The sequence below is a fragment of the Perna viridis genome, chromosome 10 (assembly GCF_037379345.1).
Source record: "Perna viridis isolate PV_CMFRI_1.1 ecotype Kerala chromosome 10, ASM3737934v1, whole genome shotgun sequence".
NCBI classification, from domain to species: domain Eukaryota; kingdom Metazoa; phylum Mollusca; class Bivalvia; order Mytilida; family Mytilidae; genus Perna; species Perna viridis.
In genome coordinates, this window is record NC_142454.1 from 7,115,975 (window position 1) to 7,225,834 (window position 109,860).

The 109,860-nt window shown below is 32.5% G+C and overlaps 3 protein-coding genes across 10 annotated transcripts; all 3 read left to right on the top strand.

Moving 5' to 3' along the window:
• Positions 1 to 1,789: 1,789 nt before the first annotated feature.
• Positions 1,790 to 79,385, top strand: LOC148604327 (E3 ubiquitin-protein ligase MYCBP2-like). 6 transcript variants are annotated; one of them, XM_088550340.1, is made up of 86 exons: positions 1,790 to 2,024; positions 3,375 to 3,441; positions 7,809 to 8,033; positions 8,541 to 8,694; positions 9,058 to 9,239; positions 9,662 to 9,806; positions 13,407 to 13,510; positions 13,931 to 13,996; positions 14,612 to 14,708; positions 15,661 to 15,731; positions 16,284 to 16,425; positions 16,748 to 16,824; positions 17,296 to 17,506; positions 17,876 to 18,049; positions 19,163 to 19,318; positions 19,861 to 19,926; positions 21,050 to 21,161; positions 21,472 to 21,647; positions 21,910 to 22,020; positions 22,310 to 22,438; positions 23,243 to 23,324; positions 24,171 to 24,285; positions 24,974 to 25,070; positions 25,624 to 25,755; positions 26,044 to 26,122; positions 26,664 to 26,738; positions 27,380 to 27,549; positions 27,849 to 27,974; positions 28,540 to 28,759; positions 29,527 to 29,661; positions 29,926 to 30,009; positions 31,071 to 31,167; positions 31,439 to 31,631; positions 32,075 to 32,352; positions 33,811 to 34,041; positions 34,896 to 35,087; positions 36,238 to 36,441; positions 36,730 to 36,864; positions 37,278 to 37,456; positions 37,786 to 38,026; positions 40,202 to 40,384; positions 40,671 to 40,899; positions 41,559 to 41,677; positions 42,109 to 42,196; positions 43,532 to 43,587; positions 43,806 to 43,978; positions 44,243 to 44,576; positions 44,809 to 44,980; positions 45,437 to 45,525; positions 46,176 to 46,292; positions 49,209 to 49,425; positions 50,072 to 50,196; positions 50,573 to 50,858; positions 51,835 to 51,897; positions 52,138 to 52,446; positions 53,617 to 53,730; positions 54,234 to 54,344; positions 54,813 to 55,227; positions 55,489 to 55,635; positions 56,237 to 57,860; positions 58,215 to 58,428; positions 59,006 to 59,214; positions 59,480 to 59,647; positions 60,028 to 60,168; positions 60,566 to 60,706; positions 61,183 to 61,209; positions 62,844 to 62,934; positions 63,418 to 63,551; positions 63,948 to 64,013; positions 66,358 to 66,597; positions 67,787 to 67,942; positions 68,522 to 68,625; positions 69,027 to 69,177; positions 69,879 to 70,165; positions 70,449 to 70,536; positions 70,771 to 70,890; positions 71,319 to 71,426; positions 72,141 to 72,269; positions 72,666 to 72,792; positions 73,009 to 73,118; positions 74,500 to 74,685; positions 74,975 to 75,082; positions 75,422 to 75,631; positions 76,583 to 76,690; positions 77,158 to 77,323; positions 78,482 to 79,385. In XM_088550340.1, the coding sequence occupies exons 1-86, from the start codon at positions 1,903 to 1,905 to the stop codon at positions 78,595 to 78,597; spliced, it is 14,328 nt and encodes a 4,775-aa protein (XP_088406466.1). In that variant the 5' UTR covers positions 1,790 to 1,902; the 3' UTR covers positions 78,598 to 79,385. The 6 variants fall into 6 exon arrangements, 5 of the variants coding, with proteins under 5 accessions (XP_088406466.1, XP_088406467.1, XP_088406468.1 ...); XM_088550341.1 differs by lacking the exon at positions 61,183 to 61,209; XM_088550342.1 differs by lacking the exon at positions 53,617 to 53,730.
• A 9,616-nt stretch (positions 79,386 to 89,001) lies between these two features.
• On the top strand, positions 89,002 to 96,505 carry LOC148604328 (E3 ubiquitin-protein ligase MYCBP2-like). Of its 3 annotated transcripts, none has more exons than XM_088548937.1 (7): positions 89,002 to 89,020; positions 92,282 to 92,419; positions 92,708 to 92,815; positions 94,304 to 94,513; positions 95,155 to 95,256; positions 95,646 to 95,805; positions 96,126 to 96,505. In XM_088548937.1, the coding sequence occupies exons 1-7, from the start codon at positions 89,018 to 89,020 to the stop codon at positions 96,236 to 96,238; spliced, it is 834 nt and encodes a 277-aa protein (XP_088405063.1). In that variant the 5' UTR covers positions 89,002 to 89,017; the 3' UTR covers positions 96,239 to 96,505. The 3 variants fall into 3 exon arrangements, with proteins under 3 accessions (XP_088405063.1, XP_088405062.1, XP_088405064.1); XM_088548936.1 differs by lacking the exon at positions 89,002 to 89,020 and adding an exon at positions 90,933 to 91,056; XM_088548938.1 differs by lacking the exons at positions 89,002 to 89,020; positions 92,282 to 92,419; positions 92,708 to 92,815 and adding an exon at positions 92,841 to 93,247.
• A 1,994-nt stretch (positions 96,506 to 98,499) lies between these two features.
• Positions 98,500 to 101,902, top strand: LOC148604329 (E3 ubiquitin-protein ligase MYCBP2-like). Its single transcript, XM_088548935.1, has 7 exons — positions 98,500 to 98,578; positions 98,843 to 99,010; positions 99,463 to 99,570; positions 100,045 to 100,254; positions 100,517 to 100,618; positions 101,031 to 101,196; positions 101,636 to 101,902. The coding sequence occupies exons 1-7, from the start codon at positions 98,576 to 98,578 to the stop codon at positions 101,749 to 101,751; spliced, it is 873 nt and encodes a 290-aa protein (XP_088405061.1). The 5' UTR covers positions 98,500 to 98,575; the 3' UTR covers positions 101,752 to 101,902.
• Positions 101,903 to 109,860: the final 7,958 nt, after the last annotated feature.

Here is a 109,860-nt window from a genome sequence, read left to right on the forward strand (position 1 = left end):
TTGTGTGGTAATATTTGCCTATATATATCAAAGTTATTTCAATACCAGGCAATTTGACACTCAGTGGACCCAAAGACGCGATTCCCATTTTGCACAAAGGGTTTGATTATATATAACGACAGCGCCAACTTTAACACCAGTCAGTCATTTCATCCATCTAGACCGAATATTAGAATTGATATAACAATCATCAAAGCCCATAGATTTGTAAAGCCTGTTAGCATCTGCAATTATATCTTACACCACCAGAGGGAAATACCTCATTGGCATACCACGGGTATGGTTCAAATGCAGATAGTTAGTCTCCTATAGAGGTATTTCTGATACATCAGATTTAATTATTTGTTATTTACAGTTATTACTGCGAACTAAGTATGCTGGTTAATTTAGTTTGAATTAACAACGATTCGACTTTAAAATAGCTGACATCTAACTTCTTATCAGCACCTGATTTTATTTCTATGCACGGGTCGTTCACTGTCGTTATATCCATTTGATGTTTAGTTAGAAATGAAAGCCCGTCAAGATTATAAATAGTCATCAACCAAGAAAGAAAATATAACGCAGAATGCTGAGTGCTTATTAGATGAACTAACTTCAGATATTCCATACAGGCCCGAGCGAATCCAAAAATCTACAAAAAAGGACAGAGCATGGTTCCGATCAAGAAACATATATAAAGAGTAATCAAGGGAACCAAGGTTCTAAATCCATCCTGATGTATCGTCCATTGTATCGTGCTTTTATAAACATGGAGCTTTTCTTTGGAAACATGCCGTATTAAACAAACTAAATTTTTGAAAGTTGGAAACAAATTGTAAATTGAACTCACCCTTTACATATTTACAGTACGGTTACCGTATCATCCTGTCTTTACCGGGAACCCTGGAGACGATAGATAAAAATAAAACCCTGCTTGGTCGATAGCGTTGAAATTTTGACAACGTAATTTTCTGAGGAATGATGCCAGTCTGAGGTCGGGTGATATCGTTTTTTGGTAATAATCATTCTATTTGGCCATGTGTTACGATAATTAATAGAGCTGTGGGTGCTTCAGGGCCTTAAAAGTGCATGGCTAGTGTTTTACACACCAGTCACATTTGTTTAAACTATATTCTAAGACTTTGGCGTTTATGTTGATATACGTGTCTCTGGAAGAGTAATCAAGGGAACCAAGATTCTAGCAGAAATCAAAAGGATGTAGTCCAGGGGCAAAGACCAGACAGGGAAAATAGACACACACAACAAAGAACATAAAACACATACAAAGTTACAAAAGTAAATGAGTAACTCGGACTCCACTAAAAACGGAGCATCAATATCCATTGATTCAGTACATGAGTACTTTGATTAATTTCTTGATCGCCACGGTACCCAGGTATGATCAATACATGGTCATTTTTTTAACAGCAACACACACAAAAAAAACCCCAAAGGTACACAGTAATAAATTCTCTACAGTGAATAATAAATAAGTTTTCAATGAGTTGATTCTTTTTTTTCTTATAATTTACATGTACGGAAATTCTCCCTCATTTATTCCGGGACGTGAAAGCTTTTACTTTTTTTGTGATACATATGCTGGAACGAAACAAGACGTTGGTCTTTAATTTCGTGAAATCAAACTCTGGGAAAGTTTAATATACTGAAATATCTATTATTTAATCCCTATTTTAAGTAATTATCTTGTTTTTAAGTTATAAAATAATATGAATTCTTTCACATAGTAATATAATATATTTCATTTTTAATCCGTCTCATAAAAATACATTTCGGAAATTTGCATATTGTATTTACCACAGACATTGAAATGGTTGAAAATCGAAAGTTGATAATTTGTCACAAATCCCTCTTTTTGTTGGCTATGTAGGGACTCATATACCATCACAGCATTCACACAATATGAGTGCCAAAGTTCTTCCGTCGTCCAGAAGTGAACTGGACGTTTACCTCAAAGGAAACGAACTCAGGACCAAGTTCCATGATTTGTTCGATGCATTTAGTGTTTCGCAGGCAGACATCAAGTATTTCATTGACATTTTACTTTTTCATACATATTTTCAAATTTTTAAAGATTTAAAAGTGCAATTTCTGTTTGAAACAAATTAAGATTGACTCACTTTTTCCAACTACATGTATCATACTGTATCCATGTACTTTAATGAATTGGAGTAAAATTCATTGACCAACACAGAATCTGAGATTGAAATCAGTACAAAGATATATTACTTAATTTCATGACTTTTTTTATTACTTGTTACTTATTGTAATGAAAGAGTGATGGGTTAACCAGGGGCTGCTCTGGCTTCCAAAATTCTGTAGCCAGAAAAATCATCAGTTGCCAATTTTCAGAAAGGCAATGACTGCTCGTTCACACATTCATGGACCGGGAGACTCTACAGGCTAATTCACTACACATCCGGTTTCTGTCTATAACACACAGCATTGTGACGGACACCCCTCATGTATGTTAGTAATGTGGAAATTGTGAGAAATTCTTATTTTACAAATCTATACAAAATATTACAAATACAATTTAAATCGTATTTGATGTAACAAATATCAATTAAATACATGTATCATTCAGAATTAAGACAAATTACACATTCAACATACTTGAAAAACTAAAACTATTTTAAACAAAGTTCACACCTCCAGAAAGATTGTTTTGGCACATGATTCAGTAAGGCACATCTTAAATTATAATGCTGCCATTCTAGACAGCAGTCACAGGCTAGTTAGTTTCAGCTAATTTCTCTTTACATGTAAATCATGTCCATTCACACTGCAGAACCGTAGCCATGTGGGGTTCTTGAGGTTCTTAAGAAACCCACCTTGAAAACATATAAGCATTAAGCTAAGTTGAAGTTTGTGTGATTTGTGGCTATTAAAGTTGTTACCATCTTACGGTGCGAGTCTAAGAATGATTTGTGGCTATTGAAGTTGTTATCATCTTACGGTGCGAGTCTAAGAATCCCCCTCTACAAATTCCTGCCTACAGGGCATGCACTGATCTTTCTTTGTAATAACTAATATTTTAAGAACATTCCATTAATAGTTGTATGTTTGTGGATAAATTTTTCCGTAACGAATCCGGCGTTTCAGTCACAATTCTGTATTTCTTTGACCCAAACCGGATGTGTGGACGATTAGCCTTAGAAGACTCCCCAGCCATGAGTGCATGGACTAGCATCCATTGCCTTTCACAAATTAGAGTCAAAACACCAAAAAAAAAAATATTCTTATTTTTAAAAAAATGACAGTATTATGTCCACTGATGAATTATCTTTGTCAATTCATCAAAACAATCCCTTCATTCAGGGTAAATAAATTGTCATTGATTGATAGTATAATTTTTTCTTTTTTTTTCACAGGAAAAAGCAAGAGAAGAAAAAACCAAAGAAAAGGACAAAAAATAAAAGTAAAGATAAGAAATCCAAGGTACTTAAATTTCATGTCTACTTTATTATGCGTAATTACTAGTACTTGTGTAAACCTCAACTAACAACTATTTTGACGATGCCACTCGCCCACAGTGGACAAATCAAGTTGTCCATGCTTTGCCCACCCTTAATGCAGACGTTGGACAGACGTCAACGTGCCCTCTGTGTCAGATGGACAGTATAGTGTCCACGCCCATGGTATCCGGTGGATGTGTGATAACCTGTTGATTGGATTTAGTCCATGATCAGCAATTTTATTACAATGTTCAAACAGTTGACAAATAAAAGAACAGTGTGTCAATCATCAGAATCGTGAGAATTAATTTTCTTTCACGTATAATTGGCCTCGAGCCAAAATTGTGACACCACCAGGTGTGTACTTATGAATTAATATAATTAGGTTTTTATATGAATTAAATGCTTTAAACTCTTGTTTTATTTTTTGTTTTCTTTTGTTTTCTATTTCTTACAACCCACATCGTACTTAAGTCTCATTATTTAGTATCATCGAAATGTAAATCTGGATAAATTGGAAACCAAAGTTGATATGATTTTTAAAGAAATTCATAAGGCCTTAATTTTATAATTTCCAGTTGCTACATGTATCATGTAATAATATTGTACACCTGACCTGTCACCATATTGTTACAAATTGTAAATTTTGATGTTCAAGAAAATCGAGTATTTGCGAACTCCTTATTTTACTGACAACCTATTTAACACAGTTGTATTTTCTTAGTGAAAGAATGGATTTGAAGCAGACACGTGCAACTTTAACTTACGGTCTATAAATAACCAATTTCGGTATTGTGTCATTTCAACAAAATTTGAAAGCAGGAAGCATCTTTGGAAGATAATATATGATCCAGAATTATTGAACCGTGTAGTTCATGAGTTTTCAAATGGCAACAGATTTAACCGCTTATTATCTGAGCACACGTTAGCCAAATATAGTGATGGGTGAAAATTTCCCCTCTTAAGTTGAATATGCAGTTAGTTCTTTTCGATTTAGTGTACCAAAGACAATTGAACGACTTATTTCTTCCGTTTTTTTTTTCTTCACTTAGTTCAACAATTTTGGCACGATTAGTTCCGTTATTATAAAATAACAGTAGCATACAAATAGTAAATTAAAATGTTCAAGGAAATCGAGTACCTGCGAACTACTCATTTTACCGATGGGTTCCTTACGTAATAATTCTAACGTTAAACGTTAAACCCCAACAAACAAACAAATAATAATTCAAAAAAAAGAACAAAGTATTTTAAACCAATAACTATAAAAAAGCTTTGAGTGTGTCAATATCTTATGCAAATTTGATAAAAACCTTTGTAATATCGTCGACCAATCAATGTGTTTCACGATTTATCAAGAGGTGTGTCCCTGTATTTTGAGCATCATATGAGGTAAATTGACATTTCATTGATATGGCAACAATTATTGATCGTTGAACAACGTGCCTTATTTGCATAGATAATAAGAAGAGTAATAATACATGAAAGTATTTAAATTTTGACACCGTCATTCAAAAAACATGTAACTTTAAGAGACATATAGAAATAATAAATTATGTTTTCTTAAATTTTTCATAACCGTTGACGTTAAATCATAACTTTTCATTTTACTAGACTTTTTAATTAAAATTAATTTACATGTAATTCCCGAAAAATCTTCGCAAATCAAGTTATTAATCAAAATGCACTACGAAAATGGATTTCTTTTAAAGTGTTATATTTTGAAATCTTGTTATTTTTTAGAATCTTCTGAAACTTTATTCCAGAAACATTATTACTTTCATTTTCGAAATATCCATTGTTAGTTTATGAATATACAAATAGGTGAATGACACAAGGGCAATCATATTTTTATATCAATAATTAAATGTTCATTGTTCTTGTAAAATCATGCTCAATACAAGTATTTTTCTTTTTACTAAACGTAATAATCTTGTAAAGTATTTGTGATTTTCTTATCATAGCCACTTAGAAATAAAATTAATCAATGTGTTTACAACATAAACTTAATTAGTCAAATCAGTATTATCCTCGTAATGTCACTACTTAATACCCGAGCGTGTCACACTCAGCCAATATACAGGAAGTGGTCAATTGGCTGCTAATTAATGAGAAGGAATTGTTTGGTAATATTTAGATTAAAGAATAAAAAGAAATATAATTTAATGTTTTATGATTACAGAACCGTATTAGGGACGTCAAAAGTTTTATTTTTAAATCAAAATTTTGACATTAAAAATCCAGTATAAAATATAAAATAGTGTTTGAATCCCCCAGATATAATCTGATAAAAAAAATACAATTCTTCTAGTTTGAATTTTACGACTAACTATATATAGAATAAATTGAACTCATTGGTATCTTTATTTACTCTGGTGTGCCAACTTTGTAGGCTCTTTTCTGACAATCTCCAATATATTTCAATACTAAAACAGGACAAAAATGAGTGAAAATTTCGTATTTTTGCGTTATTTTGCCTTTCACTTGTAATTGTTGAAATGGATACATATTAAATTATCATAGTTGTGAGTATTATTCAGATTTTAGCATATTTAAAATTCGTAACACCAGCCCACAGTCGTTTTGATTTTATTTTCGAATTTCATGAAGGTTGCACTCATCGTATATTGTCTATTTTTTTATGGTTGTTGACAAAAAAAAACCAATTTAATACCCCTCAATCATAGTACACACGTGCACGAAGGTCTATTCATAATTAAATCACCTACATGAATACGTCTTCTAAGGTACATGCAAGTGTCGTTTGCTAATACGCGCCGGTTAACTGTCCAGTTTCAGTTCACAATACTTTAAACCACACCCTCAATATTCCTATAATTTATTACCTGGCAATCAACGTTACTGCATCTTTACTTAAAACCACACCCTTGACATTTTATTTAATTGATTACCTGTAAATCAAAGGTCCGAGATAGAAAACCTGCATCTTTAGCCACCGTGAGAAATTCATGGCAACATAATGCAGTGCTGTAAAAGGGGATGCAGTTGTAAATAATATCATCTTTCAAAGGGACTGCACATCCAATCTTAGCTGATTTTCTCTAAGAATTTTAAATATTATTAGCAACAGGAGGGTGCACTTTTTCCATCACATGGCCGTTAAATAATTTTTCTCAGAGTTCATTTTACAAGATTAGTTGTTGTTTCGAAATTCATATACATGTAAGTTATGTTGAACTATTCAGTATTTCTGAATATATTCTAATCCAACAATTAACACTTCAATAACGTTAAATCAAAATATCTACTATAACACAATTTATTTTTTAACAAGTTATAGCGCTGCACTGTATTAAAACCTGCTGCTACCGTTAATTGATTAACTGTCAATTAAAGAGATCAAATGGCACCTATCAAGGATACCACGATTTCCTTCCATTTGTTGGCAAATGCTCACACTTCTCTGCTTTAATCTTGCCCACAGGTAATTGATGACTGCCAATTATAAAGAGGCCCTATTGACACCTGTGAAATATTGTTACCAATAGTTCATACAATTAAATACGCTTCTTAAAATACAACAGGACCGTTAATTTATTACGTAAGAATGAGTTTTAACTCCGATTCCTGTTAAAATGAAACAAGATTTAAAAGTGACCACCAGAATGCTTGGGCAACATGGACAGAGACCATTTCCCACCATTGGAAATGGGAATCGTCAGAATAGTTGTTAGCCGTAGTGTATTTTAGTTAATGCATATATTTATTAATTGGATACGTACACAAGTGCAAAATAAGTATGCTGGTATGATTATGTCTTCATCTTTGCTATCCAGAGACATTTGGTGTCCAGACAATACATTAAGTACAAAAATGTATGGATCTCTATGAAAGTGTATCACAGTGTGCCTTACCACAAAGAGAGGCTGTGATTGATTTTAGGGGGAGTGACTTGTAGTACCATTAAGGAATTAGGGTCCAGAAGCAAGCATTTTCCTGATGTCCAGACCGTAACTTGAGTTAAAGTGTAACAGTGAAATCTAGCATTTAGTTTTTATATCCCGGTATTATGTGATGCCTTCAGAAAAATTGTATGTCAGTCTGTCTGTTTGTCTGTCTGTCCATGGATGGTTTGCAGATGATAACTTGTGAACAGATCATTGGTTTTTTTTTATAACTTAGCAAAGGTGTTTACTATTATAAAATACAGGTTAGATCAATTTTCAGCAAAATCCAAAATGTGTATTTTTTTGAGTCAAGCCGTTTTGAACATTTTGCAATCCCTTTTTCCACCATTACGTAGAAGGGTATCACCTTATGTTCCATTACTGCCTTATATTTTTTCATCATATTTTTTTTTATATGTCTGTGATTTCTCTTTTTTTGCAGAGAGACAAAAGTCCAGATCCTACAGACAGTGCTCCTCCAAGTCTAGAAATATGTGTGAATCCATCCATGTTCACTGTATACTCTACGGTGAGGCAGTCCATATTAGAACAGTGTATGAAGGAAGCTACACAAATTTATCATCAAAGTCAATCATTACCCTCAGACTCTGACTCTGATGATGATAGAGAAGATAAAAATAAAGAAGGGCCAATTAAATTGCCCAAGGTAAATTTAGATAGGGTTTCATCCATTTCTATGTACATAATATGAATTACATTGTTCTTACAAAGTTTGGCTCAATAGTTCAACCAGAATGTGTAGAGGTTCGCCTTGATTGTAATTTAGTAGCATTTTCAATCTTTGTAAATATTTTACTATCATTTTGTATTCTATTGAAAATAATGCATTTTTGAATGTAACAATAATTAAATGAAATGTCAGAAGAATTTTCAGAAGTTATTTGATAGGAGCTGTCATGTACAATGTATGACAGGAAAGATAGGTAAACATGAGTTGTCTGTTTCACAAAAAATTAACAGTGTATAATTAATCAGGAGATAAGACATTACAATACCATTTTCCTTTATGAGGTCATAATGTACAATCAGTTTTACACTTTTGATACTACAGATCTACATCAGCATGTGAAGTTTAAGTCTGATTTTATTTTTACTGTCAAATTTTGTATAACAAGTAAAGAAACTTGTCCGTCACTTGTTTTTCTTCTTTCAGATTGTTGGACTTGGGCTGACAGGAGTGTTTGAGTTGGTTAGAGATACAAAAGAAAAGTACCCAGAACTATGTGTTAAAGCTTTGACAGCTTTACTAGATATGTTACAAGGACAGCAACCAGAGAGCATGAAATCTGAACCTCCAGAGGTCATAGGTAAGTGATCAAATGATCAATATATAGAAGTATTACCTTATCAATGTTTCTGATTTTTGTCTTCACTATCATACCAAAACTTAAAGTTGATCTATATTCTGTTAATTTGGTTTAAACTAAGACTTCATATTCTATTAATAGTATTTTTTTATATACCTAAATTCATAACTATGTCTGGCATACAGTTTACAAAAAAACTTCCATAAAGAATCATCTGATTATTTTTACATAACAATGCAGTTAACATTTTATCTATATCACTTGTGCAGAGATGCTAAGATTGTATTTGTTTCTGATGAATTACTGGTAAGAATTTTTGCTTACTATGCTTTTTAACTTTTTATTAAACTCTTTATTTTACAGAAAACTTCTTCAACTTGCTTAAGGACATTGCCCTGTGGCCTGACCCAGATAAAGAGTTGTCTGCCCTTGCTTGCTCTGCTTTACTCAGTCTGGTCATAGCCTTAGGTGATACAGGGAAGTTGTTAACAGCCGTTAGAGCCATGCTGATGGGAGCAGGTGCTTTGTCATCACAGGATATAATGGTTAGGATTATCTATTCAATCCACTGAAATTCTGTATTACTGATAAGTAATGCATTAACTTCTTAATTAATGTGTATCATGCTCAGTACTACGCATCTTGATACACATAGAACTATTTGTTTAAATTCCTACTGTAGTAGTTTGTAGGGAATGTTTGTTATTTCTTGCTTATTCTGTCAGTTTCAGAACACATTTTCTCTTGACACCTTTGTTATTTCATGAAGTTAGAAATGACATTGTGATAATGTGCTTAAAAAAATACATTTTTTTTAAAGAAACTGCAGCCAGCAGTGTTTAAAAATATTTGATAAAATGAAATCTTACAGCAGTCTAATTTTGAGTGACTAATATGTATGTTCTTTTCAGAAATCTCCATAATACCTAAGGTTTTTAAGTTTGAGGATCATGATTTTATCTTGCAGGTTCCAGGAATTTTAACAGGTCTTCAGAAAAGTGTACAGGCAGTATTACTTGGAAAGTCTATCCTTCCTGATTGGTTAACACAAGGGGTCAAACAGGGGTCAGAGATTGACAAATTTAAAATAGAAGATCTTCCAGATGTGTCAGGTATTTACCATGTTTTATCCCTTCATCTGTGCTCTGATCACATTTTTTCCAGATTTTCAGGTCATTATTCACTTGAACACACTGCAGGGATCAATTTTAAATCCTATTCTGATGGGTCATTGACCCTCCAGTTTCATCAACAATGGACAAAAAAATACAGGAAAAAGGCTTTCTAACTGCACTGGATGCAACACATATTAATGATCAGGGATGTTCCAGTAAAACATACATGGGACCCGGAGATGGCATTTTTAAAAAAAATATATACTTGGTTGTAGGTTGGTGGAAAATGCATCTATGGCACGGTACTGGGCTTAGAAATTCGCTTCTGTGAATGGTTGTTGGGAAAATGAAGTAACATTCTGTTGAAAGTTGTTTTTCACTTTCTCGAAATGGTCCAAAATAAATCTCTGTCATTGTATAAACCTTTAGTATAGTTGAGTTACGCGCTTTTGTTGCCAGAATTTTGTGCCATTTTTACAGGTGTTCCGCCCGGAAATCACCTAGTGTTTGTTTTGACATTATTCTTCTGGTATTTTTGGGGTTTTGCTGTGGAGCAATGGTGCGACCCGAGACACCCAAACATCAGAAAAGATGTCAACTTCCATCGTTTGTTGATGTGGTTCATAAGTGTTCCTCATCTCTTGATTTGTATGTAGTTTAGACCGTTGGTTTTCCCGTTTGGATAGTTTTACACCAGTAATTTTTGAGGCCCTTTATAGCTTACTTTTCGGTGTGATCCAAGGCTCTGTGTTAAAGATCGTACTTAGACTTATTATTATGGTTTATACTTTAAATAAATTGTGACTTGGATGGAGAGTTGTGTCATTGGCACTCATACCACATCTTCTTATATCTATTCAGTGTGTCTGAATTATCATCAAAGCAACTCTTCCACAATTAAACTTGTTTTGAAACTGAATTTGAACAGTTGTTGAATCACTATGTAGTCATTGCATATTGATATCAAGAATAACCCATTCCAAAACTTTAAAATGAAAGGGTATAGGCTATGGAGTGAATGTGTAGGTGACAAAAACACCAAATTATCAAAGAACAGGGCTTTTATTTCTGTTCTTCATCTTAGAAATTGTCAGAGAGTCTACAACAATGGACAAAATTTCCATACCCTTAAACAAGATAGCCCCCAGTGTGCAAATGAGCAGAATTTTCCATATTGATAAACATCAATATTACTTTATACTCTCTTGTTCCTGACCTGCCCAGAGTGATGCTTAAATACAGCAGATTTCCAGCTGAAAGTGCTAGGTATACAAGAAGAGAAGTTTTCTTGAAATCATTGATCCGAGATAAAACAAATGGATTTTAGGAAACTTCACACAACTATCAAGGCAATCATATGGATACACACAGAAATTTCAACTGGTTAGATGAGATACAAAATAGTTCATGGTAATACACCAGCTTCATATACAGTCACTGTTGTACAGTGTGGATCAATAAAATTCTGCATTATCTTCTATTTCTCTTCACATACCAAATATCATTGACCTGTGATATAAAGTGGTTGTTGAAAATTTGCTATGGACAAATACTCTTACAATTGCGAATACCAGAAAGGTAATCCCTATGAAACGATTTTAATGTTCAGATATATGAATGCACAAGAGGTAAAAACATTAGTCTATACATGAATATATGCAACATGCAAGAAATAGGCAAAACAATGTATATATATGTTTTTAATCAGTGTCTTAGCTATGCAAAATGGAGGGGCGCAGCGCCCCGCCCTTCTGCCATATTACCCCCTTAGTGCCCATTTATAATTATCTGAAGATTACACTTTTGTTAATAAATTACACTAAGCCAATTAAAAAGTGTCACCTTCATTTACCACATCCTGTCGTAATAAACTCTCAGGTATACCTCAGGTAATTATTGGTAATCATTCAGCTGATCAGGGTTGTCGGATGATTATCATTTACAAGTAGAAATTGGATCCCGATTGGATCTATCACCATTTCATGGACAGCCAATCATTGGTTAATAATTATTTTCTTTTGTACAATTAATTTTAAAAATATTTTTCAAGTTGACAGGTCTATGTTATGTAGAGCCATGGATGTAAACAATTGCATGTTACATATGTTTGTTTATTCAATATGTCTGTTATCTCTGTCAGTTCAATTCTTTTTACAATTTTCTATATCGTCAACAGTACAGGTAATTTTTCAAAAGTTATAATTAGTTGGAGAAAATATGATTTTGAAATTGAATTGGAGCAATATTGAATATTTGTTACATTTCATGCAACATTTTACCTCATAGTATGTCATAAATGTTAAGAATCACTTGCCCTTAATCTCCTTTATGGTGTGATAGTATACTGCTTTAAATTCTATGAAAGTAATGTTAATTTTTGTCTACACATCATTCTTGTATTATTTAATAAGAACACATACATACAAGAAAAGCAAAAAAAAAAAAAAAAGTGAATAAAGACATTTCTGACTTAAAGGAAAGATAAATCTTAAAAAAAAACTTTGAATACACCAATGTTCCTTTTTGGTTAAAAAAACATGCTGCATGTTAAAGTGCCCTCTTCCCTGCACACCCTCTATTTTCAAATCCTAGCTAGAACACTAATTATGTGTAAATGGAATGAAGCATTCATAAAATCATGCAATGTCTTGCTATTATCTGTATTATATACATGTATGTCACATGCAGCTGAAACATATAAAAAATTAAAGAATCACCATGGGAATACTGTTAAAGAATATGTATGAATTTTAATATACAGATAAATGAACGCAAGCAGTAAAAGCACTAGTCCATACATGAATATGTGTAACATGCAAGTGATAGGCAAAACTACAGAATATGTATAAATGAAATGAAGCATTCATGAAATCATGCTATGTCTTGCTATTATCTGTATGAAATGTCTCACATGCTGCTGAATTATATAAAAAGGTAATGTATCACCATGGGAATACTGTTAAGGAATATATATAATTTTTAATTTGCTTCTGTTGGTGTCTATTGAGCTTGGGTTTTTACCTCTGGGTGGGTAGAAGTGGAAAAATATCGCTTCTATGGGAGGTTACCCCAATTTTCAAGTGCCTTCCCCTTGTTCTATGTATGTTTTACTGGAACAGCCCTCCTTCATTAATACTGGTTAAGTTGATTCTTGGTTTGTACATTATTTACTTACTTATGGTTTGGCTCTTTTGTACTTCCAAAATATTTTTTGTAAGTTTTTGTAAGAAACAGATCAGAAACATACATGTCAAAAACTCGTTGATCTGACAGTATAATTTCACTCAAGGACACTTTCTATATTTAAATCTCTGCATCATGGGATTTGCTCAGAAATTTTTCAGTAGAATTTTAGAAAAATGAGGTTTTTGACAGAGTTAAGTGCCCTAGAAATGTTAATTTTCAGTGCATTTCAATGTAATTACAACTCAGTTTACCAAAATGGTATGGAAAATATTGTCTTTACTCTTATTTCCATGATTCTGATGATGCAAATAGTCAAATTAAACTTTCAAAATGGTGGGTTTTACATACCATGTTTCACCCACTGCCTGATTCTTACAGAAACTGACACTTATATACTTTAAATATTCACAGATTCTAGTCAGAACTCTGCCATAGCAAGTGATGGTGAATATCTGTATTTGCTTAATAAAGAAGGAATATTTAAGGTTGGATCAGGATATAAAGGAACTATAAAGGTATTGTAAATTGGGAAAATATTTGTATTTTTTGTTATTATTATGTAATATACAGCTGATTTGTTATTGCAATTATTTAAACATATCTTTTGAATTTTTTTTGCATTTCTGAAGAGTGAATTTTCTGGAGATCACAAATCTATCTTGAATATTGCCCAAAAATGTAGAAATTGTAATAATAAATGCTCGGTCATTGTATTGTATTGTATTTAGAGGTACATTGCTTTTAAAAAATGATGAACTCATAAATGTGGTTTGAGCTAAAAAGTAATAGTCTAGCAGATTTGCATTATCATTCATGAATATCATTCCTCACAAAATAATAACATTTTCCAATGTTTTACTTGGATAAGTATTTACTACCATTAATGTAATAAATTTAAGAAGTTATTATCTTACTGAAAATCAATGTTTCAACAGAGCCATATTTATCAACACCAGAGTGACTTTCCCAAAAGTGCCAATTCCTGGTTAACCTGTGCTGGGGTAAGATATTTAATTTTATCAGCAACTTTATTATTTATTCCATTGCTTTTACTGCCTTATATTTTCTCTTTAAGGCTACAGTCGTAATACTAAAAGCATATCAGCAAATTGCAATGAGGTTATGTCTAAACAATTGTGACATTGCCAATAAACAGAATAACAAAAATTGAAATTTATTGATAATCATTCTCTGTCCCTGTCTTTTGTTTTTGTTATGGAACAATGTCATATCATAAAAATCTGGTAAAAATTTGAAAAAAAAGACTGTTGTTTCCTTCAAAGAGAATGAATACCATTTCTCATTAAAAGGAATCAATTGAAATGGATCGTATGAGTTATTGTATTTCTATTCATAAAAAGAGTGAATTATTTATAAAGCATGCAACTTTCATATTGATGGAATACTGTAAACATATTAATTTGTGTGGTGTACTTATTTTTGCTGTGGACAGAAAAGCAAGAAAATTACCCCCTGCTAAATAAATTCTTAACACTTCAATATAAATATATATATTGCTAAAACCTGCGAATGTGTTCACTTGACAGAATCTGTGAAAATTTGAAAATTAGCGAAAATTGAAATGTTGACAATATGTTTTATCTATTTGATTTCAGGGTCAGTTATTCTGTAGAACAGATGACAACACACATCCATGTCTTTCTGTGGTGGACAGCAAAACATTTGACCTCAAAAACTCATTTCATTTAGATGGTATGGTTTATTCTGCTACTGTCTAAGTCTGATTTTCTTAATTCAGTAATTTAATATGAGCAAGAAATTGTAATTTATAGTCAGTACAAATATTCAGTGTTAAATGACATAAATTTTAGTAATTTGTGCTTGAAATACATGTATGATGATCTCAAAAACTCATTCCATTTGGATGCTATGGGATTCTCTTCTTCCCCCTCTCTTTTCTTAATATATGATTGTTTCTAATTAATACATTCATCAAAATATTTATTCTTATATAAGTTGTATTACTTAATCATTCATACAGTGGAATATGATATCTCTTTACCTATGGAATGAATTATTTCAAGCTTTAGAAGTTGAAAAAATGGAAGAAAATTAAAATCAGGGAAACAAAAAAATATTTACATTAGATGTTCTTTCCTTGGTCATTTACATCATGAATGGAAGATCTAAAGGGCAAACTGAAGCATTTGTATAGGCTGTGTAAGTCTCACCACATGACTCCATGATTTCATAAGAATAGGTCCTAATCTATCATTCAAATTCATTGAAATTTGTCATTTACAGAACATTTAATTGAGTATTAAAAGCGAAACATCTTTCTGTGTAAATATACTGATAAATAAGGAAAAATATCTCTTGCTGCATGATTAAATTGTGAAGAAAAGCAATAAATAGAAGATTTTGCCGAGTGTTTCAGTGTTCAACTATGAAGAAAACAACAAAATGTAGATCTTTCTTCAGATTTCAATACATTTTACATTGGAAATTCTGGTTATGAAAAGTTTAACTAGAATGAGACTTACAAACCTTATTGGCGCATATTGTAATATTACAAAAAAGCATGAAATTATACCCACAGCCAATGACATACAATAAAACACCAAGCAGACTTAGGAAGTACATAAATTGTTTTGATGTGGGGTGACCTTTAAGAATTTAAAAATCAGCCTTTTAATTATTGTAGGAAAGGGTCATGGACCTTGTGCCTTGTTTAGTGATGGAGATTACATCGGACAGATAGCTTCAGCTAAAGATGTAAGTTGTTGGTCTAGTAGTATATGTTCCTAAGGCTTAGCCTGATATGAAAAAATACTGGATCTTGGTTGAAAAAACGAAATAAAAAAAAGTAATGATAAACCTTATTTATCAGTAGATTAAATGTGTAGAAAATTTCAAGCATCTTCTTGACCATGATTTTTTTAACATCTTGCCAGTTGGTTAGTGGTGCACCGATCATCGGGAACATCGAATTATAGGTCGTTTGTGGGGGGCATTGATGATTGATTTCAAAATAGATTGATCGTTTCTGTCTTTAAAATATGAAGATTTTGCGCTGATCTTTTTGAAGTCATCTTTTCTCTTGTCTAACCAGACTATTTATCTCCCAAACACTGATCATTGATATGGAAATTTTGATTGATTCCCAACATTACAGTTGATATTAAACTATCAATAACTAAACTACTTTATTAGACCAATTTAAAGGTTTTAAAATTAAATATTTGTGTTAAGTTGTTAATGTTAAATGACAGTTGACATTTAAGTCCATAAGATGTTTGTGTATCATTATGTAACTACTATTTTTAGGATAGTTTTGTAGTTAGACTTTACAACCCATCAGTGTCTCCAATGACAGTCGTTAGTGAACTGCCTCTAAAGCTCACCAGGAAATGTATGGATGTGTATGGTTCCACTGGCTATGATCCTGAAACTGAGAAAAGATCTGTCAGTAAGTAGAGAAGTCAAAGGTGATTTAGGTCAAAGTTTAAAATGAATTGAAAACATACAGATGTATATGATATTACAGGTTTACAACCCTAGAAACTTTGAAAAGATTTGTCAATAGAAATGTTTCAAGTCATCATGATTACAGCAGTTTTTTATATAAATATTTGTTTGTTTTTATAGATATATTACTTCATGGTGCACTTTATTCTAGATGAATTCAATGTTCTTCTAAAATTAAACTGAGGAAATGCACACTAATTTATCACTGTAAATTAGATTAGAACTTTTTTAGTAAAGTATCTTTCTTTTTCTTCTCGAAATAGATACAGGATTTGATGAAGACTCAGTATTTATAGTATCTGGAAAGGAGTTTTCTCTGATCAGAACTTCAGGGAACAAAGTAAGAGGAGATTGTAAAACTATTTTATATCAGTGTCATTTATTAAATGTAATGTAGTGACAAATATTAGGATACAGTTAAACAAAATTTTGTGTTTTGTTTTCAATCACTCTGAATGTTTGTCCCCATACATTGTGGTAAGATTGATTTTAAGAAAATTTTATAGAAGGGAAGAGATTATTTGTAGATATGGTGAGATAGTTCTATTTTCGATCAATGCAAGGAGATATAATTATCCACTTTTGGGTTTTACATTTATATATATATGTGGGCAGCCCCTCCACCTTTAAAGGAATTTTGATGATAGTTTATAGGAAGGATAGGCATCATATGTAGATATGACAGAATTAAAATATTTGTTGGATCCTGGCAACTGGAGATGATCCAAATTGATTGTTTGCAAGGGGGATAATCCAAATCGTATTTACTAGTTTTTTTTACACTGTAATAAAGATAGTTTCCTTTTTTTAGGTACTTTACACCGGAAGATCTCAGGCCCTGGGAATCAAACAGGGTGGTCCATCACAGGGAAAATGGGCTGAATTACCCATTACTAAATCACCAAAGATAGTCCAGGTCTCAACAGGTCATGAGGGTCAGCATGCTCTGATGGTATCAGAGGATGGTAGTTTGTTTTTCGTTGGTACAGCTAAACGTGGAGAAGATGGTGATGCAAGCTCATGTAAGATTTAGGAAATAGTATAATTTTCAATTGTTAGTTCTTTAAGATAGATATTTTAATACTAAATGCATTACAGCATATAATTGAACATAAAATTACATTATATGTCGTAAGCATTTAAAATACTTTGTAAAAGATTTTTTGTGGTCTTATTTTATGTGTCAAAATTTTATTGATATTTTGAATAATTTAATTTGGATTCAAGGAAGTTCAGTTTGATGTAAAGAAGGGAAGACAATTCTTTGTGACATTTACACTGTTTTATACCCCCTTGTTTAGTACAGTAAGACATAAATAAATAAGAAATGACCTTATTTATATTCAACTGTAAAAAATCCTTAATAATTTAAAATGAAACTTTACTAACAGCTAAAGCCAGAAGACAACCTAAAGCAGTGAAGCCAAAGAAGATTATCAGATTAGAAACAATGTCTAAACATGTAGTTTATGCTGCCTGTAACAATGGAAGTAGTGGGATATTGACAAAAGAGGGGGAGGTCTTTATATTTGGGAAAGACACAACACATTGTGATCATTCTACTGGTGAGTGTGGAAAGTTTCCTTCTGGTTTATTCTTTGCCTTGCTCTCAGTATTTAAGGGGATAGAGTGATGACTGGTTTTCTTGGAGTAAGAATAATCTGTCCGAGTGGGGTGACATCTGGTTGTCTTGGAGTCAGTATAATGTGTCAGAGTAGGGTAACATGTCTACCTTGGAGCTGTTGTTTCTGTGAGCTAGCTCAATAAAAGTGTACTTTTCTAGTCAAAAAATATAAATGTCCTAAATTGAATTTGACTTGCAAATAATTTATTATGACTTTCAATCTGCTATCAAAATCAACCAAATGATACTGTAAATGTGACCACGCATGGGAAGCTACAGTTTTTTACAAGGTTGAGAATTATGGGTATAATTTGAGAACAGTGTGGTATATATATAATTGTGTGTCTGAGACATTTAAAAAAAAAAAAAAACCATCAGTAAAATGCATGCTTTTGACTGTCCATTTCTTAATTCTGTGAAAAGCTTTATCTTTATCAGTTTTCTGTTATTTTGTTAGAAAAACTCTTATAGGCCTCTTTAACTTGACAAAAACATTAGTGTCCATCTTTCAAAAAGGTAAAGGTCCAAAAAGGGATGTTATTCATGCCATTAAAAAGTCACAGTTCCTTTCTAGGTACCAGTCTTGCAATGCGTATCTCTGAATGGGTGTATGTCAAAACATGTAGGGTAAAAAAATATACAGACTGATGTTTTACCAACAGATATGAACAATGACTAATACAAACATTCAATCTTTTTGTTAAGAAAATTTAACATTATAACATAAAAATGTTCTTCTGAAAAGGTTGGGTTGATGAGTTTAAAATGAAAGTTAAAGTAGAGAAAATAGCAAATTGTATTTCAAGACTACTTTTCTGTCTGATTTTTATGCACTCACCCTACTTTTTTTGCTGGAAATTATTTTTTCACGTCCTTAGAAATGCTACATAAGTGAAAGTTTTATTGAATCAATGTACATATTTTGTAAAATATCTTAAAAGAGTGTACTTTATTATAGAAGTCTATGGGAATATTAATGCAAGACTGAGACCACTAAATGAAGCCTTTCACAAAGATTATGTCATTCATGATTTATTGTCCTTTTATTATCAAGGCCAAGTGACAGATTTAAAGGATGTTATAGCTACCCAGATTGCCTTAGGAAAGGCCCATACTGTTGTGTTAACAGACAGAGGACAAGTCTATACTTTCGGTATCAACAATAAAGGGCAGTGTGGAAGGGACTTTATGCCTGGTGGTAACAAGGAAGGTCAGTTATCATGTTATCAAGTCGAAATCAAAATAGATTCTGCTTCAGTAATTTGTGTGGTGTGAATTTTTCCTTCACTTCAGATGGTAAAATTAAGATTTTCTACATGTGAGCTTTAGTGGGCATGTTAAAATCTTAATTTTACCATGGAGAGTGAAGATATAATTTAAATCAAGAATAGGCTGAAGGAGAATTGGTTTATGAAATCAGTAGAACCTGCAAATTGTAAAATGGCAGGAAAAATTCCAGAGAAATTTAATAAACACCCGATGGTTAAAAAGTGGCTTGCATTTTTATTCACTCGCTTAAAGTGGGAGAAATGTAGATTAAGAACATGTATGTCCTTACAGTGAAGTGCCAAGTGAAATAGTGCCTTACATTTTGGACATTTTCACCCATTGTGTTGAATATTAACAAAATGTTAATAATTATTGTTCACAGGAAATGGTAGTGAGGCTCTTACCTCTAAGGTAATTTACATTCATTTATTTGGACAAATTTTTAAAAAGTTTAATAATGATTATTAATACATGTACTTGTAGTAAACAATGTGAATATGACAGAAGAAGAGGAGGAAACTGAAGTAGAAGATGGGATATGTCCTGATGGTAAGGTTGAATAATACTACAGAATTATAAGTGTTACAATTGATTCTATCATGAAGCTAAGATATAGAATTTTATCGTTAGTTGTATTATTATTTTTTGGTGTGCTGAAAGTACCTGTTAGGACTGTTAGAGACCATACTTATGATGTAATCAGAGAAGGTGAATTGTAGTTCTGTTGTATACATGTATTTCAATTACTATGAGTAATAAGCCATAAGGGTATATAAGGAATATTGATTTGTCAATTTCTGTCTTCCTTGGTATGTGCTATGTTTTCTATGATTTATATTGATGTGTAGTTTCACCCTACTCATTATACCCCCCCGCAAACAAAGTTTTGGGATTTATATAGGAATTACCTTGTCTGTCTGTCTGTCAGTCTGTCCACATTTCTTGTATGCATAACTCCTCCTAAACAGCTCAAGAGATTTTGATGAAACTGTATTGGAAGTTTTGGCATCATATGTAAATTTGCATGAAGGAATATATTTATCATCAGGGGACTTCAATGGCAGATAATCCAACTTAAGCGTTTTAAATGATAAATCCTCATAAGCACAACTCCTCCTCAATGGATTAAGGGATTTCGATGAAACTTTTTTTTTTAGAAGGTTTAGCATTATATGTATTTGCTTGAAAGAATATAGTTACTGTCTGGGAGACTCCAAAGGAAGATAACCCAACTTATTGGTTTTACATGTTAAAACCTCTTAAGCACAACTCCTCCTAAACCACTCAAAGGATTTAAATGAAACTTTATAGGAATGTTGGGCGTCATTTGTAGATGTGCATGAAGAAATATAGTTACTGTCGGGGACTGCAAAGGGAGAGAGTTGAACTTACAGGTTATACATGTACATTCAACCGCATTTGAAGCAGGGGTATTCTCTTTGTGTGCTTGCTAATATTTCTAGTTAGTATGGAATTTTAATCTCTTCACTTGTTTTCAATTCTATTTGCTGTACACTTTAGTTGAACCAGAAAAATAGTAGTTAGATATGCACTTTCGAAACAAGTTTTTAGGCTGACTGTTTTGTGGTTGGGGATTGTCTCATTGTTATTTCTATTTAAAGATATAATTTACTATGATGTATTTTAGGTAATTTGCTTTGGTGTATTTCAGGTAAACACAAGTGGAAGCGTGATCAGTGTATGGTGTGTACAGTATGTGGAGAGTGTACTGGTTATGGTATTAACTGTTGTAACAGTGGAGGCAAGGAAAGAAACCCTTCACTGTAGGTACCAGTTTTATTTTAAAGGAGCGAAAAAAAAACTTTAATTAAGACAAAACATGGTCACAGTTATAAAAAGAAGAAAATTTATGAGTTTTTTATTGTATTTTAGTATATTACAATCTTTCCACTTTCGTATTTACTCCCCAACTAAGTTTCCTTTGTCAATAACACATATAACAGTGAGCATGAGTCTTATTGTTGAATATATAATGAGAATGAATATGGTGCATATGTCAAAGAGACAACAACTCCACAGGGATGAAAAATGTCAGAATGTTGATTGAAAAGGTGTTTTTTTATTTTATCAAAGGCCCTGTGGTTGTGGTGCTGGAGAGTCTGGATGTGCAGAATGTGGTGTATGCCGCTCATGTGCTGGTGAACAACTTCTAGACATGGAGGATCATGGGAAGGAATTGGAGCTTATAAGGGCAAAAGGTTTCCTCAACATTGATATGGAACAACTTTTAGGGGGAAATGAACTTAAAGGTATAATAAACTTTTGGGGTCATTGCATTATACTTTATATACCTTAAAGTCTGCATGTAGATATTGAGCATTTAATCTAAATTAAACATGAATAGCAAAAGTATTGAATTGTTTTTAGCTAAAGTACTTACCTACTAACAATGCCTGTGTGATTAATTAACATGTATATAAATATCAGGTAACTAAAATTCAAAGTTTACTCTCAATTTTTTTTATATTAAAAAAAATTAATTGAAAGATATTGATTGTTTTTGTTTATCAGTGAACCACATGCCAGACCTACCTGATACACCATTGGGTCAATTCTTCAAGAGACTTCTCTACAATAAAAAGGAACCTAAGAAGAAAGATGCCTTCAAAAACCAAGCAAAGGGTATGTTGATCTACAGAATTTGATTGGATAAACTTCTACTTGTAGCTTATTTCATTAATTACTGCTAGTTTTTTTTCTTTTTCAGGTTTGAGTAAAATTTTAAAAAAAAAAGATTTTTTAAATTCCCTTGGTGTTATCTTCATTTGAGTCCTTAGTTTATAAAGTAAACAAAATATATTTAAGACATACTGAAACAGGTCATGGTGTTGTATCAATTACATTGAGCTTATTTTGAGAGAAGATCATTACTTTTTTTATTATTGAAAAACAAAAATTTATCTCTTTACAGGTGGAGAACATGCTGGTAATGAAGGAGAAACTGATTACAATAAAGTTGTCAGTCTCCCTCCTCAGGAGATATGTTTCGGTAATGGAGATGTACCTGCTACAAATATTGTTTGTGGACAACATCACACAGGTATTGTACAATATCTATAGTTTAGGGATGTTTTTTTCTGCTTTTTTATAGATTTCTGCCATTTAAAGTTCAGATTTTACTGTTACAGTTCTGTTTTTACTGTTTATTTACTTCAGATTTTGCCTATTTCTGCTTTGTTGTTCTTGTATAATCCTCCCTGATAGTTACAAAGACTCAGGCTGTATTACACTTGCAATAAAAAAAAGCAGGTAAATGTGCCACACATGGTTTGCTTCATATGATTATCATATGTTTCAGTTTACATATGATCATTGCAAACATATTATTATCATATGTTAAATATCATATGATTGTTGTGTGATTACCACATGATAATCATATGAATCGAGCACCATATGATTATCATACATTTCAGTTTACATATGATCATCACAAACATGATTATTTTATGTTTTCAAGCTAAAATTAACATATGAGAATCATATGACTATCATAAGTTAAATATATGATTGTTATATGATTTCCATATGTGGCACATTTGGCTGTGTACACTTTCAGCTACATAGATGTGGTACCAACACACTATGTTTAAAAGTATACAGGTCACGCAAGCAAAAAGGTTCTAAATTCTATATGCCTTCATTGAGATATTTTAAGCTATGCAGGATAAAAACAACACCGTACAGTACATATATGACAAGCATGAGAGATCTGTATTATACTCCAATTGTACCAATAAATGACGGGAAGCTGAATAATTCATCACCGTTACATTGTTTGGCTGATTTATCTATATAAAAACCTTCATGATCTGTTTTGATAGTGGCCGTGTTCTTGTTTCAGTGGTACTGCTACAGAATGGAGATGTTTATACCTTTGGAAACAATAACCATGGTCAGCTTGGTCAGGGAGATACAACTATTAGGTCAGTACTGGATGTATAATTTTTAATAATTTCTGGTTGACAGTAAACTCTGGTTATCTTGAAGTAGACATGGCTGGTATCATTTAGTTGGACTCAATAAAAAAAAACAATAGCTTGACATGAAGTATGGTTCTGCATAAAAACCCAGCAGGGGGTGATTTACATATCTTAAGATAGTCAATGAAACTGTATAAATACATTTGTTAGGACCTAAAACTCTTCCTGTGTTCATGTCCTTGGATCTACCACTTATCATGAAATATTTTTTGACTGGTTATAGTGTAAAAATTCTGGCAGGAAGTTTTCCTGTACTTTTTCTGTAGTACCACATAACCTTAATATAAGTGTTAATATTTCCAGTGGGCACCTTTCATTTGTGCTTTTATTTTTGAATACAGTGTCTGTGAGGCCAACTGAAGTATTTCCAATCAAAACATATTTGGGATCTCCTATATATCTTGAAATATTTTATGTCTGGTTATAGTGTAAAATTCTGGTTAGAAATTTTCCCATACTTCTTCTGCAGTAGAACATAACAAAATTTCGAGTTTTAATATCTCCAGTGAACTACTTTTATTTTCTTTTATATTTTCTAATACAGTTTCTATGGGGCCTGCAGAAGGGTTTGCAATAAAAAAAATTGGGATTAAGAGATGCTTGAATCACCCGTTATAAGCCTCTGCCTAGTTTTTAGGCAGAGCTGTACTTAAAAAAAATAAAAATATATTAATTGTATGGGCTGAAACATTATCCATAATTGACTCAGAATTTGCTTTACATACATGTATAATATGTTAAGTTAAAAACCCTATTTTTGATGACATTTCTATATTTTCCTATTTCTAGAGGGTCTCCTGTAAAAGTTGACCTTCCAATGGGAGCTACACAAGTAGCAACTGGTGGTCATCACACTGTTGTCTTACTTTCCAATGGACAGGTGTATACATTTGGTAACCATAAGGTAAATTTAATCATGAAAGTTAAATTACAGTTAGAGTAGTATTTTTCATTGCATACATAGTTTTGCTAACTTCACAATAACCTAGAAATTTTTTTTCTCCAAAAAACATATCTCATACATATACCATGGATGTATTATGGAACATTTCATTCTCCAAATCAATGAAAAATTATATCAATATATTTAGTCATATGACAAAACTTGCAAAAAAAAAAAGCAAATGGGAAAATTATAAAAAAAAACCAAAACATTTTCAGTGAATTATTTGGCCTCATGAATTTGATTTTGTGCTCTTTGGACTTTGAAAACCACAATTTTGACTGATAAAAATATTTCAAATACATCCTGCATATTTAAAAAGAAATAGCTTCCAATTTTCTTTTTATAGTAATTATGAATAAAAAAACTCACAGTCCACTTCTAATACTTGATTAGAAATGCTATTTTAAGTCTTAAAGTAGAATATCTGATTAAAATAATAAAAAAGCTTCCTTTTTAATTTTACCTCACCTGTGTGAACAGTTTTTTGGTAAAACAAAACTAATATAAAAGATGTGCCCTTTTTTCATTGGTACATACATGTACTAACAGTTAGTTATCATTGGTACATACATGTACTAACAGTTAGTTATCATTGGTACATACATGTACTAACAGTTAGTTATCATAAAGTTTGTTCTATTTACAGTCTGGAGCTTTAGGAAGAAATGGTCCAGATGAAGGAGGAGCTGGAGCTAAACCTAAAAAGGCCTGGAACACTGTCCCTGGCCCAGTGCCTGGTATTGGTGAGTACTTGTTAGGTCAGAAATTTTTTTGGGCCAAATTTAAAATGTTTAAAAGCTTGAACATTCTCCATGGACTTCTGGTCAGAGCAAAGAAACCATGGTTAAAATGAAGAATTGGACATTCATGATATGGGAACAATTTATAGGTTTTCTTCTGAAATGAAATTGGATCTGATTTAAAGATCTTCTTTAAAAATTATGATGTAAGTATTATTGTTTGTGGGGTACAAATTTTTGTGTTTTTCATAGGCTGGGTAAACCATGAAATTTGGTTATCTACTTAAAGGACATTTCCCATTTGTTTATATGGCAGAGTTGTCAAATCCAGGAATTCAAGAATCTACGATCTGATAATTTTTCCCATAACCATGAACATTAGAATTCATGAATCAAAAGTACTTTCACAGTAACTGGGATCAAATTCATAGGTCATTTTCAGAAATAAATTTGGGTAAAAACAGAAGTTTTTAGACACAAGGTTTTATAGCTATCTTTATTGTGCAAGCAGGATCTGAAACTACATCCTTTTTATTGTTCTATTTGGTTAATACAGGAGCCAGATATGGTAGAAGAGCTACTTGGATTGGAGCAAGTGGGGACCAGACATTTATGAGGATTGATGAGTCCCTGATTAATGCCCACATCCTGGCAGCTTCTAAAGTGTTCGCTAATCACACTAGTATAGGTAAGATCTGTATGGTGATTGATGCATGAAGTGAATGAAGGCTCATTCGAAAACTCTCCTTTAGGTTAGGACTGAGGCATTGAATATTTTTGAAAGGATAAAATAATCAATTTTGACAACAAAATTACTAGTTGCTTTCAATCTAAGGTAGGATAGTTGATATACATATATAAATTTAATGCTAGCATATTATTTAATGTATTTACAGTAGAGAAATAGATATGTACTCTTACTTAGACTTCTGTCTCTAGTCAGAAAGATGTAACAGAAATGAGATATTTTTTGTAGGTTTGGTACCAACAGGTGAAGAGAACACAGCTGTGATGAAATGTCTGATGATCAACAAACTAGATGGTAGTTGTAGAAGGTAGGGATTGGGATTAGTATATATATCTTCCTAAATGACACCAAATTATTAATAAATCAGATTCCCATCTAAATCATACATATTTTCTTATGAAAACCATACACATGCATTTCTATTTTTGAAGTGAACTAAAAAACACCAAAAACATTTTCAAAATAATTACTTACATAAATGTAAATCTCATTCCTTCTATAGTTGCTAACAGTAACCTCTGAAAATGTATGATTATCAAAAAAATGAATGTAGTTTCCAGTATCAAACCTTACATTTAGTTTTTAAATGATAAATTCTAAAGATAAACAAAGACAATGAGGATTTTCTAAATATTAAAACTAGTCCTCATCTGCAAACTAGTAATAAATGGAACTTTTATGAGAAGGACTACAGCATTGTTTTTCCAATTATTGCTATGTAAAATTTATGAAACTGAAGAACAAAGGTAAATGAAATGAATAATATATCAAAACTTGAAATCTTACTTGTCATAACAAATTTCTCAGCCTTGCTTTGTTTCATGGGACAACTACACATTTGATTACAGTTTTGGTGGTAACAGTCAGGTTGATTTATCTAAACATGCTGTATGTATAGACCCAGTCTATGACGTTTTATGGAGGTAAACATTTAACATACAGGCTACTTAAATTGTTTTCTTTTTATTTACATACAATTAATTAATCCATTTCTTTTAAAACTGAGTCACTGTGATTAAAACAGAGCTGCATATGTTGTAATGTTAGTTTTTACACTTTCTTCTTTGCTTCTGTGTCTATTAAAATTTAACCAAATTTGGTCAATGGTTTCATTGTGATCTTTGTTGTCCCCTTCTGCACAAATACAGAGGGACGTGGTAATGGCTTGGATCTGTCCAGCTGTCATTCAGGTTTAAAAAGAATTGATTATTCTAATAAGATAGGAGCTATATGTTCTCGTGTAACTGCAGTGTTGATAAGTGGACACAACTTTTTAGAGATTGGTTTTGTCAGGAGTTAGACACTATCAGTAATGATCATGTCACACATTCATTTTGATTTAGAGTTTTGTGACTCACATTTTTTGTGTGCTATTCAAGGATCACCTGTCCCAAATAGAATATGACTAAGCATATTTAATTAAATATTGTACTACATGTATAGTAAATATTTTGTCTTCATGTAGGTCACTTTTGACAATTAATAGCAGCTAATGCCTAACACTCTCTTTAGTGAAAGACATGCTATGTTTAATAATATGTAATAATTGTTGTTTACTCAACAGCTACAGTCCAGAAACTAAAGAGATCAGCTGTTACAACAGTCTAGTGACAGAAGCCAGACCTTTGTCAGTAGAACCAGAGGGGCATTGTGATCTATTTAAACCAGAACTAGCAGTCCCTATCAAGATGGGACATAGAGCTACAAGATCTCACTGTGCTCTACATGTCCTTGGTAAATCATACACCATCTTTGAATTGTCTTTAAAATTGAATATTTTGAGGTTGATAGATCTATTCTGATACATTTAATTTTAAAGGAAAAAATTGACTTATACATGCATGATAGGTAAATACCAGGCAGACATACATGTATGGAATTTACAGTTAATATGATATAATGGGAGAAGGAAAGAAAAGAGTGAATGACAAATCATATTCAAAACTTAAAGGGAATAAAGCATTTTTTTCATGAAGTCAGACTTTGTGATTATATTATAAATCTTTATAGCTAGTGTAATATATATCTTCCAGGATGTTTAGATACTCTGAATATAGCTCAACAGTTAAATCTTACTGTAAAGGAAGAATCTAGAGAGAAGCTATCTACCACCAAAGTTTACTCTAAAGAGGATTACTCTGTTGTTAACAGATTTGCTAGTAAGTTTAAATTGAACCAAGAAATTGTGAGGTTAACTTTTAAAGGAGAACTGAAACGTACATGTAATAAAATGTTGTATGATGTAATGGCTAAGTTTCGACAAGAATGCAAATCCTGTATTATGATATAAATGCAGATGGTAATGCATTCAACATATAGCAAAAATTGTCATATCTTACAGACACAGTGGTAAAGACAAGACAAAAATTATGGGACACCATTTGCATGCTGATGGGATGGGCTGTTTTTGTAGAGGGCATATGTTCAAATTAGACCAGGAAAAAAAAAAAGAATCTGAAATCTGTTATTTGATAATTGAAAAAAAGTTGGATGAGTATCTTTGTTGTTCTATCAAGGCAGATCCTGGTTTTTTTTCAGTCGGAGGATGGTCACAAAATGAATTGTTTAATATTTTTGGTATAATGTGTACAAAGTCAAAATTTCAAAGAAAAACATAACAAAACAAAAATCTGATTTTAGGGGTGGAGGTGTACTTCTGGTATGCTTCCCCTTTGAATTTGTATCCTTCATTACCATTTTTAAATCATTGTTTTCTTTTATCAGGTCATGGAGGAGGTTGGGGTTACTCGGGACATTCTATGGAGGCCATTAGATTTATGTGTGATACTGATGTCCTCCTTGGAGGGTTTGGTTTATTTGGAGGCCGTGGGGAGTATTATGGGAGGATCAAACTGTTTGAACTAGGACAGGAAGGAGGAGAGAATGAAACTGATGGAGAAATGATTTCGGAGTCTGATGAAGTTGTGTATGAATGTGGGGCTAGGTATGTATGTAATCCTAATCATAGAAACAGTCAAGCTGATAGATAATGTTTTTAAGTATATTTAAACAGTGGTAAAACGGTGATAAACATATGACCAATATCATAAACATATGACAGTCATATTTCTTATGTCATATCATTGATAATTTTATCCTATTTTTGTCCCCCGTGATGCGTCACAAGGGGACATGGAAATATCGGACGTCCATCCAGGTTTCCTGCACTTTTTTTTGTAATGCTTCTACCATATAAGTTTGTTTTTGGTATGTAGCCTTATTATGAAGAGTTACAGATTAAGTTCAACTCTGGTTATGATTGAATGATTTTTACAGAAGTTGCGGCCCTTGGACTTAGAAAATTTCAGTGAATTTAAAGTTTTCCGCATTTTTTTTTGTAATGCTTTTACCAATTTATATATCTTTTATATGTAGTCTTACTATGAGAAGTTACAGATCAACTTCGACTCTGGTTATGGTTGAATGATTTTTATGGAAGTTATGGCCCTTGGACTTGGAAAATTTCAGTGAATTTAAAGTTTGAAATGTATCTTTTTATGCAGGGGACATTGGCACAATGTTCTTTTATACACATTAGAATTTGATTCACAATGGGCTCCAATTCATGCAACATGTAAGCTGCATATTTTAATAAACATGAAGAAGTTAAATAAAAATGGTAATCGTTTTATTATTATTTTACCATGGGCTATTATGGAAAAATACTTGTTCCATTGTGTATGAATAAATCTTTGTTTATGATTGTTACAGAGAGAAGTATGCTATGATGTTTGATGAACCCATACAGATACAGGCCCAGACTTGGTATGTGGCATGGGCTAGAATATCAGGTCCTAGTAGTGACTGTGGTTCTAATGGTCAACCTATCATAACTACTGATGATCAGTGAGTATAACAGTGTTCATCATTATTTCCTGTTGAAAAATGAATTAACATAGATGTGGCAGAGTCTGATCATTCCCAGTGAACATCCTCAGGATTTTCTGGCTTTAATACCAACTAAATACAATAAATGGAAAAGTAATTGAATTGATGTTCTATTACAAACCACAAAAAAAACATGAAAAGATGGTGTGTATAGACCAGTAAAAAAGCAGTGATAATTCCAACACAAGAAATCAAGCTATCATTGAACTATTTATTTTCCAGAGTTGTATTTAAGTTCAGAAGTTCTAAAAAGTCAAACAATGGAACTGATGTCAATGCTGGACAGATTCCGCAGCTCCTCTTCAGGTAAATATATGAAGTAACCATGGTGATGTGAGGTATATTATCAGCATGACGTGTTTATTTTGTTTATGAAGACATTTAAGAGATGAGTTAACTAAAAGCAGTCATTGAAACAAAATAAAGTAACATAAAAGAAAGAAAACACTTTTTATTGCAGCTATTAAGTAGCAGTCTTTGTAAGAATCATGCAAATTCTGCGAAATGGTATACACCCCTAAAAGGCTACACTTTTTTATTTTTGTTATTAAGTTGCTGTATGGGTCTATATGATGAAATGTATAATTATTCATTCCAATTTGTCTGATCTTAGGAGATAATCCATATTGAAAATCTAACAGTTTCTATTGTATTTTAGTGTCATTTACAAAGTTATCTCCCTTAATTTTGAATTCTACAGTACGTTCTATATATTTTTTTAGATCCTAAGAGCATGGGTTATATGGAAAACCACATGTTTATTTCTGTTTACAATAACATTTTATACAAAACATCAGAAATAAAAATGTGTAGGCTTTCCATGTATCACATTTTGCATGATTCATAGCTGGAGTGCTACTGAAAAGGTTTATGTGCCAAAGCCCAATTAATCAAGTAAGAGGGGACTGATTAGTGTATTTGAGAATGATAATTAGTATTATCGGTGTTTAGCATGTTATGTAAAAAGGAGCAGATATGGTAAAACACAACAAATGTGTGTTTGACCTAATTCCAAAATAGCAAATATTTTCAAAGGTCATCAAGAGGTCTTTAACCTATATAAACACACCTTTAAGTATGCTCTGAAAGGTCCCAACAACAAATATAATAAAATCCATGGTAATAGAAGGATGACTATTTTTCAAAATCAAACTAAAAGTAATCTTATGACACAAAGACACATCAGTGACCAACATCTCCTGACTGTAGACAGGTGCATGAAATCTGTGGTTTGGGTTTAAACTACCTTTTTAAGGCCTTTAACATCTCCCTGTAAAATTTACTCAATAATACATCCAATTCTTTCCATGGAATACTGGCTATTTCTACACATATTATGATGTTATAATGTCAATATTATCTCTTAGGTTACCATCAAAGGAAAGCAGTGGTGTGGCAAGGAAAGTTGACAATGTGGAGCCAGCTCATATCCTCAGTCAAGACTTTGCATGTACAGTGACACCTGTAGGTTTATTTTTATATTTTTAAACAATATGATTATGGCCGAAACTTTATGAAGTTAACAAATTGTTTCAATATTTTTCCCATTTTTTAGGTAGGTTACACTTTCTGAAAAAAAAAAAAAATCCCATATTTTGTGAATTATAAAATATATATGACCTTGCATAGAACTACATGTAGATATTGTTGGTGTTAATCCTGATGAACTATGTTTGAATAATACTTTGTGCTAAGGTATTTATTTAAAAAAAAAAATTAATATTTTTCCTGAAAGGAATGTTTTGAAGCGCTACTTTTGATGATTAACTGGGCATGGACAACATTTAACACAGCCATCCGCGAAGTTGATGGTTTAAAGGGAGATAACTATGCTGCAGCCGTATCTGATGTTAAGCGGTTGGTCTATGTCAACAAGGCCTGTTTAAGACTGCTGAGGACTTATGTACAACAGATATACCCTGATGGAAGTAAGCTTCTATTGTTAGGATTTATCTGCAGGTTTTAATTTTTTGGCTTATCCAATAATTGAAGATACTTGGGTTTGCCAAAAAGTTACTAATTGAAGATATTGTATGATATATTTGATTGCTTATTGACAATTTAGAAATATAATGTGAATTCACCTCTGGTCGAAAGCTTATCAGGAGGGTTAGTCCATTCTTTAGTAATCTAATGGATGAAATGTCACTCCAATAAATTTAATGTTAACATGTACTTTGCTGTTCTTTACTGAGGTCAGTTTGAATTTCAAGCTGAGCACCTGGCCAGATTTTGTATATAAAGAACTACAAATGAATAGATATACAACTAGTAGATATGATGGGGCATGCATTAGCTGATGACATCATAAACATTTCTGAGCATTTCTTCCCATAAAAAGCAAAATGTCATCTGGTATTATTTCTTTCAGCTACATCCCACAAGCCAGTGAATGAGTCAGAAAAGTTGACCAGCTGTATTGGCAAAACCCAGGATTTACTAAGAAACATTTTAGCACAGGAAGTTAGACCATCAATAAAGGTCCGAGTGTATTTGTCTGAGCCTGGTAGTCATAGTTTGTTCCATGAATTAGAGGATGAAGTACTGAATGAGTGTCACATCACATTCAGAGCATGTTTCCATGCATTTTATCCAACAGGCAATCTGAAATGGCTGTGTTTGTGTGATCTCTTACAGATGTTAGAGCCCGTAAGTACTGAACTTTATATTTGCATTCTTATATAAAAATGATGACAGCAAAATGATATTGTAAAACTGTATACATGTACAATAGTGATTTTTATGTTACTATAAAATATCTGCTGTATAGAAAGTTAACCTCTCTTTATTATACTCTAGTCAATGTGCTAGTTGAGTTAGAGCATTATTGGCTACATTTTCAGAAATAGATATGTCAACTAAATTTTGACAATCGCTTTTATTGGATTGGATTATTGTATTCACTAAAGAAAGCAAGCATAAGTAAGTGTGCAATAAAATTCATGATGTCATGAGGAACCAAAAAATATTGTTACCAAATATTAAGCTTTGCTATACAATTGCAATAATAGGGTATTGCATGGATATTTTGGAATATTATCCCAGGTACAAGGGTTCCGAAATTTTGACAGCCCATGTTGGACATTTTATCAAATTACAGCAGACGTTTGTGTCAGTCTTTCACCTGCCTAGATCAAGAATGAACTTTAAAAACCCTTTTTTGTAGTTATTAAAAGATAAATATTGGAATTTGTGTTATATTATAAATATCTGAATGAGTGAACGAGTTCGATTTCGACCACATGTGGTCGTTCTGACATGTAAACAAAACATCGTGTCTCCCAGACTTTTTCATCACATCCGCAAACAGCCGAAAACTTCTGAGTGATGAACAAAATGTTGATTTTTTTAAAAATTAAATCGGGAATACAATTTGTGTATTGATTTGAATGAATTAATAATAACAAACTACGACTGATTCGTAGTTTCAGCACCATGTGTTTTCGTTACCACTGAAAGATCGGCGGGAAAATGATTGATTTGTCAATCTTTTCTTATTTAAATCAAGTAATAAATGTATGAAAATTCTCCGAGTCATTTCAATTAACTTGTATACACAATGGTGCTGCATGTGTATCATTAATTTAATTAAGCAATCAACTAATCAGTTACAGGTAAATCACAGTCACAGGTGGCTGCACATCTGCTAATATTGCCACACACCTGTTAGTTTCCAATAAACAATTAGGAGACAGGTAGACAGGATGTTTATACAGTAATAAAACCACACTGACTGTAATTTATAAGGGTTGACAGTTTTTTTTTTATGTCCGATATTGGGAAATGGTCGTAGGTCATTTACAACATTTGTCGGTCAATGACCAGCATATTTTACCGTTTCCAGATCCTTGCCCATATAGTATACAAACTTGTACTCTGGACAATATTCCTCAATACTTATACAATAACCCTATAACAAGCTGTTGCTTTCATCAGTTTTAAGGGTTTCAACCTAAAATTTTGACTCTGTAGCCCACTGCTTAAATTTTGGTGGTCTTTACCATTACAGTTGAAATTTTATGTCAAAACCAAATTTTAAATTTAAAGGGTCATTGGGTCCCTGCTAATTACAAACCCTGGTTTTACCTCTCTGATCTCTGATTTTAGGAGATGCTGAACATCAGTGGTTATGGCAGACTATTAGCAGCAGTGATGGAAGCCATGTGTCACCCAACCATCAGACTTACAAACATCATGCCTATTAACAGTGAACCAAAGACTGAGGAGATCTTACGTCGTCAGTCCATTGTCATGGATGATAATACCAATAGTATGGCAAGACTGAATGATCAACATAGGTTCCCATTACTGGTGGCTCACATGACTTGTAAACTTGAGGTTCGTTCATTGTCAGATGTTTTTAAGTATTGATGCAGTAAACTGGGAAATTTCGCATCATCTGTTTTCACTGTTTCTGTGATCGATCTACTTTTGCAGTTTTAAATTCACAATCGTTCCTCAGAAATTTTTTTTTTTAGGAAAATATCCACTACAATTTAATTTTCATGTTACAGGTCTTAAAGCGAAAATAAAATTGCAGCAAAAATTTCACAGTTTACAGTACTTTGGAGAGATGTACCTAATTTGTTACAGTTTTTGCAATTGACAAAAAATAACCAGGACCTTTTTATCTATTTTTGAATAAAAAATTCCTGTTAGTCAACAAAATTGTAAAAAATACAAGTAGAGTATATACCTGGAAAATGTTGTTATAACAGAATCTGATAAAATTAACGTGTTTTCAATACAGGAAAAAAAGAAAAATACTATTTATAGTTCCAATGAAGACAAGATTACACTATGACAAAACAATTTATACATCACATTGAGAACTTAAGCTGGCTAAAAAACTTGATTTTTAAGTTTGTCTACCCTGGCCTTGACTTTTTATGAGCAACTCGGCGGGCGTTTCTAGAAAAGCAGAGGATGCTTACCCTACCAGTGCACCTTGTCTATGCTCCCAGTTTTTAGTGGAGTCCGAGTTGCTCATTTACTTTTGTTACTTTGTATGTATGATTTTAGTTACTTTATGTTCTTTGTTGTGTATGTCTGTTTTCTATGTCGGGTCTTTGTCCCTGGATTACATTCTTTTGATTACCACTATAATCTTGGTTCCCTTGATTACTCTTTCAAGAAAACTATCTGATCTGATTATATGAATGTCGTTACCTTTAACTTGACTTTATATTCAGTGTGCTGGATTTGGAGTAAACCATGTGTCATTCAGAGAAGTCCTAGACAAGTTGTTAACCATTATAACTTTACCTGTGAGACAGGAGTTAGACAAAGAGAAGCCTACATACCCCTCTGTTTTAGTGGACAATACATGTGCCCTGCTGTCAACCATCATCAGTGAATTATCAGCCACATCTATTGGGTTAGAAGTAAGTCCTGATACAGGGGTCTACTAATCTGATAGATTTATTTTATTCCATGAAAAAAAAACACAGAAGATATAAAAATACTGTTTTACATCTGTAAAGATTAGAAATGATAAAAGATATAAAGTTTCATACTTTAGTACTTGGCCATGATACTCAATAATACTTACATGGTACTCAAGTACTTGGTCTTTCAGTCGAGTACTTGATTATTTAAATTTTCATTGCCATCCTTATTAAAAATACACAAATTGCAGACTGTCAAATGAAATATAACTAAAATTTCCTCCACTGTACAAAAAAACTTTCATCTATTTTTGTTAAAAGGTGAGTGCTTATTATATAGTTAGTAGTGATTTGTCAATGTTTTTCATGAAATAAACTTTGATAATTCACATGTGAAATAAATTCTATAATTTCTCTCCCAGACTTTCTCCCACCGATATGTAACAAGGCTAATCAAGGCTAAAATTACCCCCCCCCCCATGACCAATTTTAATATTGATGTTGAAAAAAAGCAAAAAATTTGTGAGAAAACCAATATAATGAATAAGGTAATCAATTGTCTATAGTAAATAATAAAGATGTAAATACTTGTGTCAAAAACATGTGAAGATTTTACTAGTGCATACACCCATTAAATCTGGACGTTCTTCAGCACACATGGTCATATTTTGGTCATTTACTCTGTCCAAATGATTAATCTTTTAGTACCGTTAAACATTGAAATAAATTAGGTTGGTATATCATAGTGCATGTGTAGGGACTGTTAAATTTTATAAAACATTTATCAATATTTTAGTCAATAGTGGATTTCCTGGATGTAGATATTCCAGGTCTCAGATTTTGATGCAAATCTGTGATCAGGCACTTTATCACACGTGTAAATTGTTCTTGTTTTTGGGTCAGAAGGCTTTTTTTTTAAATGTTCATACTCGTATGATATTGTTTCATTTGCTCTGAACCACAGTGCATATATGATATATTGTTCATTGTCATTTTTACTTAATACAGGGATTAAAATTTTTAATTGATGTATTTTCTGATTTCAAAGGACACGTACATAAAGTTCCCTAATCTGAAGCTAATATCAAGTTGTTATAAATTAAAGAAAGTAAATGAGTTAGCAATAATACATACATGTACTTTATAGATGGATCTGACAACAACATCAACACCACTGTTAGTGACACCTAACCGTTTCACTCGTACCAGTCAAAGTGCCTGCTGGAATACTGGTAATGGTAGTCCTGATGCTATAGCATTCTCTGTGGACAAACCAGGCATTGTTATAGCTGGTATCTGTGTGTATGGTGGAGGAGGCCAATATCAGTATGAACTAGAACTTCTTGATGATGTAAGTAAACTGGTGTTCTTATTCTGATACAGGTATAGAATTTAAGAAGAATCGAAAGTATTTTCAGTTCTTTTTAGGGTGTCCATTGTCACATGCAAAGAAAATAATGGCTTGTATTTTAGTTCAGGAAAGGTGTTATTTTGGCAGGGTAAGAATAGGACAATCAGACATGATCTTATTTTGTTTTAAAATATATTTTGCCTTTTCAGATCAAGATTTTACTGTTTTGATTTTAATACAGGAACAATATTGATAATAATAATTACTTTTTAACTCTTTGATTTTCAGATATCAGGAGCCCAATCTGATCCATCACCATCACAGAGATGGAACAATCTAGAGTTAGTGAGAGGATGTTATGGTCCCGAGGACTGTGTTAATGACATTGCTGAAATAAAATTTGATAGACCTGTTCCTATTAAGGTTTGTAATTTAATTGAATTTGTAATAAGCCTTCTGATTGGTTGGTTCTCTCCTGGTTATTTTGTATAAAGTGCATTGGTATTGTGATTGGTTAATTTGCTATTCATGATTCAAATAGTAAGGATTTGATTATGAACCAATTCTCAATATTTGGATGGAAATCTGTTAATTATAAGGAATGTTTCTTATTTTTGAACATGATATTTTGTGTAATCTATTTATAAATTATAATAAAAGGATGAAAATCTAATGTCTTTTCATTACAAGGAATTTTTACAATGACTTGGTAGTTTTCAAAAAATGCATACACATAAAATTTTGAATTGAACATAAAAATTTATCATGTGTTAATACTTTTCTCAGATATAGTTACATTTTAGTCTGTATAATGTATTGAATATCTATAATTACAGGAAGGAGTAAAGTATACATTGAGATTGAAGAACCATGGACCTAAAACCTTGAATGGGGATGGAGGATTGAACAAGGTCAAATGTCCTGATGGAACAACCTTTAACTTTGCTGCCTGTTCACTCAGTAGTAATGGTACCAACCACATGAGAGGACAAGTGCCACAGCTGTTGTATTACAGGTAAAATCATGGGCATATTAATAGAAATTTTAAAAATATCTTGTGTTGAGAAATTCAGAGCTTTTCTAAATGTGAAAAAGGTGAATAGATGATTTATCTAATAATTGATCTCTTAATTAAAATTGTTTGATTATTTGATTAATATTTGCTAACAGCATCCTTGAAGATTGAAAAATGCTTATTAGTATACGACTATAATTATACAAATGTAATGATCTCAGTATTGGTTGTATTTAGATATGTTGTATGTAAATATTATCCATTTAAAACATCTTGTAAATAGAAGGATTTAGGATACCTTTTGTTTTCCATTTGACTTATTCATTCAGTGCACCTCAAGAAGGAGAAAGTCAACAACAGACTAACAAAACTTTGGCTGAGCTACAGGCTAGGAAAAATGCTATAGACATTGTAGGAGCCATCTGTCGCATGGCCACAGATATGTTACATCGTGCTAACAGTATGTCACCAGAAGATATCACTAAGATCCTGGGAGAATCACATCTGTTCTCTTCACTCATACCCATGATACTGGCTCATATAGGACCAGTCGCTTCTCAGGATCCCAGGGTTAGTATTGTCAATCTTATAGGACCGGTAGCTTCTCAGGATCCCAGGGTTAGTATAATCAATCTTATAGGACCAGTAGCTTCTCAGGATCCCAGGGTTGGTATTGTCAAACAATTGTGAAGTACCACAAAATACATGTAAAGTTAATTGTCGGCAAAGTCCAAAAAATATTTTTTTTTTTAGTTTGGTCATTTTATGCTTAGCAGAAATCAGGACTCTTTTTAGTTTGCCAAAACTTTTCTCAGTGGCAGCTGTAATTTCTTTCAAAATTAACAGATTTTTTAATATACAGTTGAACATCACTCGCTCGAACTCGGATGGCTCGAACACCCAGGATTTCTTGAACACCACTTTAAGTACCAAACTTTTCTCCTATAGAATCAATATAAATAACTTTGGATTTCTTGAACTTCGATTTCTCGAACACTCTGGTCATCGCTAATAAATTTCGGAAAATAACCCCTCACTAACTCAAACACGTCAGCCATTTTGTCAGCTTGGGTCATAGAAGGTGTGAAAAACTGAAACCCTATCATTAATCAAGTGTCATTTTAGCTAATTACAGGGTTGTCATTCTGGTTTGCATACATTTAATTACCCTACTAATTAAATAGTGAAATAAACAAAAAAGACAGTAGGTTCACATACCTTGAAGATCTACAGTTTGTTTTAAATATGTTTATTTTTTTTTACCTGTGAAAGTACTACAAATGTATGTATACATACTAGGTAAAAAATACATTTTAGCATTTTGTATGTGTGAGTTTGTCATTTATGTGCATTTTAAAGGTTGATGATATATTTTATTTTAGGTGTACTCTTGTCTTTATTTCTTCTGATATAGTCATATGAAACATTACAAAATAAATAAATAAAACAAATCTGTGATAAATCTATTGAATAAATCACAAAATCAACATCACAAAGCAAAGGATAAATGATAATTCAGTTTCAGATAGATTGGATTTACTACAAATTAAATCAATAATAAACATATAGCAGGAAAAATAACAACATTTAAGGCACAGTATAGGATATCAGTTTCATAAAGCATAAATGCATTTATAAAGTCAGTTTCACACAATACAAATAAATACAAAATCAGATTCAGTTATCAAAATTTCACTAATTAAGATGCAGAAGGTGGAAAGCAGCATCTGCGAACTCTGTCACAGTTATTAACACCTGTTGGTATCTGTCTTGGAGTTGATGTAGTCCTGAGTCGACCAGTTGGTTGACTGGTCTTTTTGGTGGGCGAGCTCCTCCTGCTGAGTACTGGATCACTGTAATTTCTGTCATGGCCTGAGTAGTCTGTATTGAGTCAATTATTTCATAGATGTTTGAGTGTACATGTTTGGTAACGTATTCTGTAAATGTAGTAGTGTCAGGTACATTATCTGCGTCGTCAATGTCTTATAGTGAGTGGAACCATACGTCTTACACTTCATTCTGAGGGACCAGTGGTAGTACTGCTGCTCGTCTCACTAGTTGAGTGATGTCGGCGTTGTCTTTATAGTAGGTCTAATTCTACAGGTAAAATCCAGGTGAAATTAAGGTGATCAATAAAGAACAGACTATAATTATTAAAACAACAATTTCATATATGTTTATTTAAACCTGTAATTAAATGTATGCAAACCAGGATTAAACTATTACAGGTAATATTTAAGTCATCACTAATTAGGTAGTTTTAATCTAACATAGTACTGATTAAAGTTCGAGAATGCTCTGAAGTCAGCATAATGAAAGCATCAAAGAAAATTAGATGAAAACAAAATATTGACCAAAGAATTCAAACTCTGAAAGTTTTTTTTTTTATGCAAACACAGCATTTTTGATGTTCACAAATCAACATTAGCTTGAGAAAAGGGAATGAAAAATATCTGGGAAGTAACAAAACTTCGTTGTAATTTCCAGTGATAAAGCCGAACTTGGACTGGCAACAAAAAAATCCGGAAATGTAAGACTTCAATTTCTTGAAACCCTGATAACTTGAACATATTTCAATGGTCCCTTGGAGTTTCAGCTTCCTAGGTTTGACTGTACATTGTAATAGGAGATTCAGACCAGGAAAGTATGATACTTTAAAGGTTGCAGTATAAAATTAGACATCTTTCAATCTAAACCAAAATAAATATCTTTGTACTATAAGAACTGTTTTTTGCATACTTTAAGGGAGCTGTTCAGGTCCTGGGTATGATACAGGAAATACTACCACCCGTGTCTAACCTGAACAACTACATCACACCCCCACGAGAAACAGAGGAACCAGAGATGAATGGAGGAACTACATCACATCACTATGCTGTTGTTGAGAGTGATCATCCTTACAAACCAGCTACAGTCTCACACTATAAAGTAATCAGTTATCAAATGAACTCTTAAGAACTGCATTTAAAAGTAACCACATGCTATTATGGTGTGGTAGAAAATTAGTAGTACTTCCTTCCACACATTTTATTGTTCCGTTATATATTGATTACACAATTTACATCAAATAAACCAAGCTTGTCATGAATTAGAAGATGATTGCTTACTTACCATATGGATAACACAAAGTAGCACACTTGATAAAATGAAACTCCACTGTTTTAATCTTAATTAATGTCTTGAAAAATTGGGGTAAAATTATCGCATATTTTAGGTGACCTTCCCAGAACAAGTGAAATGGATGGCTGTAGAGTTTGACCCATCTTGTGGTACAGCACAGACTGAAGATGTTCTCCAACTGTTAATACCAACCAGAACTGGATCAGAGGTCATGCCCCAAACCAATAGGAACGAAGAACACAAGCACAGCAGGAAGTACTGCTCTGTTTACAAAAAGTTTTCTGGATCTGATAACTGGCCTAAACAAGCCTTAATCTTGCCAGGTAAAATATCATTAATTATAAGGCAAAAAAAATAAGAATATGTCTGTTTCCTGCTACCCTACCTACCCTCATTTTTTGTGCCTACCATAAACATTTTATGGCCATTTTGGCTCAAGCACTGTTCAAGTCTTGATTGTTTCCCAATTAAATCAATGTAAAATGTCTTTGAAAAATAAAATATTTTCCCTACCTACTTACCCTATTTTTTTTCTGGGTGGTAGCAGAAAACAGGACCAAATGTTTTGGGGGGTCTTATTTACATTTTGAAATTCACCATATATTTAGTTGATTTTTGATTGAAAAAGCCATATTTTATGCTGTGCTTAGCAAAAAAAAAAAACAGTTATGAATGAGGAATATTGCTTACACACAGTTTTTTTTAATTCCCTGCAAGCAATTGTTTGTGAACCCTTAGGAATCACAATTTTGCCTGTCCATTTTTTGTGTCTGTGTACCATGTAAGCACAGTTCCTCCTAAACTATACTATGGATTTTGATGAAACTTAGCTTGAAGGCTTAGCATCATTGTTGAAGTGCATGGAAGAAGTTGCTTAGAACATGAGATGATCCAACTTCAAGATTTCACGTGTATTATCATAATGGGATATGGAGAGGATCCATTTGAAATTTTGGTCATACATGTACATGTTCTGTTTTAGGGAACAAGGTAGTATTTTCTCTGGAGACAGCCTCAGACTATGTGAAGGATGAGAAAGCCTGTTTCTTTGGATTCAAATGTATTGTGGTGGGATATGAATGGAAAACAAAACCAGAAGAGGTAAGTCTGTTTGAGAAAAAATATGTATTAACAGATTTAAATTTATGATATTCAATAAATAAAACTTAAGTTTTCTTAGCTTATTCAGGAAAAAAATGGGAGATCTACATGTATGTACATGTATTATACTGAGAAATATTGTATGAGTTAGAGCCTTATAAACTTAGAGACTTGTAAAACACTTAAACACTGCCAAGATTATTTGGATAGAGAAAAAGGTCAAAAGAAAAAAAAAAAACTTCAAAAACATTGTAAACATTAACGGCTGACTCTGTATGAATGAAAACAAATAATTCGTTTTCAAAATTTGTGTAGGATGGTTTAACTCCTGACAGCAATTCAATATGTAATTACCTGTAATGTCACTCTACAGTGCAGCTGCTTAAACTTTTCTGTTTCATATTGTTTGACATGATGAAACTTTTTTCCAGGCAATATCCCAGTTAGAGAGAGAGTTAGCCTACCTAGGTGGAATGTGTGCTGGGTCATTGATTAAGAAGGATATTGCATTGCCACCAGGTAGGTAATTTATAACTGTATATAAATGCAGTTGTGTATTAGTGTGGAAAAAATATTCTTACTATAATATCTTTACTTCTTGAAAATTGATAATAATGAGTCTAGTTCTCCTCCTATATGATAATATGATGAAGGTGAAACCTTTTAAAGCTCCTGAAGAAAAATTAATTAAAAACAACTTTTAAAATTTTTGTCAGGTCTGATTTGACATTTTATACTTATAACCTTCAAGTATGGCAAATTTTGTGAGCATATATATTTGTCCTATAGCATTATACCGATTGTCATGGTCTGATATGTCTGTTGGGCAAAATGCCCTGCATTCATAAGGAATTATCGGTTGTCATGTTCCGAAATGTCTTTGGGTCAAATTGTCAGGCACTGGTTTATTATGGTTCGTATTATTTGCGAAACGTCTAAGAAGATTTCTTTTGTTGCATTTAGTTTCGCTTCATTCTGTTTCATTTTGTTCAGTTTAATTATGATTTTATAACAGTTTGATTCATTTTATCTTTAATTATGATTTTATAACAGTTTGATTCATTTTATCAAATTGATTGGTTTTGATTAATTCTCTTATCAATTATTTTAGTTTCACAATTTTTATGACCTGAGAATTATGGGTAATATTGATTACATAATTTTCGTTAACATCTGGGTGCCATATTGCAGACTATAAGGACAACCCTGTCTTGGAAAAGCTATAGTTCGATTTGTATTTAATTATTGAAACTAGCAAATATTTTCTGAGACTGGTTTGGCTGTCAATCGCACATATACAAGTATACGCAAATGAAGCTGCCATTATGCCGTTTTTCAGCTCCTGAAAAAAATGCAGGTACAAACCGCATTGTGATGCTTTTTCTTGCCATAAGTATACAGAACCAAGTTGATAATACAGCCATAAATGCTCCCTTTGGGAGCATAATATTTTATTAATCTAAATTACAGTTTATGTCACATGTACTGTAATTTCTTGTTGCGACCACAAAAAAGAGAAGGAAAAAGTTTAAGTTGGAATTGAAGCCATAACTCAGTTGAATTTAAAGCAATGTTTATTTTGTTCAATAATGATTTACTGCTACTAATAGTAAAGTATGATATTTGAGACCTTAAAATTTGACCCATTCATATTTCTTAAATGTCATTTGAAAGATAAGAGTAAATTGTACGATCTGATCTTAATCTGCACAAATTGGATTTTGGTTGTGTAGGAATACACCCAGTTTACATATTATCCATAAAATAAGTGAAAAATTCTTGTGGTTTATATTCCCATTATATTATCTGCCCACATATTTTATTCATTTGATCAAACCTTTATTATTTAAATAGTGACAGTAGAGGAATTGGATGAAGATATGGACTATATTGAAGAAGGATCTTTACTGGTTTGTTACATCTTCAATCAATATTGAAAAATACATTTTATGATTGTTTGTTGTTATTGTAGACTAACAATTAAATTGATATAAAAAAAAAAAACTACAGACCAATAGTTTAAAGTTGAATTTTCAACAGATATTGAATACTGTCAATTAAGATTTGAACTTTTGATAGAATGTGTTTTGGAAGAATTTTTCTGCCAATGCAATTATATTTCTTACAGGTGTTCAATGAACATTCAAAGTTACTAGGTAAAGGATTTGCTTTGTCACATCCACCAACCATTATGCAGGCTTTAGAGGGTAACCTTCCATTCTGTTGGCAGTCCAATGAGAGATCGTTTCTGAAAGATTTCGTAGCCTGTAGTCCTGGTACCAGTGGAGGACGTATGGCCAGGTAAGTAATGGTTTAAAGTATAGAAGGTATTCTTCCTTACTTTTAATTGGTTATTTTTTGTGAATGATGCATTTGAAAACTGAACAAATTTTATTTTCCTGAATTTGCTGAAGGAAGTGATCAGACTTTGAATTATGTTTTACAATAAGGATGAAGTTCTGCAGATCCTTTCTCAATGTTGTCTCAAGCTTTAAGTAACGTGTAGAATTGTTTATGAGAAAAACAGTACATTGTTTACAACAATTACACTAACTTTTTAAACAGATGGTTACAGCCGGATTCTTATCTGGACCCCAGTCAATGTGAACTAGCTTATAACAAGGATGATCTCAGATGTAGCTGGCCAGCAATGCTAACCGTCTTAACCAAGGACCAATATGGTGCCTTAGTACAGGTCAACAACCTCAAGGTTGAGGTCAAGGCCATTCCTGTAGACCAAGGAATTCTGGGAGAGGATAGTAAGAAAACAAGAAGACTTAGTCGCCCTGACAACACTAACATGACTTTTGGTGGTCTACCTCCACCATGTTTAGATGTGCCATATGAACCAACTGTAAAAGACAAGAAAGATATATTCCATGCCATAAGCATGATGAAGGTAAAATAAAAACCCATACATATATCTAAATATAAATTACTAGGTTAAAAAGGGCCTAATGAATGTTATATAAAAATAAGAATGAAATTATATTTTAAGATCTTATGTATTATACTATTACATGTATTGAAAATTCAACAATGTATCATTCTTTTCAAAGCAGTTGAAATACCTGCATATTCATAGAATTTACACTTTTGAAACAAAGTATGACTTTTTTTATTTATTCCAGCAATATGAGAATTACTCCTTTGAGGAGTTGAGAGTTGCTGCCCCTGCTGTCCCTAGACCAAGTGAAAACATGCTGGTCCGTAGCAACAATGATGGGACCTATATGGTCAACTGGACCCCAGGCAGTGTAGGACTATACAATATTCATGTTACCATCGATGGGTTTGATACAGGTTGGTCATGAGGATTGTTTTGTTTATGATGTGACTTTCTTGTTATCGGTGAATATGGAGAATTGATTACTTTACTACCTTTGTGAGAGTATTAGGGACGGTGTTGTTTGTGTGGGGGTATTAGGGACTATGTTGTTTGTGTGGGGGTATTAGGGACTATGTTGTTTGTGTGGGGGTATTAGGGACTGTGCTGTTTGTGTGGGGGTATTAGGGACTCTGCTGTTTGTATGGGGGTTTTAGGGACTATGCTGTTTGTGACTCTGCAATATCTTTAAATCATTTTGATAAATTAAGTACTATTGACAAATGCAAACCAAGTTAATGATAAAAAGTATATTGAGTACACTCCATGTAGCTTTAAAAATTTTAATGCAACTAAAATTTTGTAATTTCCTATTCTTCCTATGTGAAAATTTCATACTTTTTACCAAACCAAATTAAATGGTAATTTTACAGGTGAGGTATACAAGGTAGATGTTGCTGACCCACCCCAGGGTATAACTCCACCATCACAGACTGAGAAGAAACCACACCATACCAATAAAGTATGTTCTAGTAGCTTTTATTGTGGAAATTCCTACAACATATGGGTGATAACTGTTGTAATGAATCGTTCTGTGTTGTGTTTAAATTGTATCAGAAAAGTTAAATCTTTTTGTCATTGCTAATGAACATAGCTTTGACCAGTAAAAATATTTACAGAGAAAGGATCTTGCTTTTTCAAACATTCTTTTAAAGTTGGCTATATTATACCCACCACTCTGACCACTTGCTAAGTGTGGAGTATATAGTGATAGGGGTGTCCATCCATCCATTCATCCATCCATCCTTCCTTCCTTCTTTCTGTCCTTCCTTCTGTTACAGAGGCATGGGGGACCCAACTCTTATCCATTACTCCTCCTTCACCCTGAATGAAATTGAATAAAACTTCCACAAAATCTTTCTTACTTTTTCCCATTGTGCACCTCCATTTCAGATTTTTTTATCCAAAACGATATGGAGGTCAAAAGGTGCATGTTATCGAATGGGTTAGTTGGGGTATCAAGTCAGTGAGCATTGCTCACAGCTTTTTTAGTAGGATTTGGCAAAATTCAATATAGCAAAGAAAAAAGGTTTTGTTCTGGTTGTTCAAAGACTTTCTTCTGTAGATGTGAATTTCATTGAAATGTTAATTATGAAATTATATTTTCTTCAGCTTAGAAAGTTTGTGCAGAAGTACAGTGCTGGTTTAAGGGCCAGAACTAACCCATCCTTACAAAGTGAACAGATTGGAGTTATTCCCCCTGAGGGAATTATTTCTTTCATTGATGAGGTATGTAAGAGGGTAGTTTGTTCTGATCAAAATATATTCTCTTAATGTGAATGAGAGAAAAATCACAGCATTGTATTTGATGTAACATGTAAAATGACAAATATTGATAAACTTTGACTAAATAAGAAATGTTGCAGATTCATACAAAACAGTAAAACCGGAAATGAAAAAGAATTGTGTTTCAATGTTTCGAGCTAAATTAATTACTACGTACCACCAAACTTACCAAACTATATGCAACTTTGTTTTTTTACTTCGCTATTTTTATGTTGACAATTAGCTTTGTTCACATGGTTAATCACAACTTCATAGTCTTCTAAATACTTGTATTTTGGGAAAAAAGTTTTTTTTAAAGCAATAATTATGATGAGTAAAAGAGCATGAATATACTTAATTTTTGAAATAGTTGGCTCATTAATCTTTGTTGACCTTTCGGTTAAACACACTTAATAAATTTGGTTATAATGTCCCCAGTAAAAAGTAAGGTAAGTTTTTCTTATGATATTGAGAATAAGACTAGAGAAAAGTAAGCACATGTATAAATAAACTTATGGCAAGCCAAAGTGGACAAAAATAAATATTTTGTAATACATCAATAAATAATAATATATATTGTATTTGTCTTGTTTATTGACCTTCTTTACGTTGTGTGTATTTATAAGTAAAACCACATGTTTCTCATCTATAAATAGTCATGTAATTTCCTGACCTTTCTATGAAAGAAAATCCCATATTTCATATTTCAGCCAGGATTCAGTGTAATATTCATCAATGTTTGTAGTTTGTGGGCTTTTGAAATGGTCTTTGTGTTTTTATTCCTCTGTTCAATCACCATTGTACACTGATAGTTGTGTATTATACGTGTCATTGACCTCGATATATTCCTATGAAGTGTGGATAGTATGGGGCACTTTAGGGTAGTTGAATTTCATTAGACATTGTACTGAATGAATGACTTTTAATTTTCGTATGATATTTATGCCTAGTAACCCAAGCTCACTCAAAACTGTTCAGCTCATTAAAGAAAATTAAATTTACATTGATAATCATCTGTAGTCGGAAGAATTTAAATAGGGACAAAAAATACCCCAAGCCGCATCATAAGGTGATGTTTGGCATGTCGTCAGAAGTCATTGTTCACCTAGGTGCTTGTTTATTTTAATGTAATTAGAAATCATTTATATTGTCTTTTATGTCCATTATGTTTTTAATCCATTATTAACACCTCCTGATTGATGATAATCTAGTTTTTACAACAATAAATATGATTGACATATTTATGACATGAAGGCTTAAAATAGAATTTGGGAAAACCTGTCTTTACCTGGATGAGGCAAAATTCTCTATGCAATAAACCGAAATGCACCTCCACGGCCTTTGCAAATAAGCGATTTTTTCCCTAATAGAATAATAGGAAATGGTTTTGTGCAGGAGAAAATTATGCTAATAACCGAAATATGCAATAAAGCGATATGCGATTAAGTGGAGTCGACTGTATTAGAAAATGAGTTTTTAATATTACAAAATCATTTTTTTAATATAAGAAAAGATTTTTTAATATTAGAAATTCATTTTGTAATATTAAGAATTCATTTTCTGATATTACAAATTCCTGATTTACTAATATTATAAAACATCACACATTTTGTAATATTACAAATTGAATATGTAATATTAGAAAATGAATTTGTAATATTAGAAAATCACTTTGCAATATTGCAAAATCAGTGACATTATTTAATATTACAAAATGATTTTCTAATATTGAAAAATCATAGTTGAATACAACAAATCCATTTTCTAATATTAAAAAGTCATTTTTTAATATTAGATATTCAATTAATTTTTTAATATTAAAAAAGTGTTTTGTGATATAAGAAATCTAATTTGTAATATTAGAAAATGAATTTGTAATATTGAAAAATCATTTTTTAATATTAAAAAACATTTATTTCGTAATATTAGAAAACATACTTTTTCATATTACAAAATAATTTTTTAATATCAGAAAATGTTTTTTAATATTTAAAATTCATTTTGTGATATTGAAAATTTATTTTCTAATATTACAAATTCCTGATTTAGTAATATTACAAAACATCACACATTTTCTGAATTTGTAATATTAGAAAATCACTTTGCAATATTGCAAAATGTGCCACATTTTTTAATATTACAAAATGATTTTCTAATATTAAAAAATCATAATTGAATACAACAAATCCATTTTCTAATATTAGAAAATCAATTTCTAATATTAAAAAAATCGTTTTTTTAATATTAGAAATTCAATTGAATTTTTAATATTAAAAATTGATTTTTTAATATTAAAAAAGTGCTTTGTGATATAAGAAATCTAATTTGTAATCTTAGAAAATGAATTTGTAATATTAAAAAATCATTTTTTAATATTAGAAAATACTCAGTTTCGTCCACTTTGGCATGCTATGTAAACTGTTGCCATCACAATAATAGCGAATTAAATAACCAGAGTTGATAACTAAATGATTGGTTTGGTTGTACGAAGTGGACAGTTTTTGTTGTAACATTGTATATAAAATTAATCCATGACTATTCTTCTCTTCACAGATTGTCTATCTAATCATTGATGTGATTGGAAATTCATTAGAACTAGTTAGCTCTACCACATTCATGCGCCCGTCAACAGTCAACAGATGTTATTCCTTAATGTGTCTTTGTGTCAATTTTTTACTTTTTTGGTTGATTTTGAAGACGTGTCATTTTGTTGTTGTGGATTTTGTTTTGTTATTTAGGCCTTTCAGAGCTCACTTTAACCTTTTGAAGACATTTTAGGGATCTCTGAAGGTATTTAATATTTTGTATTTAGGTTATTTGCTGTTACACCTGTTGTATTACATATCTGACTTTTTTATTTATATGTTACTATATTTATAGATACACAATGATGACGGTGTTTGGTTGAGACTGAGTCAGGATTCTATCAGAGAATACTGTATTAATGGTCACATAGAGGGTTGGGTCTTACAATACAACCAACACCTTGGTAAAACACTACTGGTACCTGTAGAAGAACCTAAATCTATTGCTAAGGAGATCCTGAAGGAGACGATCAGGAGAAATCTGAAAGCTGAAGCCAGTAAACACAAGCGAGGTAAGTATATTAAATGATGGTAATAAGTAAAACAATACTCAGAATTTGAATGTTTGAAGACATAGACTTCATGTACAAAAAGGAGACATAAACAACAATATAAAATTGGAGATGTGGTATGATTGCCAATGAGACAGTCATCCAGCAAAAGTCAAGCAACAAACTATTACAGTTCACCATATAGTCATTAATGTTGGGCAAAATCATACTGAAAGCCAGCAAAATAAATCCAATGTAACTATTCCTAAATGATAAATATCTACCTAACCTATAGAGAAAATGTAAAAGAATAACAAGGAACATAAATGATAAATATCTACCTAACCTATAGAGAAAATGTAAACGAATAACAAGGAACATAAAAAAATAACCACCACTGGACTACAGGTAACAATTTGAGTGTAGACAAGGTTAGGTAAGGAGGGTCCCTTGCTTTTGAATATTTTTAGGATTGTAAATTGTATCAAAAGTGGAAATCATGCACATCATACCTTTTTATTTAAGAGACAAATTATGCATTTTGGGTACTATTAGTTTTTCTTAATCTGAAATGTGTTTAGAACACTGTCCATTGTTCTATATCCCAATTCATCTAACTATTATTTGTTAATTTGATTAATATTAAAGTCTTGATTTTGTTTAACAGGTCCAGGGAATTATCAAGTGATAAAATGTGGATCATTTGGACATAACATTAGATGTGGACCCAGTTTGAAGTCAACTCCAGTTGGCATGCTTACAATGGATGATAAAGTATTAGCTATCAATGATGTGAGTATAGCTTGGTTTAAATGTTTTATAGTTGATAATATTTTGGAAGTTCCTTATGTAATCTAAAATAGTTGTTCATACTTAAGAGTTTCTACTTTTTTTCGGTTGTTGCAGATAAAAGTTTGTATTTTTATATAAATTACAATAATAAATTCTGCTACGAAAGTTGCTCCTTGCTACTTTCATCAAATTTGCTCAAAAATGATAACTTCAATTTTTTTTGCCATTCTTTCCCATTTTATACAGTTTAAATAAAATGGTTATTTTGGTGGTTAAGAAATTTTTGATTTTTTTAAAAACTTGTCACTTTAAATGTAATGACCATAAAGTTCATATATGACTTTGATCTATACATTTTGCCTTGTTCATATTTCAGAAACAAAACCAAGATGGCCACTGGATCAAAATAGACCCTGAAAGTGCTGAGAGTTTTTGTCAGACAAAAAAGGGAGAGTTCTGGTCCTTAGTTCAAGGGAAGGAGGGGATTGTCTACTTACAACATGAACATGATGTAAAAGAGGGGATCACACCAGTAGAGAATGAGCCCTTTTCCTTTGCCTCCCCTCCCAGTGGGGCCACAGGAGGGTTTAACTTTGGAACCTCACCTCAGATCCCATCAATGAATTCTATGTTTGGAACCTTAACACCACCAGCAGTAACAGGCGAGTTAAAAATAATTTTTTTCATCAGCTTTCCCGAGTATGACTATATACATGGTATAAACTTGTTTTAATCAGTGATTTGATTGGTTAGTTCTTTTTTGGGCAAGAGAGGATATTTTCTATAGACTAACTTGGTATCATGATGTCATTAATGCTGATTGGTCTACAGTCGGTGATTCATATAATTACAAAATAAATAAAGCTTTGAAGTATGAAGAAATCTTAATTTTGACTGGTATCGATTACAAATTAAATTATAAATTTAAAACAAATTTGGTTGTTTTGGAGAACTTAATAAAATTTAAGTAGCTGTCTTTGTAAAAATCATGCGAAATCTGAAAAAATGTGATACACACCAAAAAAGGCTACATATTTTTATTTTTGTAATTAAGTTGTTTTATTGGTCTATACTATGAAATGTGTAATTATTCATTCAAATCTGCCTGCTCTTAGGAGATAATCCACATTGAAAATCTAGTAGATTCTATTGTATTTGAGTGCCATTTACAGAGTTGTCTCCCTTAATTTTGAACTCTGCAGTGCATTCTATATAATTTTTATCTCCTAAGAGCAAGAGTTATATGAAAAACCACTGTTAATTTCTATGACATTTCAAACAAAATATCAAAAATATAAAATCTGTAGGCTTTTTACCCATGAATCACATTTTGCATGATCCTTAGCTGGAGTGCTACTTAAAACAATCCTTAAATGAATATCATAACATGTCTGTGCAATAGTCGTAAGAGTAGTCAAGGTTTTATTAAAAATCCATCATCAACCAGTCTTTTGTCTAGGGATATACTTTAAAACCTACATATCAATATGAATTATATATTGAAAAGGTAGTATAATTTAAAACACTATACAAACTTAAGACTAAAACAAACTTATAGTATGAAAAAGTAGGTAATAAGATTGTCATGTAGACTTGAAAACCTACAAAAATAACAGTGTTGATGTTGTTTGGTTTTAGGACCTTTTGGAAGAAGTGCTAGCCTTCCTACCAATGTTTTCTCATTTGGACATAACTTCCAAGGTAATTTACCTAACATTTGTAATCATGAATTTTTTCTAGATGTTCATGTAATCATGATAAGCATTTTCAAAAACCATTACAAAATAAAACAAAAGCCTTTAGAATTGATTTAATAGGAAAATGGCTCTTTATAGCTACCTAATACTGCAGTTTGAAAACAACAAAATTAAATTCAAATTGTAATTGCAAGAGTATACAAATACTGCATGTGTTACATAATATTATGTTTCTTTCCAACAGGTAGTACTCCCTCACATGCTCCAGCATTCGGACAGAGACCAGTCAGTGATAGTTATGCTGCTAGCTTTGACAGCTCCTATCACTCATCAGAGATGACACACACTATGTCACACCCATCATTTGGTTCAGAATCACCCTTCACACCAGGCTCATCATCATTTGCTAAGATGGACACTTCAGTCAGATCTAAATCACCTATGTCTGTAACCAGGTCACCTGTGTCTGGGTCACCAAAGTCATCAAGGCGTGACCCCGGGGTACCTCCAGAGCTACAGGGTGTGTCTGTTAAGGATCTTGTCAAGGCTTTAGGTTAGTAGAATTCCTTTAAGTTTATATCACTGTATAATGAACCTTATGTGATTGTGATTGTCTTATGTGACCTGCTAAGAAAAAGCAAACTCCTGGTCACATAAGACAGGTGGTCTTTATATGCAGGTTTTTTTTTTTAACATAGAATGCACTACATATATGTGGTGATATTTTAATCATAGACAGTTTATTGATGAAGTCAGGTGGTGGATTAGAATTGATTGTAGTTAGATTGTTAAACTATCTTTACAAACATTTACATGACATATTACACTAATTGAAAATTTATTTGCTCTCAGAGCATTTTATGAACATCCACTCTGTGAAATGATGTTATTTTTTTCACTTAGAACCACCGGTATAAGTATTACTATGGTAGCTTTGGGGTAGATTAATAAAAATTAGTTATACTTTCTTGTTTTTTTTTTTATTTCAATTTAAAACATGGTGTTTATTTGCTTATTTATAAGTGACATATGTGTTTTTGTAAAGTTCAGGTTTGAGTAACGAATTAGACAGACCTCATGGCTAGCTATTGTTATGCTTTTTTATATAAAGAAAAATGATTATTTTGTCACCAATGATTTTATCGATGAATGTGTTTTAAAACTCATAAAAATATATGTAAAATAAACAAGAGAGAGTTATATAATTAATCTTACCACCCTTTAGTCTGCAGTTGTAAGGATATAATGAAACTTAGTCATATCGTTGGTAAGGACTGTATGACATTGTTGTCTTCTTGTAATTATTTCAACCTCTCAAACAGGATCATGTGACTGCATGTTACATCTGATTTACAACAGTTTCTGGTTTAGTTCACTATGACAGGAGTATGTAGATTCATACTGTCAGTTTTAGTGAATGCTACAGAGTTTAAAATATCAGTAGTGACATATTTTATTTGATGAAAACCATTTCTAGTCTTGATACAGTATTAATTGTATTGGTATAGATACTATAGTCTTGTTTAGATAATCTAATTCCATATTATGATTTTGAAATTGAAAAAATGACATAAAATATTTTACTACTGATAAACAAAGTGTTATTATATGTATGTCAATCTAATTTGTCATGTGATAAATGTTGCATTATATTAAGTTGGCATGGATGATTTTAATTGACAAATTCACAATGTTTGCTTCTCATGGTTTTATTTTGCTTTAGTGAGGTCATGTTCACCATCAAGTAAAAACTATAAAAAAGTGTCGGCATGGTTACGTCATGAGGACATGGATGTTATAAGGAGTACCTCAATTAAACGACTTGCTACCATTATAGGTAACAAGGAATGTTGATGTTGTCATGGCTTCAGGTTGTCATAGTAACAGGCTTGATGTTGTCATTGAGATAGAGATATTATCATGGCTACGTGCTTGATGTTGTTATATAGAAAGTTCTATCATTTTAATTCTGACAGCTATTTTTTTCTGTTATTTTTCTGTTGAACTGCCTTGAAATTTGTGTTTTTGGAAACAGTGTATTTTCTAGTATTAGTTGATCAAGTTTTGTTTTTTTTTTCCCTTTCATAGATGTTGTGTATTATATTATACCCTTTTGAATCAGATGTTCTTAATGGCAACATTTTTGGAATCTACATTTTAAGCATTGCTGAGAAACAAGTTCTTTAGTCTTTAAACTCCATTATATAAATTACTAACATCCTGAGTACCTACCATTTAGAATTGATTAACCTCTATCAGAACTCATTTCAACAAATAGAATCATGTCATTATTGAGTGTACCTATATTTATTGTATGATTTATATCCTTGTTATTTTCAGGAGAGAGTCGAGCCAATGGTAATGGTCCTACACCAGTACCTTCCCCACCAGGTACACCTAAGAAAGCTGGATCCAGGAGTTCCAGTCCACATCTTGCTCCAGAAGCTGCAGGTAAGAATTGATCTCAGTGATCAAATAGCTTGAGTAATGATTGATCAGTGGATTATAGTTCAATGTCCTCTGTCAGTTATTTCATGCATTTCAGGATGAGATCATTTGATGAATCGATCAGACTCTGTACAAGTCTTACATACTAAGCTAGAATGTTAATGTGATATCTCACAGAAGCAACAGCTCACAGGAAGGTGTATCACCCTAATCAGTCACATTATTCTTACTCCTATAACAACCAGTCATTACTTGATCTCTTACATGTCATATGCTTGAGGTGTTACCAATTAATATTCTTTATTAATTATGCACAGAGAAATAAAGAACTTGAATTCAAATTGATATAAATACTGACTTGCTTCATCTTAGGCATTACCTATTGGGAAAAAAATTAAGAAGGGAAGTAGCTCAGGAATAGTATAAATCACTTTTAATTTTATTGTACATTAATCTCGTTATATTGTACAGGTTCACCAAGAACTGGATCACCCAATAGAAGCCTCAGCCCCAAGTTGGCAAAGTCTGACTCTAAAACTGTAGTATCAGAATCATCCTCTCAAGCCTCACTGAAAGAAGAGACCTTCTCAACACCACCTGACAGTCCTTTACCAACTAGGAAGACCAAACTGAAAAAAGAGCCTTCATTTGATAGGTTCTCTCAGTCTCCACCCAGCTCTCCTGTATTGAAGGGAAAATTGCATGATGCATCCAAAGATGGCCGCTCTTCACCTGGAGGTAGTGGTCTACTTAGTACAGCTAGGGCTGAGAGCTTTAGTAGTCCACCTACAGTGCATGGGAGAAAAGAAAGTACTGGTAGTCCATTGCCACAGAGAAGAGAGAGCTTTGGGAGTCCTAGGCATACCTCTCCTGCTAGAAATATTAGGTAAGGGAATCTTACAGTTTGGATTTACTGTTGTTTCTGGATGGATTGAAGTTTTAAAGTGGTAGTTAAGAATCTTGTTGACTGTACATCAAGAGAACTTTTAATTTTGTTTATTACAATAGACAAGTCCAACACTTCATGTTTAGTATCAAATCATTTTTTTATATTCTCGGTACATTGACAAATCATTATACAAGGCAAGGTAGATAATGAATGTTAAGACAAAATCATGATTTTTAAGACATTTTCTACTAATTCCAGTCCTCAAAGAAACAGTCCAAGGAGAGGAAGTAGTCCACTGTTGTACCATCATGGATCCCCACGGTCCTCACCTGTTATGGGGTCTGATCAACCTGGAGATAAATACTTCAACATAGGATCTGGTCCAGCTAAAGATGATTCTCCAAGGTAATTATATATAGTCCTGTTAGAGGTTATGTATCTATTTTCAAAATAATTTTATACATATATTGAATTATTCTTTAATGATATTGAATGAAATGACAGATATGAAGTGTCATCTTTCAATTCACAGACAATAATACAGTGTACTGAGCGCTGCATCCGAGACTTACTTTAGATGTTCAGTCAGACCATATTAGGTATCAGTCAGGCCGGCAGGAATGGGTCAAGGAAGTGAAAGCAGACTTTGAATTGATTTAAAATTAAAATACGTAATTAAAAAACCAAGAAAATATTTAAAAAAAGAATTATTTTCAGTATCGATAAGAATAGTGTATAAGTGCAATGCTTGGTTGTAGGCTGTGCCTAACATATTAGTTTTGATAATCTATTGATTGAAGGAAGACAAATAACATAGGCTTTTTCTTTTGATATCTCAAAGGGTCAATGACCAAGAATCCCGATATTATATGGAATGATTTTTTAATCTTTTAATGGCAGCTGCATTAAATTAAATACTTTTGAACTTTGTCAAGTATGGTAAAGGGCAATAAGAAGTACCAATGAGATGAATACAGTCACTTGAAATTAAATTTTTTTATTTTAGAATGTCACCTAAACTGGGTAGGAAAGACCGTAGACAACTAAGATCAAAACGTGACCGACCAGGGTCACCTTCACCTAAAGACACAATACCAGTTGTTAGAAGTAGGTCATCATCAACATCCATTGTCTTGGAGAAGACAAAGGAACCAGTTAAGGAAGCACTATCCCCATCTGTGGCTGAATGTTTGCGATCTGTGTTTGCTGCTTTTCTCTGGCATGAAGGGATTGTTCATGATGCAATGGCATGTGCTTCATTCTTAAAGTTCCATCCAGATCTCCATAAAGAAATGTCCAAGTTTGCTAATAAGAAAAAGCAGGAACGGATCAGAGTCAGACATGCTACTGATTCAAGCAAGGAACTGAATAAGAAAAGAGAAAATATTAATATTAATGAGGCGAGAGTTAGATTTAATTTAGAACCTCAAATTTTGAGAAGTGATTCTGAAAAATCTGACAAGTCTGATAAATCTGACAAAAGTGAGAAATCTGAGTCACCTGTTCTTGCCAGGGAGCTGAAGTTTGCTACCAAGAAACCTGTAGAGAGACACAAATCGGAGGGCAGTGTCAGCCATTTTGAAAGGGAGGATATGAAAAGAGATGAAGAGAAAGGTTCATCCTCTTCAGCCCTGCCACCAACACTACAACATCTGGTTTACTTCTGGGAGGAACTTTCAAGTGGAGTTTTAAGGATTATTCTGAATGATCTAGTTTATGCTAGCCCTGCTGTGACCTTAAAAGCAAAGAAAGGTGAAAAGAAGGATAAGGAAAAAGAAAAAGAGAGGAAAAACAAGAAGAAAAAGGAACAGAAGCAAGTAATTAGGGGTAATGCTTTTGGTGAAGCCATGGTTGGAATATTCGGCAGAGGTGGGGCTGATGGTGGTGCATATAAGGGTGACACCTGGTGTGAGCTATGTGGTGCAACATTTCCTCATCCAGTAACATACCATATGCGTCAAGCTCACCCAGGTTGTGGCAGACATGCTGGTGGCAAAGGTTACAATAGCAGTGGTAACTTCTGTGGTGGATGGGCAGGCAACTGTGGTGAAGGTGGTTATGGTGGCAGTGGATGGTATCTAATCTGTGAGACTTGTAGAGATAAATATTTAAAAGACAAAAAACAACAACAGAAAGAAAAGGACAAGGCTAAAAAAATGAAGAAGAAAAATGCACAATCTAGAGCACAAGCAATATTGAGTCCACAGGAACCACATGTAGTACTGAAAGCTAATGCTATGTTTTTATTGGACTTAGCCAGTGCATCTGGCTTTACTTTGCCTGTCAATTCTCACAAGAAACACAGTCATCCTCACTCTACAGAATTATTGTTACCAAGTGTTTATGAAGAGTATGGGCAGGAGTTAAATCCCTTCCCTCAGGTTCCATTCACTTATCTAGTAAGACATGGAGCTCAGAATTCTGACTCTGCTTTTGCTGATGATTTCTACATTGATGCAGAGGAAAGAGTGTTTGTAAGATCTGGGTCGATGAGTATTGCCTCTAAGAATACATCATTCACCAGACCTCGACTGCCAACAGAACCACGCCATAGTCCTCTGGCTAGGTCAGGGTCATTAGGGCAGGACATGAGACCATCACTATCTCATATATCACCACCTAGTCCTAGGGTAGGTTGTTATTATTATTTAGATGGATGAATCATTGTTGCTTACATCTAATAATTAAACTAACAACAAAATTTCCTGCAAATCAGATCAAAACACAAAACCAAAAGTGAATGAACCCTTGACATAGTTTTAGTATAATTTGTCAAATAAGAATTTATTTCATGTAGAAATGGTTATGATGCTTTTGAAAGTTCTAACATTTGTATGTATACTCATAAGAATTAGGTTCCATTATTACAAATACTTTGGGCATGACCACTATGTCTTACTTAAAATAAACAAAAAGATGTGATTTAAAGCCGTGACAGTCTGAATCTTTTTTTGTACACATGCATTACTCCATTTTACACCCAGGATTTCAGTGTAGATAGTAACACTAACACAGCTGATAGTAAACAGACACCCAGGAGTGCTGGAACCAGTCCAGAATCAGAACTAGATCAGTTACCCAAGAAGACAGCTTTCCAGCGTAGTATATCTGAGTATGTCTCAGATAATGATGACAACAGTGAAAGAAATCTTGGGAAATATTCTGGGAGACGTAGAAACAACAGTGGTGGGGTTACAGGTAAGATTGGTCAAGTTTAACAACTACGATCCTTTCTTAAGACATTTGTTAGAGAACCACTGTTTACACAGAACTAATTTGTCTATTTTACTTCTTTATTGAGAAATTGCTATATTGGGCAGGCATATTATTTTCCATTTTAACAATAATTGTGAGAAGGTTTTTGAATTTTATTTTCCCCTAAAGAGACGTGTATATTCCTATTTTTAGCTTTGTGAAATATCCTGATCTCACCCATTTCAACATTTTTGACATTACAATAAACCGTGTCATGATGTTCAGTAATTCAGAGGAGTTTCATGATTAATTTTGAAAATGAGGAAAAGAACTAAACATTGGTAGAAAGTTCAAGACTAGAAATCTCAGACCCCTCAGGTAAGAAAAATGTTCTCTAACTTTTCAAGCCTTTTTGGAGAACTTAAAATCTTACCCTTTGTGTGTCTGAGATTTCTCTGTCTTGCATTCTCAGAAGTGCTAGATTTGTAATATTTTTCATTGTTGTTTTACAACATTGTAATACTTGTGAAAAGATTATCTTGTCAGCTTGTCAATCATTTTGCTGTTTTTTTCTCACCAGATGGTGGTATGTCTCTACTGAAGCATCCATCAGCTGCTATGTCCAAACTGATCATGTCTGTAGACAAGGGTATGTCTGAGAATGATGGAGACGGAACACTACAGAGACCAGTCATGTCATTTATTGTCCAAAGACATGACCTGGAAGGACTACAGCTGGCCATGAGACAGGCTTTAAGGAAGTCTTCTTGTAGAGTGTTTGCTTTACAGGTATGTAGAATTTGATTATTTGTGGTCACTAAAAATCAGGCTTGGCCCTCCATTGTGACTCGGATGTTGACTGTAATAACCTACGTATAATTCAGAATTTTACTGGTAATTGTTCATTTTGTGTTGAAATATTTACCAGCAATCACAATATACCTGTACCTTGTTCTATGGGCATTAAATTGGTTGTTAAAATTTGGCTTTTCATTATATTATTTGGAATTTCATTTGTCTTTGCATCTACATAACCCACTGACATATTTTTTAGGCTTTGAATTGGCTGTTAAGAAGTGTGACCCAGATGGTATGTTTACATGACCTGATGTGGTTCTTTGTTGCCTCTCTGACACCACCAAATGAAGAGGAGGAGGAAGAAGAGGAGGAAGCAGAAAAGGGGAAAGAGAAAAAGAAAAAAGATGTCAAGAAAGATCAAGAGGTATACATTAGATAAATACCTACATAGTTTTACGTTTAAACTTCATAGTGGTTTTAACAGCTTCAATCAATACAGTACTACAGTATTTTTGTTTCTGTTGAATTTTAAGAAGATATGTCTTTTCAACAGTAATGTGTAAGTAATCTTTTGTTGGTATAATTTTAGCAGGCATGAATTTAATCTGCTTCGAAATAAAACTTTTGCTTTTACAAATCCAGAATTTACTATTTCACTGTTTTTTTTTTATTGTAAATTCACTTTTAATTTTTCTAATTTCTGCTTCTTTGTTTCCCATAAAATTATTTTCTTTTGAAATGATATTTGTTTTGTACTTTGCTTTTATCATTTGGCAACAATCAATTTTAAACTGTATTTCCCAGGATGCACCAGTATGTGAGCACCCCCTGCAGGATGTGACTGTAGCTGGACAGGCAGTAGAACCATTAACCGAAGTCTTCCACACACTGCTGCAGACAACAGCAGATGTCATGATTCATTTACCATGGGGTTCAGCTATACAGGTTAAGTTTATGCAATTTTTTTTATTAATAACTTACAAAACAGATTTTAAACAAGAAAAACATAGATTTGACAGCAATACAAGTACATGTATACAACATAAAATGAGAAAAAAGTAAAAATAATGGTAAATGGAGTGTTGCAATAAATGAAATATTGTCAATGATTATTTCTTGGTTCTTAATGTGGATAGTACAAAAAATGTATAAAAGAAATTAAGGAAAATACTTTTAAGATATTACATGAACATGATTATGTGATTATGATATAAAAAAATGATTATTACTTGAACTAATGAGTTTCATATGTAATAAATTTCAACATAGTACTTTCATTGTTTATATTTAGGACCTTGTTTTAAAATAACAGATTACTAAACAGCACACTTGATTGTTTCAGCAAATGGCAGTGCATTGTTTCTGTCTGAACTTTAAACCATCAGACCACCAGTTTCTACACGAGAGCCATGTGTTTAGTAACATCAGTAGGATATTAAGTAAATCTGAGGAAGAGAATGATGACAATTCTGACTCAGGACAGGTATAGTAGTGGTAGTTAACTCTCTTGAAATATTTAACTCCCTTGACAAAGGAATAGATCAATATTTTTTTTATGTAGACAAGTTGCATTGATTTGTGGTTTACAGTTCCAAGAACATCAAGGATAATCAAACTTAGTTATATTAATTCAAAATGTTTTGAAAGTTACTACCCACAGCTGGTTTTACAGTAAATTTGAGTTAAAATAAATTTGCTTCCCCTAATATTTAACTTGTCATTTCAACATGTGACCTAATTTGGTTATCTCAAAACCAGCCCAAAAAATTTCTAGCCTGTTTCCTACTTCAAAAGTAAAAGAAATGTAATTCTGTGTGAAGTTAAAACATATTGTATAGTTATTGAAGCAACTTCCAGCATTTAATGTACTAGATTGGAAAAGTGAATTTTTGACATGGTAAAGTATTGGGGTAAAAATAATATTGTGTTGTTTACATCCAATGATTTCAATACATGTAGGTCCCTAGAGTGAAGGGTTCTTGTGAGGTGAGTTTTGAGTTTTAACTATACTGTTTATTAATTAATATAAAGTTTGCTTCTCAGAATATCCCCTGGCCTATCTATGCACTGTAAATTCACTTTAATATGTAAACCTTTGCTTTAATAGCCCTGTTAACACGTGGGGTATATGTTTGTGTCTGTCTGTCTGTATAATAAAACTATAGATTTTCTCATGACATCAGTGTTTAGTTAATAATGGGTGCAATTAGAGGAGTTTTTTTATGGGGAAACTTTTACTATGTTGTATATATTCAGTCAATCAAATGAAGATTGTAGAAAATGTTAAATGGGTCTATCAGAGTTGGAGTTACACATCAAACGTGATTTATACTAACTAAAATAATTACAAATGTAAAAGTTCACCATGCCACAAAGTTTAATATCTCAGCCACTTCTATCTAATGTATACAGTTTGCCCCTATTGTATCTTTCTATTATACCCAAGATTATTCATTTTATTGTGCATACAGTGATAATGTTCAGGGATAGAGATGGTCCATTAACTTTCTATGAGATGCAGATTGTCAATATGTGTAGAATGATGGAGAAGTTAAATCTCCATTTCAATTGTCCAGTTAACTATTTAAGACAGTTCATCAAATTGTCATTTAATCAAGGGAAGATAACTCTGTACCCTGAACATCATTATTGTATACATAGTAAATAGCCCATGCTTTCATCTCTGCATTAAAAATATTATTAAGACAATCCGTTCTTTTTTGATAATTTGTGTTTTGCAAATACCCAGGCCCAGTGCATTGAACTTGAGAAATGACCTAATCCTTAGAAAATACTGTACTGTTAGACTTTGATTAGATTCACCCTAAAATTAAATATTTTGTAGACTTTACATTTTCCTTACTTTTTTTTTACATTTTTCAAATTTTCAGACCCTTTCGTCTTCATTGGTTGTTAAAAGAATTTGGAAACAAAATAAAAATGGGTGTCATCACTGCAATACAAAAATGATTTATGAGAAGGAGAGCATTATATGTTAGTGTCTAACACAAGAAGGGAATACAAGTCGGTATTTTGCACCTGTAAGGTTGTAATATCACATATTAATGATCAAAACACAACTTATATAGTTTGTTTGTGTCTAATAACAATTGAATTTGAACAGGAAGTCAGAGGTCATTTACAAATATAATTGCAACACTAATTTATAGTGATGATGAGTTAAGTTTTTCCTTCTATTTGTATTGTATAACATCTGTTGCTTAATTTAAATCACTTATAATTTACTAGTAATTTTTATATCTCATTTTTTTGCATAATATTGGTATTGAATGTCAATGTGAAAAGACTAGTAATCTCACATATATAATGACCAGTGTTTGAATTGAAGTTATATGAAGTTCGAAAATGGTTTGCTTACAGACAATTTTACCACAAGATATACACCAAATTTTTTTTTGAGGACAGATTGAGTATAGTTAAGACAAGATAATATTAAACAGGGATGGTATACATTCATATAGGAACCAATAAAAAGTAACTGATATCATCATTGATCTAAAAAATTGTAGTTTATTTTTGTCATGCTGTACAGTACTGTCCATACAGCTCCCACAATAATATCTGGCACCTCTCTCACCACTAATTTTTTTCCATTATAGGCTTCCTACACCATATGTAACCTGAAGGATCTTACACCATCGGCTGATATTAAAGCTTCTAGTCGACAAGCCATGATTTCTAGTCTATCTGGTAATTATAAAATTGTGCTGCTTGTACTTTTGTATGAAAAACATGATAATGTCATGATGTATTGTATGTAGTTCCATTAACATCAACACAGTTTCTTCTGTTTGTCAGAATCATCAGGGATTTATCTTTTGAAAAAGAACAAAGTTCAGCATAATTTTATTGAAAGACTTAAATTTAAAATGCCAGCAGGGCAGCTGTATGTTAAGTCATTAAAAACAATTGTGGGTAAAGTTGTATTCATTAGGATAATATATCTGAATACATACTGTTTATCCTTCAAGAGATGTTTTAAATTCATTTTTGAAAACATGGCCAAAACTAGAATGAACTGCTACAATTCTGGTTCAAAAAAACTGGAGTATACTGCTTCAACTCTGGTTTCCAATGGTAATGCTTTTCTTAAAAATAGTCTTAATAAGAGTATTGCTAAATCACTGAATGTAAATTTAGTAATCAATTGAATGAATTGTTATCTTTTTGTAGATAATTCAACAGAGACATTTTGGGAGAGTGGTGATGAAGATAGAAATAAAACCAAGACAGTTACCATTACATGTTTTATGAAAGCTTTCCCTAAAGTTATCTATGTACATGTCGACAATACCAGAGATTTAGCCGTAAGTTATAACAGTAGGGACTTATAACCTTATGATTTTGTAGGCTATACTAAATTGATTTTTTTGCTTGCTGGTGTGAGTGTACTTTGCCCATAGCATATTTAAAGTTATGAATTTTACTATACCAAATTTTTTTCAGCTTTTATGAAATTGAACTTTTGGCTGACTTATGTGATTGTTGTTTTCTGTTGCGTATTTGATGTTTGTTTAAGATGTTTACAATTAGTGCTGCTTTTATAGGTTGATAAAACATCTACGAGAAATTTGAATTGTCATGTACAACAAATTTTCCTGAAATTAACATGTATGAGCAAATTGTAATTATTTTCCTTTATTTCCTGCAAAGAAAAGGAGTAATGATTTGATGATAATTATATGTTATATATGTAATTTTAGAACAAAGTATCATCCATTGTATTCAATGCTGGACCCAGTGCTGAAGATGTTTCCAAGATGGAACAGGTTAGAGTATTATGAATTTTTAAGTTTTCATAGTAGTTAAGTATTGATTGCAATTCATGTTATGTTTCCTGAGTACAAATTGTATGCAGTATCAATGCTTTCATTAACAGCTGGTACCTGGTACTTTTACCCGGCTACAGTAGCGTCTGGTACTGGCAGAATAAAATAAACGCCCCAAAAATCATTAGGAAAAATCTAGAAAATAGATCTCTAAAATCGTTCCGTCTGTAGGCTATGTCTCCAAAACTACTACTAAGGGGGTTGTTAACGTTCTTGACTACCCTGTCAGGTCATGCACGGTGTCTCCAAAATCGCGATCTCTAGTATATGGGTGTCTTCGATGAGGTCCGCACCGGAATCTAATCGGTAAAACACAATCACTGATTATTTTGTGCTGAACACAAAGCTAAACACATGTGAAGATTCTATGAACACGTGTCAAAATAATGCTGTTCGTATTTGGAATTGCCCAATACCCAATATTTGTGCAGACGAGTGCAGGAATTTTTAGTGTTGACAACGAGCTCCAGTCAACATGTGAAACAAACTTTTACAGAATATGATTTAAGGGATGACCATTCGATTCGGCGGGGAGGGGGAGTTTTGGTAAGAATCTTCTGGGAACCTCAAGTTTGAAAAGAACATGTCTGGCCTTTGCTCCCATGAATATGAAAAAAATATTGGATCTGAGATTCAACACTGCTATAAGGCTGCAAACCACTAATTCAGATTCCCATTACTCTCTATGTTAATTTGCTCATTTTCAGGAGATCCTCAGTACCCCAGTAGTTTACCTGAAGTTTAAACTAACCAAAACCATATATCACCTGAAACAAACATGTACTGCTATGTCACTCAAAGTTTCACAGCCCCGTGCAGGTCTGGGTGTTAAAAGAATAGGCCTGCAGCAGTGCTAAGCTTGTTGTATAAGGCGACTAAATAGTGCTCAGAAACCTAGCCGGGGGCTAGGCGCTCTGCCCACAGAGCAACTGGGATGTGTGCCCCAGGTGGTGGAATGGGGTACCCCTGGCGTGTTGCATGCTGGGGTTGTCAGGTTATAATACGGAAAACCTGATTGCAAACCATAGTGGTGCACCATGTAGGGAAAGATGCCACGTTCCTCGCACGTTAAAGAACCCTGCTGTGGTATTCGATAGGAGTAGGAACCTTTGCGCTCCGCCACAGGAGGCTAAATTGCCGACCTTACCCACCCCCACCCCCCCCCTTCCAGTGGCAATCAAAATTTGTTGACCCTATTATCCTTGTGACCCATCCTTTTTTTTTTCATTTCTTGTTCATTTTATCATCCATTTCATGTTCATCGTCTGAATATAGCTGAAATATTGCTGCTCGGACGTTAAACCCCAACAAACAAACAAAATTTCACAAGGGGTTTACTACCTTGCAGTGAAACACTGACACATGGAACTCATCTACACTTAAAATAGCCTGGGGAATCCTAAAAATTCATTATTTAGACCATCTTTATTTATAGTTCCACCCAGTTAGTTTATTTAAGTTTGAGGCAGCATACTTTGGGCTCAAAATTATCAGAATAAAATTCCTTTTGAAAATAAATGCATTGAAATGTTAAAAAAATTCAGTCTGTCTAAAAGTCAACCAGACTAAAACTGCCAGCCTTGTTCTTTTTTTTTTTCAGAAGCAACAAATTTCTTATCAGACTATGAATTTTATATCAACATTTCACAATAAGACGCATGCAATTGCACTACATGTCAAGTAGTAATTAGGCAATAAACAACAACAAAGTTTTACTATGAAAATTATTTAATCAGCCCTAGGAACCACCACATGTTATGGAATTTCATTTAATAAATGTTTAGTTTGCATGTGTTAGTGTTCAAATTTTGTGACAAGTAAATAAATGCCTAAGAACAAAACATGACATTTATAAAAATTTCATATAAAATGGCATAGTATTAAACAGTCAACAAAGTTTATCAGCATTAGTCTAGAAATGGATCAGGTGGGGATCATGGGGAGCTCCTGGATTTCAGGGCTTTGAGACTAAATCAGTTATGATTCATCATATATCTTGATTTTAAATTCATATATTTTAAACAAAACTGAAGCAAATATTGCCGACTTAATCCCATATTTTCAAGTCAAAATTTAAATCTCAAAAAGGCTAACATCCAGGAGCTTAAGTGGCCCTAGGACCCCTTGCTGAATTTATTTGGTACCTCCTACTTTCTGTAAAGTACCTCCTGCCTGAAAATTTAATGAAACCCCTGTTGTATTAATTATTTTATGTTGTCATTTTATACCTCAGGTTTCACCCACACGAAAGTGAATTTAGACACATTCTGTATGTATACTCTAGGTTGACGTAGATTCCAGATTTACTGGTTGGCTCAGTTGCCATATTCCAGAACCTAAATGTCGCTGTGTGCATCTAGAATTGAAAGGTCCAGATCATAACCTCCGAGTCAGACAGGTCAAGGTACTTGGTGAGATGGATGGAGAGAATATTTACCTTCCTGTAAAGAAGAGTACAGTGGACTTACAACAGGAGAACTGTGAGACAGAAACACTGAGGGTGTTCCGAATGTTAACATCACAGGTAAGTCTGGAGTAGGTCAGAATGTCAATGGGGTTATAAACATATTTCCACTGCATAACTGTAGTTTTAATGGTCTTAAGAAAGCAAGAACTTGAGACAGAATAGAAGAAGACTAGTTTACCACTCTTTCCAATGATCTTAACTAGCAAGTTCATCTAATAGGTAATCATTGTTTGATGCTTTGATTTGGTCCGGGGAAGGTTGTCATGGTTTGATGCTTTGATTCAGTCTGGGGAAGGTTGTCATGGTCTGATGCTTTGATTCGGTCTGAGGAAGGTTGTCATGGTCTGATGCTTTGATTCGGTCCGAGGAAGGTCGTCATGGTTTGATGCTTTGATTCGGTCCGAGGAAGGTTGGTTTGGTGTTTTGATTTGGTCCGGGGAAGGATGTCATGGTTTGATGATTTGATTCGGTCCGGGGAAGGTTGTCATGGTCTGATGCTTTGATTCGGTCTGAGGAAGGTTGTCATGGTCTGATGCTTTGATTCGGTCTGGGGAAGGTTGTCATGGTCTGATGCTTTGATTCGGTCCGGGGAAGGTTGTCATGGTCTGATGCTTTGATTTAGTCTGAGGAAAGCAACAACCAGGATTCAGTAAATAGGTTCTAGTGTTCAATCAAAATGGCCCATGCATATCCTTTGGAAAAATAGAAAAAACGTGAACTTCTGTATTTATGGTGTAGGTTTCCTTGAATGTCGCACAGATGTATTAAATAAGCTATGTTTGTCTCAATGGACTGCAACAAATCTCAAGATTCGCATCCAAATTTACAGCCCATAAGTTGTGTGATGATATTTTTCAACAGTGGAGAATGATGGGTGAAAACTTTAGTGTGAATATTTTCTAACTATTTATAAACCCTATAGTACCTTTAGATTGTATGTACATTCAGACATCTTTAGACTGGTGTTTGTCAATTTACCACTTTTTATCTGTATTTAAAATTTATAAATCACCATATTTCACGTCATATTAAATAAGCTCACATCAATTCAAAGTAAATGTAATATAAATTGATAGTTTCATACAATTATTTCTAGGTGTTCTGTATGTTAATTGTTGATAAGTTTCATACAATGATTTCTAGGTGTTCAGTAAGCTGATAAGTTTCATACAATGATTTCGATAAGTTTCATACAATTATTTCTAGGTGTTCGGTAAGCTGATAAGTTTCATACAATTATTTCTAGGTGTTTGGTAAGCTGATTGTTGATAAGGAAGACAACAAGGAGGAGAAGAAGAAATCCTTAGAACCTGGAGACAGTCTTGATGGAGACCATGATCTGAAAGAACATATGGTGGGGATACTGTTCAGTAGGAGTAAACTTTCACACCTACAGAAACAGGTATATTATGTTAAAATGTATTTGAATGAGTTCAATGTTCTTGATTCCTTGTTGATAAGTATCAAAACAATTTCTGGACTTGTGGCATATTGAAGAAGAATGATACTTCTTTCAATGTAAATCTAGGTACACTTATGAGTGATTTAAACTTAAAATTGGCTGCTTGGAATGATGCTGCCAGGATATTATGGCAATGTGTCTCACTTTAACAATCACTTAACACCTTTGAGATTTTTCGACTCAGTGTCAACCTTAATTATCAAAATTTTACATGCTTTAGGTTAGATTGTAATTTGTTTCAATTGCCATTGTCTTGTTAAAAATGTATTCAATGAAACTAGTTTCCATTGGAAATATCTTGTCATATAAATGATTGTCATAACCCAATTTCAGTATAAATGTTTTCTCACAATAACTGAATATAAAATATGGATATAGATATGTAGTTACAGCTATTTAAATTACTCACTAGCCTTGTTAGATTTGTATTGAAATTGGAACTGGTCTATTTCAACTAGCTGTAATAGTTTTAGACCCAAGAAAATATAGCAGTTAACTCACCAGTCATTTTTATTACAGGTTTGTTCTCATATTGTACAAGGAATCAGAAAGGAGACTTCCAAGATGAGAGAAGAATGGGAGAGTCAGCTGACCAATAATACTCCCCCTGTTTCAGATAACAGGTAAACTTAACATGGAGGCAAAAATTTCCAAGTTGTGCGAGAGTAAATTAATGTTTGCTTTTATCATGCCTTTTTTTGTAGGGTGATATGATATTTTATTTTATTAGCAACTTAAGGATAATTCTGTGACTTCAGTACTGGTTAAGATTCTGTCCCAAATGTAATTCCATATTATATTAATTTCATGAGTTTGTTTTTTAATATATGTACTAGTATATCAAAATACTTTATTTGTAGTCAAATCAATTAATGTTTTTTGTTCAAGAAATGTGTAACTATTGATGGTGTCTCTCTCCCCCCACACAATGCCTAAATGTTCATATAATTGATAGGAGAAAAAAATTAGAGAAAAAATGAACAAATATAAATACAAAGCTATCAAACAGTATGATTATTTATAGTGACCAGGATGCCTACTGTTTTGAGTTACTGTCTATGGTACTAGCTCTTAGTGGATCTGGTGTTGGAAGAACATATCTAGCCCAGCAGTACCCACTCCTACAAGATCTGTTCAGTCTGCTACATACTGGTACACCTAGGATTCAGAGACAGGTTAGTGATACAATACACTCCCCCATCAGCGTACACCTATGATACAGAGACAGGTTAGTGATACACTACACTCCCCCCATCAGTGTACATCTAGGATACAGAGACAGGTTAGTGATACACCACATCAGTTTACATCCCAGATTTGTTTTTTTACTCCATCCAATAAGTGTGTGATATACATGTATTGGAATCACCTTTTCATTCTGTCTCTCCATCAATCTTAATTCAATCTCAATGACCTCAGCTGCTAATTGGTGAGTGGATTTCATATATAGTATGTAGCTTTATATTGTTGGGGTTTATATTGCGATGAATTTGGTCTCCTGTCCAATTTCAACTTCATGTTTAACAGAACTTAGAAATTTCCAGCATGTATAAATGATAGTGAGAATTTCTGTGGCAAAAATCTTAACTCTTTTTTATTGTATTGATGTAAAGTCCAAACCCAGACAATCTCTGATAAGATTTATTCAGTTTGTTACATACTGGAACGCCAAGAATACAGAGTCTGTGATGCAAATAATTCCCACTGATTTTATTTGATCCTCCCATTAGTTTGATCAGTTTTTCTAAAGAAGAAGAATGTGGTTCAGTAATCAATAATAGTTGAATGTTTGTCATTTACATATGACATCAGTCCAGAGAAGAGTGTAACCAGAGGCTGAACCTCCTACAATAGTTGCAACTCTTTCTGTTTACAGGTGATATCAGTACTGAGAAGAGTATTACCAGAGGCTAAGCCCCAGACATTAGCCAGTATCTTGTCAGTACCCAACCTACCTCCATCTGAATACAGTATTGTCAGTCTGGCTAGTAGAGAGGATGATACAGAGGATTATGATGTCAACAAACCTGGAATACTGGATGTGTTACTGGCTTGCATCAGTAAGGCATTGACTGTTCAAACCAAGGTCAAGGCCAGTGGGCCACAGAAAGGGGTCACTAGTTTGACCTTAGCAGAATGTCAACTGGATAGCTCATCAGCAAGGTAAGTTCATGTTGATTAATCTTTAAGCTTCATTCATTTTTTGTGACTGATACATGTAGTTTGATGACCAAAATTGCATGATTTTGCTAGTTTAGTAAGTTTGTAGATGGCAAGACAGTTTCTGCATTTGAAATGCATTTATTATTTTAAGGATTTGGATTTTCATAAAAAATAAGTTGTCTTTTACTGATATATCATATGATTATCTGATATTTATGCAAATATAATACTCTTATCACCTGTTTGAACTTTGAGTACTGTAAAGGCTGTTTTTTTTTGGTAGTTCTACTGGTTCACGATGGTGGATGAGAGGAAAAATGGACTCAGCAATGGCCAACAAAATTATTTCACTCATACAAGATATGGCTTCTGTAAGTATAAAAGACATATATAAATAGATTAACAGTCATCAGATGAGGAAATGCTTTGTTAGACTATTATTTAATAAGAATTTTCTAATTTTTGTTCAGGTGAAAACCCAAGAACATTTACTGGGAGATGCTTTATATGTGATCATCCTAGAACCATAAAAGTCCATTGTTAGTATATTTATTGAACTTTATGTGTTTTTTTCTGTTCTAGTCACTGCATATTTTAAATTACAGGGTTGTCTATCAGAAACTTGGGCCACAGTTACCAAGGCTGCTGTAGCGGAAGCCATCTTGGCCCTTACTAAGTTAGACGAGAACATCAGAAATCCTCAAGTTTGTGCTAAAACACCTACAGTAAGTGATGAATTATAGAAGATTATACATGTACCATGAGAGCTTTTGTAGTGATGACATTCATTTCTTAGAATAAAATGTTGACATTTTAACTGAATTTCAACAGTTGCATTAAAGATTTCTCCAGATATTATTTAATATGAAGCTTTAAAGTGTCTTCAGACTTAAAATTGCATGGACACATACAATATTTACACTAACACTAGAATCTAACCATGTATACTTGGATTTGAAAATATTAAAAGTTGTATTATGAAACTTTTTGTTCAGTTGTAACAGGATTTTTCTCAAAACTGAAAAAAAAAAAACTAAAATCACATTTTAGCAGCAGCAGAGAACCCAGGCTTTTTGTTGATTAAAGCTATAAAGTATGGAGGGTATTCAGATCGTGAAGTTAGTAGTAATAGTAGTCACTTGTTGTTTTTTAGTTATGGTTAGCTTTGTCATCATTATGTGTATTGGACAAAGACCATGTGGATCGTTTGACCTCAGGTCAGTGGGTCAGTAGTCCTAACGGTCAACATGGACAACCAAGGGTAAGTCATTTTTACAATGAGTCTGTCCATCTGTTACACTTTTCTGTAACAGATATCTTCTATTGGAGGTAAAACTTAGATACGTGTATTTGATATATTGCTTTTACACGATGACTTGTGCCTTGTCTCCCCTTTCCCAGTTCTTTGTTTATCTACTTCTTGTTTACTGGACATCTTAAATTGACAAAAATGGTTGAGTGAGGATATTATTAGCAAGACACAGTTTTGTTTTTCTTGTGTTAAATTTTGTATGTCTTAATCTTCACTATCATTGAAGTATATTTTTAATCAATATTACATTCAGCTGCAAGTGTTCAGAGTATGTATATTGACCTCATTTTGCAAGTACAATGTTACAGATGCTTGGATATAAGGAGGTAGACCTAGGGTAAGGGACACAACTCATGAAATCAGTGATATGTTTGTATCAAATTTAATTTCACTAAAAGGTTGAAGCAGAATAAAATGAATTCAAGTTAATTAGATGCTTACATAAGATTGATGTTAAATGCTGAATACAAACGTTTCAACGATTTTTAAGAGTTGAGGTCTACCTCCTTTAGATATAAATAATGCCAGTTGTAAAGAGCATCCTCATCACTATGGCGGTACAAAGGTTAATGGAAATGCCCCTAACCCTTATTGGTTTTCATGAAAAAGACAAAACAATGAGATTTACTTTGAATGCTTAATTTAATGTAATTGATTTTCTAGCCAACATGTGACAACCATGATGATGGAGAAACCCAGGCCATTATACTGTGTTCTGAGTGTGGAAATTTGTGTGCCGACTGTGACAAATATCTACATCTTCCTAAGAAAAACAGAAACCATCAAAGACAGGTGAGAAATGAATATTCAGCAATGTTTGCCTGACTTTTTAGTATCCGTTTCTTGTATCAGTATATTGACATTGGTATTTAGTGGTTTTTTTTGTCTGTAATCATGCAAATACATTTGTGCATGTTATTTTCTACTTTTAACTCAGCAAACTTTTGCAAGAAAATAATTGAGTGCACAATTATTTAACTGAATGATTTTGAAATGCATAAAAGTGCATATTATTACAGACTGCTCATTATTTGTGGGTATGTTAGGTTAATGTTATTGAATGCTTCCATTGGCAGGTGATTGAATTTAAGGGATTTTACTTAAGTCCTAATGGATTAGGGTTATCATTTTTGCAAATCTTTTTTATAGTATTCATAGTCAACCTTGATATATCTCTGTTATTTACAGGTGTTTAAAGAAGAAGAGGAAGCCATCAGAGTAGATTTACATGAAGGATGTGGTAGGACTAAATTGTTCTGGTTAATGGCACTCGCTGACTCAAGAACTCTGAAAGCTATGGTTGAGTTTAGAGAAGGTATGTTTTCATTTATCTTATATACATTATTATCATTCTATTTTTGTAACTAAGTCCTTTCTCTTTGCTTTAAGAATTGATTTTGTACCTATTTTGGAGAACTAAAAATGCTTTGGTTTTGACTGCATATTGAAGAGTTATTGAGTAATTGGGATGTCATGGTTTGAAGTTTGTAATTCTGTTTGGAACATTGAACATGTCAGTCAAATATTTCAGGTAAACAATCAACAGCCAAAGCAGGACCAGGTGTATGTAGATTCTGTGGGGCCTCAGGCAATACAGGGTTACTGGCCATCGGTAATGTGTGTGCTGATCCAGATTGTCAGGTATGGTATCAAGAATACTGTAGAGTGAGAAATTTTCATGGTTAGCTATTTTTATCATATTTTAACGGTCTGTCTTCAGCAAATATTTACTCTGGGCATGAGTACTTAGTTACTACTTATCATCTACCAAAATTAAAAATGGTAACAAACATTTAACACCTTTTTGCATTGAAATTGCCAAATTTTACAACTCCATAAATAATCTGCCACATGGTATTACAATGTCAACAGTTGTTTTTTCCCTAAGTGTCAATTTCACTGAAAATCTTTTGTCATAAGTTGTAAGTTATGACGTCATTATACATTGAAGCACATTGTATTGTGTCATCATAACTTAAGACTAATTTTAACTTAAAATTTTTGTGAAATCAACCCCTGGAGTTAAGGAGTCAGTGAATTTAATCCCAGGTCAAATCATACCTTATATTCATTGCTTCTCCTGTTGAGAGTGACATATAAGGGATACAAGAAAAGGGAAAAGTGGTTGGTTTTGCGTCCAAATAGGATGACAGTGGCTTCTCGGAGGTTGTTCATACTTTAAGCTAGCCGCAGAAAGGTCAGGCACAATAGTATTGTGAAAGTACTTTAGTTCTTGGATAACAATTTTTGTAGATTAGGGAAGAAACACAAGTTTGTTGATTCTTGAATTCGTGGTTTTGAGGTTTTCAGTATACACTTCAATGGAAATCTTCTTTAGTTGGGAACCAAATTTAGTGGTTTGGCCTACCCACAAAAACTGTGAAAAATGGTTTTAATTTGTTACTAGACCTGGATTCTGATTACAAGAACTGAATGTATTATACTTTCACAGTATCTGACTACATTCAGTTCTTGTCATCAGAATCCAGGTTTTGTAAAAATTATTAGGGCTACTTATATCCTTGTTTTGGGTTGTCAGATAGTGTAGATTAAAGCTATTTCTCAAGAATTATCTGGGAAAAGACTGTACATTGTTTGTTCAGCTTAATTGCCTTCAAATACATTAAAAAATAAATGCATTAACCAATGAAATTTGAAACTGTAAACTTTCAATTAATTTGTGACCCTATTCAATTGGAAATTTTGATTGATCTCATTTTAAAGAATTGTCAGAGGGGGATAAAGATGGATGTTTCAATGGCAGAGGTCAGATATCATCTAAGGAAAGGAAATACTGATTGTGTATTTAGTATATTTCTGTTAAGTCAGGTGAAGTACTAAGCTGCAGCTACTGGAGCAAAATTACATGTAGTAATTGAAAAACTTAAGAGAAAAATACATGTATATAAAAGCAACAAGTATAATCACATTGATAACAATGCTTTTAAGGTTGAAAACTGATATGATTTCAAGTTAATAAAAATCCTACCTAAATATCACCAACGCTCCAATTGTTTTCAAGGAGTATGCCAAGACAGCTTGTCCAAAAACCTTGCCATGTGGCCATCCCTGTAGAGGAATCAAAGATGAAGATCCATGTCTGCCATGTTTACATCGTTGTGGTAAACAGGAAACACTGAAACAAGATGCAGATGATATGTGTATGATCTGCTTCACTGAGGCTCTTTCTGCTGCACCAGCTGTTCAGGTTAGTGTTAAGAGATAAAGTGATCACAGGTTTATGTTGGCTGCTTTCAAATATTGGCAGATGCTTCTCCAGAAATTTACATGAATAATAAAAAGTATATATTCCTGATTTTTTTTTCAATCCCCACATTTCTTAATAAATATTTTGATATATGAATTTAGAAAGATATGAAATTGGGGTGTAAAAGGTTATATTTTACACTACTGTGTATTTTGATATTTTAGTCTGGTTGATCTAGAACAGTATAATAAACTTACTCATACTCACGTTTTGAACTTATTTTGAACAGTTGAAGTGTAACCATGTATTCCATCTACACTGTAGTCAGAGTATTCTCAGTAAGAGATGGGTTGGTCCGAGGATAACATTTGGATTCTCTCTTTGTCCTATATGTAAGGTAAGCACTTCTATTGATAAACCGTCCATTTGCATGGTTTATATACACTCACACAGATTTTTATTTCAGTTTTCCTGTTAAAGAAACCTGTTTAGTGGATGTTTATGAGTATGGTATGAGGATTTGACTTTTCTAAAAGTTCATATGTGGGTGTTTTGGGTATTATAAATATGCCCTTTCATCACTCATAGGGTCTGAAAAAGAATAGACAGTATCATCTTACTATTGCATATGAGTTGTTGTTTACTAAAAAGTTTTTTATATCTGCCTCTTAAATTTTGATAACATAATGAGGATTGAAAATATGAAAAACCTTGCATGATTTTTTTTTTCTTTAAGTGCACCATTGACCATCCTGTATTACGAGATCTATTAAAGCCAATCCAGGAACTGTTTGAAGATGTAAGGCGCAAAGCTATGATGAGGTTAGAGTATGAGGGTCTACACAAAGCTGAAGCCATAACAACACCAGGAGCTAGGTTCTATCAAGACCCTGCAGGGTTTGCCATGGATAGATATGCTTATTATGTCTGCTTCAAGTGCAAAAAGGTACTAATCTTCATTGTTAAAATTAATATGCAGAATACATGTATGTTGTTCCTAGTTACAGATCTGCTTATCAATGAAGTTGACTCATATATATAAACATTTGATTTTTTTTTCTTCAAACAACCAAATAACATTGTATATATATGACTAGCATTGTTTGTGATTTGAAATAGAAATTATTTTAATTATACAGGGAAATACATATTAACAGGTCTTAGTTTCATGGTTTTACATTTTAATTTGTGAATACAATTTTCCATTATTTTCAAAAGGAGTTTTACATTTGGTTTGGAATTTAAGTTCATTATTTGGCAAAGGAAGGGAAATCTGTAACCAACAAACAATATCGCTTTCTTATTAAATTCTATCCCTGCCTTGTCAGTCTGAATTTTGTCACAATTGTCTCCACTCCCAATGGACAGATTGATTTCAAATGTCCTTTGTGGCTTTACATAGATGAAGCATACTTTAAAAGCAGATTAAATTTCTGTCCAATTACAACTTCCTGTTTTGTGGGACTTACCCATTTTTTACTACATAGAACCAGTATTCCTAGCAGATGCTATTTAAATACCAGTCAATATAAAATTCAGGCACTGTCCACATTAAAGTGATTCATGGTGAAGAAAAACCCACCGAACAAACAATGCTTTTTCAATCTACATATGCCATATTTTTATGTAACAGTTGTCCTTTCCATATTCAGATCTGTATTTTTCTCCCACTATAATCAACCAAATTGAACAAAATCAAGAATGTTAACTCTTGCAAAGTACAAATTTCATATACCATTTATATAAATTTTCTCAAAAGTACAACACCCAGATAAAGAACTATGTGATCTGTAAATGATTCTGATTAAGAAATAAAAGTGAATTTGGTGGATTTTCGACATGCATGAATTACCTCCTGTCTGATTTTTGTAAAGGCTGCTATTTAATGTTTGTTTAGGCTTACTATGGAGGAGAAGCTAGGTGTGAGGAGCAGGCTGGGGCTGTGGAGGAGTATGATCCTCAGGAGTTGGTGTGTGGTGGGTGCTCAGATGTCTCTAGGGCACAGGTCAGTACCTACCATTAACAATAAATGAACAAATGGTTGTGAAATTGTTTTGATTTAAAATTCACTTTGCAGAGATGAGAAAAAATGGAACAGATTTCCTGTTCAATTATAACATAATATTTTCCTTTATTTATGTTCTAAACAGTGGACAGATTTCTTTTATTAATTATGACATATTGTGTTGCAGTTGATTTTTGTGGGTGACAAATTTTACAATTTGCTATATGAATTTCTCTGCCATTATTTTAAGTTTTTTCAGATTTAATCAAATGAAAATCATATGTAAAATATCTGAACTTTAATTTGGCGAACTTTCATCTTTTAGATTATCCAAACCTTGTGAATATAGCAAAAATTAGAAACTCCCAAAAATTTCCTGATATACAGTATAATATCTTTTCCCTAGGTGTGTCCTAAACACTGAAAGATTTTCTGTTTTAATTATGACATTTCATGTTTTTTACTAGGTATGTCCTAAACACGGGACAGATTTCTTGGAGTACAAGTGTCGTTACTGTTGTTCTGTGGCTGTATTCTTCTGTTTTGGTACTACACATTTCTGTAATGCCTGCCATGATGATTTCCAACGTATCACCAACATACCAAAACCAGAGTTACCAAGATGTCCTGCTGGTAATTTTCTATTTATCATGTCTCCTTTAGATTTTTAGTCCTAATTTTTAATGCACACTATTCCAATGGTAAATAAAATTTGAAAGATGTATTACTGGTACATTTGCTCCCATCTTCCTTTATCCTATTTTAATTTAACACATCACCAAAAGGGGATAAGTTCAAGTTTTAGGGTGTAAAGCTAGTTTCATCTTAATTTTTAAATGTTAGCCAATATTATTCATAACAATAGTGATCTTAAAGATGAATATAGATTTTAGTAATGATTATCGTTATTTATCAAATTGGCAGATGCACTTTATGATTTTTATATATTTTTTATTGCTAAAGAGCAAATAAATCTTCAGCCTATAAATGCTAAGAGGATAATTAATTGGAAGAGTAATCAAGGGAACCAAGGTTATAGCGGTAATCAAAAGAATGTAATCCAGGGACAAAGACCAGAGATGGAAAACAGACATACACAACAAAGAACATAAAGCAACTAAAATCATACATACATAGTAACAAAAGCAAATGAGCAACTCAGTATCCACTAAAAATTGGGAGCATGGACCAGGTGCACCGGTAGGGTAAGCGTCCTCTGCTTTTCTAGAAACACCGAGTGAATAACCAAAATATAATAATGAGTGCCTTAGAAAGACTAGATTTAACAAGTGTAAACTTCAAGCATTCTTGGTATGAATGATCAAATTTTGGTTATTTACAATAACCAATTCATTATCCTATTTATTATATAGATTTCCTCAATAAATTATTTCAATTTTCAACATGAATTTAAAATTTTGTTGACAAATTCATATTTATTTTGTGATGGTTTGTTAGGAGATAGTCTGAGGGTACTATTACCAAATTTAAATCACTGGGTGAAAATAATTTGATTTACAGTCATCGTAGGTTCTATGGTAACCCCAAAAAGTTTTTTGATATTGTGACTTTACTTTTCAAGTGTAATGGATCAAGCTATTTGGGCACCAGATCCTGTATATATTTGAAATGTAGACAAAGCCAGACTGATTAAGGTATACCTTAACAAGTCATGAATTTGATGCCTATTTTCATTGTTTTAAATGCAAAAGTTCTGTGTTGTTATTAAATGGCTGACATCTATTTACTTAAAATTAATTAAAAATTAATATCAACATTTTTCTCTTTCAGGTCCTAGGGGTAAGGTATTGGATGGGGATGAATGCCCCCTACATGTGCAGCATCCCCCAACTGGTGAAGAGTTCGCTCTAGGATGTGGTGTATGTCGGAACGCTCATACTTTCTAAATGTTAGATTGTTTCAGGAAACTTTTTACTGCTAAAAAAATATCTTAAAAATATTGTTATTGGATGTCCTAAAGTTTAGTATTGACTGTATTTTATTAAAGATAATCTCTGGTTTAAAAAATAATTGTAATTCCTTCTCTTGAAAAATAAAAAAAAAATTATTGGTAAATGAATTTACTTATCATTTGGACAAGATTTTAAGGTGTGAGAGGTTATAGCCATTCATCTGAAATGATCGTTCGATATAAATGAATGTACTAAGTTTGAAATTTCATTTTTCTTTCTCTTTATCCCATAAACCTGGGTTATTTATTAAGATTACATACATATGTCCTTGATTTTTATAAAGTTTTTTTTTTGTTTTCATTTATCCAAACACAAGAAAGTAGATATACATGTGTTTTTGTTTTTTGTTTTGAATTTCTTATTTTAAGTGCTTCAATAGAGCAATCAGGTAGGAAGGTGTTGTCTGAATTGAAAAGTGCTGTTATTTAAATTATATCTGATGATAATAATGCATTTCAGAAATCAATGATTTACATGGACTGTTAATTTTTTGCATTTTTTTTTTTAATTATTTTTGTTCAGTTGATTAGTAATGTTTCTTGAGAATTTTATGTATTTTGCATAATTTTAGTGCTGCTAACAAATATTGCTTGAATTTTAAATATTTTCTGAATATTTCATTTTTGTATCTTCCTTTGAATATTTGTACTAAACTTTGTCTTGTTGTTGATAGACTATAAAGATTTGTTCCGTTCTGTGATAAATAAACCATTAAACCATTACAGATGTCTGTTTATTGTTAAATATGTTAAGTTGGTTTCAGCCCTTTTTAATAGTAATTTGCATTATTGTAGTATTGAAAGCCTCATTTTCCAATGAAGTGATTACAATGTCTCTATTTTGAGACTCCCTGTGCCACTTCATGTGGATGCCTTACGATATGACGATGTGTTGCCTACCAAAGTGACCTTTATATGACATTGACCTATGACCAAGTATTGACCGATAAGTCAACTTTTAATATTTACTTGGCAATTTCATTCTTGTATTTTGATTTAGGCCTAAAATCTTTGGAATTTGGATATATCACCATTAGATTATTTGCCACCTACCATGATGACCTAATGTGACCTTGATTATTGACCTTGAGGCCAAGTTTATGTACTTGTCATGAGAAAACTGTTCTAGCTTTAACTTTTTTGTCTTCTGATATATCTTTGTAATCATATCAATTTTGTATACTATATTGTCCGTGCTATTACATTTTGCCTTTTGATGTATGCCCTAGTATATCTTTGGCTTGAGGAGTATCACCATAAGCCTGTGTAAAAGGTACCATTATGATTTTTGATTTACTTTTGTTGCAGAAAAGGTAAATTAACCATATGTTTGCTGTTTATAACCTTGACATTTGACAGAAATGGGAACAAGCCAAATCATTCACACTATGATAAACAGTAAGAGGATAGTCACCATCAGTTCTATTTTTAGCTAAACTAACAACCAGTATTTTCTGTTATATTTTTAAACAGATTATTTTAGGTTTTCGTGTAACCAAGCTATCATTGAGAGAATCCCCATAGTTTGGGAGTAAAAACCCAGATTTTGACAAAATTGACATGGAAATCATAATTTTTTGAAAATCTGAATCTAAGCAGTTTGTTATAACAGATCTGTTACACTGACCCATTGTCTTAATCTCTGAGCTTAATTATAAGTAATTTACATTCTTAATTAACAGTGATTTAGATTAATGGATGTACTCTCATTATTTACTGTATCATTCGGTATGTATGCCAACCTCATGATATTAGACGTTTAAAATTATAAAAACACAGAGATATAATGATTGTGTGGTATATTTTTTTAATGAGATAAAATAAATGTAAAAGAGTAATCAAGGGAACCAAGATTCTTGCCGAAATCAATAGAATGCAATAAAGGGATAAAGACCAGATATGGAAAACAGACACATACACAACAAAGAACATCAAGTAACCAAAACAATACGTACAAAGCAACAAAAGCAAAAGATTAACTCGGACTCCGCTAAAAACTGGGAGCATGGACCAGATGCACCGGTAGGGTACGCGTCCTATACTTTTCTAGGATCCACGTTCTACGAGCTCATGAAGACGACCATAAAACTGTAGTGATGATTTCAATCTTGTAGCAACATAACCCTGTTTCAGAAGCCTAGTTGTAAGAAGACTAGCGCGATACAAAAAGTCTGCGTAGTTACGGCAAGCTCTCGCATAACGTACGAGTTGTGATATGAAAGCTCCATACGCAGGTGCTGAAGGGATGTTGCCACAGATGAAACGAAAGTTGGCAAGACTGAATAAAAAGTCATCGTGTTTGTTGTATAGTTTGGTCAATAGTTTTTCCCTTACCATCGATTTTTAAGTGTAGGTCAAGATATGAAGCTGACTTCACAGTGTCTGTAGTATCCTTTATCTCAAGTTCTTTGTGGTAGATGCGATGTATCAAATCCCAGAAAGCAGGATTGTTTATCGATAAAACGTCATCTATACAGCGGGAACTGAAATTAAACTTTTTTTGGACAAGATTTGCTATAAAGTCAGCCTCATAAGAGTGAAGGAAGGGTCGGCTAGTAGAGGAGCACAATTTGTTCTCATTTGTTGAAAAAACGCATCCCATGTGTAAGGTATTTATGAAATATCAGTGCCTTGGTTTCATGTCCTTTATGGCTTTATGGCGCATAAGGTTGGAGTAGATCTGATGTGGGATTCACGTAATAATGAATTATTCCTAATTATTGACATATTTGTATCATTAAGAACTACAAATTAAACAGTGTTCGTGAAGAAAACTAATTTAACGTTTTAATTTCGGATATGACGTAAAGAAATCAGCAGGTGTTTCTAAAAAAAGATAAAGTACACTTTCCATGCCGTAAAACGTGGGTCCCTGTTCCCAAGTGCACTGTGCTTTTCACTTTATTTCATGTTGTTTTAATCACAGCGATTTTGCTGTCTTTGTCCTTTTGATTATGAGTTTTGATTAATGTAACTTCATAAACTATTGCATGAATTTATTATTGCAACTTTATAATTTCCCTAGGTTCGATTCATTTTTTTTGCTTGAATTGAAGCGTGATCACTATCCTGTCGCAATTTTTGCAATTATAAAAGCATCGCAATAGTTCCCGAACTAACGGTTTCATTTAACAGTGGTTACCCTTTGTCTTTCTTCAATGTTACAACAAATTATGATTTAATACTACCAACATTGCAATAACTACTTTTTTTCACGTACACGTTGAAAAATATACAGTATATCTAAAATCGCCAGTACAGATCGTGAAGGTTATTGCATTTCCCCCACTTTTAATATTTTGTTTTCCTTTGTCACAGTGTTACAAAGTATGATTAACCAAGAATCGATTTCGCAATACACACATACTTTGATAACATGAGGCTAATATAATTGTATCTTCCAGGCTAGGTTAAACCATCCTTATGTAGAAGCCCGACTTCGTCCATATTAGGAATTATATCAGGATGTTTTATCCAAAGCCATTGATAGACTAAAGTTTGAACGTTTGCTAGGGTTTGCAATGAACAAATACGCATTTTACCTTTGCTCATTGTAAACAGGAATGTAAGCACTATGTCACGATTAGAGACAAACTCTACACTGATCATCAGTTGTACGTTCCTTCAGTAGACAATGATAACACCGTGTTTAACTCAACCTAACACAGTCCAACAGAGAATGGCTGTAGATCAGGATCAGACAACACCAAAGAGCACATATCTCGGTAGTCTTCAGCCGAAAAAAAGACCAAGACAAGGCTCATCACCAAGTGCGACGCAACCTGGATTACATTGGAAACCTTTCTTGTCAGAAAAGTATGAAGTGAAAAATACCACCAATGGAGATCCTAACATAAAACAATTAAAATTTTCTGAATATATGTGGACTGAAAAAGAAATGGCTACCTCCAGAATTTAATGAATTGCTAGTTTCTTATGATTTTTGTATACTAGTATTTGTTGAGTCAAAAGTGTACTGATTTAGATCAAATTAAGTTACCTGAAGGTCTGTCATTTGTAGTAAAAAACAAACAAAATTGTAAATGACCATCGGGTGGTATCATAGTTATATATAAAACAGCTCTGGATAAACACATTAAATTTCATTCAGCGGAAAGTTAATTCATACTTTTGTTTCAAATATCTACACAAATTATATCGCTAAATTCTGATGTATTGCTTGGATGTGTTTACATTCCACATGTAAATTCTATTTACTCTTCACAAGAAGCTTTTGAAGAACTGCAATGTGAAATGCAGGAATTATCAAAATCTGGTAATATCACCGTGTCTTTATTAGGTGATTTCAACGCAAAAACAAGCACATTACCAGACTATGTTATACCTGCTGATTCAGTTATAAGTCTTTTTTAATCTAGATTGTGATTCTGACATATTAGAATATATATGATTATGAAACGTTAGAAAAAAATGATATACCATTAGCTCGAATGACAAAATGTACAAGTAGGCCTAACAATTATGGAAATGTTATTACAGTTGTGCAACAGAAACAATTAGTATATTGCTAATTTTGGATTAGGGAAAGATAAGGGTATTGGTAAAGCCTGGAACGTAGTGTAATAGATTATCTTATATTATCATCTAAACTTATCTCTTTGACTTCAGATTTTCAACTTAAAGATTATATTTCATTGTTCTCCGATTGTTATTGTTTAATATTGGTTTCTTTAGAGGTAAGGTATGAGGCATTACTCGTCGCAGATGGTTGTCAGTCGGAACAAAAACATATTTGCTGGACAGACGCAAAAAGAATGAGTTCGGTGAACGAGTTAAAGAGTAATCAAGGGAACCAATGTTATAGCGGTAATCAAAAGAATGTAATCCAGGGACAAAAAACAGACATACACAACAAAGAACATAAAGTAACTAAAATCATACATACAAAGTAACAAAAGCAAATGAGCAATTCGGACTCCACTGGCAGCATGGACCAGGTGCACCGGTAGGGTAAGCGTCCAGTGCTTTTCTAGAAACACCAGCCAAGTTGTTCAATAACACTCATTCAAAAATTTTATTAAACGATTAGGGACCCAGATGGTTATTAACTTATTATAAGATTATAAACTTGAAGAACAACTTTTGATTATTTTTGTCCTGATCTGTGATACATATTAATGAATAAAGTTAAAGCATACTTTTAAAAGGGGGAACAATAATTTGCTTGATATGCTTTAGGATCTAATATTAAATTGTAAATCAGAATTCATGGTAAGATTTCAGGTCTAATTAAGCATAAAAAGGGTCAGAAAAGAAACATAAACTATTTAAAGATAACAAAATCATCAATGTCACCTGTACTGGATTTTTTTTATTGTCAAGACTTATTTCGGATGTGAAAGAATATGTGAAAATGACATTGACATTGACATAGTCCTGGCAATTTGTAAAGAAACGCCGAGTATATACTTTTATTTAAATTTTGATATTAAAAAAAGCAATGCTTTTGTTGGCGTCTTTATTTTATTAACCCACCTTGAGCAAAGTCTTTGCGAACTTATGCCCTAATTTAGCGATATCTCAAGTATTTATATACGAAAGTCATTTCATTGGGAACATTCAGTTTTACTCTTACGTTCGTAACATTGGAAGTCCGTACCGTAATGGAAATAATTAAAAATTAAGTAAGGTTGTACTATATTAACAATTTTCGTCTCTGCTGCATACAACAATTCTTGTACATCGTAATACTTTTTGATTTCATAGACCATAATTTTAAAATTTTCATGTCGTTTATAATAGCGTATGACGCTGTCATTATTGTACGTGGAAAGCAAGGTTTTGTGTGGAAACTTGAACATTAGAATATTGATAATTTAAAAAAAACATACAATGCCCGGAAATAATAGTTGATATAGAATTTGGGGGTTGTGAACCAATCCATTTAGGAATTAGGGACCAACAGAAGTCAGACTGGGATTGAATTTTGGGGTAATGTACTTCAACGTTTTGTACTTTTTAGTGCCGAAAGAGCCAAAATACGCATTTCACTGATTGCAGTACAACAGATTAAATAAATCTCTGTTTAAAAGGTGCCATACTACAAAAGGTGCCATACTACAAAAGGAAGGGTCTAATTGATTTAAAGGATTATGGTCCTTATAATTTAGGTACAAAAAGGGACCAAGAACAAACATTTAAAACTTAATCATGTTGCTTGAATATTAGTAATTATACCATGAAAAGAAGGTTTCGATTGATTTCCCAAAAATGTAGGATTAAGGACCGAAAAAGGGTTAGGAATAAGCATTTTTCTTACATTTGGTAAAACTATCTATTTTTTTATAATGTCTCTTATTGAATATTTTAAAGTACTACTTTGTCCATGTTCATTCTATTTAAAAAAAATATGCTGTGTTAATTGATCATAATCAAAATTTTGAGCTGTATCAACATTGAATATCGCATCCATAAATGATTAAACTTTTTATGGTTAGTGGTCTGTTTGTGGTAGTATCAAGCTGTTTATGTGTTCCATTTTATATCATCGCCTTAAGCTCTGGAAACATTCAAGGTAAATATTTGAAATTTGGTGTGGAACTTCAATGTAATGGGTTGCATGGCGTGAAAACCTTTGATCCGATAAATAATTCTTCATGAACTCTAAAACTCAATTGCTGTTATAGTAGATGGGTGCTATCAAAGTAATAAATTTATTATATTTTTTCTTCTTTTGCAGAACTACCCAACTTACGGAACTGACTATATAGAGTACAAATACCGTCACTGTTGTACACAGGCAAAATTATTTCACATGATTTTCACCTGAATTGAGCAAATAAACTAAGTGACTGAGTTCACGTGAAATTCGGGTGAATGGAGCCTTCACGTGAAATTCACACGAAATGTTCACATGAAATTCGTGTTTAGTGAATTTCACATGAAAATCATGTTAAATTCATGTGAATTTCATGTGAATTTCATGTGAAGCTCGATTAACATGAATTTCACGTGAAAAATATTTGCCTATGTAATATTGCTGTGTTATACTACTTTGGTACGGTATCACTCATTTTTGTATAAAATGTCAAGACAACCGTGGTGTATTTAAAAGCATATGTCCTTCATGTAATTATGTAAGCCTGAAAATGTCCTCTACATATTTCCATCAACTCATGTGTCAGAACAAATGATAAGGTCCGGTGTTTGGACCCCCTTTTGTAGAAAAAATTTGTTAATTGTTTGTGAAATTTTGACAAAACTAGCAAATTAGAACCCGTATTCCCCTTTTCCAAAATCTTCAGCACTACTTTACACTTTACTTTGTTCTATATGTCAAAGATAATTAATTCAGATATCGGAACAGAATACTCCCCCCCCTCAAAAAAAAATCTACCCAAACACAATTATTAAATCTTGCCAAGCAAGAATTTGTTATACTCGAGTGTGGGAACTAACAACTAATTCTACGGGTATACTTGTTGGCATTGAGCAAACATTAATAATTAACTTTGTTTCAGATGGTAGTAGAATACTGTTATATTAACATGATCAATTGGAAAGCAATTAAAAAGTTTGAATCGCCTTTAAGAATCAAACATGCACATATCGGAGAATATTTTGCAATAGATTGTGACATGTGCAAGTGCCTTGTGAAGTGACTTATTCCAAACCAAGGTTTTTTTTTGTTTCTACAATGGAATCGTTAATGAGTCTGAGAATGTTGGATTTTCCCGCGGTTCAAAGCCTTATTCTTAAGTTGAGTTAAAGCCACATGAGAAAAAAAACTTCCAACACTCTGTCTGTGGTGATAGGACAGGAGGATTAAACGTAGGACAGCTGTTTATTTGACCTCATATGATTGTTGCATCAAGAAAAGTGCACAGCATGATGTTGTGATTGTGCCATGAAATATACCCAAATCAGTCAGAACAAACAAAACTGAATCAATGATAAACAAAGAGTAATCAAGGGATCCAAACCAATCAAAACAATGTAATCCAGAGACAAAGACCAGACATGCGAAACAGACACACACAACAAAGAACATACAGTCACCAAAATAATACATACAGAGTAACAAAAGTAAATGGGCAACTCGGACTCCACTAACGGGAGCATGGACCAGGTGCACGGTAGGTGCTTCATGGTTTTCAGAGACAGAAATTATCATGTTCCTAACATGCATCATTTACAGGAACAAAATGTTGACTTACTCTTAAAATACTGAAACTCAAACTATGCAGTCCGTTTCTGCTGCTCATCATAACTGCTAGAAACTAGATGAAAATAATTGCCAATATTAAAAATAAACTTTCTTAAAAAAACATAACTCGCTCCAAAATCGAGTCATTCTAATTAAATTCTTAGGGATTGTTTGTAACATAAAAATATAAAAAATGTATCCAAGTACAAAACTATGAGGAAAAAGATGGGGAAATTCAAGGAAAATGTACTTGTCCATGGTCCGTGATAAAACTTATGTTATGTTTTGAAACGATTTCTGAAATGGTTTGTTTCAATTTCACTGCAATGATATTTCGTTAAATATTCAGTCACTTAGTACATCTTTTAACCTTTGACCTAATATTGTCATTTGTAATACGGACTATTCCCCTTTTTTATTATTAATTCACAAATTTTATCATATTTAAATCCATTGTTCTAAAAAGGTAACCACAACAGGGCGAGGTGTAAGATTATCTCATGTATCTACCATAAAAGTATTGTTATTGAGGTTTGCTGCTCTGAAAACAACAACTTAAGGATTTCAGAGAGTTGTGAAATCTTTAAAGACATTTCATGCTACATGTATATCAATAAAAGTAGGAAAAAAAACCCAAATGGGTTTGTACGTTTTTTAAGATATAAGCATTTGGAATTCTGGCGCTAAAGGATTTCTCTTAAATTTCCACGGGTTTTGTCTTGTGAGTTTTTATATGAAAAAAACAAACAAAAACAAAAACAAACAAACAAACAAAAATTTATTGAACCTGAGTAGCGGAAGTCCTTAAAAAATATCAGAAAAAAGTAACAAACATGAAAAATGCATTTTCTGCACAAAGCTATTTGAAAATGACACTATACACGGTGCAGAACAGTATCGTCATTTTGGGTATTTTTACCATCTATTATAATGGAAATCTAGTTGGAGTTAATCAGTTCTGACTTTCGATGTATATATTTGGCACTATATCATATAGTTTTAAAATGATTTGTGATCGACCTCACTATGCTCTTAAATTAATGGTCGTACGCCCATGATATTACTTATCTGTAAAGGAAATAAATAGACCTTACTGTATGAAAGAGTAATCAATGGAACCAAGGTTATAGCGGTAATCAAAAGAATGTAATCCAGGGACAAAGACCCGACATAGAAAACAGACATACACAACAAAGAACATACAGTAACTAAAATCATACATACAAAGTAACAAAAGTAAATGAGCAACTCGGACTCCACTAAAAACTGGGAGCATGGACCAGGTGCACCGGTAGGGTAAGCGTCCCCTGTTTTTCTAGAAACATCCGCCGAGTTGCTCATAAAAAGTCAAGTCCTGGGTAGACAAACGAGGAAAGGAAAACTATGACCCGTTGAATGAAGTTTATCTAACGATATATTTGTTAAAGTTAAAAAAATATTGTCGTGATAATTTATACGAGAGATGCCAAATGAATATGAAGAATGGATATTTTAATTTTTTTTTATATGAAAAGGGTGGGATTTCAATTCTGTATAAATCATTGCCTATTATATATCCCCCGCTGGTCTTTTTCTCATATTTTAAATTTATTTATCAAGACGCGTAGTGGTATATGTTCTATAATCAAATAATGTTTACAGTACTCCAGCAATGCTAGAGGTTGTCTGGCAAGCTATTTTCTGACTTGATGCCATCCTAACCTCTAATATCTGACACGTTGAAAGCCACCGCAAATGTGAATTAGCTTAACATGTGTTTTAAAACATTCTAAATCTTTTATTTACATGAAAAAAAAGTTTAACCTACCGGAAATCGAGGGATAAAAATCCTAAATATTTGTTAAATACCTAGAAAACATTTGTAATGAAGACAGTTGTCAAAATGACCAACAATTTTGAATTAGGTCACTAATTTTACGGAATACAATATATTTTTGACAAAACGAACTTAAAGTTGGTGAAGGCAATTCGTTGGTTAATTTGATATGTTCGTTTCGCAAATTTTAAAATTCGTAATTTTATCAACCGGAATTACGCACTCAAAAAGCTAAAAACAAAATATGAAGTTCATTTTAACTGCAATTACAAAGGATTTCAAGGATTGTTTCATCAGGTCGGTCATTTGTTTTTCCTCAGTTTAGCCAACTTCTACCGTATTATGGTAAAGAAACAGTATAAAACGTTTTAAATGGTAAATAGTTTACTTTAATTATGCCGATTTCAAAGAACGGCGGAACGAGCGTTATGCAATATGGCGCTCAGAAGTAAGAGGTTGGGGTATGGAGGAACAGAATCCCAACCTCTTACGTTGTAGGAGTAATGTTTACAGGTACTGCCCTATTTTTTATGGAAGCTGCTCTTTGGGTTACATAACGCCTTTGACTACGGTGTACTATGGAACGCCTAAACTGTCTGATGAGATACACATTTGTTTACGCGTTGTCAATTTTATATTACTTGCTGTGGTTTTATAATTACATGTAGTCATTTTGTATTTACGTTATGTAGGAACATATTTACATTAGTTATGTAGGAACATATTTACAAATTAGTTTTGGTGGTTTATTATGATTTCACAGTGTCGGTATGCTGTGAATGAAAATTATGTTTGATACTGGGACCAGTTTTCTAGATGTAGGGGTAATATTTTTAACATTTTTTGAAAAGTCTTTCTTGAAAATTAGTTTTGGTGGTTTATTAATGTAGAAAATAAATTTAGTCACGCAATAACTTGTAGATTCGAATTTATGCAAATTTTCGCGGTAGTCGAAATTTCCATATTTTTGGAATTAAAAAAATATATACGGACTACGAACATCGCCACAAGTCATCAACAGAGTCCCAGGTGTATCAATTGTGATAATATTGAACGTAAATAACAAATAAGCTATTTTTACTATAGAATAAACACTCTAGGGTGACTGGATAGACTACCCAAGTGTATTTCGTTCAGCATTTTTCTAATCGGCGTTTTGACGTCTATTTTGCCTATTACGGACTGATTTGAAGTTTACACCGGATCGAAAAGTTCCGAGGTCACACGTCATCATGAAATTTTTGTACACATCACGTAAAGAAGAAACCACATCACGTAAAGAAGAAATCACTGCACGTAAAGAAAAGAAAATGCACATCAAGTATTTAGAGGTCGTCATAACGTAAAGATGAAACGACATCACGTTATAAGAAAACCATTGCACGTAAAGATAAATCCACATAACGTAAATATGTTGACATAACGTAATCATAAAACGACAGAACGTAAAGACAAAATTGCAGAACGTAAAGACGAAATGACAGAACGTAAAGACGAAATGGCAGAACGTAAAGACAAAACGACATAATGTAAAGATGTTCCTACATAACGTAAATACAAAATGACCACATGTAATTATAAAACCACAGCAAGTAATATAAAATTGACAACGCGTAAACAAATGTGTATCTCATCAGACAGTTTAGGCGTTCCATAGTGTACCATTAAAGACGACACAGGAACAAGTTCCATTTACACTCCTGTAGTTAGATGGATAGGGTTGGAAGCTGCTGTGACTGTTTGTCTCTTGATTTATGCATTTAGGTTGACATTGATTTGAAAACAAGCATCGATTTGGTTTTTATTATTGTTACATCATTTTGGTACGGTTGTTATTTTATTCCGTTGCTAACTGTCTTCAGTAACAAATGGTCGGCGACATTCCCGGTCGAATATGGAGATCCGTCCAGCACCTGTGAATAGACCGGGGCGGATTCATGCGGGGGCGTGATGGGCGCGCACCCCCTTAATATTTGCATAGTATGGATTGTCAGGGGTAGAGTTAGGCAGTTTTAGGTTGAAACTTTAATTCCTTGCTAGTTCTACCACTTTAATTTCTTGATAGTTTTACCACAAAAGATATCAACATTGCCGAAAAGATATCTACATTGCACCCACTCTAGAAGAATATTTCAAAAAATTAACTTCAAAAAATTTTTAGTGTGCCCCCCCCCCCCCAATCTAAAATCCTGGATCCGCCCCTGCATGGAGCCATTTAATCCTGCATGGACGGATGAATTGAGTGATAAAACGCGGAAATCTATAATTAGATGTTTAAAAATATAACGGATTTAAGTGGTTGATTAATTGGCTAAAAATAGAAATGATAGTCGTTTTCTCTTATAATTATATTGTTCATATGTTCAATATTTATGATTTATCCTGGTTTCGTAACTCATTCTGTTAAAATGGTAAGCGATTGAATTTTCTCATGTTTTTTTCTAACACTAAAACAATATCAAATGTCTTGTATAAACAAAAATGAGATTCACCATTTGTGTGTAATTTGTTATGTTAGCCATGTCTCATCAATAACAATTCTTATGAAGGAATTTTATGAAGGAATCAACACAATTCAAAGTTGCACCATATTAAACAGCCGTTTATTATTTTTCATATGTTGAACATGTTATTCCCAAGAGGGATTAATTACGAATATAAAGAGAATGTTATTGCTTTGTGTTAAGGCAGAGAGATATGGCAAGCCAAAGTGGACAAAAATGAGCATTTTCGAATATTAAAAAATAATTTGTTTAATATTACAAATTCATTTTCAAATATTACAAATTAGATTTCTTATATCACAAAACACTTTTTAATATTAAAAATTCAATTGAATTTCTAATATTAAAAAACTTTTTTGGAATATTAGAAATGGAATTTCTAATATTAGAAAATGGATTTATCGTATTGAGTGACGATTTTTTAATATTAGAAAATCATTCTGTAATATTAAAAAATGTGACTGATTTTCTAATATTACAAATTCATTTTCTAATATTACATAATGTGTGATATTTTATAATATTACTAAATCAGGAATTTGTAATATTAAAAAAAAAGATTTTTTAATATTACAAATTCATTTTCTAATATTACAAATTAGATTTCTTATATCACAAAACACTTTTTTAATATTAAAAATTCAATTGAATTTCTAATATTAAAAAACTATTTTTGAATATTAGAAATGGTTTTTCTAATATTAGAAAATGGATTTGTCGTATACAGTGACGATTTTTTAATATTATAAAATAATTCTGTAATTTTAAAAAATATGACTGATATTCTAATATTACAAATTCATTTTCTAATATTACATAATGTGTGATATTTTATAATATTACTAAATCAGGAATTTGTAATATTAGAAAATGAATTTTTAATATTACAAAATGAATTTCTAATATTAAAAAATCTTTTCTAATATTAAAAAAATGATTTTGTAATATAAAAAAATCATTTTCTAATATTACAAAATATTGATTTTTGTCCACTATGGCTTGCCATAGAGAGATATTGCACTGATCTTTCATATATAGAGTTACAAATAATACAAGAATACAGATGCCCTATAATGACCTAACATCCCTATCGTAATGTTTCTGAACAATTTGTTGTTTTGCATTGTTTAAGGGCCAGACATGCACCAATCTTTCTTTAAGAAGGCGAGGTTGTCGTTCAAAAAGACACTTAAAGTACAGAGGACCTAAAGGGGATGAGATTTGTATGATATGTTATACTGACCCTTTGTCGTCATCTTTGAGCTTAATAGTAAGTCATTTACCCTCTTAATCAGTGTTGTTAGCCTAAATAATGATATCAAATAATATGTTGATATATACATATATTCTTTTATACGTTTACTCTTCTGTGTTGTCACACACACACACACACACACACACACACACACACACACACACATTTGTTTGGCCTCCCCCTTATTTTTCATGAACGGCTAAAACAAAACTACTTTATATTTCTGGTAATGTTTAATGCATTGACAATTTTGTTTAACAAAGCTACACCAACATATCTTTTTTCATCTTTCTTTTTTTACAGTTAAATTGTGGACATGTTTATCACCATTCTTGCTTAATCAGTCTGATAGAAAATAAATGGGTAGGATCAAGAATAACATTTAGTTTCATGACCTGTCCCATCTGTAAGGTAAGTACGAAATAAAACGAATAAGTAGGATCAAGAATAACATTTAGTTTCATGACCTGTCCCATCTGTAAGGTAAGTACGAAATAAAACGAATAAGTAGGATCAAGAATAACATTTAGTTTCATGACCTGTCCCATCTGTAAGGTAAGTACGAAATAAAACGAATAAGTAGGATCAAGAATAACATTTAGTTTCATGACCTGTCCCATCTGTAAGGTAAGTACGAAATAAAACGAATAAGTAGGATCAAGAATAACATTTAGTTTCATGACCTGTCCCATCTGTAAGGTAAGTACGAAATAAAACGAATAAGTAGGATCAAGAATAACATTTAGTTTCATGACCTGTCCCATCTGTAAGGTAAGTACGAAATAAAACGAATAAGTAGGATCAAGAATAACATTTAGTTTCATGACCTGTCCCATCTGTAAGGTAAGTACGAAATAAAACGAATAAGAGCATTTGATTGCTAGTTTATGCACATTATGACTCAAATAGTAGAGAATTGATATTAATATTTCCCATTACAGCCGCCCAGCAATTATATCACTGAATCATTTGTAGCACAAATTGTTAATGAAAGAACAGTATAACCAAGCAGTATCATGCATGAAGATTTCGGCGGGGGGGGGATAAAAAAAACACTATACTGTACATCTTTATTGACCAAAGTCAATGTAACTGTAGGTTATACAAGTACAAAGAATGTTAATTCAATGCATCATGCAGACATACTAAATAATCAGTAAGCAGAAGGTTGAGCAAGTTATTACATGTCTGATCGTCATAGCTCGAAATATAAATTTACCCAAACTATGAAGTGATTCATTGAACATATTTAAACATGGATGGTTCCTTCCAGTAATAAGGTTTAATAAAATACGACCTAAAACACCGCATAGAGGACGTTTTAAACACAAAATGCATCTCATCCTCGGTCATCTTTACACAATAAACACATGTCTGACCCGTTTTAGCTTGTTTTACCATCTTTGTCAGATGTGCTGTATGTGACGTATAGTATAATGGTGATTAATGATTCTTATATGACGTGCTTCAAAGCGCTTTAGACCACAATTATGGTGAAAAGTGATAAACATACGACCAACATTTCCTACAAAACATAGGCTGCGTTTATTAAAAAAATATGAAGAAACTAGTCATATTAAAATCGAAATAAATCACGGAAACTCCATTTTATCATTGTTTTACTACGGGCTGGTCATTTATATCGTTACGTAACCCTTGCTGTCAGTTAGGGTAAAACAGTGGGACATAAAAGGCCAGCCCATAGTAAAACAATGATAAAATGGAGTTTTCTTGATTTATTTCTTCAGTATAAAAGCGTAAAGCTTTTTTTTTTATTTTAAGATTCATCATAACCGATTATTATCAAGGTATTTTATGTTCCCCATTTTATTAACATTGTGCCGCACAGATATTGTTTTAAGGTCTATATCAGGGTTCTAATATAAATGTATTTTCCAGGCAAAATTATGTCATCCTTATCTAGAAGGCATAATACGACCATATGAAACACTATATCGGGAGGTTTCAGACAAAGCCTTGGACAGACTAAAGTTTGAAAGACTAGACAACCATGCTAGCATAAAAAGTCTCGAAGGACCATTCTATAAGGACCCTCTAGGGTTTGCTTTGGACAGATATGCTTACTACCTCTGTTCATCGTGTGAGACGGTATGTTTTTCTGCGAAAAGAATCTTTCAAATAAAGATTGTATCACTATAGGAACGAGCGAATTTTTTCATAGTTAATAACAAACTCACTAGAATCATTCACTAATTCATGCGGCGATATTAAGGCATATTTCAAAATTTACAACAAACAAATTTAGATGGTTAAATACTAACGTTTATTTGTTTTGTACGACCTATGATTTAATACTTACCTGTAACAATTTGTCTTGACACAGAAGGCTTCGAGAGGATCTCGGCCACCCTTCAAAAGTCAAAGTATTGCTCCCTTATCACCATTGGATCAATGCCACTGCTAGTTGACCTTCGGTCCCCGAGGGTATTCATCGACCCAGTAGTGAAACCTGTCTGACTTCGAATTATAGCAGTTTTTGTTGAATTTAGCAAAATTTAAAATACTCAATGTATTTGGCTCCATTCCTAGCATTGCACATGGTAGAATATCCTGATGATAGATTTGGAAACTTTTTAAATTCAATAAATTTTTGAATTAGATGTTCCCTATATATTTGATTTCAATGTTGCTGATGAGAACTCCTTGAAACATATGTACAGCATATCGAAATTAGCAATGTATATGACTGGTATTTTTTGTATCCCTAACATTATACTTATATTTTCAAGGCTTACTTTGGAGGAGAAAGGAGATGTGAAAGTGACATAGACGAAGACTTTAGTCCAGAAGATTGTATCTGTGAGATGTGTAAAGAAACTCCGCAAGTTCGTGTATGTACTATCATGAAAAATGAAAAAAAGTATTTCAAAAGATTTTTAATCTTTTGTTTATTGCATCATTATTTTGTCGTTTTAGTTCCGAAACTTTTGTCGGAGAGAGCAGTAAGTTTACGAACTGTTTGTGCATTCACATGTCTGGAAACTTGCGTACGAACAATTGTACATATACATATGTACCAAAAACTGATGTTATTTTGCAACAAATTTTAAGATAATTTTCAAGGGATTGATTTGAAGTAATTTTCTCGTGATGAGTTTATTAGTGCTTGCAATATTTTTTCCTCTCACAAAACAACTCCATTCATAACTGAGTAAGAGTTACAACTCAACTATGTTATGATAAATGTCTACCTTAATTTTAATTTTTTTCTCGTTTACAGAAATGTAAATTACATGGAACAGATTACATAGAATACAAATGCCGGTACTGTTGTTCTATTGCTGTGCTTTACTGCTTTGGGAACACACATTTCTGTCATGACTGCCATGAATGTTACGAAAAAATGCGTGATATGGTAGAACTGCCAACTTGTCCTGCAGGTAATTTAAGTCCTGTGCTAGAACAGTCAACTGGTCCCAAACAAATACTTAAAAAATGTACTTACATTATTTCATGTTAAATGGCCTACCGGTCCTGAAAACACTTAACTTCATATATCAGTATGAATGAATATTCTTCTGCATAATTTAACCCTATTTCAGTACTAAAAACTATCAGTCGGATAGTTTTACTCAAATGTACCAGAATTGAAAGTTTGTCCTGTTGGCCCTCAACTTACGTAAGAAGTGAATATCGCATAACACTGAATTTATGTTTACATGTTTAGTTACATACATGAAAGTTATTTTTGTATTTAAAGGGCCAGTTGGAGAACAGTTGGACGGTTCGGATTGCCCTCTTGGAATTAAACATCCACCAACTGGAGAAGAGTTTGCAATAGGATGTGGGATGTGCCATGGTCTGTCGAATTAGCATCTACCCAACCATATGGTTTTATAGTTACTATGGAATCATGAAATTTTCATACACTGTGTATGGGATCTTGGCTTCAAGTATTCACGTTGAGCCAAACAAACACCCGAGGACGATGACTGGGTTGTGCAATGTTGAAACTGATTTAGCTTTGCTTCATCAATTCTTTTTGAGTGCAATTTGATTAAAGATACAACAAGCGACCATTTATCTTTTACTAGTGAGCTGTGATAACTTTTTTGTTTTAATAAAAATATTTTTCAGTAATTGTGGTTATATCTAAGTAGGTACAATGAATGTTAAAAATGTGAGTCCATACAAGGAGAAAAAATGTCTTTTACAATTATGGTCGATTCGAATTTAACATTAATTGTTAGTCGCATTTTGTAATTTACATTTCCTAATTGTCATTTACAAATTAAATAACAAATTATATCTCAATATACTTTCCACAAACAGATGTGAATCATCCTCTCTGTTTTGTCTTTCTGTCCGTCCATCTATCGGCATATCTTGTAAGATCAACTCCTTCTTAATCATTAAATGGATTTGTGGATAATTTTAGGTACATTTAGCATCATTTTTAGATGAAAAACTAATTACCAGGTCGCTGCAAATAAAATTGAGAAAGAAGAGTATTTTTTTTTTGTGAACCACATCATAATATTTCTAGTTTACAATTAAAATAAGTATAAAAACACTGACACGCCGGGCTGAAACTCGTATGATGCTACAAAGAAAGACTCAAGGTTGTGATACTTGATCATAATAAATTCTTAATTCTAAATAAAAAAAAATATAACAAGCATATCATTGCTTCATTTAAGTCTTTATTTTAGAAAAAAAAACCTGACTAATCAAGATTTGCCAAACAAAAAGTCTTAATCGAACCCCTACATGACTCAGGGATTTGTCCTATTTAGGTAAGTGTAAGGCTTGCACATTTTTCAATTGAGCAAGTTTTCGGTTCTTGTAGGGTTAAGTTAACCAAGAGTTAAGTACAAAGAAAGACAACTGAAATAGAAACACCACACAACTTTAAAGTAAATTAAATGATAGTTTCTCGCTGATTTGTCATGAGTACTGATACATTTTGCATTCTTTTATTTCAATATATGTTATTCACGTTGTAGAGGTTCGCTTTATTTTTATAACCACATTTGCAAAGTGGTAGGTATATAGTGTTAGGGGTGTTCGCCCTTCCGTCCATACTTAATTCCTTTCGTTACGCAGGCAAGGAGGGCATCTCTTATCAGTTGCTCCTTCTACACCACTGAATGAAATTTAATGAAACGTTCTCAGAATCTTTATAAACACAATTCCATTGTGCATCTCCTATTTTAAGTTTTGATCTAAATCAATTTTGGTGTATATGAATAAAGGGACATGGGGACCAATGTCTTATCCGTTACTCCTGCTACACCGCTGAATGGAATTCAATGAAATTTTTAAATTTTTATTACATATTTCCAGTGTACACCTTCTACTTAATATTTTGGTCCAAATTAATGTTAGGGTCAAAATGTGCATGTTATCGACTAAAGGATTGGGACCGGGTAATAATTAATGGCATTGGTCACCGTTTTTCTGTAGTATTTGGAGAAAAAATAATATAAAACATTGCCATGGCAGTATTAATTAACAATTTTCATACGTTGATTTGTTTTACAATTAGATTTTATATTTTTACGATCATTTGGCATACATGTGTATTTGTAACATAAGTTTGATAGTCTCTGCGGTATTAATTTTGAAAATAATTTGACCTTTTTTTAGATTTTAGTAATATTTTTCTTCAGCAAAGAAGAACAAACAATGATTGTGTACACAAAATAAAGTACCTTAAAAGGGCGCTGTACGTCATCTATGTTTTAGGTAAAAAAAAAAGAAACGGTATTGTTTAAAAAAGTGTAAAAATGTGTTAACATGTATATTCGGATATGGAGGAAGATAAATAAATAATGATAATTAAAAATGATATGGGCAGTTTAATAGACAAAATACTTGACAAAATTTTAACATAAATCATGCAGATAACTGTAATAATACATTCAATATTCTCCCAACCTTTATATTAAGATAAACAAATTCTTCGAACCTGTATCGAATCACTTTTCGTCACTATAATAACTAAATGTTGATAAAGCAGTACAAATTTGTCCATGTGTCCATTTTTTTTTTAAAAACTGCTTTCCGATATAGTTATTTTTACTTTCATATTCATTTTTTATGAAGTTGTGGGAATTTTTCGATCTAAAAATAGAACAGACGTAATGAGAATAATTCCTATAAATAAAGGTCCAGCCTTCAGATGCGCCATTTTTCACAACGACGAGTATGGTAAGCATAAATTTCCTAGCAGTACCTGAAGTTGTCGTAGAGATAATTTTTAATGCTTAATTCGTTTTTAATTCATACTCTGCTAAAGTGACCTATTTAAATTTCTTAACAAAAACTGAAATATACGAACTCGATCGGATCTAGGTCTTTAAAAAAAATAAGGTTTCATCACCCCAACATTAACATTAAACATTAACTAAGAGTACACTGGAAATTTATTCGAGAAACTTAGGTATATACTTTAACTAATATATCTTATTTTAGGAGTTTTGTACAAAAAGTTGTGTAGTAGGGCATCCATGCCGTGGTCTGAAGTTTGAAAATACTTGCCTTCCTTGCCTTTCCTGTTACCATATTAATCAAAAACACACAGTGAATGATATGTGTATGATTTGTTACACTGACCCACTACCATCTTTCCCGTGTATAGAGGTATGTATTCATCTCTCATTTACGTTTAACTAAATTTAAATGACCAAAAGAGCCATAAGACAAACGAAAATAATTTTTTAAATATTTTAAAATTGTCCAATTATCTGCTGCTCCCGTATGCTCCAAATCCCATTAGTTCTGGTGTATAAAGTTTCAAATCACAAATTGATAATTCTGAAGTTAAATATATGCTAAATTATTGAGAACTTTAGCATTATAATATTCTTTTCCCTAATTTTCGAGTGAATGAAATTATTTACAGTTGTTAATAACAATCTGATTCCTTTCTTACAAGAAGAGCGCCATGGATATATTGCTAAGAGTATATTCCATAACATTATCTCTCTTTTTTTGTTTCAGTGATTGATAAGTCCGTTTTGAAATAAAAAAATATAGTTATTCACAAATTTGTATTTGAAACAAATTTTAATTTGAAGTATGTACTTTTACAGCTGGAGTGTGGTCATATTTTTCATCATTTGTGTGTAAGCAGATTTCTTCAAAACAGATGGAGTGGACCAAGAATTACATTTGGTTTTATGCTTTGTCCTATTTGCAAGGTATATATTAAAGGCCTTTTGATTTTTTAAAGTAAACCGTACAAATTTATTCGTTAAGAATGATACGGCATTAATAAAGCACCAAAACAGTGTATAAACCATAGTGTTCCATGACAATTTATTTAGCCTTTTAATATTCGATTGTTGAATATGGTAGAAATTTGTAATTCCCAGTTTATTGGAGCCCGAGTTGCTCATTCCTTTTGTTACTTTGTATGTATGGGTTTAGTTACTTTATGTTCTTTGTTGTATATGTTTGTTCTCTTGTCTGGTATTTGTCCCTGGATTACATTCTTTTGATTACCGCTATAACCTTGGTTCCCTTGATTATTCTTTGAATTGTGCTCAACTTTCATTAATTGTCCTAGCCATAGCACACTCTTTTCTCAACATTGTACATTATATCTTCTTAGTCCTATTCTATATCCCTTTGTGAGGACACGGCAGATTTGCTTATATCTTATTTATTTACAGATACAAATTAACCATGTTTCATTACAACGTGAACTTCATCCAATTAAACAGTTGTATGAAGATGTTCGAACAAAAGCATTAACCAGATTACAGTTCGAAGGGTTGTTTAACAGCGATACTATCATTAAACCAGGTTCTCCATTTTACCAGGACCCTGCAGGCTTTGCAATGGACAGATATGCTTACTATGCCTGCTCAAGATGTGGAAAGGTTGGTTGAAACCACGATTTAATTTGCATATTATTTATCGCAAGTTACTGATGGTAGTTACAATGGCATCTTACTAAATGTGGTGCGTTTTATCAGGCATGGTAAGGAATAAATAGCAAAACATTACTTATATAACAAACCAATCTACCCAGTCTCTATAACATCGAAGATATTTGTATGAGTGAAAATAGTAATACATGCAGTAAAAGCGATCTTAGAAATGTCTTAAGCGAGAGTTATACAAAGTCATGTCGTATTTCAGGCTTATTACGGAGGTGAAGGTCGATGTGAGAATGACAATGGAGACGACTTTAATCCGAACGACTTAGTTTGTGGCGCATGCGTTGCTGCTTCAGAAACCCACGTGAGTACTTAATCTTCGAAAAATTAAACCTTTATCTAAACAGTTTAGTAAGGTCTATTTTTTACTGCCATAATCTTCTTTTTGTCATAGATTTATGTATGAAAATAAATTTTTCTTCCCTTTACACAGTAATGGTAATAACAAAAATATTAACATTAATCCGATCTTTAATCAAATCAAGTTCTAAACAAATCTGGCAAAATAGATACTACACCACCGGAGCAGCTGGTACCGCAATAGTCTTGGTACAGGCATTTCAAACGAAATGGTGGGTTAAATCTATGTTTTAAAGTGTGCTAAACCCTCTCTTTCATTGCAGTATGAATATACCGGTGGTGATTAAATAATCCTGCTTTATTCCTTTTATCATTTGTATTATTCCAGTTCGTACAAACTTATAATTTCTTTCCAGAATTGTCCAATGCATGGAACTGATTACATAGAATATAAATGTCGCTATTGTTGTTCAATAGCTGTGTTTTACTGTTTTGGGACCACACATTTCTGTAATAGCTGTCATAACAACCATACAACTGTCACTGGTATGGCCAAAGCCCAGCTTCCACAGTGTCCAGCAGGTTAGCTTATATTAATTTACTATACCACCACTGTAAATACGCGGATTATGAATAATGATAGGGGTGTCAGTCCTACCTTCCTTGTGTTCCATCTCTTATCCGTTACTTCTCCAACATGCTAAATGTAATTTAATGAAACTTTCACGGATTTTTTGTTTGTGGGTTTTACATAGCAAAACATGGTCAAATGGTGCTTAATATCAAGTGGGGGAGTGGGGAATCAATTTAATGAGCATTGCATAACAGAGCTACCAAAACCAATATTACTTCTTACACTGTCAACGTGTAATTTGAAAAAAAAATGTTTTAAAATTGAAATAGGAGCAGTTATGCGATGTAATCTAATACATAAAATTCAGAATTATATGCTGTAAAAACATGTTTCAGTGTCAACAAACTATTTCTTGTATTACTTATGCATTTATTACATTTTTTGTAGGACCTGTTGGAAAACAGCTGTCTGGCACTGGTTGTCCACTGGGAATCAAGCATCCACCAACGGGAGACGAGTTCTCCCTGGGATGTGGCATGTGCAGTAACCTCACTTGTTTCTAATTTATAAAAAAAGTGGATTGTTGTGAGAATGAAAATGAAAGATTATGTGATATGTTTATATGATTGTATTTGCCATGTTTACTGTTATGCCTTTAAAAGGTATTTTGTTATTTGTTTTTTAATGAACAAAAATTAAAAGTTTACAATAAGACGATGAGTTTGAGTTTTATTCAATTTTCTAAAAATGTTTTGACATTTATATCTCACGAAACTTTCTACCTATTAACCCTAAAACAACTTGTTTTGCTGATTCTAATATCGTTTTAAGCTTTGTTTACCAATTTGTACGCCCATAGATGATAACAAATTTAAGAAAAGAGAAGAGACAGGTCGATCTTTTTATGCCCCATATTAAATAAAAAGCGAATTTCCACCCTCTGAAATTTACTACTTAGTGTAACGAAAAACAAACGTTTGTGTAAAAGGGCTTTGAAAGTGTAGAACTGTTAAATATAAAAAAAACATGAGATGTGGTATGATTGCCATTGAAACAGTCATCCACCAAAAAGCCAAGCAACGTACAATTGAACATCTACATGTCTTTACATGGTCCTCAGTGATGGGCAAAACCCTACCATAAAGCAAAATGTAAAATGCCCAAAACTAAATGAAAGTGAGACGAAAATCGACCTAATCTATAGAAAAAAAAACAAATAGCAATGAACATAGAAAAAACAACAACAATCACTCGATTAAAGGTTCTTGGCTTGGGCTAGGCATATAAAGTATTTGGTGGGGTTTAACATGTTTGTGAGGGCTCAACCCGGCACAGTGGTACAACAATAGAACGAAGTATTGATCCGTTAAAATTGATACAGAATATAAACACATTAACAAATAGGACAAAAGACAACAAATTAAATTACGACAAGCTTTGAGATTAAAGATGTGTAAACATTTATATTATTACATAAATATTCTGAACTAATCGGAAAGGAAGTAAGATAAATAAATAATGATAATTAAAAAACCTGGGCATTCTAATGGATAAAGTTACCTGACAAAAATTTAACTTAATTCAGAGAAGATCTGTAATAATACATTCCATATTCTCCCTACCTTTATATTTAGTTTACAAATTCTTCCAACCTGTATCGAATCACTTTTTGTGGATGGAACAGTATAAATTTCACAATGGAAGTCCATTTTTTAAACTGCTTTCCCATTTAGTTATTTTTACTTCCATATTCAATTTTTATAAAGTTATAGGAATTTTTCGAACTGAGAATAGACCAAACGTAACGAGAATAATTCGTATACAAATAAAGGTTCAGCGTTCAGATGCCACATTTTTCATTAAAATTACAACATGTAAGCATTAAAGCATTCATTCAATTTCATTTCTAAGAGTATATTCCATAATAATGTCTCTTTTTGCTTCGATGATAAGTTGAAATAAAAATGTAGTTATTCGCAAATTTATATTTGAAACAACGTTTAATTTGAAGAATGTTCTGTTATACTCGGAGTGTGGTCATATTTTTCATCATTTGTGTGTAAGCAGATTTCTTCAAAACAGATGGAGTGGACCAAGAATTACATTTGGTTTTATGCTTTGTCCTATTTGCAAGGTATATATCAAAGGCCTTTAATTTTCTAAAAAAATATACCGTACAAATTTATTCGTTAAAAATGATACAGCATTAATTAAGCTTCGTCTAAACCATGATGTTCCATGAAACTTGACTTTCCTTTCAATATTTGATTGTTGAAAGAGTAATCAAGAGAACCAAGAAATCAAAAGAATGTATTCCAAAATAATAAGTACAAAGTAACAAAAGTAAATGAGCAACTCGGACTCCACAAATAACTGGGATCATGGACCATGTTCACCGGTAGGGTAAGCGTAGTTACAGCAAACTCTGGCATAAAGTATATATATATATCGTTTCGTTTGAATGTGGGGTATATATATATAGTTCTGTTAAGTTATAGTCATGCATGAGGAAAGGTTTGGCGGTATATGGGCGGGGTATTTGGTCTTTTAAATACTGGAATTTTGGTAATTTGGATATCGAACGTACTCAAAGTTACTTGCGACGTACGACTGTCAAATATATTATTTATTTATTTATTCATTATAATAAATAAATAAATAAATACTTTTATAATAATATTTTTATGTTTTTATGTTTTTATTTCTTTTTTATTATTTTTCAAATATATAATGTAATAAAAAGTTATATAATGTATATGATCTTATTGAATTTATTGCTGTTGGATATATTCAAAGAATAATGTGTTGTTTCGCAATACAAAAGTTACTGCGAGCAAGTAAATCTAATCATAGTGTTATACTTTATGCCCTTATGATATAGAAATGTTTTGAAGGTTAGAATATGGCTATGTTTGAAAGTTGGAAAATTGATGTGGTTGAATGTCACAAAATATATATGAATTTGGATATTGGAATACACAAAATGTAATAGAGATATGGATAGTTGTCATGCATATGAATTAAGAATGAAATACTTTAAATTCGAAAGAGCACAGCGATGGAGAATTTAAGAGTTGTGATATGAAAACTTCATACGCAGGTGCTGTAGGGATGCTGTCAAAGATAAAATGAAAGTTGACAATACGGAATGAAAAGTCATCGCGTTTTTCATATAGTTTGGTCAATAGTTTTCCTTTACCATTGATCTCAAAGTGTATGTCGAGATATGAGTCTGACTTCACGTGTCTGTAGTATCCTTTATTTCAAGTTCTTTGGGATATATGCGAAGTATAAAATCCTATCTGATTGTAATTCGCAACTTTGACTATTGTTATTTAACATTAATTGTTCTATTCCTAACACACTCTTTCCTCACCATTGTACATTATATTTTTTTAGTTCTATTCTATAGATTTCGTTCATTATTCCTTTTGTGAAGTCACGACAGATTCGCTTATACGATATTTATTTACAGATACAAATTAACCAATGTTTCATTAGAACGTGAACTTCATCTAATTGAACAGTTGTATGGAGATGTTTGAACAAAAGTATTTACCAGATTACAGTTGGAAGGGTTGTTTAAAAGCGGTGCTATAACAAAACCAGGTTATCTATTTTACCAGGACCCTGCAGGCTTTGCAATGGACATATATGCTTGCTATGACTGCTCAAGACGTGGAAGGGTTGGTTTAACACCACACTTTAATTTGCATTTTATTTAACTGATGGTATTTACAATGGCATCTTAATAAAAATGTGATATGTATTATTGGCATTGATAAGAAAAAGATAGCAAATCATACCTTATAACCACTCAATCAATCTACTGTGTATCTATAACATGGAAAATATTCTACATGAATTAATATAATAATACGATTAGTAAAAGCGATCAGGAAAATTTCTTAAGCGAGGGCTATGCAAAGTCATGTAGTCGTGTAACCCTTTTATTTCAGGCTTATTACGGAGGTAAAGGTAGATGTGAAGATGACAATGGAGACAACTTCAATCCGAACGACTTAGGTTTGTGGCGCATGCGTTACTGCTTTCGAAACCCACGTGAGTACCCTTTTACAACTAAAACCTTCGAAAGAGTAAACCGTGAAGTAAACAGTTTAGTGTGGTTTATTTATCTACTGCCATGACTGCTCTCTTTGTCTAAGATTATCAATGGAAATGACTTTTCTTCCCTTAAATATTAACACAATTTTAGTAAAAAAAAAACGGAGATGTAAGTTCGTCTGGACGTCCAGTTAAAATTTGTGGCCATTTCATATTGTAAGTTTACTTTATGTTTTTGTTGATTTGTTAATTCTTTATTAAATAAATAAATCTCTACTTTAACCAGTCTGTCATTTTTATTATTCCTGTCACAGGATGAGAAAAATTTGTGTAAACAAACAAAATATCAATAATTTATTGGCAATTAAGGACGCGAATGAGAATGCGTCTTTTTTGGAACCATCAGAATGCTGAGACATTTTGCTATATGAAGGAACTAGTACTTATATATTTTGTAAGCTTTTTCATTTGTGATATCATACCAGGATGACATATACTTTCGAATAACTGAGCGACAAAAACAAATTTCTTAGATATTGTACCTAGTAGGATCAATCATAGTCAAATGATACAAAAGAATCCGAGATCCAATTTTCTTTAGCGACGAATTAATTCATAAATGGAATGTATTTGGAAATTATTATGAAGTTGATGCATTCGCAGGTGCGCACGTTTGACCCTCCAGTCCCACGTTTTAATATTGCAAATCACTTGGTTATAAAAAAAAAACAAACGCCGTTGTTGTAGTCCGGTAATAAAAACTGCTGGTACTTAAACTCATTGTTAAGATACTATATTCAATTATCTCAATTTAGTTTGATTATAAGCTTTTGTTGAATATGTTTTGTAAAAAGTTACCCTTAAGAATACAGAAAACGCTATCGATTCAAGAGTTCACGACCTGCACATAATTTTTAACAACTTCCATTCCTATATCCAAATTTAAATTCTAGATTTCGATTACAGGTATTATTATATATCTTTTAGAAATATAGAGAAAAATACCTTTGTCATGCAAATAGTTCATGGGCCACATAGGAAAACACTGACCCCCTTGCGGAATTTATTGGACTATGATTTTAAGCTACTAAAATATGTCTACTTTTATAAGTTAGGTGTTCGCCATTTGGCAATTACTGCAAAGCATAACATTGTTAACGAAAAAGGGGTCAAGTGTTTCAATTTGACAGATTGTTAAAATTCGATCGGTTAGTAACACATGAAAACGAAAGATATCTTAATATGGTATGAATTATATTTATTGCTTAAATCACCTTTCTAATAACGATTACGTAATTTTAATTGTATAAAGTTTTTTTATTATTTTAAAAGAAAATTGCTACCCCTAAATCCTAATAAAAAATGAGCAAAGTTTTGAAAATTAACATTTTCAATTGCAACTGTAATCTTAATAGATGCTATCAAGAACCGACTATGATCTTTAGAAATGTAGAATCACTTACACTAAATATGAAATTGGACTTATGAAACATGATATAATCAGTTTAAAGACCAACAAAAGATAATCTATGGGTCAAAAAGGGGGGAGTACGATTCCTTCCTATAGAATGTATGGATTACTTATTTTGGCTTCTTGAAAAAACCTCTTCAAATTCTTTACAGGTCAAGTGTCAGTAAATATTAGCTGTATCTATATTGTGGCTTATTTGTTGATTAAATTTAGCTCCTAGTGTACTATGTATCACAAAACTATATTTTTTTTGTATTTAGATATTGCAAATTTCGGCATGTAGTACTCGAGTTTCAAAACGTCACATCTTGTCAGAGGCATTAGAACCACATACATGTACTATGAAAGTCTAGCAACTTGAAGGTAATCAAAAGTAACAAACTGACCCTCCTTAATGTAAGCCTACCAAATTGCACTGTTAATGTGCATTAATTCAATATTAAAATATCTTCTTGAAATTAAACAATATCCATGTTGCATTTATTTAATGAAATCAGTGAATAATAGATATTTGTAACTTGCATTTCAAATGTTCAGATGTACAAACTTGAGTGTGAAGACTTAGAAACAAACAAAATATGATATATAATTAAATAAAAGAAAATAGGAAGTTCTTCATCGAAAAAAATATAATATGCAAAAATAACTAACTTTCAAAAATATTGAAATAGGAATCAATAATCCAGCACCGATAAGGTCTATCATATGCAATATTGAGCCTTAATTTGAGGGGTAATATCACCCGGGTTTGCCTCTAATTAAATAGTGTAGTGTGAACAGGGTAAAAGTGTTTAATATAGAAGGTTTTAATTTGTAATGCAATGTACTATACATTTTTGAAAATTTAACTCAGGACAGATAATCATAAAATTCAGACAGTTGATACCCACAGGTACATTTGAAGCATCAGCTCAATGATATAAATGATTTGCAAATTGTCATAAGACATATCTGAAAAATTCTCAACGATGTTAGAGCTGTAAAACTGAAACTCGTACCTCTGTGACATCTGTAGCAGCAACCCCTGCGATAAGTCCAGCGCCCTATACCACTCGGCCAGATAGGCTTTATAAAAATATAACTTTCGCTGGCCGGGTCATTCTCTTCGTAAATAAAATATAGGGTTGTAACTTAGTAAATGATGTATGGTAGTACAGGACAGCTCATCTAGGTGTTGTTATGTAGGATAATGGATCAAATTAACGATACATGTCACAACATATCAATATCATACATACACATGTAGATTTGAACCTTTAAAATTTCATTACCAAGCTTTTTGTGTTGATAGTACAATGTATATGTATTGGCGTATGAACTTGTGGTTTTGTGTACATTACCGACATAATTGAGATCATTTTTTTACTTTTTTACTTTTTTATGTTCTTTGTTGTGTTTGTCTTTTTTTCCATGTCCGGTCTTTGTACCTGGATTTTGATTTCCGCTAGAGTCTTGGTTCCCTTGATTACTCTTTGACACTGTCATGTGCGGAGGTTAAATAAAGTTAAAGCAAGCAATTGATTTTAAATTTAATACATATTGAGTACTGGTTCATTTGAAACTTAATCCCAAACAAATATGAAAGTAGAATTATTCAACAAATCTCTCATTTTAGGTTATATACACTTATGTATAATTTGTTACTGGAAAATGCAATTTTCTTATATTTAGCGTAGGAAGATAAAAGATAGGATTCATTTTCGTAAAAATGTAAAAAAAAAACATCGATTTAAAACATTGATTTGCAGTTTAATGGCAAAAATCAGGAATGGGCGAATTACTAAGATCTGAAATTTGCCAAATTTTCTAGATTTTGCTTTCACTTGATATTTTTATAAGTAAAACTATATACAATATTTCAAACTTATGTTTTTAACCGAATTCCGTCTACTTTTCATTTAATTTATTCAATCTATAGGTACAATTTCAATTTTCTAAATAAAATCACTGTGTTGTTTTGGGGTAGGGTTTTATTTTAACCGCAATAAGACATAAATAAGTATTGTAATGCTAGGAGTCAACATAAAGCAGTAATACTGGAGGATAATTTAGTATAAAAAAACAGTTATTTTGATATTTGTAAGTTCAGTAATGATAATAAGAGATGAAAATTCTGAAAAAAATAAAAAATCACGGCTTTGTATACTTTGAATTGAAAATGTTTGTACTTTGCAGTAATTGCAAGATGGCAAACAAATTATTTCTTGTTCTATAGGTTATAAAAAAGTGAACAAATGTGGTAGGGTGTGTGTGTTGCCCATGGATTTATAGCTGAGAAATTTGTAATTGTAATCCTTAATCCGCTGTGTCCGATAACATTCTCAAGTAAACGTTGTTATCATTGTTTAAACCTAGATCTCGTAACATACAGTCTAATTCATTCAATCACTTTTCAAAATACCTTGTAATTGTAATTGTAACTGTAATTATTTTTTCATTACAGTCTGATTACAACAATAAAAATAAAACTCCCTTTGAACAAAAATATCCAAAACGGGTTATTTTAGTATTTAATCTAACACGTATGCTTCTTTACATAAGAAAAATGCAACGTATTTTTTTCATATGTTTTTCATGTGCTTTTGATTTGCTCAGGACTACCATGAAAAACATGTGTTTTCGATTAAAACGTATTTAAATGATACACTCTCACTAAAATATAAATAGGTAAACAAATGTTGTAGTGAACATGATTTAGTTTCGAACTTTACTTGTTTGGTACATGTTTTTGTGTTTTAAACTTCGTATATTGTTTGCATTTAATATAATTTTGAAATTGAATATAAATTAAACTCTATCTGTTTTCTTTTTCGGATGGTAAGGTTACTGTCTCACTGACGGCTCTTCAGCTTCCGATTTCTTTTCTATATTTGAAAATACACAGAATTGTCAATTTTTGACTTTGATTATTGTTTTGAAATAATTTTAGTATTAATTTGACACAGGCCTTCAGCACCTGCGTATGGAGTTTTCATATAACAACTCATAAGTTATACCAGAGCTTGCCGTAAATACACAAACCTTTTGTACCGCGCTTGACTTCGTACAATTATGCTTCTGCAACAGGGTTATGTTTCTCCAAGATTGAAGTCATCACTACAGACGTTTCATGGTCGCCATCATGATCTCGTAGATC

Coding starts and splice junctions, on each gene's coding strand:
- LOC148604327 (XM_088550340.1), top strand. CDS start 1,903: ATGAGTGCCAAAGTTCTTCCGTCGTCCAGAAGTGAACTGGACGTTTAC. Junction 25,071..25,623: donor TGGCCCAGTGCCTGGTATTG/GTGAGTACTTGT, acceptor TGGTTAATACAG/GAGCCAGATATGGTAGAAGA. Junction 51,898..52,137: donor ATTTGGACATAACTTCCAAG/GTAATTTACCTA, acceptor TCTTTCCAACAG/GTAGTACTCCCTCACATGCT.
- LOC148604328 (XM_088548936.1), top strand. CDS start 91,018: ATGATTTATCCTGGTTTCGTAACTCATTCTGTTAAAATG. Junction 92,420..92,707: donor CGTCATCTTTGAGCTTAATA/GTAAGTCATTTA, acceptor CTTTTTTTACAG/TTAAATTGTGGACATGTTTA. Junction 95,257..95,645: donor AAGAAACTCCGCAAGTTCGT/GTATGTACTATC, acceptor TCTCGTTTACAG/AAATGTAAATTACATGGAAC.
- LOC148604329 (XM_088548935.1), top strand. Junction 100,255..100,516: donor CCTGCTCAAGATGTGGAAAG/GTTGGTTGAAAC, acceptor GTCGTATTTCAG/GCTTATTACGGAGGTGAAGG. Junction 100,619..101,030: donor TTGCTGCTTCAGAAACCCAC/GTGAGTACTTAA, acceptor ATTTCTTTCCAG/AATTGTCCAATGCATGGAAC.